The sequence below is a fragment of the Colias philodice genome, chromosome 25 (assembly GCF_061535455.1).
Source record: "Colias philodice isolate Cphi_HAF_F1 chromosome 25, ilColPhil1 Martin Lab GWU primary, whole genome shotgun sequence".
NCBI lineage: Eukaryota > Metazoa > Arthropoda > Insecta > Lepidoptera > Pieridae > Colias > Colias philodice.
Window position 1 is genome coordinate 59,308 of NC_143110.1, and position 144,179 is coordinate 203,486.

Genomic DNA, 144,179 nt, shown 5'->3' on the forward strand with positions numbered 1-144,179 from the left:
TGTCTACAAGACTACAACCTTGGTGCTATTAAGTATTAAGTATTGCTTAAAGCAAGTGCTAAAAGTGTTAAAAAGTGTATCCCGTCGGATCGGTACAGTGAGTTATTTTTACATGTATTCTAATAATATTTTACTTAAAAATGAGTAAAAATCTTTAAAGTCAACGGTATAATCGTTGGACTTTATTTAAAATGCTGAGGTTTTTAATGAATCCTTCAGCAATAGTTTATTTTTCAATATGCTTAAATACTTAATAGCATGAATAAAGATATTTAAAATTAACGATACAACCGTTACATTTTACTTGAAATAGTAACTTTTCTTTTGAAATATTTCATTATGCAATATGTACTAATTAACATTTGAATTTTTAATACTGTGAGTAAAGCTATTTTAACGGTGTTACCGTTCGGCTTTACTCGAATCGTTAATATTACTTTTGTGATTATTTGATATTACTAGATATATCAAATACCCTCTCTTGTATATAGATATTTTTAATATTTTATTTCATTTTTAATAATGTGTTTTTATTACAAGGGTACAAGTGAATTTTTCGTGGAAAAATTACAATTAATACTTAGTATGGATATGAGCCAACTCAAAGCTTTACAGGCATAACAATCCATTGCTACGACTTTATTACATTGTCGTTATCGCTAGGAACGGTTCGGAATTCCTATCATAGTTTATTACTAAAAATTATCGAACGAGATGAGTCAGCTCCAAGAAGTCACGACATGTCAGAACACGTTGTGATATTATTTTATAAATCGTACGGGAGTTACCGCTCAGCTGAATAATGATGGAATTCGCTCATGTATAGTAGATACGTATGTACCATGAATGTTCCACACATTCAAAACTATCCGTAGTCTATACGTGTCCTTTTATGAGTATTATTCTGATCCGTTTTTATGTGAAAATAGACATATTACACACGGCTAATTTGATTGAAAATTACGTTTCCTATGTTCAAATGATGCAACTCTTTTGTTAAAACGAGTAAGTACCAAAAATTTTACAATTAAATTCTTTGGTTTACTGAACTTGTGCTGAAAGGGTTATCGTATAATAATTATCGAGATATCTTAATATAAATTAGATTTAGATACACTTATTTCAAAGGATTTACAATTCACTTCTAACGTTTTAGAATAATATTATAAACTTGTACACCTTGACAAAAAGTAAAAAAATGCGGGTGAGTGGAGATTATTTTGTGCAATTAAATATAACGTCCTACGACGGTATGGTTGCGTTCGTAAGGAATGTTAACGGATATAAAGCAACTAAATGTTACATCGATTGCATGAACAAAAATAAATATGAATCGAAGTTCATTTTAAAATTTAGTGAATTGATTTGAATTATGAATTTATTAAATGTCGCTAACATTGGAAAATAAGTTAAAGGACCTTGTTAATTGCTATATTATTTAAATGATTATTTACTGCTATTTTTATATTAGCACTAAGGTGTATTCTTGCTCGAAGCAGAATACATAAATGTGGCCACTACTCCTCGCAGGGGTTAGCCAGGTCAAATTCACCCTCGCAGGGTGTCTCTTAAGCATTTTTTGGCAGGCCCTACTTATTTCTAGTTACAAACATCCCTCGCGCAGCTGTCGCTCGCAGGGAAATGGTGCAAATATATATCGGCCCTCGCGGGGCTTTGATTTCAATCGTCCCTCACGGAAAAGATGGTGCGAATATATATCAGCCCTCGCGGGGCTTTGATTACAACCGTCCCTCATGGAGAAATGGTGCAAATATATATCAGCCCTCGCGGGGCTTTGATTACAACAGTACCTCACGGAGACATGGTGCAAATATATATCAGCCTTCGCGGGGCTTTGATAACAACCGTCCCCACGGGGAAATGGTGCAAATATATATCAGCCCTCGCGGGGCTTTAATGGCGATTGGTGCAAATATACAAAGGATTGATCATTAAAATGATTATAGATATTTGCTTTTGTCAACGAGGACCCACGAAAGAAGTTTTGGATATGACCGTATCGGATCTTCACTCTTCTAAGGTAGGTAGAAAAAGGTTTTGAAATCTACTTCACAGTGGGCAGTATAGTAAATGACCTAATAAATACAATAAAGGTTAGATACGTCAAATAATGGGCGCATGAAATTGATACTTCGTATCCTAAAAGTTTACGCTTCAGGAATCAGGAAACCACCATTGGTTTACCAATTATGGAAATTGGAATTGAACAAATTGTATTTACCAATGCAAAGCCTAATCACAACAAAGGAAGGCGAGTCGGATCAAATATCATCTCGCAGATGATTTGTGGCGGTGGTTTCGAGGATTGTCACCAAGCCTTGTGTCAACGGTATGTTTGGTATCGTAATTAAATGGCACTAGCCGACCACTTTTCATATACAAACATCGGAAGAGATTTTTTAATCGCAAAGCGATTGAATGTAACAAATGACGATTGATTACGTATAGTTGACCTCTCATAGGCCTATTTTAGTTGCCCGGTCTTGTAGGCAATTTATTTGACTCGTTTTTCAACCCATTTGACCTCATTATTGCACCCATGAGATTTTTCTTCGGGGCTCAAACAATAAATCGCTGAGGGATTAGGATAATCGTTTGTTAGACAAGTTTTTTGTCATCCCACCAGGATTATTATATTGTATAATAAAGTTATATACAACTATTAACGTAAAACGTTTAAGTACTCAACGAATGCTGAGAATACTGACTGTTGAGTTACATAGGATAGAGGATAAATAACGGAAAGTCAATCTTTCCAAACAAAAGCCTCTTATTATTAGATATTACTTGGAACCCCTACCCTTAACGAGAAAGCTCTGCCAAATGACTTCTCATTTCTTTGCTTTGAGGGGGGGGGGGGCAATAAATGAAATGTACAGGCTATACGGCTTTTAAAATATAAGTCTGGTAAGCGAACTAAACTTTGCTGGTTTAGTTCTTGCTATATCGCTATCCGTGCCTGCTTCTCGTGTTTACGGGTGAATTAAGTTTATCAATAGTCATAAATGCAATGCTATTCAGAGGATATACTGCATTTAAAACATGACAAGTCTGGTAAGCGAACTAAACTTTGCTAGTTTAGTTCTTGCTATATCGCTGTCCGTGGCTGCCTCGCGTGTTTACGGATGAATAAAGTAATGTCCTGTCTTCGCATCCACAGCTAACTGTCCTATACTGTCATAATCTTAACATAGATTCATTCGACATAGCTCCCCACGAGCTCAGTTCTTCATTTTTGCACTCGCACAACTGTGGACAACACAAGAGCAATGCCTCCATTGGTAGCAGTTACAATCAAGGGATAACTAACCTTAGGCTAGCCATATTACGGATGTTGGAACAACCGACTATATTCAGGGCAATTTTCTTTGTTCAGTGTAACGTTTAGACTGTCGTAGCATTCCTACGGAACAAAGATGGGATCAGATCTGCATCCTTAATGCAGTTAATCGAAAGGAGATACTTTCAGACGACGATAGTATTCAAAACCCACCATATTCCTTAACATAATAATGCATAGTTAAGCTTATAATCTCTCTTGCCATTATCCTGCGGCAGAATTCCTTGGCGATAATTTATCCTCGTTAGAACGAGCAAGGGTTGTTACGATAATATGAGAAATCCTAGTCAGTTAGAGACCTGAACGACGCGATAGAGTACCGCTATTTCAGTAGTAGTAACACCTAGAAGGGTGAAGGTATTCTGGAAAGCGGAACTGAAGGCCCGGTCAGCAGCATCAGCCACCTAATAGACAGTGTTCAGTGCTGCACCACTATAATCTGCAAAATGACTCTGACGGTATGAAAATGTGGAGTACATTTTCAAAATATCAAATGATATAGTTGGAATAAAAATCCTATTTGCCTCCGTCTATCCAAAAGACATACGGAGTAGCTAGTAGTAGTTGGCTGAATTAGAATAAAGTAACTATAGTTAAAATCCTTTGTTACTGACTGGATAAATTTGGCTCTTTTCCTATCTGACGTTCATATAGCTGTTGACTGCCTAGTGTTGTGCACAAACACTATTATTATAAACTAGCGGTCCGCCCCGGCTTCGCTCGTGGTACTTACGTTTTCTCTACATAAAAACCATCCTCGTACTTCAAGGAATATAAAAAGAATTATCGAAATCGGTTCAGCCGTTCTCGAGTTATGCGCTTACCAACACATTTTGTGATTCATTTTTATATAAGTATAAGAAGATAAGTCACGTTATGTAGTCCCGAGGCTTTCGGTATATAAGTTCTGATGTAAATCATAATTATATCTTAAAACCGAATTGATTAAAAGTAACGTACTTGGCTGTAGTAATTGCAGTTTTGGGACACAGATAAGCTCCTTATCATTTTAGTCTCTTAAGTTCAGTATATTTGTTTCCAGTACAGAGTTTATGACCTATCAGTTTTAAATAAATAATTTATGCATTGTACTGAAAGTACTAGCCATGTTTAGATTATGATTGGTGGCGTTGGCTCTAAACATTAATAGATACCGCACGGTTTGGTTGGATGTTAAAAATCTGTATTATAATTAAAACCGTTTACCTGTTTTGATATTTTATTGCCTTATTCAAGGGGTGACCTTTTAAATTTATTTCTGACCCCAAAAGTAAGGACCAAGTTCTCTTCTTGTCCGCTTGTTGCAGGTTGGGTTAACTGTGTGAGTTGAGACAGGTGGTAATTCTATGTTAAGATGATTCAATTGTGCTTCTACAGAGTTCTAATTGAATAAATAAAGGTTTGAGTTTGAGGTATTTTTGCCTCGTCGGGATCAGCTGTTGCTTCATTTTGTAAGTAACATCTAAATGCGTAATTGAAAGTCGTTACTGGCGCTTTCGCAGATTTACGCTAAAGATAGTGAAAATTGTAGTAACTTTAACTTTTCAAGCCCAAAAGGTTAACTAAGGTACGCTTGAACCAATCTCATAAGTTCTAATACTTTTAATCATTATGATTAACTTTTTGGTTCTTATTTGATTAACTTTTCATCTGGGATTGTTAATATATTATATAATATAAAAATTTGTGTGATTTATTGGTAGGTATGCTATCTGCACACCTTACTCTTTCAAATAAAGAAATAAGTAATTACTTATGTATTCAAATTCACATTGGCGTCCATATATTGTACACCAGGTGGGTAACAAGCAGGTCTCAATGAAGTAAGCTTCAAATTACGGTCAAGTGTTTAATAGCTGTGTTTTACCTGAAAATAAAACACATATTAAATACTTACCTATATTTGAAGCTTACACTTAACGTCCACCTGTTGTGGATTTCGACTCAATGAAAAACATCCAGCGCCCGACATTATCGTGCGCCCCGCCACCTGGTGGAGAGGTGTGCGAGAGAGATAGCATACATACAACGGAAAGAGAGGGAAGAATAGGCGGAAAAAGCTAGGTGCCTTCTCAATGAAGTAAGCTTCAAATATAGGTAAGTATTTAATATGTGTTTTATTTTCAGGTAAAACACAGCTATTTAGTCTGTGCCGGACTGTGCCCCCCGCTTGCCGCGTCAACACGACGTGTTATTACTTATTGCTCTGTTCAAAATGCCTTCGTGTGTGCTAAGATATTGTTTTAACAGTTCCTATATGTAATACAAACAAAGCCCGAGGAGTGACTTTTCACCAGTAAGTTTCCTTGTTATGACTTATGAGTAAGTCATGCATTTTACTAATATTGTTATCATTTTGCGAAAAATCACCACGCGTTCTGCGTTTCGCGCCATTTTTCATAGACTAACAGCACAGACGTGACACTATCGATGAGTCTGTTAAAAAAATGTAACTGGATTTTTTAACTATGAATAAACAATATTAGGGGAGACCGGGTACAAAAGTAACACTTTGTACTTGTACCTTGATTTCTGACTGGGTGTTACTGTTATCATTAAATTAATATAACCATATATAAATTTAGTTTATATTCTTTACACTAGCACCTCAATTTATTATATTATGTAGTGTTTTATATTCATAAAGTAAGTTTAAAAAAAAATCGTCAGTTGTTACTTTCGACCCCGTAAGCAGGTCGAAAGTAACACGTCGTGGGTCGAAAGTAACAAGACAAAGGGGTTGGTAATTAATACAATATTATGATGGTAAATCAACAAATTATTTGTTTAAAGACTTTGTATTAATAACACATATCAACTTTTGTATTTTAAATATAATACTTGCAAATATAATACAAAACAATCGATAAAAAATATTCGAAGTTCAAGTCATGAGATTAATTAAGGGGATAATTATTTTATAATTAAAAATTCTGCATCCCGCATCCATCCACTAGCATTCCCAGCTCCAGCACAACCAACAGGACCCTCGGCAATACGAAAAAAGCGGAATGTGTTCTCCTAGAGCATTAATGGCAACAGCAACAGTTACTAATTTTCCAGGCTCTGCTAAGGTTATGGCACCTACTTGTTTAATCCCTTTTTAATCTACAAATTTGGTTTGTGGTCACCCCTGTCTCGTCCATATTCCAAGTATCTTTTGGCTCAAATTGGTATCTTTCACAATACCTCAGCAAGGTTATCAAAAAAATTATTCACATTATGCTCGTTGATGGAGATAACTGAAAATAAACTGCAGAGCACTCGATTAAATAGTCGCGTAGATTACTTTACTTGTTATTAGTAAATCTCGATCGACGCAAGGTAGCTGCACTAGTATTACGGCTTATAATTTTTTTAATAAATCTATATAATGTTACATGGCAAATATTATATTTTTACAAGGCCTCTAATTGTTGCACTATCTTTCAAAATGCTCTTCAGCCGTGTTGGTAATTCCTCGATCAGTAGTTCTAATGCGTTGTCGCGGCATTCTGTTGAAGTAAAGATGTACATAAAAATATACATAATCATAATGGGACAAAAATAACATGTTACTTTTCTACCCATAGGGCTATGTTACTTTTGTACCCGTCTATATTTTTGCCAAGACGTGCAACAAAACTTTAAAACGGAACGTGCTACATAAAAATGATTATGAGCAATGTACAATTACTCTAATCAAGAATGGATATGCAAACATTCAGATTTCTATCATCCTTTTAAGACTACGTAAACGGTTAATAAAAAAATGTCGAAAATCTTACTTTTGATTCGTGAAAACACGTAGCGTCCTGTCACACAGCCTAACAGCGCGTGGCGCACGCGGCGAATGAATACAATTAAGGGGGACGCTCTCGGCTATCGCCTGACAGAGGCTTAGCGGTGTTCGCCCATTGGATAAATCTAGAGAGCAATTGTTACTTTCGACCCACCGTTACTTTTGTACCCGGTCTCCCCTACTTCATTGAAATCAATGAGTAATTTTAAATTGTTCATCTTACACTCAATTTTGTTACTAATGGTAAGGAAAGGCTTCTAGGCAAAAAAATCGATGGGTATATATATGTTTGTATAATCTTAATACAATTAATATATTATATTAATAATTGTATTATTTAGTATTTTCAGTATTTATTATCCTGTAGCTTAGAAGTCATAAAATGTTTTTGTACGTGTTATTATAAACGTTGATTATACCCAGGACACCTAATTTTGTTTTTTTAACCGACTTCAAAAAAAGGAGGAGGTTATCAATTCGGCCGGTATATTTTTTTTCTGAAATCGTCTCAGTGCCCACTGCCCACGATACAGGCTTGCCTAGTGTGGGTACTATAGGTAATCCTTTTTAATAAACCTAGATTAAGCCAAATATGTGTAAAATGTGCAACATCAATCCAAATGTATCTGTGTACTATTATGCTTTTAAATAAACATATTTTTCATTGTCATCGTCATAAAAATCGTCAATTACATGTTCTTATATTTTATAATGAATGCGTATTTAAGAGTTAAATAAACAATTAAAAACAACCTTCTCCGAACAATTATTTCTGTGAAAAAATTAACATTATGTTTATAAACTTTAATGTTTGAATAACACAAAGTAAACATGCAATTTAAAAAATAGGACTGGGAATAAACACGAATGTAAATGAGAAGAGACTTATTTATAGATCTTCATAAACATTTCATGATTACTGTCCTAACCGTTTTGCAAGTAACCATTGTCACTGTGAAATCACTGTTATTTATAACTAGCTGTTGCCCGCGACTTCGTCCGCGATTAGGTCGCTTTTTGTCATTCGTCGTTTAAAAAAAATACGTGACACTTTATTTTTGAATGTTCTTAATTATTGTCTCTTATAAAATTTAACTACATTAAAATTGAACACTCTGATAAGAAAATCTTAAAATCTGAAGAAAACATGAATGAATGTGATTTAAATTTTACATTACTTAGTATCAAAATAATAATAATCTAAATTAAATGTAGATTAACAGTTTGAGCACACCATTATAGAATATGTACCTAAGTATTAAATTACGTTAGTTTACATAGTAACTTTACTAAAAACACGATGACTTTCTTTCGCGCTCGGTACCACAAACTAAGCATGTTTGTGGTACGTGGCCCGCGTCACTTGGCCCCCCGCGAGTTCCCCTCCGTTGCTATGCGAAAATACATTCGTCGCCCTACTGTAGGAAAAATTGTAATACTGTGGCCTGGGCGTTATAACACGTCCAGGGAGTTCCTGAGTGCCGATATCACCATCTTGAGGAAAAGCTTCTAATGTCGATTTAAAACTGCATACATACGAATTAACCTGTTCTAAAATTGTGAAATGAGTTCAGTTTTAAATTTGAGAAATATTGATTTCTAGTATTCCACTATTCGTTGTAGTCGAATACAAAATATATTTAAACAAACTTAGGTTGGCCTTCAGGCAAAAGGGATCCTATCAAATGGTAAACTTGACCTTGTATCTTAAAAGTAAGCATGAACGGACCTTCTGATAATTATTGAGCACCAAAGGATCATTTGAAACGCACTACTATAAGAGCGAATAATGTCTAATAACAGTTTACATTGCACAGTATGTTCCTCTAAAAGTAGTGATTTCAAAGGTTCCGGTGTATCTTCAAACGAAAGCCGACTCCTTACTACACTTTAAAGCATTACAAAAAGAACATACTACGTTAATATCGCCTATACAGAAGATGATCTGTAATCTAAGCAAACCCACTTTTATATTTGTCAGACCACACCACCGAATTCGTAGATTGTTTACCTCAAGTCATTAAGGCCGTGTACGCGATCCATGCGCTGTTTGGCTCAAATATGTGATTTTTCAAACCAGATTGTCCATCAACCACTTATCTTACAAACATATGAATTACTAATAATTTTAGGAAATTTTATTGTCTATGTAGTTAGTTAAGAGTTTTTTTCAATTAATACAGTATTTGTGAATACCATCAAGATAACTGAGCCGATGATTACTTGATTTCACTTTTAGTGTCAATTTCGAAGCTAAAAATATCTGAAATTGCTGACAGATCTAACACACAATTTTTTTTAACTAACTGCAAAAATCCTTATTAAAATAGTTAGTTAAAAGTTTTTTTTATTTTGGACTCCTAACTTACGAAATTAAAATCCGAACAATGTGAATTTTTTTAGAAATTATAGTCGACAAAATGATTATTTTCACCAAGATATTTGACTTAGTTGAATATAATTTATACATATTGCAATAAAAGAATGTCTTACTTATAAGATAAAATTTAAAAAATCAACTAAGGTACCTCTATTATTTTTCTACAATTTTTTTTAAAGTACTATAAAACACTGCGCGCGACCCGATTAAAATCAGTCGGCAGCGAGCCTTTCCAGAGAGAGGACATGTTGCTCGGCGCTCTCCTGTGGACCTATGCTGTTCATAGTAAAAGGATAGCGCAAGCCGCGATCTATCGTAATAGATCGCGGAGATTTTGACTTGCGTTAAATTGAATAAGCGCTCTTAAGACTATGACGAAATCTGTCTGCAGTAAGACGGGCCTCTCGCTATTCGTCCGTTTCCAGAGACCGAATAGTTTCAATTCTTAATCTTTCATTAAACAAACTTATTAATCGTTCTTGTCTCATATAATTGTAATATTCGCGTCCCTACTCTAGTCATTGCTTATGCTCATGTTCATCTTCAAGAGATCGAATAATATTATGATGCACCCTATCATATTTTGTCAAACGGTCTTCATATTGAGTAAAGTTTCAGATTCTCGAGATAAAATAGGGTCAATGTACCAATAGCTGACCAAGCGCCAATACATGACCGAAATTCAAATATACGCGCCAATTAAGAAAATACGGCAGCCCCAGATGATAGTTTATTGTTTTTTCTATAAAGCAACATCATCTATAAAATAAAAACAAACCTTGCTGCCAATGGTCAGAAATATTGACATTTTTTCAACACGAAGATGTAATTAAGTAGGTGCCCCGTAAGTAACTAATCACATTTTTTACTAAGATTTTTTTATCGGGAGTTGATTGGGAAATCTTAATTTATCTTGAATGCAATCGATTACTCTTTATATGTCTTGTTATAGGCATAATGTTGAACTATTCTGTTATAGACTTTCGGCTTCATTTTTGGCATGAACAGTTTTTCATGATTTTTAGCGGCCTGGTTATCTTTTGGAGCAACAAAAACAATTTTTCGCCTATTGTTGACCAGTATGGTCAGCTCTTGGTTCTTTATATTTTGCTAAGAAAGACTTGCTTTGTTTTGTGCTTATACCTACCTAATTTAACAAACCATATATAAGCCGTAGTTAAGTCATAGCTATATGTTGCATATTTCCAAAAGCTGACCACCGTAAGATTTTTATACCGAACTTAGTTGGTCAGGTTTCAGGTGTCCACTTGATTTCCGTGACCAAGTGGTTTGATTTCATCAACCTATTTTTATTTATTAAATAATATATTTATTTATTAAACAAAACTAATGTTCGAAGAAGGACATTTTGTCCATTTTGAAAATGGTCAACTTTTAGAGCAATGATGGTCAGATATTGGTGATCAGTGGTCAAGTAATGGTGTTTTTAGCAGAAGTAACTTTCAGAGTAGTTTTCACAAAACCTTTAAAGGTTATAAAATTGATATTAAGAACAATAGTTGCAGTGAGTATTCAATTATCTGTGTCCCAAAAATAACATTGAACGTAAAACAAATAACCCGTTTTTTATATGTAGCTAAAGATAAAACCGCTTAAATGGTCAACTAGTGGTACATCCACCCTATGACTGTCGTGATCAGTAGTGAAACGTAATTCCCTCTCAGTGAGGGTTTCGGTCTCACGGGATAGTACAATATGCCGTTTGCGATCAGCTGTGAGACGTCATACCCTCTCAGTGAAGGTTTCGGTCTCACGGGATAGTAGGGGAGACCGGGTTTGGTTGTCTCACGGGTTGGTTGTCACAGCGGTCTTAATACAAAACTGAACTATCGAATAAGTCTGTTGAACAGCGTGGCAAGAGCGATACAGTGACAACGCTGTCCCCACTTCGCGTCAGACCGCCCCGATCTGCCGTGAGGGCCTCACACGTGTTTATTGTTTTCGCACAGATTTTTTATGATATGAGGACCGAATATGCTCCTCATAACATCACTTTTTGTGAACGAAACGACAGCGCGGTTTAATTCAATGTCAACACCATTAGAAAAAAGGATTATTATTAATTGTGAAAAAATATTATGATTTACACTATTAACACTCTTTTAACATAAAATGTAAGTCTGTGAGTGTGTAAAAATAAATCCAGCTAATTACACATCAAACTTATGTTTATAATTTGATAAATGAAGTAAAAATATACTGAGTGGACCCGAGTTCGAGACTGGCGGTCGAACGTGGCATTATTTAAGTTTTTTTCAAGATTGTAAAAACAGTTGGACAGTTGGAGTTTTAAACATTTAATTAATGAAACCAGTGAAGTAAATTATTGTAATAAATACTTGATAATCATTTAAAACTACAACTTCGTCACGAGATGGCAAACAGTATAACTTGCAGCCGATGTAAAACATTGATAGATGGAAATAATAGTATAAAATGTGCAAAATGTGAATACATCTTTGATTTTGACTGTGCTGGTTTGTCACAGAAATTATATTTTTTAATGTCAGTCGAATCTAGATTGAAATGGACTTGCAAATCTTGCTTACCAACTGATATGTCAAACATAACAATGAGAAGAAAACAACCAACACACAGTCTGACTTATGATGAATCGGAGAATATCAATCAAGATTTATGCCAAATTACTGATTCTCATTTTCTAACCGATACATCGGACGATTCTTACTGTTCACCTTTAAAACTAGTACAGCCTGTATCGCAAAATAACGTTATGGATTTAAACAATGAAATATCCCAACTTCGACTTGAAATTCAATATATGAGGAAAATATCTGAAGAATCCAAAATGGAAAATATTGATTTACGTAAACAATTAAAAACGATGAGTACAGAATTAAATATATTAAAATGCTTTCAAAATTTGACTTCATTACAAAATGAAGCACCAAAACATACAAACAGGCGAAATTCATCTTGCCCAAATGTACTTCCTATATTGTCTAGTCAATCATTACAAAGTTCACCTGTGACTGAAAAACATGTCCATTTCAGTGATACAATTAAATTGGAATATCTGGAGCGAAAAATTATGCAACTACAATGCAATTTAGATATGGCATGTAAAGAAATACTGTCGATCACTGAACGTTTACAAAATTTCAAAGTGGATGTTCCACGGTTGCCGAAAAAATCAACGCTTGTCTGCAGTCCAGCACCGCGTGTATCTTGTAGAAAAATATTTATTTATGGAACTCAGCAGTGTTCAAGTTTAGCTACAGCATTAAATTCTTCTCGATACAACACTTCGTACAAAAAATATCAAGTGTACGGTGAAATAAAACCAAATGCTTGCAGCGAGGAGATTATTAAGAACTGTATTAACGTAAATTTGACGGCTCATGATAAAATAATATTGTGTATTGGTGAAAATGATCAAAACCCTAATATGGTACTTTCATGTTTGCAGAGTGTTTTACAAAAATTTGATAAAAATTCTATTATTGTATTGAATGTCAAAAATAATAATTACTTGAATCTGTATAAATTAAATGATAGCATTGAGAAAATGTGTAGGTGGTATAAAAATTGTATTTTTATGAATTGTAATTATAACTTTAAAGGTTTTAAATTTTTTAATGTTTGTAAATCCATTAATTTCTATATCGATTCAATTGATTATGATGACGAATATGTTAAGCCGTCTAATCTAAAGAAATTAGTTAAAGACACTAATAACGGTAAACAAAGTAAAATATATTGTGAGCCTAAGAAAGGTACGCTGCCCTACTATTGGTCTAGAAATCGTAATTGCACTCATACCAAAGACATAGTTTCTAATTCCAACAATATTATAGATAAAGAAATAACAAATGTTAGAAATAAGTTTTTTCGCGTATAAAGACACTCCTACAAATTTTAAAATTTTACATCAAAATATTGCTAGCATTTTATCAAAAAAGGAAATTTTAGAATTAACGATAAATGAATTAAAACTTGTTGATTGCTATCCAGATGTTATTTGCCTTACTGAGACATTTTTAAAAAAAGGGTGTGAATGTTTTTTCAAAATAAATAATTATATTATGGCAACATGCTTCTGCCGTGAAAAGAAGCGCGGTGGATCTTGTATTTTACTAAGAAATAACTTACATTTTAAAGATCTATCATTTCTTAATCAATATGCTTCACAGAATGTATTTGAAGTATGTGGGGTAGAGATTCCAAGCATAAAATTAATTATTATTTGTATATATCGAACACCTTTATCAGATCCGTATTCGTTTTTAAATAGACTTGACCGACTGTTACATGACTTAAATTTAAAATATAACTCAAAAACAAAATTTGTTCTTACAGGAGACTTAAATATTAACACCTTAAGGAAAGGGAAAGTTACTGATGACTTTAAGCATTTGATGCGAAACTTTAATTTAAACATTCATATTAATGTTCCAACTAGAAATACTGCCTGTATAGATCACATATTAAGCAATATACCTAATGCCTCTGCATCCGTTTTGCCTCTTTATTTGTCAGATCACGAGACAGCACAATTGATAAGTTTTCCAACAAACATCATAAAACATCTCCCTACACCTCATTACATTTTTAAAAGAGATTATAATCAAACTAATATAAAAAAATTTAGGGAATGTCTGAGTAATCTCTCCTGGGCAAATGTTTGTGAAGAGTTGGATTTTAACGCATCATTTAATTCATTTCACGAACACTTCTGCCTTTTTTATAACCTGTGCTTTCCATATATTAAAATTAAATTGAAAAGTAGCTGCACAATACCTAAAAATTGGATCAGTAAGGGTCTAAGAAAAAGTTGCAAAACAAAGCGTTTACTACGATGCAATTATTATAAAGTAAAAAATGCAGCAAATAAAATTAGATACCTGAAATACTCGAATGTATTGAAAAAATGTATTTATAAATCAAAAAAATTAGCTAATATAAAATTTATACATAACAGTTCTAATACTACTAAAGCAGTTTGGAAAGTAATAAAAAATGAAGTTGCGGATCAAAATAACATAGATTTCATAGATACAATTACATACAACAATACTACAATTACAGACCCTACACATATTGCTAATACATTTAATACACATTATATAGATTCAATTACGACCCTGACAAATCGCAATGTTATGGTATATGAAAGTAATATTAGTTTAAATACAAACACTATGTTTCTTAATCCCATGACGACTAATGAAGTAAAGATGATAGTAAACTCTTTGAAGACGACTAGCTCTGTAGGTTATGATGGATTGACTACTAAAGTGATAAAGTCATGTATCGATGAAATTCTAGATGTTCTTACCTATCTTAGGGAGTATTCAGAGAGAAAGCTTGAAACTTATAAGCGCTTATCGGCGCTTGTCATGTTCATATATTTTCCTGCGCGGGTTGACAGCACTGACAGGAAAATATATGAACATGACAAGCGCCGATAAGCGCTTATAAGTTTCAAGCTTTCTTTCTGAATACGCCCTTATAAACGTCTCCTTTTCATTGGGGATTTTTCCAGAAGCGTTAAAGAAATCTATAGTAAAGCCGTTATTTAAAAAAGGCAACAAACATGACGTAAATAACTATCGACCTATTACTTTGGTACCCATTCTATCAAAAATCTTTGAAAAGTGTATGCATAAAAGACTAGTTAATTTTTGTGATAAATTTAATATTATTGCTAAAGATCAGTATGCGTTTCAGAAAAATAAATCAACCACATTGGCTATATATTCCCTGATGGATAAAGTTTTAGGCAGCATTAATCAAAACAAATTAACTACAGCTCTTTTCTTTGACCTTTCCAAAGCGTTCGACTTCGTGTCACACTATAAACTATTAAAAAAACTAGAATCGTACGGTATAAGAGGGCAAACGCTTCACTGGATAAGATCTTACCTTCAAAATAGGCAGCAGTGTGTAACAATTTCTGAAGTAAATAAAAACGATGAAATAACGCATTATTTTTCTGACTACGAAATAATAAAATATGGCGTACCGCAAGGCAGTGTACTTGGTCCAATTCTTTTTGTATTATATGTAAATGACATAGTTAATATAACAAATCACAAGTGCATCTTATTTGCTGACGACATTTCTTTAATTGTAACTTCTGACAAAAATAATATACATGACCACATAAATGACATTAATTATAGTATTGACAACATAATAAAATGGCTTGACATTAATGATTTGAAAATAAATTTGGACAAAACAAAATTTTTACAATTTAATAAATTTAACTTTGACATTCCTAAAATACAAGCAAAAAATGAAATAAAGTTTCTAGGTGTGACAATAGATACAAATATAGACTGGAAACTACATATAGAAAATGTGTGTAGTAGATTAAATAAATTTGTTTATGCATTAAGGCAAGTAAGAAGGGTTACAAACTTAAAAACCGCACTTACTTCTTATTACGCTTACGTGGAATCTGTTTTGCGTTATGGACTTGTTATCTGGGGCAATAGTACCGATATAACAAGAGCATTTCTGGCTCAAAAGAGATGTATACGGGCCTTATGTGGTATGAGATCGGATCAGTCCTGTAAGCCGATATTTAAAAAACTTTGTCTGCTGCCATTGCCATCTCTTTACATTTATGATATGTGCGTGTTTGTGACTAAGCATATGTATCTTTATAAAAAGGCAAGTGATTTAAATAGCCGTAGTCGCAGAGATCCAAGTAAACTAATTTTAAAAGATAATCCTAGATTAAAAAAATATAATAAAAACTGTCTTTGTATGAGTGTAATAATATATAATAAAGTGCCAACTAAATTAAAAAACTTAGATACTAAATTATTTTTTAAAGAACTTCATAAATGGCTTCAACAGAAATGTTTTTATAGTGTTAAAGAATATCTAAACTCGTAATTAACATTGTCTACTTGCGTCTTAATAACTATTGATTTTGTAATAATGTATGTAATTTTTGTAATGAATATGAATGAATTGTGAAATATTAATTATAATAATGTGAATGAATAACAAATGAATTGATTTTAATAAAATAAAATTAAGAAGACATAATATAAAATGTATATCTAATGTAAAATGTATTTGGGTCAATCAATTTTTAAAGGTCCCGATCATAATTTTCTCATATTTTTTTTTTTTACTTAATTTTCAGCATTTTACTATTTCATTTAGAAGATAATTCTTCGTAGATTAAGATTATATAAGCAGCAGTGATGTTGATTAAATACATTTGTGGATTTAACTTCACGAACCGATCTATTCACGGGAAATAATGTCCTTTGGATAACTTACACAATAGTACTTTTTTAAATGTTAAATTCCCTTAAGAATTAAAACAAATTCTTCTAATATTAAATAATAAATACCTAATATTTTGATATTTGTTCTATTTACACCCAAAATACGAAATATTTTTATTAAAATTGAAACGAATGATGTCTTTTGAACAACCAAATAATGTTTCATATATAAAAAAGTTTCAGTAAAGCGGAAATAGTGATATTTTTTACAAAAAAACTATTAAGGCGAGGTTGTTACGTATCGTATTATTGATTTTACTTAATTAAAATGAACTGATTCTCGATATAACTGAATGAATGAAGTATAATGTGATTTTCATATGGGGACATCTTAGTTGTAGTAGTAGCGTCTTGATTTTTGAAATGTTAAAATTACAATTAAACTAGACACAAAATCGCGTAATAAAAATGTGTTCCCGAAACAGCCGAGTAATAAACAAAACATGAACTATTTAACTGTTAAAGTATAAGTTTTATATAATTTTTGTCCTAGGGACAACCAAATTGTCCATGGTACAACCACTTTCGTTGGCCAAGTGACTGGTTGTCCGCGGGACATTTTTTAAATTTTGAGCCGCCAAGCAAATACTATTGTTATTTTATATATTAATCTCAGCTCACACTAAATTATAGACGAAAGCGCATCTCGTGTAGTATAATTGATAACAATGCATCAAGTACTTATGTTTTAATCACAGTTGTCTGACGGACTGACAATAAAGCCACCCCACACTCACCAACGACGCTCGGACGACTGTTGCCGTGATTTTATACAAATCAAAATGGCGTTTGAGCCCGACAATTAATTATTGTGTTTAGCTTGTTGTTTAGGAATCTACCACGCCATCTGTGTTTTGTTTCCATAACTAAATTACGGTTGTCTGTGAGACCTGTGCCATGTAGATGATTTATGGGGACAAAAGTAAAATGCCTGAAAATCGTATTATATCCAATAAAAAAAAAATATTTGTATGTTTTTATGTCAATAGTCATGAACTGAAACAAGAAGTGTATTTGGTATTTATGGTCGTGATAGTATGTGTTCGTGATGCGAAGTTTGTTAATGCATTGTAGCTTGGGGACAAATGTGATAGTACTGAAAAATTGCATTTAGTCTCTGGACAACCATGAAACTACGCACAAATTAATAAAACAAGTAAAATATTGTTCACAATAATGTTAGAAAATATTAAAAGGAATATAATTAAAACCAATTTAACTCTTTGTGATTTCATGTTTATTAATTATCGTTCAGGGACATGATGCGTGTACCGTCGGACCATTAAAAGTTGATCGACCCATTTGCATGCCGTTGAATAACGGCTAAACATGCTGAAATAATGTATCTTATTCTTAACACCTATGTATACCATGTTTACTTGCAAATAAACGATTTATTTATTTATTTATTTAAAAAAAATATTTCGCCTAAAATAATTATTGTTCACATTAAATTACGTCGTTGCGTTGTTGTAACAGAAGAGTAGTACCTGTGGTAGTACTAGCGTTTAGCTACTATTATGTATTCTGTGGTAGTACTAAAAATTGATAATATGAATATGTATAGGTATGCGTAGGTATGTGAATAGTTTACACCCCAAAATCCAGAAGGCGCATTGTCGCCTGTCACAGTCAAAAAGATTTGCCATATTATGCTTCAAGAGGGCTCTCTATTCTCTATTATACATTATACTCTTTGACTTGCTCTGCTCGACCATTTTGCTATCCTACAATATTTTATTCTGCCGTTTGCGTAGTCACATTTGACAAGTTGACACTTGACAAATGACACTTGACAGTCCGCTGCACGCTTCAAACAAAAGTCAAAACAAGGCGCGTGGTTGGTTTGCGATCTAGCTCTCCGTAGACCGTATGATCGAAGCTTGTAGTGGGTAGTTGGCACCTCTTGTACACCGAGACGTCAAAAGGCTGGTCTGCAGCATCGTCGTGTAAATAATTTAATCTAATTATGAGATAAGCGGGCGCGTCAGTTGTGTGTGTATGAGTGGAGGTCGCGCTGGGCCATGTGAGTCGCTATTGCGTCGCGGCCTTCAGCAGTGTAATCCGGTTAGCGAGCCCATGCGGCCGGTCGGGAGCCTGTGTTGAGCGCGGTGTGTGTGTGTGCAGGTCGCAGAGAGCGGGCAGCTGGCAGCCGAGCGCCGGCCCGCCGTCGACATGAAGCCTCTCGATGACTACAGGAACGGAGATGGTACGTTTATACTTGCCGAAAACTCACTTCTTGTGCATGCTTAATTGTTTTTTTTAACCAATACATCATTTTTCATTATTTAAAATAGGTAGTTAAAGAAGTCACAAACTTATTTCTTTACTATCTTTTATTTTTTTTTTGTAATTAATGACACACTAAATTATATTAGCCGTAATGAACTTCAACTATTATTTAACAGTCTGAGGTAACTATAATTAAACAAAATACCTTTGTTCATTAGGTTTCTCCAACTGATTTGATTGATAATTAAAAAGCTGTTATTTTATGATAAGATAGTATATCTACTTACTTACATCATGCTCTCAAAAAAGGATTACATAAAAATAAATGAGATTTGTATATGCAAGGTCAGGAACACAGGATGGTGGAGCCAAAAGCTGGTAATTAACACAATATGATCTACCGGCAGTGCTCAGCTGCTAAATATTGAAATGCCTTGAAGATATGTATTTATATTATCTTAATTAGTGTACAGTGATACGATATCAGAGAGGTGTGATTACCGTTGCCAGTTTCATTGGATATTGGTCTTTGAGTACAAGTTGTGCATTAGTGAACAACTCAATACTCATAATGAAAAATTAACTTGTGCCTGTGTTTTTATCTATTTGTTTTAAAAGTCATAATCACCAGCATACTGGTATTTTATAAAGTTCATCTTAAAAATATTTAATCTCTATAACAGGTAAACAAACAGTTGATGATGGTTCTGTTTTCAATTGTGTTATAACCTTGTATTCAGGCTATGATAGTCATTTATGTTTTGTCATTTTTGTTTGAAAGCTATTTATCTAAAATTAAAGGTATGTTAAGTAGGTTGTATGTTCAATAGTTTCAGATAGAATTAACATATAATATATGTATACCACACACCACAGACAAAGCCAGGACCCCTACTAACCTATGAAACACTGATATTTCAAACAGTATTAATAATTATTGTTATTAAAACTGTTGCATACCAAAATTTTCTTTATATACCTTTTCACAGATTAACAATTGAAATATAATTTAAAATAAATATATTGCCATGTGTTACTGTCACATCTATCACTCACATGTTATTAATTGTTATGGATATGGTTACTATTGGTAGGGGCCAAACGCACAGAGAAGAAGAAGATTAATGGTTAATGTGTGATTGTTAATAAGACATACAAATTCCTTATTAATGGTTTGTTTATGTTTTATGAAAATGACATGGAAGTTACAATAACATTGCTTAAACTAAAATTGCTGTAGAGTTCACATATAGGTGACTACACAACACTAAGCTGGCAATTTGGTTCTCACATATCATTATTGTTTTGATAACTAGATTTTCGCCCGCGGCTTCGCCTGCGTTTTCAAAGAAAAACCCGCATAGTTCCTGTTCCCTATGATTTCCAGGATAAAACCTATCCTATGTGTGAATCCAAGTTACCCTCTATATGTGTGCTTAATTTCATTGAAATCGGTTCAGTAGTATTTGTGTGAAAGAGTAACAAACACGCACACATCCTCACAAACTTTCGCATTTATAATATTATAGTAGGATACACATGAAATTTTGATAAGGATTTGCTATATCATAGACATATCTCTTTCTGTATGTATCCCATGTACATATTTAATGCAGTTTTATTTCTTCTTAAAAACAAAGGAATATTTCCTTCCTGCAAAATATGGCATCTGCAGCATTTCAAGTTTCATGTCTTAGATTTTCCGTCAAGGCATATTGAATCTTTTAAAATAAATCCATTTTGTGGTCATACTTAATTTACTCTAAAACTGATCACAGGCTGGTAAAGTTCAATTTTAACATTCACCTCATAGAAAATTGGCACAATATGCACAATTGTTTTATGATAATTCCTATTTTCAATTTGCCAGCTAGAATGATGTGCTATGATATTAGAGTATTCTGTTTATACAAACAAACAGTGAGATGTACAATACAAGTGCAGGGCAGGTGGTACCGACTACCGACCGGGGCCGGGTCGGTGCCTGGCGCCGCGTTACACGCTTGCATTGTACATTAACCAACAGCTGCAATCAATGCCGAAATAAATATTCAAGGTTTTCTCTGAAACACTTATAAAAAGTTATAATTGTTGTAATGTTCTTATTTTAGTTTCCATATTCACAAGTAGTGTTAACACCAGGGTTTTAGAAATAACAGAACATGATACATATCTGACATACTGTAATCATACCTATTTCTTTAATATTATTACTTATTTTCAGTCATTGAAATTGTTTTAGGAGTAAGGAAATGCTTTTATTCATAAAATATTGTAATAAGTAATAATCGAATTATCTAACTAAAAAGTTTTTCACTTTGAACGATGAACATACATTGTGAACATGGGATAAAGTGGGCCCGCACCATTGAGCTTGTAACTAGTGAGTGGCGGATTGCAATAAGGCAATTGGGAATCGTCGAAGTCTATCGCATTACGTAGTATGTACCTCGTGCGCTCCCCGCGCGGCTCCTACGCGGGTGACGCGGGGCCAGCCACTTGTCTCTCACCATAAATTCATTCATATTAATGTAGTTTGCGACACTAGTTGTGCTAGTAGCGACTGGCGATACGTTCGCCCGATTCTCGTTAATGATATACGTTCACTTGAAAGTTAATAAGTAACATATTAAACCTGGTTCAACTTAGTAACTATATATTTTAGATTATATTATTATACATTTACTTTTCGCTAGACAAGAAACAATGTTTACAAAAAATTATAGAAAAGTTGCTTTTTTCGGTTCGATAAATCTTATTCGATTGGAGCAGATTAACGTAATTGGAAAATGGAAACTCGAATAAATATCATCGATCTATTGCCATGTTTAACAGTGGTAACCCACTTTTCTTTGTTGCGGCGTTCTACAATTATTGAAAAAGTTTCATTTCACCTGTATCTCTTAAGTAGTCATAGGATTTCGCAGCAAACATTGACACATCGTAACAAGATGCAGTTTTTACAGATGTTTCGATGGGTAGGTTAATAAGTATTAAGTAGTAAAGTGAGATGTGTGTCGCAGTGGGCAGCGGCGCATCGACGGCGTCTCGGTCTGACGACAGCGAGGGCGAGGAGAGCGGCGCCCTGGAGCAGGAGCTGTCGCTGGAGGAGGCGGGCGCGCCCGCGCGCGTGCTGAGCGCGCTCAACGCGCTGCGCAAGGCGCGCCAGCACTTCGACGTGCTGCTGGCGGCGCGCGGCGACGAGGTGCCCGCGCACCGCGCCGTGCTGGCCGCCGTGGCGCCGCCGCTGCTGGCCGCGCTGCCGGCCGCCGGGCCCGTGCACACGCTGCGCCTCGACGTGCACCCCGACGCGCTGCGCGACCTGGTCGAGTTCGCGTACACGGGCCGGCTGCACGTGCGCGACCTGCCCGCCGCGCGCCGCCTGTACGCCGCCGCGGCCGCGCTGCGCGTGGAGCCCGCGCGCGCGCACCTCGCCGAGCGGCTGCTGCGCCGCGTGTCGCCCGCCGACTGCCTGGCGCTGCGCGCGCTGCCCGACCTGTCGCCCGCGCACCGCGCGCACCTGGACGCGTACATCGCGCAGAACGTGAGCACCCGCGCCGAATGTTGTGAGTGTGCCCCGAGTGTGTCGCCGCGCGGCCGCCTTATGCCCGTTTCTGTGTGCAGTTCGACGAGGTGTGCGCGTCGGGCGCGCTGGCGGCGCTGCCGCTGATCCGCATCGAGCTGCTGCGCGAGACGAGCGCGGAGGGCTGCGAGGAGACGCCGGCGACGCTCGCGGACGCCGCGCTCGCCTGGCTGCGCACCGTTCCCATCACCAGCGATGATGATGTGAGTCTTTGCCTTCAGCCTTGCGGCTTCTTCTTCGGTGTCTAGACAGGGAGTGACTTCAAATGTATATCTGCAACGTGAGGAAATTCTGGGAACTCTTAATTTTATTTTTTCTAATAAAAAGCCTGAATCAGTTATGCAATGTATGATCTTATAAAGAAACAACTGGTCCAAAAATAGACGACGCTTTTCCAGTAAACTTATATTATGCTTTTTAGAAGTAGTTTCATAATTGATAAAAGTATTTCCAGTCCGATATTCTAAAGCTTTTAGAAATTTATTTTGAATTTTTTCTATACGAGTAATGTGGACATTGTAATAAGGGCTCCATACAGTAGATGAAAATTCCAAAATACTGCGAACAAAAGCATAATATAATATTTTATAAGTGGACGGTTGTTTAAATGGTTTAGCGAGACGAAGTATCATTCCTAGTTGCTTATAGGCTTTAGAGATTATGTATTCCATGTGTAAATTAAAGCGTAGTTTTGTATCGAGAATAACTCCTAGATCTCTTACTTCCGTGACGCGTTTTATTTTATGACCGGAGAAGGCGTAATCGAAAATAAGGGGATTACGTTTTCTATTGAATGAAATAATTTGACATTTATCGGGGTTAAGAAATACTTGATTGATGTTGCAGAATAATTTAAACTTCTCTAAATCTGATTGCAATTTTAAACAATCTTCAAGTGTATTAACTGTCATAAAAATTTTTGTATCATCGGCGTAAAGTAGATGGTGTGAATTTTGAAAACAAGAACCTACATCGTTTATATAAACAGTAAACAAGAATGGACCCAAATGGGAACCTTGTGGAATACCCGAAGGTATCTTTAGGAATCCAGAAGTGTAACCCTTAAGTGCGACAGCTTGGCTTCTATTAGAAATATACGATTGAAGCCAGCGGAGAAGGTCACCGTGTATACCAAACTTGGATAATTTCATTACTAGTGTGGAGTGATTAATTTTATCGAAAGCTTTTGAAAAGTCAGTATACACGGCGTCCACCTGCAGGCCGGCATCAAGAGCATTCAAAATAAAGTCCGTATATAGTACAAGATTAGTCTCTACGCTACGCCCCCGGAAGAAACCATGTTGATGCTATGAAATATGTCGAGATGTTATCTGTTTTAATTGGTTTGTGACTATCTTTTCAAAAATTTTTCCTAATACGCATAATTTAGAGATCGGCCTATAATTTTGAACGTTTTGTTTATTACCGCCTTTTGAAATGGGTGTTATTAATGCCTTTTTCCAAATATCGGGAAAACATCCTTCTCTTAATTACTTATTGTATATAATCCAAACTGGGACAGAGAGTTCTTGTGATAATTTTGAAATAAGAAAAGGATGCACACCATCGAAACCGGCACTTTTTTTGGTGTCAACTTTTTTTAGATGCATCTGAACCAAACTAAGCGATATAGTGAGCTCCGAAACATCGATAGAAGCTTCATCAGAGCGTGATGCATCATTTAAAGACGATGCGTCATTACTGCTATCTTACGCTTATCACTTATACTGACGATTTGTGTGATATGATTGATAGAGGTCAAGAATTAGATGCAATATATGTATATGGATTTTAGTAAGGCATTCGATAAGGTGGATCGTTCGCTGCTGAGTGCTGCAAAGCCTAGAAAGTTGTCAAGGGTTGGTATTCATGGTCTAATGTTAAAGTGGTTAATGGTTATGAATCGCAGCCATTTGTAGCTACTTCGGGGGTTCCCCAGGTCTCGCACTTAAGGCCTATTCTGTTTTTAATTTTTATTAATGATTTGTCCTATGAAATTAATTACTCAAAATTTATACTTATTTATGCGTATGAATAAGTATAAATTTTATTAAATTTAAATTTAATACAGAGGATGCTAAATTTCTTCAAGACGATCTTAATTGAATTTCGGAATAGACAGTATCTAATAAGCTACCGTTAAATATAACTAAATGCAAATTTATGAAGTTTTCAAAAAAGTTACAGCCACACTCATCTTCGTAGATTCCTTAAAAGTGGCAATTCAAATAAATAAAATGTAGGGCGATATACCCAGCGTTGGGCTTGTGTTTGAGGGAATTGTTGTTGTTAAATTAAACTAAATGGTACACTAATTAATTTATTACTAAAATCACTGCTATTACACTGTTACTTGTTAATGTTTAATTGTTAATGTTATTCTTAATTATTATAATATGTTAAATAAATGTTATAATTATGTTATACATAATACTGATCAATTATCCTAGAACTAGAGTAGGTACATATACTTTTTATATACACTAACTAATGCCAGCAGAAATAGTATACATTTTAAGTTTTTCTTAATTATGGCCTGAAAATAAGTTAGCTTGGATAGCTGTACAGCAGCTATCCAAGCTATCGAAAGGAAGAAGTGTGATGTCGGACATACTCTAAAGTTACAATATTAATTCAAAGAATTCAATTAATTAAATTTATATTTATTAGGCCTATTCGCCCTGTATTTTATAGGAGCGTATTTGAGGCCATGGAATCTTTGTTTTGTTTACAATTAAAATTCAGTTACATAATATATACATCAGCTATTGTTAGGGCGCTCATCCAGTGTCACAGAATGATGAATGGAAATTATACATACCCGCACATCAACAGTTTTCTTTAATAAGTTTATGGTATGATTTCATAGTGAAGAAAGCGCTAAAAAATTATAACTCGAAAACTAGGAAAACTCGGATACCACACATGGGGTTTATTCTGATAGGAAATAAATAAATATCCAGGTGGAGGAGCTGTGCGCGCGCGTGCACCTGCTGTACGTGGACGCGGGCGGCGCGCTGCGCGACTGCAGCGAGCTGCCCGCCGCGTGCGGCGACGCGCCCGAGCTCGAGGAGTACAAGCGCGAGGCGCGCGAGCGCGGGGCGCGGCGGCGGGTGGGGGAGGGGGGCGGCGGCGACGACTGCGCCGTGGTGGCGGCGCGCGCGGGCGCGGGCGCGGGCGGCGTGACGCGCGCGCTCGTGGCGCTGCGCGGGCGGCTGGCGGCGGCGCGCGTGGGCTGGCGCGCCGCCAGCGCGTCCGACACGCCGCGCGGCGGGCGCCTGGGCGCGCTGGCGGCCGACGGCCCGCCGCCCGAGCCGGCGGGGGGCGCCGCGTGCGCGCGCATGGCGGCGGGGCGCTGCGCGGTGGGCGCGGCGGCGCTGGGCGCGCGCCTGCTGGTGTGCGGCGGGTACGACCGCGCGCGCGCGCTGCGCTCGGCCGAGGCCTACGCGCCGGCGCTGAACCGCTGGGAGCCGCTGCCGGACATGCGGCGGGCGCGCGCGCGCTTCCCGGCGGCGCGCCTGCACGGCAAGCTGTACGTGCTGGGTGGCTCGGACGGCTACACAGACCTCGACTCCGTGGACGTCTTCGACCCGGTGAGTGCTCTGCGATCGTCTTGCACCCTAAACCTTACTCTTTTACAATATTTTTGGTAACAATTTACCTAGTATTTTCTAGTGTTCGATTTTACGCGAATATTGTACATTTAAAAATCTTTAATTTCTAAACAATTTACCTTTTCACATCCGGTTAGTCTTCTATTCATTTTGATGTTCTAAAGGTGGTTTAAGTTTTTGTTAAAAAAAATATGTAAGTAATACATAGTTCGCTCCGTTCATTTATTTAGTTAACGTTTTATACAGGGTGTCCAATGGCAGATTTCAATGTTTGAGAGCTTGCAAAAAAAGAAGTATTATGTCTATATTTTATCTCGTGCGGATTTTATCTCCTGAAAATTACATTTTCCAAATGCCGCCCTTCTACTCTCACACACTCCTCAAGTCTATTCCGCATGTTGAGAAAAACTTATTTACAAAGGGAACTGGGAATTCTGTTTATTTCAGCCCGGATATTTTCCTTCAGTTGTCCTATGGTTGTTGGATTTGATTGGTAAACCACAGATTTTAGATAGCCCCACAAGAAAAAATCACATGGACTTAGGTCTGATGCAGAGGCGGCTCGTCCTCAGGAGCGCTGGTGCAGTGAACTCCCATAAATAATTATAATAAAGTTATACCTGCTCATTATTTAAAATCTATCGTAAAAAAACTCCAATACTAATATCAATAAAATACACATCCTCACAAACTTTCGCATTTATAATATTAGTAGGATTAAAACTGCTTTTTACATTATCTCTCTGATTGAATTTTTTAATTTATCTATCAAATTAAATACTTAATTAAATAAAAATAATATTACCTTCACAATCGCCTAACAACGGTTTAGAACAATCTTCCGTATCCTCTCCCATCTCACGGAACCGTTGTATTAAGTTCTCTTCTGAATTATTTCTGAGAAACACGAAATATAAGGTTATTTTTATTTTATTTTATTTTTATTTTATTTTTATAAGAACACAACAGTCATACATGATTTTATATAACAAAGTTCTAGAATTAACTATGACCACACAACATGTTCTATTATTAAAATGAAAGACAACATATAAAAAAGAAAACGAGCCTCACGCCAAAGGAACTAACTACTAATCTTAATCTTAAAATAATAAATAGAGCCCACATTTCATTACAAACTAAGAAAAACTAAATAATTTAAATTATACATAGGTTATACATTAGCTACATTATAAAATGATATTTCTTATTTGATGTCTATAACTATTACAAGAACATTGAAAAATATCTATGTCTAATAATTCCTCATTATAAAATTTGGCTGCTCTTTTTAAAAAGGCATTCTTGGCGTAATTTGTGTTACAGGGAGTGACCTCAAATGTATATCTGCAACGTGAGGAAATTCTGGGAACTCTTAATTTTATTTTTTCTAATAGCAAGCCTGAATCAGTTATGCAATGCATGATCTTATAAAGAAACATCTGGTCCAAAAATAGACGACGCTTTTCCAGTAAACTTATATTATGTTTTTTTGAAGTAGTTTCATAATTGATAAAGGTATTTCCAGTCCGATATTCTAAAGCTTTTAGAAATTTATTTTGAATTTTTTCTATACGAGTAATGTGGACATTGTAATAAGGGCTCCATACAGTAGATGAAAATTCCAAAATACTGCGAACAAAAGCATAATATAATATTTTATAAGTGGACGGTTGTTTAAATGGTTTAGCGAGACGAAGTATCATTCCTAGTTGCTTATAGGCTTTAGAGATTATGTATTCCATGTGTAAATTAAAGCGTAGTTTTGTATCGAGAATAACTCCTAGATCTCTTACTTCCGTGACGCGTTTTATTTTATAACCGGAGAAGGCGTAATCGAAAATAAGGGGATTACGTTTTCTGTTGAATGAAATAATTTGACATTTATCGGGGTTAAGAAATAATTGATTGATGTTGCAGAATAATTCAAACTTCTCTAAATCTGATTGCAATTTTAAACAATCTTCAAGTGTATTAACTGTCATAAAAATTTTTGTATCATCGGCGTAAAGTAGATGGTGTGAATTTTGAAAACAAGAACCTATATCGTTTATATAAACAGTAAATAAGAATGGACCCAAATGGGAACCTTGTGGAATACCCGAAGGAATCTTTAAGAATCCAGAAGTGTAACCCTTAATTGCGACAGCTTGGCTCCTATTAGAAATATACGATTGAATCCAGCGGAGAAGGTCACCGTGCATACCAAACTTGGATAATTTCATTATGAGTGTGGAGTGATTAATTTTATCGAAAGCCTTTGAAAAGTCAGTATACACGGCGTCCACCTGCAGGCCGGCATCAAGAGCATTCAAAATAAAGTCCGTATATAGTACAAGATTAGTCTCTACGCTCCGCCCCCGGAAGAAGCCATGTTGATGCTGTGAAATATGTCGAGATGTTATCTGTTTTAATTGGTTTGTGACTATCTTTTCGAAAATTTTTCCTAATACGCATAATTTAGAGATCGGCCTATAATTTTGAACGTTTTGTTTATTACCACCTTTTGAAATGGGTGTTATTAAAGCCTTTTTCCAAATATTGGGAAAACATCCTTCTCTTAATGACTTATTGTATATAATCCAAACTGGTACAGAGAGTTCTTGTGATAATTTTGAAATAAGAAAAGGATGCACACCATCGAAACCGGCACTTTTTTTGGTGTCAATTTTTTTTAGATGCATCTGAACCAAACTAAGCGATATATTGAGCTCCGAAACATCGATAGAAGCTTCATCAGAGCGTGATGCATCATTTAAAGACGATGCGTCATTACTGCTATCGTTGGATACAAAAACAGAATGAAAGTAAGAATTAAAAAGATCGCAAATAGTAGCACCATCCGTTGCTGACTGTTCGTTATACGTTATATAGGCGGGAGTGGGATTAGATATAAGTTTCGACTGTATAAAGGTCCAGAAATATTTAGGATTTGAGTTAATGTTGTTTTCGGATGATTTTATATAATTAACGTGACATTCAGTAAGCATTTTCTTTTCACGGGATCGCAGTAATTTAAATTCCTGGTAATCTCGGGGATCACCATATTTTTTCCAACGAGAATGAATTGCACGCCTCATAAGCGAAGCGTTGAGGTGGGTACTACTGTCACTTCGCGCAAAACATCTGATTTTTCAAACTTAAAATGTCTTTATGTATCATACATTGCACTTGTAAGATAATACATACACACACATATTAAGAAAAAACACTATTTTTAACGTTCATGATATTTTTGATGTCATTTTTGTTATTTAAACTAGTTAAAAAACAGTTTAAAAAAGTTCTGTCTTGGACGTCCGTGTGTCTGTATGTGCGGATCCTTTTTCTTGTTAACACGATAGCGACCGAAATACTTTACTAATCGAGTCTTTTTTTTTCTCTTACGCTTGAGTATGCTCAGGAATAGAACCCTTTCATTTTTCAGGGTCTGATTCGATGTGGTTTAATTGTTATTAAATAAACAAAAATAATAATTAATAAATATTTATTAAAAAAAAATTATGAGGCGTGCACTTTTGGATTTTCCAAATTATTTTTAATTTTTCTCGAATGACGCGGACAAGGGATCGTGAGTACCAAACCGGATGTTTGCGAACGCCTAAAGTTCTAGTTTTAGGAACATGTTGTTCTATCAATCGATGTATAGAAGAGTAAAAATAAGTAGCAGCCGATTCTGTATTCATATTATGGAGCGTATTCCAATCAATAATGTTTAGATCCTTACTGAATGCATCAAAATTTGTCTTATGAAAGTTATGTCTATATTGATAATTTGTTTTTAAATACACTGTTTTGTTTAAAGGGAGTATAATATCTATGGCTTTGTGGTGATTATCTTCAAGAGTGAGTGGAGACATACAAGCCGTAACGCAGCAAATAGTATTACTTAAGACGAGATCTAATATTCGACCGTTAATATTAAAACATCCGTTGTATTGGATTAAGTTGGATAAATTCATAAAATCCGCTAAGGCCGAGACTTCGGAGTCATCGCTAGGTATGAAATCTGGATATGTTCGATCTGTTAAAATCCATGACGCGTTCGATATATTGAAATCTCCCAACAGGAGAAAACGACAGTCGGCATTATGTAGCATGCGTTCGGATACATTATCGAAAAATAATTGTAACGCACGAGAGTGACCGGGCCCGTGCGGGAAGTAGGCGCACGCAATATGCAGGAAGGATGAACCGGTATCGTTACGGCCGGGTGGAGAGGAGTCGAGCTGCAGAGTGAGCCACAGCTCCTCGGCAGCCGGCGACGAGCACCAGTCGTCCCGGCGCCGCACGCTCAGGTCGGAGCGCACGGCCACCAGCACGCCGCCGCCGCGCACGCCCCGCGCCGCCCCGCTCGCCCCCGATCGGTCCCGTCGATAAACATTATAATTTGAGTGGAAATACTCACCATCGTAAAAATCCGGGGTCAACCAAGTTTCGGTTAAGGAAATCAAATCATAATTATTTCGGAGAACGTTCGATATGAAGTCGTGCGACTTAGTTCGTAATCCCCTCACGTTCTGATAATATATATTCAAAACTTCTAAATGAGTCATTGGTAAAGAATCATTATATTATAGGAATAACGCCAAGAAAATAAATATAGAAATAATAAATAGAATAGTTCATTAGTTGCCTGATTTATAGTATACCAATTTTCAATGTTCATTGTAATATCAGTTTTAAAAAAGACCAAATTATAATTTTTACAAAGTTTAAATTCACATACCAAAAATATCCTAAAATTGTTAAAGAAAGATTCCGTATAATACCAATTTTCAATGTTCATTGTAATATAAGTTTTTGAAAAGTACAATTTAAAATTTTTACAAAATTTCAATCCACATACAGATAATATCATAAAATGTTTAAAGACACATTCCATGTAATTAATAACTAGTTTCGTGTAAACAATTCTTATATTATGAAAATAGTTTCTTCCGAATACCTTACAATGCATTGAGAATAATGAATGCGTCAGTAACTTATAGGTTAATAATTGAATGTTGGAAACAAGATAAGGTGATGTGTATAAAACAGTTATTATTTTTATTTTATAAGATAATCTATATAACAAACCACATAAGTTAGATAATATAAAAACACATAGTGGATTACATGTTTTGTGTTGTGAGTGTGTGAATCAGTTATAAACCCAAATCGTGTTAAGTTTGTAAAATTAATAAGGACACAGATTAAAGTACGCAAATAAATATGTATATAAAAAGTAGGTTGGCGAGGTAATAATAAAATAACTAGTCATTTTAACTTTAATAAGTCAGATTCGTTAGCTATTCTTACCACTTTAGACTTATCATTTTTCCGTAGAAATATTTTACAGTCTCTAATCCACAAATATGTATACTTAGTTTAAGTTAAACTTGATATCACGAGCTTTCTTTAGGAGTTGTTTATTCGTTGGTGTGAGATGCTCGTTAATATGTACACTGGAAGCGGGCCCCGCTATGCCAATATCAGCCGTGGTTAGTCTTCGTCGCGCGCGTGCCGCTGCAATCAGCTGATTTTTGCGTTGTCGTTGTGTAAAACGCACAATTATTGAAGGAGGGCGGGAATGCACTTCTTGATTATTATCACCCCGAAATGAACGAACCCTGTGAATAGTGTCAACGTCTGTATCCAGTAAGGTCATACCGACCATAGTACATATAGTGCCCAGGATATTGTATAAATTTTCGCCAGTTGTTTGAGGAACACCTTGAATTTCTATATTATTTAGCCTTGAAAATTGATTCTGATAATTAATATCTTGCACAAGTTCATTGACAGTTTGTTGAGTTTCCGTTAATTGTTGTGAAACGGTCATAAGCGACGCCACAGTACCAGTTATTTATTATGCATACCATGTTTAAATATACATTTATAGTTGAATCGTTTCTATCACCTTAAATACGTATTTTATCATAATTTATCAAAGAGAAATTTTCCTGGCGTATATAATTTTTCCTGGCTTATACAAATTTTCCTGACGTATAGAAATTTTCCTGGCTTATAGAAATTTTGCTGGCTTATAGAAATTTTCCCGACGCATAGAAATTTTATAAACATTTTCCTGACTTATACAAATTTTCCTTATCTATATAATTTTTCGGCAAAGAGAAATTTTCCTGGCTTATAGAATTTTTCCTGACGTATAGAAATTTTCCTGGCTTATCGAAATTTTCCTGTCTTATCGAAATTTTCCTGGCGTATAGAAATTTTCCTGACGTATAGAAATTTCCCTGCCTTATAGAAATTTTCCTGACGTATAGAAATTTCCCTGCCTTATAGAAATTTTCCCGACGCATAGAATTTTTCCTGACGTATAGAAATTTTCCTGGCTTATAAAAATTTTCCTGACGTATATAAATTTTCCGGACTTATGGAAATTTTCCTGTCTTAAATTTTCCTTTCTCATGGAAATTTTCTTGGCGTATACAAATTTTCCTGGCTTATAGAATTTTTCCTGACGTATAGAAATTTTCCTGGCTTATAAAAATAGACTTATACTTTTGCGGCAAAGAGAAATGTTCCGCACGTATAGAAATTTTCCTGGCTTATAGAATTTTTCCTGACGTATAGAAATTTTCCGGACTTATGGAAATTTTCCTGTCTTAAATTTTCCTTTCTCATGGAAATTTTCCTGGCATATAGAAATATTTTCCTGGCTTATACAAATTTTCCTTATCTATATTATACTTTTGCGGCAGAGAAATTTTCCTCACGTATAGAAATTTTCTGGCTTATAGAATTTTTCCTGACGTATAGAAATTTTCCTGACGTATAGAAATTTTCCTGACGTATAGAAATTTCCCTGCCTTATAGAAATTTTGCTGGCTTATAGAAATTTCCTGACGCATAGAAATTTTCCTGACGTATAGAAACTTTCCTGGCTTATAGAATTTTTCCTGACGTATAGAAATTTTCCTGGCTTATAAAAATTTTCCTGGTGTATAGAAATTTTCCGGACTTATGGAAATTTTCCTGTCTTAAATTTTCCTTTCGTATGGAAATTTTCCTGGCTTATAAATATTTTTCTGGCTTATAACATTTTTCATCCCGTACGCTATGCTCTCTATCCACAGGCCGCGCGTGCGCAGAATGGCTCTTGGAATCTGCATAGCTAGCGAACGTATAAACTCGCCCGGTCGTTGGGCGCTTTCACCAGGGCCCTGGAATTATGGAATTATTATTAATTTCATGAACAATATCATCATCATCATTTTTATTGAAAACAATATTCATATTATTATATTTTTCTTTGCCCGCGGATTCCCCTGATATTAAATTCGCTTCATACTAATTATGAGTCGTTTTACCGCTGTCAAAAGTTACCCATGGCCATGTCACATTAAAACGAATAACACACTTTCGCATTTATAATATTACTAGAGGTCCGCCCCGGCTTCGCCCGTGGTACATATTTCGCAATAAAAGGTAGCCTATGTCCTTTCTCGGGTATCAAAATATCTCCATACCAAATTTCATGCAAATTGGTTCTGTAGTTTAGGCGTGATTGAGTAACAGACAGACAGACAGAGTTACTTTCGCATTTATAATATTAGTATGGATTTATAATGTGGTGCTCATTTTTTTTTGTAATAAATTATCCTGCTAACGCTATTGTATTTTCGTTGTTTTATTTCAAGTGAACACCCATACAATTTTGTCACGAGCCGCCTCTGGTCTGATGACCTGGGTGGCCACGGGATGGTGCCGTTTCGGGATATGTGCTTTTCAGGAATAACTGCCGCACTCATTTATTGACACATTAGCAGTATGAGCCGTAGCAAATCTTGAATAATCTGAATTTTGTATGGATGGAAATTAAGCTTTTTTCGCATTAGTCTACCTGTAAAGTCGATTTCGGAATTCCCAATATCGACGAACGTGTGCGAAGTGATAAACGAGGATTTTCAATTACAGAATTCATAACAAGTTCAATGTTTTCTATCGTGGATACTGATGGTGCTGGTCCGAGCCTAGGGTTATTAATGACTGAACCTGTAGCTCTAAACCTTGCTACCCACGACTGTATCAAATTTATCGAAGGTCCATCTCTTAACCGATGAATTTGATAACGGTTGTTATCAAATTCATCGGTTAAGAGACGGGCCGTCGGTTTAACAACCGTTGCTGACGTTTAAAATCACACGAAAAGTATGCCTCAATAGCATAAGCGCGATGCTCTCCGCTCCACTGCTCCATGGCGACTAAAAAATCCGCAGCGCTCACGCGTTGAATGACACCCCCCGCGTCCCCTCGCACGTTGCGTTTTAAAACTAGAAGCAAACATTGAAATCTGCTGCTGGACAGGGTGTATTGTTGACCGGGACGGGCGCTGTGTCGGCAGGAGGCGGCGGGCGGGCGCGGCGCGTGGAGCGGGGCCGCGCGGCTGCCCGTGGCGCGGCAGCACGCGGCCGCGGCGGCGGACGAGGCGCGCGGCCTGCTGTACGTGGCGGGCGGCGCGGCCGACGGGCGCCCGCTGCGCGCCGCGCACCGCTACGCGCCCGCCGCCGACGCGTGGAGCGACGCGCCGCCGCTGCGCGCCGCGCGCTCGCAGGCCGCCGCCGCCGTGTGGCGCGACGCGCTGTGGCTGCTCGGCGGCTGCGACGAGTGGCGCTGCCTGGCCGCCACCGAGACGCTGCCGCTGGCCGAGCCCGCCGCCTGGGCGCCCGGCCCGCCGCTGCCCACGGCGCGCCGCTCGGTGGGCGCGGCCGTGTGGCGCGGCGCGCTCGTGGCGGCCGGCGGGTCGGCGGGCGCCGCGTCGCTGCGCGCCACCGAGCTGCTGGAGCCGGGCGCGGCGGGCTGGCGGGCCGGCCCGCCGCTGCGCCGCGCGCGCGCCGCGCCCGCGCTGGCCGAGCTGGGCGGCGCGCTGTACGCGGCGGGCGGCTACTCGGGCAAGGACTTCCTGTCGTGCGTCGAGTGCCTGCTGGAGCCGGACGGCGCGTGGACGCAGCTGGTGCCGGCGCGCGACCCGGCCGACCTGGCGCGCCTGCCCGCGCCCCGCGCGCCCGAGCGGAGCGAGCAGAGCGGCGAGCAGAGCGAGCAGAGCGGCGAGCAGAGCGCGCCCGTGTGACGCAGCATTACATTCCATTTTACACGATATCGACCACGCTACGAACATTGACCATTTATCTATATTTTCCTCTGTTCTTTTGAATGGTGATGATTTAAAAATGTATCATCCGATGAGCATTTCTCAAAATAATGACGTATTTATATTTTTTATAAAGTCGTTCACTCCTTTTGTACTAGTTGCTGAGCACCGATTCGCCAGTATGTATTTAGAATAATAATCTATAATCCTTCGCTCGAAATTTGTTTAATCTGGCTCGTCTGTATACTATGTATTATAAAATTGAAAAAAAATTATGAAGAAATAAATATATATGTTAGCTTAGAAAATATATTAATTATTAATGTTGGAGTCGATGAAGTAGATTATTAAATGTTACGACGCTTGGTTGAGCGCGAGGGCCTGTCCTCTCGCAGCGCGCACTTGTATATTCTAAATTAAATTTGTCTACCTCAGCCGCTTGTCGGCGCGCGGTGTGTGACGTCACTGCCGCTAGTGTGACGTCACTGCCGCTAGTGTGACGTCACTGCCGCTAGTGTGACGTCACTGCCGCTAGTGTGACGTCACTGCCGTTACACCGCGCGGCGCGGCGCCATGCACCGTGACGTCACGACACAACAAATAAACGACTCTATAGCGCCCGTATTGCTGGCACCGAGACACAGAATACATAATAGTAGCTAAATACCCGAGCATAAATTAATGTGTTTTCAAATTCTTATCGACTTGACATAATATAACTTAATTTTAAGTTTTACATTATATAATTCTATAATTTTATATACAATATAATTCTATATTAAATACAGTATATTTGTATTGTGAAAACGTGCATCGGTTGTGGTATCGTTATTGTTTGTCCTTATTACAAGCGACACTTACATATATTATGGCATATCACACCATCGGCGGCGACACGGGCGCTAGAGACGCGTCACGCGACACTTGCCTTAACGAGACACCGACTCGCATATACTAGCGGGTCTCGTGGATATTTTAGAGTATCATTTACTGACGTCCGCCGATCCCGCTCGACGGTATACTTTGTACGTTCCATTTTTAATGCATTTTAACATTTTACATAATATTGTATACTTATTACTTGCGTGTCGAATGCGATCCGGACGTTTCGCCGGGTCGGCTTATAGTTTGACACACGGAAAGTTTATAGGGTTTTGTACGGTCGGGGTGTTGAAGTATTGTTAGCTATTAACCTAGATTAGTTCGCGGGCGGGGCGAGGCGCCGTGCGGGCCGTGCTGTGCCGTGCGGGCCGTGCTGTGCCGTGCGGGCCGTGCTGTGCCGAGCTGTGTCGTGCTGTGCCGTGCGGTTGGGTCGCTCGCGTCGCGCCTCGCCTCGTAGACCCTGCGCGTTTATATTATTAACCCTAGAAGCCTAATCTATATGGAACGTACAAAAAGCCTTAATATACGTCTCAGAGGCTTACACATATAAAAGCCATTATTTTAGGTATATTATTTAATTATTATTGTTTTATTAAAGCGGAAATTTGAATTTGGGAAATAAACTAAAAATAAAACTACACTATTATCAATTATAACTATAATCAAAGTTGTTTATTACAACATAAAAAACAATATGCATAAATTGGAACAAAAAAATTTACTTCTTCAAAATCAACTTAAAACATATATTATTTTTATAAAGTATCAATTTTTTTACGCTTATTATATATTTTTAGATAAAACATTACAACTAACCGGTCTATAAAGGATTAGTTTAACTTTAGGACCACACTACACATAAATCAACCTTGTGCTCGCCACACACAGATTTTTTTACATTTATTACACACAAATTTTGAAATTCATGGTTGGATTAGTTTCTGCAGAAGGCCCAGATTATTGTAATGACGCAACGAACTCAGACACCTCATTATTTTAGCCCTTGCTTTGAACGTCGTCGATAATATGGTCATCCTCAACTTCGGAACCTGAATCCTCGTGAGGACTGCCTTCTCCATTCAAAATTGCGATAATGTCGTCTTTATTTAATAGATTGGACCGTAATATATTTATAACTGAAACAATTCCGAAAAAAGGTATAAAATACACGAAAAACAATCAAAAGTAAAATCACTTAATCTTAGTTAAAAGTTACACAAAGCCTAAACATACGTCTCGCAGGCATGCAACACTTCGATAAATCAAAAATGGCGGGACTTACCATAACGATACAGGCACCGTCCTCTAGCTCCCGTCGGCCACTGAGATAACTAAAAAGTACGACGCGCTAGCTTCAACCGTTAGAAAGAGACATCTGATATTCGAATTTTTGTACGCCTCGCAGGCGTAGATTAGGCTTCTAGGGTTAAGTAATCATTTCCCCGAGGCCCGCCTCGGTAATGTTATAAGAATCTTTTGTTCTTTTGTATTAATTTCGTCACAAAAGACACTATTTTAGTTAGGTTACGCGCCCCCTCCCCGCGGTAGCCCCGCGATGTCAGACATTGGGGCTCCCGGGGGCGGCCGCGAGAGCTCTTCCATCTGATATGTTTCCTATTGTTTGTTTTATTGAAATAAAGTTATGTCATCTTTTATGCGTTGATTATTTCATAACCTCCAAACTCATTTGAATTCCCCTCCTTACTTGTACTAATTATAACGATACAATATTTTTACTAATTCCTTTATTAGGTACATGTCCATAATGTAAACTGTTTATCTATTTAGTTACTATATCGTGCACCTGCCTTACATAAATGTTAGTCGTTCGCAATTGGCCATATAAAGTTCACATGAAAATAAGTAGGCAAATAAATTATTACCTAATAGGGTTTCGGTTCAAATGATTAATAGTGGCGTATGTCAGGATTTCTGTAAATCCAGCCACTTAGGAAGTGAAGTGTCCATTTTTCTGTATTCCCGAAGTCGCGGACAGAAATCTAATAATAATTAAAGGAAGAGAAAAGCCTTCTGCAGGCTTCTCTCTATATAATATATGTAATTTTATGTTTAAATACCTAATTTTAGATCTATTAAGGGGACTAGAAGAACTAAACGCGAGTTTTATAATGCTTTAAAGAATATGATTAACTGCAGTAAAAAATTCCAGACAAATATATGATATTCTTCAGGATCTACTTACTAGCTAGATAGTGTGTTGAAAACACAATACAACTTATTTTACTCGATAGAAAAAAATCACTAAGGTACCTCTAAAAAAATCTTTTGATGCTTAAAAACCATACTAAACTACTTGCAATCATGCTGTTTTTTCGGCAAATAATTCTACAAGCAACATACTACAATAATAGTGTTTTACTTTTTTAGTCCAATCAATAGATAAATCCAAATCAAACCAAAAACGTACGCATATGTGCGTGAACGCCTGTGCACCGACAGTACCGGCCGAGGCCTGTTGCCTATGCCTGTTGCTAGACGGACGTGTTGCTTGTTTTGCTGATTTTTTTCCGCCAGAATTATTGACGTGACAACGTCTTATAATTCGATAGAGCCGGCTGCACGCCCGAAAAAACATGACTCATGCGGCGTTACCTCGCTCTGAGGCGTTCCAGTGCAAGCGAGAGCGCGGAATGAGCGACAAAGAAGGACAACCGTTGTCACGTTAAACTATCGTCACTCGTCAGTAAACCGACTTTACAGACAACCAATTTTTTTTTGTTGTAGAATCCATTTATCTTACTTTAAAACTGATAAATTATATGTAATTTTCTAAATTTTTGTAAATATTGTGTATGGGAAATAAAACAAAACGGGAACTATATTTTCTATCACCAAAATTTATATTTGTCATCAAGTTGTATCACCTAATAAATAGATCTATCACCACGAAATATTTTCGTTCTCAGATAAACAAAAATTGTTCCCAGGTATGAATTATCAAATTAATGTTAATATATGTGTAAAATAAGAGATCGATAACCAATAACATTATATTGCATTACATGAATATAAACTTCGTTCTTATAATAACAGTTTTGTTACTTAAATAATAGCTCTGTGCTCAGAATGGTATCTGTCACCAAATAAATCGATTATCGATCCCTGACTGCGACTCCTTTTTATTTGATATTTTGTCACCAATACAGTACCTAGTAACATTTTATTTCGTTCATATATTAAATTAATAGTATTCGTTACCAATTTAATACATCAATTTATAATTTTAATGAAAATGGTGATAGCTTAAATGATACCCAAACAAAACCCGTCAAGAGGACTAAAATCTGTCTAAAAGTGGTCTAAAATCTAAAATCGTGATCTCCATCTACCGTCGTCGATTGTGTTAATGTGTGCGCGAGTCACTCAAGTTCAGCTAGCTCTTGAAGTCCTCTTATCAATTGTTTATTACGGTGGGTTTACATTGCATATATAATCTTTTCGAACGCACTATGACCAAGGAAAAATGCGTCTGTTTACCATAAAATAATTTGACATAGTGGGGGTAGATAGGCATATTTACTCAACAACGAAATGAATGACTTTCTAATATCTTAGCTTTCTATCATCGTCATTGATAACAGCGCCATCTATTTTCGAATGATTTTTTTCTGATTGATTTTATAGATTAGATTATTTAACTCAAACTCAAACATTTATTTATTCAATTAGACTTCTTCTCGAAGCACTTTTGAATCGTCATTACATATTTTTAATATTTACCACCGATTCGGAAAACAGTAGGTATCTATGGAGAAGAACCGGCAAGAAACTCCATAGTTGCTTTTTTTAATCATGTCAGTATTACAATTTAATTTTACAAAATACATAATATGTAACATCATAATATATTATCATAATAATATGCCAAAGAGCTGTCCTGTGGTTTTTACGCGACAAGCCTGTATGGGTTTTCATCGTCCATTACTGTAATAGTGTGGTAATTAATAGGCTCTCTGAACTAGTACATTTTTTTTATAAGTTTTAAATTTAGAACTACTAAACTCTTTAAAACTATAACTACAGTCGCAGTCGTAAAAAAATAAAGAAGAAGCAATAAACAGTAATAAAACTGAATATGAGATAATAATTTAGCACCTTAGTTAGGTAGTTAAGTACTTAATTATTATCTTTTCATTTTTCATTTCATACTTGATTAGATACCATAGATAGCGCAATGTTATGGACTGATAAGAAATTGATATTAGTAGAAGGTAATAATATTAAGTAACCATTTTAAAAACACCCTAATATTCATTGTGGTTGGCAACTCAATAAGTACCTTATTGTGTAAAATATTTTATACTTAGTTGCGATGCAATGCGTTGGCAATACACGTGTTAGTGAAACGTGTTGTTTAAATACATCATAACTACAAAGTAATTACCTGCACGATACATGGAACAATCATTGACTGAGACTCGACTGACCGGCTCGCTGTACAAGCCGCTGTACCGGACTACAAGAGCTAGCTGAACTTGAGTGACTCGCGCACACATTAACACAATCGACGACGCGACCGTTGATGGAGATCACGATTTTAGATTTTAGACAGATTTTAGTCCTATATTTAAAGTTTTTTGGTACCTGCAAAAGTTACGGAATATTTGCCTGTGCACACTTAACTATTACACCCTGTATTATATCCCACCAAAAACATAAATGTAAAAATTGGAGCCAAGTTCAATCGTTCACTTAATTTGCCGAAAAAAGAAATGAGATCTAAATGTGTGCCAAGTTCTGTAGACAGTCCAGAAATTTATTTACAAAGATGTATTAAGTTCTTAGGTGAACTGAAAACTCAATTGTTTTATTTTCCCTTAGAGAACAACGTTTATTCCAAAACATGACTTTTAATTTGAATATTATAATTATTTTCACAAAGCAAACAACTAATGACCTATTGAACCTCATAATTTTACTTGGCTAGTTTTTAGAACCTCACAAAATATAAACAGTATGTAAAACTAAAACTAGCCTCATTTCGACCTTCGACGAAGCCTTCTTCCATTATACTGAAATTAAAACTAAACTAAACACTCATAAATAAAGAATAAAAAAAGACGTGTGGCACTCGGGGACTGCCGCGGTAAAGCTATTGCATATAGCATGCCTTCAAGCCCCACCTCCGAGCCCGTCGGAGTGGGGAGCGTGAGGTTTTTTCGTTACGGAATTTCTCGATTCGGTCCCCGCGCTCAAGGCCCGCGATAGAAGCTATGCAATAGCTTAATAAATATGAATATGTAAAATTATATAACTACCTAATTATTATTTTTAACTGTATGAGCAATATTTTTATAACAGTTTTCTTTTATTTTACGTTTAATAACAGTTTTGAATAAAGAAATCATACAATCGAAGTAATCTACCCTAGCGCTACTAGCGCGAGTGAGTGTGATGACGTCGAGGCGCATCGAATCCACAGATGTTTCGTGCAAAAATATGTAAACTTCAATAATCTATATCTCAGTCATTTATTGATGAATTCCAAAATTTTTTTCAGCCATTGATTAGTTTCGATCTATATTTTAACACTATTATGGTGAATGTAATATTTTCAGCATGTGTAAACTTTTCCATTTTTACCTAGTTAAGTACTTACAAATTAATTAATGTCATTGAAAAAAAAATTTAATTCAGATAAATTCACTGTTTTCTGATTTTTTCGTTTGTACACACCATGTACACACACTATTACCTAGTTGATTACAAAATTTGAACTTTCTAGGTCATCTGGAAGTCGCCGAGGGGGTCGCGGAAGAATTCCAACCAATACCCGCGGCCCCATCATTAAAGCGGCTCGACGGAACACAGTGGGGTTTTAGTCGGTAGGAATCCGACATAACCCACGGCTCCTTCCCCGGGGGCAGTGGGTATCTTTGGAAGATTTCCCCACTATAAAAAAAAAAAAAAAGGTCATCTGGAAGTGGGTTAGGTTTTGTATATATCTATGAGTTCAGTCAGTCTTAAAAAATGCGATTTTTGGATATTACGCAACTGTTTAATCTGTATCTTTTTTCTTTCATAATATAACTTTGCACACTAACACCTCTTTCCTTTGGCCTTCCTCTTGTTCTGCATCCATCAACATTCATATCCATCACTTTCTTAGTCATATGCGTGTCATCTATCCTCACCACATGTCCATACCAAGACAGACAATTCCCTTTAAATCTTTCTGTAATAAGACCAGTTTAAATTTTCTTTTATATATTCATTCCTTACATCATCCATTCTTGTCACCCCACACATCCCTATCAACATTCTCATCTTCGCTAAATGCAATCGTTTTTCTTCCATCTTCTTCACTGCCCAGCTTTCCAATCCATACAGTACGACAAGTCTAATCAAGGATTTATATATATATTCCCTGTAACTAACTTTAAGGGCATACGTAAGTTGCAATTAGTTCCAGCGAACTGTCGCTGCTTTATTTAGCCTGTTTTGATCGGATGCTTAACGTTTTTCTTTAATTATGGCAACAATAAAAACCAAAATAATTTTGCAATAAAGAACCAACCCACAAAAGTGTTTTTTTGCAAGACAGAACCGGGCTTTTCAAGGATTATTTTGTTAAAATTTAATAAATATCCATGTATCTGGTATCCCTAGATAGGATTCAATAATATGATACATACGCCCAACAACTATTTTTCTCCAAATTTAACAACGCATACTTTTTGCAAACTCTTTTCACAAAAACCTCATTTTCTCGAAATTGATCCGGTGTGGGTTAGTCCCTGTTTGCATAAATAGGTCCATTTATGAAATTTAAGGTTCTTGTTTATGTGTCTTGGGGTCCTCTTTATATGTACCAAATTTGGTTTGTTTAAGTTAAATAGTTTTAGAGTTATAAGGGGGTGAAAAGTGGCTCCAAATGGTTCGTGTAAAATTACACACGGCTGCTGCTCGCCAGTTCTCTTCGCTTGAACTCGGCTTGACACGCTGCCGCGTGTCTAGATATCTCCTGAAGGATATCATATATTTGTCTGAGATTTTTACTGCAGTTAATGATATACTTTAAAGCATAAATAAATAAATTATAAAACTCGCGTTTTGCTCTTCTAGTCCCCTTGAAAAATTTTCAAATAAAATAACACCTTACTTAATTGTTTGAAATGCTGTATAACTGAACTGAACTCTTTCATTTGATGTTTATGTTTTGACACACAATGGGCACATAAAATAGTACAGTTGTAAATTATAATGATTAAATTTAGTTGTAAAATGAAACTGGGCAGTCTGTTTCTGTATTTATATTGAGTATTTTTGTTTGTAAATGACCAGGAATGAAAAAAGAAAAATAAAATACCGGAACTATTAAAACTTCATTTATTAATCTTTGTCATCAAAGTCGAACGACTCTCTCGGTTTCGGGAGGAAGTCTAGGCGAGCATCGCCTGCTCGTGCAGCAGCAGCTTGGCGAGCGTGTGGCGCGCGCCCAGGTTCAGCCGCGAGAAGTTGGCGTCGCGCTCGCGCTGCAGGCAGGCGAGCCGCGCGCGGGCCGGTGCGGGGCCGCGCGGGGCCGGCTCGGGGCCGCGCGGGGCGCACGGCGCGGCGGGCGGCGGCCGCAGCAGCGCGGGGTCGGGCGCGCGCAGGCAGCGCAGCGGCGCGGCCGCCAGCACATCGGCCGGCGCCGCGCCGTCCGCGCCGCCCGCCGCCAGCCACTTCTCGCGCGCCCGCTCGAGGTCGGCGCGGTGCACGGCCAGCGCGGCGGCGCGCGGCGCGAAGCGGCCGGTGCCGCGCGCGGGCCGGCTGCCGTCCGGCTCCACGAAGTGCGGGTGCGAGAAGTGCGCGAACCGCGCGAACCCGCTCGCCAGGAACCACTGCTCGCCCGCGATCGTGTTCATGCGCACCTGCGGAACGATTTACTAACTTTAAATATAGAAAATATTTATTTTAAGAGAGAATAATTTAAAACGCCACATATCCGGTGAAATAAAAAAGTGCCTTTTCCTAATTTTAACAAGAGAATAAAGAAAAAAAATTAGCCTGAAGATCAATGTATGTGTGACGTCATTTCACATTTGGCGCTGACTACATTTTTATGGTACGGCCAGACGCGTGGCAAGCAGCTCGGGAAGTAGCCCGTGCGCTCACGGTACAAACAAATAAACAACATATTTACAGTACTACAAAATTAATAATGCACATGCAAATCTTCGCTAATTGTCGTATTTCCGAAAACACTCGAATCATTGAATCGTAAGAGCCCTAAACAATGCACTTGCATTTTACACCTTGTTCAAAAGAAATAGAAGTCAATTCACGGTCGTACACAATCAAAAACAAATCGGGCGGTAGGTGACGGTAGCAGCTGTCAGTCAAAAAACTGACAAGTAAATTATTAAAAAAACAAAATACCCGACTGCACACTAAAAAAAGAGTGATTGAAATGAATCTAATGATACCGCATACATATTTTTTTAAAGGGAAATTTAGAAAAAATATTATTATGTCTTTATCCCGTGGGACTTTTAGGATAAAATGTATCCTATGACACTCCCGTAATCAAGACAAATCTAACGATACCTCATACATCAAAATCCATCAAGCCGTTTAGGCTACAGGTGGTCACAAAGGAAAAGACATACATACATACTTACATACACTCGAAAAACATTACCCTCCTTCTTTGGCAGTCGGGTAAAAAATCCGTCAGTCGTCTTTAAATATTGGTGATGACTGCACGTGTTCTCTCTGTGTGGAATTATATAGAGCTGCTATTACATACCCTTCTTGGTTTTGTTTTTAAAGGTGAATTGAATTAATCGATGAAATGATTTACACAGGTGATGGCAGTAGGAAAAGAGAAAATGAAGAAGAGCATAATGAAAGTTCTGATGTACATATCTAAAATGTCAGAAATAAAGATAATCCCTGATTTTTATTGTTTTACTCCATAATACACGGGTATCACCAGAAGGAAGATACCCGGTCCTTTGGGAGGCTTACGTGGGGACACAAGTCCAACACGCAGAGGCCCTTTAGAGAATTTTAATGTGTTGTTATTATTATTTTTTGTAAATGTCATAATATTGAAGAATGATCAGTACTTTAAATACTTTTGAGCTGAGATTTTAATGATTAGATTTATATGGTTTAAATGTAAACCTGTGTTTGAAAACAATGTTTTATACAATATAAATGTTGTGTTATTTTAACCTTCTTTTCTTCCATCATTACACCAGCGTCAGTAAGACACTTTAAAAGTACTATAAAATTTTCCAAGTAAATCAATCCAACAAAGATATATTCGCAATCGTGAGGTTACAAGGAATTATCGAAACAAAATCGTCACTTACAAATCAATATTAATCTCTTTTTGCACAAAACATAATTTTACTAAATTATGCATGAAGAAAATGCATTTAACCACTCTATATAAATATCATCTTCGGACGCTCCGGGAATATGACAGTTGCCGAACAGTGACGAAGATTTCTATGCGCATTATTACTTTTGGAGTACTGTACATGCTTGTATTCGTTGAATGTCACTTTGAACGCAAGCATCTGAACCCAACATTAGAATGTGATTTTTAAACCGAAAAGATAAATGAGAACCTAAAAATTTTAAAAAATTGCTATAAATATCACAAAACAAAAGGCCCGATTGATTTGATATTTAGCTTCGTGACGTAACTAGTTATGTAACGATACTACTCGGTACTATACTTGCGATAAATCGATCGAAGTTTAAAGTATAGAGTATTTTAACGATTTTAAGGGGAAGCTCCCTAAATTTTATGTGAATTTGCATTAATATTCTGAAACAGGCACACATACAATCAAAATGGAACTTTAGTATATGATTTATTGGGTCTTTTTCTTTCGATGTACAAGACAGATACGTAATTGTAACATTTTCGCTCGATTCATTTTTTATTCAAAAATTATGCCTTTTTTAAGGATTATTACATTTTTTTAAAGATTTACTTGGACTTTATGTCTAAAATAAATGTTAACAGTAAGAAAATAGAGTTTACTATCGAATCCCAAGATATTTTTTCTCTAGATCAATTATTACTTTAGTTATAAACGAAATAAGAATTGAGACTTACTTTTCGAGCTCGAACGCGATCAAAGAGCGCACGCGATATTCAACTTTATTACGGCTGTATTAGCGTCTAGTACCGTAACCGGTCTCTCAGTGCCAGAAATGAGACAGGGAGCCTCCTCTTAATATATTGTAAAGTACATTGGATCAAAGTTCTGATTGAAAATAAACTTAAACTTTGACATTGTAGATGCTTACTTTGAAATGATATAATGTTGCGAAAGGTCAATTTTCTTTTATTTATTGAGGTCATGAACTGTCAAAACGGGCCTTTTATTTGATGATAAAAGGCATATATGTACATATATGTACAATAAATAAAACGTATAAGTATAATAAATAATACTATGGTTATCGGGATCGGACAACGAAACGGCTCGACGATGGGGGCGTATAAAATATAACAAATAACGTTAAGTTAAATAGGAACGCATCCCGCTCCACTGGAACGTGGCACTCACCCTATTCAAGAAGTCCTCGGTGAACTCGGCGTCGGGCGGCAGCAGCAGGATGAGCGTGTCCTTGGCCAGTCTCGCGGCCGCCAGCCACAGCGCGGCGCGCTCGGCCTCGTCCCAGCGGGCCTCCCCCTGCCCCTCGCCCTCCCCCGCGTGCCCCTCCCCCGCGCTCGCCTCCAGCAGCTCGGCGCGGTGGCGGCGGGCGAGCGCGCGCACGGCGTCGCGCAGCGCGGTGACGTCAGCGGTGACGTCAGCGCCGCGCGTCACCAGCACCACCACCAGCGCCGTGTTCGCGTCGCGCTGCACGCACACCGTCTCGTAGCGACGCAGGAAACCCTGCCCGGATATAATATTGTATTTCCGTTTAAAAATAAATGTGCAACGCGTGCACGTTACCGTAAAAGAAATGTGTGTACGAGCAAACACGTACAAAGTGCACCAAGGCGCTGAATTTGCATTCGATATGTGACCCAAATTATTTCCAACATTTTATATTTTACAATTATATTAAATCAATTCATCGCCGACGGTCACTGAGAGCACTCGCATGACTCACTCATTATATAGTTATTATAGTTTCCGTTTATTACAAGTTTTTATATTTAAATAATTCTTTTATTTCATTTAATATAAATTTATCATACACATGTACGGATAGCCCGTACAGTGTTATATAAAAACGATCACTTCGATTATAATTGAAGCGATAATAATTCTTCACGCTGCAGCTGCGTAAATGTAGAATATAATATTTTTAATTAGTGTAGGATATGATTTTTGGCATACATAATAGTAATGGTGTATTGTAATCACTACAACTAATTTCTTTTTGTTTTTTTGCTTTTATTAATGTATTGTGTCTTACTGTTTGCCAAATAAACGTATTTTCTTTCTTTCTAGTTAAAAAATGAAACTATGGGTCCGTTTATGTATTTTGATCGTGTAAGTATATGACTGTTTATTTCTAAAATAAATAAAAAAAATATTTAAATTCATTCAAATGATAGCGAGTCGAATACGCAATAGATGTAGGAAGACACTCATAATACGATCGACGATTCGAAGTGATACTGACCAGTGCGAGGGCGGCGTCGGTGTGCGGCACGGGCAGCAGCAGCGTGACGCGGCCCGTCTCGGTGACGTAGCGCGCGGGCGCCAGGCGCGCGGCGCCCAGCGGCCGCACCGCCTCGAGCTGGCGCAGCTCGGCGCCGCTCGCACCCCGCGCGCCCCGCCCGCCCCGCACCGCCAGCAGCACGCGGTAGCGCAGCGCGTGCGGCGGCTCCCAGCACCACGCGCCCTCCACCAGCCGCGCCTCGCTCGCGCCCCACCGGTGCTTCGCCCACGCCACGCTCTCCTCCAGTATCATCTGACGCACGCAATGTTAAGTTACGCCGTAACCGATATTATACATGAGTTTACAATTACATAAAACTTTTATAAAATATAAAATAAGTAGTTTCTAAAATAAATGAGAATATTTTTAAAAAATCAGCAAAGAATACGCAATAATGAGTATGTTCGAATTAACTCGACCCGCAAGCTTTATCATAGACGTGTCTGCGTTTTAAGTTCGCATTAAAATGATATAATAAGTACACAGAACAGTAAAAACAAATAGAAGTGCTATAATGTCATAATTAGTATGAAAACCAGTATCGCCAAAACCACACATTTAAACCGATAGTTATACAGTACACTACAAGTAAACTATGCCTTTGATTGGACAGCTTAATTTGAGTAAAAACAGACTTAGGTTATAAATTCAGCATTTCAATATGTACCCTAACGCACCATGTTACGGTTTATTTTAGTATAACATCCCTAGGTATATTAGCTGGTTTGTTTCTCATTGCTCAGAAATTCCAAATTCGAAAACATTCAGCTATTCCACAACAGAGGGCGTTAGTTTTCGATAGATATAACTTTGAACCTCAACACATAGAGATAAGGTTGAAATTTGTGTCACTCCACATTAATGACATTAACTTGATATTACATATTTACCTGATGCTATGCCCTAAGGGAGGTCAGCCTTGTTATCGATAATAATTCACAAATAAATATTTTTTTGTGCATTTTTTTTCTTTCTATAATATGAGTATAGTATAATGTGTCACATTTTGGAGTATGTTTATTACTACTAAGTACGTCTTCATATTATTATTATTAAATAAAAAACGGAATAGAATAGTATAAATCTATATTTACAAAATACAAACAGAAAATATGCATTATTTTAAATCTTGGAACTGCCATAGGTTTGATGTATCGGTGGCCTTTGTAAGACTGCTTAGTACTGTTCGGCATCCAGTTAACTCGTCACGTTGCATTTATCCATTTCTCTTTTAAATTAGCCTCTTTGGGAAATCTATAAATCCCACCAAAAACATAAATGTAAAAATTGGAGCCGAGTTCAATCGTTGACTTAATTTGCCAAAAAAAGAAATGAGATCTAAATGTGTGCCAAGTTCTGTAGTCAGTCCAGAAATTTATTTACAAAGATGTATTAAGTTCTTAGGTGAACTGAAAACTCAATTGTTTTATTTTGCCTTAGAGAACAACGTTTATTCCAAAATATGACTTTTTTAATTTGAATAATATAATTATTTTCACATTGGTTAGGTTTTGTATATATCTATGAGTCAGTCAGTCTTAAAAATTGTGATATTTGGATATTAATATCTACGCAACTGTTTAATCTGTATTTATGAAATTTAAGGTTCTTGTTTATCTTGAGGTCTTCTTTATATGTACCAAATTTGGTTTGTTTAAGTTAAATAGTTTTAGAGTTATAAGCGGCGGCTTGACACGCTGCCGCGTGTCTAGATAAATTGGACAAATGAAAGGAAAAATAAAATTTAATATTTATAATGTTTGTCTTTTCTAAAGTATTGATTCTGTCGATATGCGCCACAAGCATCACTAAACCGACATTCGTTTGTTTATTGCAATAATATTCCAGAAAATCTTGTTTGCTGTTCAATCTATAATAGTACTAATTTCTTACGAATTAAGGTTCATTTTGACTAGATATTTGTATACAATTTTGACAAATTACGACAAGCGAAGTTATAACATAAAATATATGTAAAATAAATAAAAATAAGACTTACCGATGCACGATGGTATGAAATGCCTCTTTGCTGATATTATTTCGTCTGCTATCTAAATATTTTTGCACTCTAATACCGAACATTACGTCCAAATTAATGAATAAATATGGAAAAAAGGTTTGACAGCTGACAACTGACTCGAATATTTTTCTGCGCACAACTGAGAGCAAGTAAGGTGATCTTACCTCACTAGTGACACGTGGGCCACGCCCACATCACACTTCTATTTGTTTTTACTGTTCTGTGAATAAGTATGTATCTGTAGTAAAATTTCAAAATTAAAATTCCTTCATTGCACCAAATAATAATAAAAATAAATAAACAACAAGAAATATCAGTTACATCGACGGCCTGTCGGTAGGCGCTGGCGAGCGGCTCGGCGGCGTGCAGGTCGTCCGGCAGGAACGCGTGCGAGCCGTTGAACCGCGTCCAGCGGAGCGCGTCGAACCTGCACACCACGGTGCACTTAGCGGGCAACCACTGTAGCCTTACATTATGTGGTGTATCGTTACATTATGTAGTGTATCCTTACATAATGTAGTGTATCGTTACATTATGTAGTGTATCCTTACATTATGTAGTGTATCCTTACATTATGTAGTGTATCCTTACATTATGTAGTGTATCGTTACGTTAAAATATTTAGAGAAGCAGGTGTGCATGAACAGAGATGTAAAAAAAAAAAAATGTGGAATACCCGTTGACGTATAATTATATCAGCAACCATTTAGTTTTAAATTTTGCAATAATGTGTGCGTATTTAAATACATAGATAGTAATCATTTTTCTGAATCGAAAATCTTAAAAATAATAAAGTTACAAATTGCATTCATAAAACCTTGTGCTTTTGTACCATGCCCTGCGTTTGTATGTGTGCGTGTGTAGCATGCACTGTGCGTGTGTAGCATGCACTGTGTGTGTGTAGCATGCACTGTGCGTGTGTAGCATGCACTGTGTGCGCACCGCGTGGGCGGGAGGGCGGCGAGGCCGGCGTCGTGGCGCAGCGCGGGCGGCCACGTGGCGTTGCGGAAGCCGCGCGGGTGCCGCCGCGAGCTGCGCGCCGCCGCGCCGCGCGACACGCGGATCTCCGTGCGGACGTTCTCCAGGTGCACCTGGAACATACATTTTACATATTACTACATTTTACACCTTATATAAAGTATATTCAAACGTGAAAAAGTTGCGGTGAATGTCCTTGGCCGATTTATTAATTTTAGTTTTAGCCATGTTTTTTTTAAGTTGTGAACGAACAACATTTTTTTACAATTATTAAAAATGATCCATTTATTAATTCTCCGAAAAGTAAATGCTATAACAATAACCCGTGAGACGTATGCGTGTATCTGGTAGAAGTGTTCGGGCAGCGCGAGCGGCGCGGCGGTGACGGCGCGGGCCAGCGCGGGCGTCAGGCCCGACGCGCCGTCCGACAGACGAACCGACACGTACTCCTCGCCCTACAGTTATAATTCTTATTAATATTTACATAAAATTATCACACATCTAAACAACACACAACTATCAACAGTCTCTCAAAGAATTGAATAGTTTGTAAACCAATGACATTATAAATAAATTCGATCTTAAAAAATGGCACAGTTACACACAAGATTGAATGTCAAATGATGGCATGCTTCAATTATTGTGAGTGAATATATTTAATAGTAGTAGTAGTTTAGTATTTAATGTTAATTCAATGGAACAAAACGTTGTTGCAAATTTGGAGATGTATATAGCGAGACCTGCAAGCGGTCGGTGCAGGGCAGGTGCTTGGCGTGCAGCACGCAGCGGCCGAGGTTCTCGTGGTGGTGCGCCGAGTACGAGTTGCGCACGCACCAGTCCAGCTCGCCGTGCACCGCGCGCAGCACCGAGTTCGACAGCAGGATGCCACCCTCTGTCAACGCAATATTATTATATACCTATATATATTATATTTCTTTTGTAATTTGGTAACAATGCACTTTTCGCATTTTAAATTATTGTTTTCTAGGTCAAGAAGTTTTCAAGTCACAAATATTGAAAAACAAAATTATAATTATAATAAAATTTAAGTAATATTATGTTAAGTATCAGATTAAATAAAATAAAATAAAAAAGCCTTTATTTCTCTATTCACAATATAATCTTACATGCTAAACAATATGGTAACATTAACTTATTTTAATATATGTACTACACTATAGTTGGACTTATAAATATAAAATGAATTATACAATTATAGATTTAGTGATTGTAATATATATTAATGTAAACATTAGAGAACCCCTTTAAGCAAGGGTGAAGGCCTCCTCCAGACTGTTCCAGTGGTCTCTATTTTTCGCTTGTGCCATCCACTTTTCGCCAGTTATTTTTGTTATGTCGTCCGCCCAGCGATATAGGGGTCTGCCGTGCTTTCTTTTGCCTTTCGGACCAGGCCAAGATGTAAGGCGTATAGTCCAACGGTCGTCCTTCATTCTTGCTATGTGGCCAGCCCAGCTCCATTTCAGCTTAAGTGCGTATGATAGGGCATCCTTAAATTTTGTTTTGTCTCTTATAGTGGTGTGACGTATTTTTTGACATTTGCGTATTTTAAGAATGCTCCTTTCCATACTGCGCTGACAAGATGTTAATTTGTTTTTGACTCGTCGGGTGAATTTCCATGTTTGACATCCATATGTGAGTAGAGGGAGCAAACATGAATCCATAACCTTCTTCTTGAGTTTCAAGGGAAATTTGCCTTTTAGGATTTCCTTGAAACTCCAGTATCTTTTCCATGAGCTGTTTACCCTTCTCTCTATTTCTCGTTCATTGTTTGATTTGTCGAATGATATTTGTTTTCCAAGGTATATGAAAGATTCAACGTATTCTATAGGTGTACTGGCTAGCTTGATGGGAACGATACAGTGGTTTGTCATGATTTTTGTTTTGCTCATGTTGATGTCGAGGCCAACTCTTTTGCTAGACACGTAGAGCTCTGATAACATTTTGTCCAAGTCCTTTGCGTTGTTAGCAATTATTACAATATCATCTGCAAACCTTAGATGGCTAATGTAATTTTGTTGAATCTTGATTCCCATTTTTTCCCATTTAAGTTTGCTTATGATCGCTTCCAGTACAGCTGTGAATAATCGTGGAGACAGTGGATCACCTTGCCTAACGCCTCTTTTAATTGGGAAGATAGGTCCTGGTTTTTCAAGCATTATCTGACCAAAGCTGTTTTTATATAAATACTTTAATGTATTTATGTACTTAATTTCGACATTTTGTGCCTGTAGAGTTTCCCAAATTGCGTCATGCGTTATAGTATCGAACGCTTTCTGGTAGTCGATAAAAGCTAGATAAAGTGGCGCCTGGAATTCCTGGTGCTTTTCAATGAGTTGTTCGACCGAGTGGATGTGGTCCATAGTTGAGAAGCTTCTGCGGAACCCCGCTTGTTCTATTGGCTGAAAACTGTCTAATGTTTTGCTGACTCGTTTTTCCACTATCGATGAGAACAACTTGAAAAGGGTTGGTAGTAGACTTATTGGTCGATAATTGTTTATTAGAGTAGGGTCTCCTTTTTTATATAAAAGAATTATTTTACATTCTGACCATTGGTGGGGGGTTATGGATGAATTAATTATTAAATTAAAAAGTAGTGACAAAGGTTTTGCTAGCAGATCGTCGGCGTTTTTTATAGCTTCATTTGAAATTCCATCAGCACCTGGGCTTTTATCTATTTTAAGCCTTTTTATCGCGCATTTTATTTCGGACTCGGTTATAGGTTCTACATCTTGAGAGTTGCACGGAGAGTTCGTATGAATGGAAGTTATATTATGACGATTGGCTGAGTCGTATAAGTTCTTGTAGAATGAAGTTGCTGTGTCTAAAATGTCGTTTCGGTTGTATGAAAGAGTAGGATTAGATGAATTCGTTTGTAGGCTCTCTATCCACGATTTGTGGATACTTAGTTGTTTGAAGGCCTTTTTGAGGCTTCCCGTAGTATTCAGGTACTTTTCAATAACAGAACCGCGATGTGTTTTGTAATCCCTACGTATATATTTACTACCCAACTTGTACAGTGCTTTTAGCTCGTTTTTGATGGATCTCGTTTTTGGTTTAATTTTTTGTAGCTCGCGTCTTCGATCAAGTAGTTTTCTAGTATGTTCCGAAATAATGTGTTTTTTATTGAAGTTAGATCGATATTTGGCTGCGTTTTTTAAGCTTGTTTGTATGGCATATATAATTTTATTGTAGTAATCTTGGACAGTGAAGTTGTTTCCAGTATTAATTAGTTCATTTTGAAAGGATTCTAATGATTTTAAGTATTCTTTTATTTCAATTTCTGTTGTAAGCGGCTGTTTGAGCGCATTGGTGTACTTTCTTCTGATAGGTTTAGGTTTCTGTATAGTAAATGATGCTCTTAGGAATCTGTGGTCTGATGGGAAAGAGACATTTATTATTTCTATATTTTGTACTCGGTTTGGCATATTAGACAATATGAAGTCTACTTCATTCTTGGTGTTTCCGTCAGGAGAGCGCCATGTCCATCGATGGCTGTCTTTTTTATTAAAAAATGTGTTTAGTATATGAAGTTTGTTTTCGTATGCGTATTCAATGAGTCTTTCACCTCTGATATTTCTTTCTCCATAGCCATATTTCCTCATAATTAAGTTTTCATCAGGCCTAGGCTGGCCTATCTTAGCATTAAAGTCGCCCATGAGTATAATGTTCTTTCTGCAAAGGGTTAGAGCCTTGTCTAGAGTGCCGTAGAAAAGAGCTAGTTCGGAGTCATCAGCTGCGGTGGTTGGTGCGTAGGCTTGAATTATACTTATTTGTAAGTCGCGAAAGTTTATGTTTAGAAGGGTTACTCTTTCTGATAGGCCTATAAAACTTTCTATATTGTTTTTTAGATGCTTCTTTACAAGGAAGCCAACCCCGTATAAACCAGAAGTTTCACCAATAAAATGAAATATGTTATTTTCATATTCTTGTATTGAATTACCAACACGTCTCACTTCAGATAAACCAATTATATCGTACTTAGTATTCTTTAGAGCGTCTAATAGCTCTATTAATCGATGCTGTGTTGATAAAGTTCGTATGTTGAAGGTTCCGATGTATAATATATTAGAATTTAGAGTATGCTTACAATGAATTAAATTATTGTCTGGAGGGTTTTGGTCTACGTCTCCCACGGGGACCGGCCGGGTTGGGAGAGTCTTATCTTTATTTAGTATTAGTTGGTTTTTGTTGTTAATATTGTTTTGTCGCTCGGTGGTAATCGCGGTCGAGATTGGGAGTTGCATTGGTTGCTATTCTATGGTGCTTTGGTTTTGGCCCGGGCTTTTCCTTGGTTGTGGGGTCCGTTTTATGTAGGATGACATGGATGCGGAGGGTGTCGATCTTATGTTTGTAGAAGTTTTATTTTTGTTAGGAACGGCGTTCGGTGAAAGGGCAAATTTTGATTTTTTCTTTGTTTGGTTGCGGTCGTCCGTCCCTGTGAGTATAGAGTTAGAGCTTGAAAGCTCTGGAGGGCTCGTAGAAAGTGCTCTTTTCTGGTTAGGGTTCGAGCTTTCATTTATGATTAATCGGTCGTATTTTAAAATGGCTTTATTACCCTTCTCTCTTTGTTCTTTTAATTGTGGAATTAATTCCTTTCGAGTTTCCAAAACTTTACGCGAAAAATCCTCTTTTATGTAAGATCCTGATCCGTTTAGAGCTGATCGACGTTGCAAAATTGCTAGTTTTTTTCCATAGGTAGTGAGGGTTAATCTGATGGGCCGCGCCCTTGTACTCTTTCTCCCAATTCTCCCAACAAACTGAAAATCGCGCTTTTCGCAGTCCAGCTCCAACTTGAAATTTATAATTTGTAGCACTAGGTCTTCCAGTTCGGAATAGCTTTTTTCTTCTTCAGATATTCCAAAAAATATGAGATTATTTTGTCTTAATTTCCTATCAATATTCTCTATCATCTTTTCATGCTCCTCTTGTTTATTCTGTATTTTTTCTATATTTTGAACTAAGTTTTCAAGCTTGGTGTCTAAGTTTTCATTGATTGTTTTAGTTATATTGTCCTCGGCTTGCTTCAGACTAATATTTATATCTTGCTGTATTTGCAAACGCAACGAGTTCAACAATACACTTAAAGTTTCAGAATCTGACATTTTTAACTTGCTTAAATTTATAACAGCGCCCTCTATTGGTTGTATGCTGATCCTTGTATTTAATCGATTTGATCAATTTAGTAGTAATTCTTGGATAGTTGATTAGATGGCGCTTTTCAAAGTAGCCTTATTAGGTCGGTAAAATAGAATAATGGTATCGTCGGTAATGCAGTTTGTTTACGATTACAGCTGTTTGAAGATCGTTACAACGTTTGAATAATTACCGTCCTTTTTTACTAATGTGGATGTGATGTTTCTTTTTTCTTCTGAGATTTCTTTGACTTGGTGGTTTATAATAGCAAGTGTATTAATATTACTCACAGTTTTATGTAGATTCGTGGTTTTATTGCTGTATTATTGACTTTGCGCCGGTTTGTTGTGAAGCGGTTGAACAGCTGATCGAAGTTCTGATTTTGGAACTGCTTGTATAAAAATGCAGTTATTTATTCTGTATCAGTTAGCTGTATGTTGGTACGTATTCAGACACACTATTTACTTCGTTTAAATACAATAACAATATTTTTAGATATTAAATTTTACGGAGCTGTATTAAGAGTCAACTAGTGCCTTTAGCGCCACCTAGCGAGACTCTCGAGAAGTATCAGATTATAAAATAATAAATATAGAATAATTCTCTATCTCTAGAATAATAGCTTTTTTATGAAATGAAAATTTATTCATTACTAGCTGTGCCCGCGACTTCGTCCGCGTGGAATAGTGACTGCATAGTAGTTATTACTTAACTTTTATTGAATAAACACGTAACTACTACCATAAATAATTAAAAAAAACTTTTATTAAAATTTATAACTAAACTGAGCTAAAAAAATAAATGTCTAATTAATTTTCTACGTAAATTTTATTTTAAATTATGTAATATTATTTTTTAGGCACCAGGAGGGAAAGGAGAAAATTTATTTTCCTTCCTTCCTTGTATAGACGTTTTTGACAATATATTGTGCAGCAAATGAGTGCCGAGACAAACGTCAAAACGCAAAGGAATAGAATCCGCTATCGATACTAATTGACATAAGCGTACTGATGATGTTTTGCTAAAGATTTGTTCACCCTACCAACGACGACGACGATCACGAACAAAATTTTCATCCAGTCGCAATTTAATAAAATTGTGCAAAACACATCATACGCTTATGACAATTAAGCGCGTCACACACGGTGAAGATACTATAATATTTTATATTACAGTATCTTAAGGTATCCGATATCAGCGTTCTAACCATCATTTTTCTTTTTGTCATTGCGTACCCGAAATTTTGTGGGTCATTTGTAACAGGATGGCGGTTCTACAGGGGTCTTAGTACGCAATGACAAAAAGAAAAATGATGGTCAGAACGCTGATACCGGATACCTTAAGATACTGTAATATAAAATATTACAGTATCTTAAGATAAAATATTATAGTATCTTCACCGTGTGTGACGCACTTTAGTATCGTAGTCGGTAGCGGATTCCTTCTATTCCTTTGCGTGTTGACGTTTGTCTAAGCGCTCATCTTTCCTGTCTGGCGCATGTAGTAACTAAACCGTTTAGACTGTGCAATAAAAAATAAATTAAAAAAAACCCAACGCAACGAAGAAAAGTGCATAGAAAAAGGAATAAATAATTTCACAAACTTCCCGAAGATCTTTAAAAATAAATACCATTTTAAATATTTATAATAAAAAACAAAGTCGTCGGGGCTGCCATACCACCAATTTTAAAGAAGGTCGGGAAGTTTGTAAAATTATTTATTCCTTTTCCTTCATTGCGTTGGGTTTTTTTTTTTTATTTTTAAACTTCGGTTTCTTATTTTCATGTAATATTTTCAAGTGAGCGAGACCTACCTTTACCTCCATAATACATTCCTACATCATATTGATATCTATAAGTTTGTTGCTCCTTGACATCTTTTAAGTTGGGCCGTAACCGTGCACAAATTGTAATGGACCACAGTGGCAAAAGAAGTGGTGTATTTAATAAAAAAATTGCTAAGCGCCGCGCCAGGCCTATGTGGCTTTGAGTAGAATTCAAAATTTCCAGGGTGTCACTATCCTCTCGCTCCCATATCCCCCTCTTCTTTCACAGACTTTCAACCTTTCCATCCCTAGTAAATGGCAGAACCGATTTTGATCTAAACCATATTATCTAATTGTACCTATATGTACATTGTACACGACATATCCTGTCGTTTGATGCTCCATTTGGTTTATTTATCTAACCACTGTCACCCCTAAAGTGTAATAAACGGATGAACCGATTTCGATAAAACATTACTAATTGTAATTCACACGTTGCTCTTTCATATTTTGATATGCCACTTGATATATTATTTGACTACATTCGATTATTGTTCATTCCCACTTTTACCGCTGTAATCTAATAAATGGAAAAACCGATTTGGATAAAAATAGAACTATAACAGCTGTACTTCACCCGTTAAGCACTTTCATTTGATATGTCACTTAGGTATACTTGACAACAATAGTTTCTTTCATTCCAACTTTTACCCATATATAGGTATAGTAAATGGATGAACCGATTTTGATTAAATATGTTCAATTATACTTTACACGTCATGCCCTTTCATTTCATATGTCACTTGAGTCAAAATTCATTTTTTTATTACCTACAACTTTTATACCGTATATCAAATAAATGGATGAACCGATTTTGATAAAATTTGACTTATTGTTACTGATAGGTCGTTCACTTTTCATTTTATATATCACTAAAGTATATTCGATAACTTTAGTTATTTTCATTCCTACTTTTACCTCTATAAGTATACCTAGGTATAATAAATGGATTAACCTATTTTGATACAGTTTATCTAAGAACCAGCGTCGGAAAATATCCTGCCTAACAAAAAAACCGCATCTAATTACCTGCTAGCGAGCTACGGTGGCACAAACAGATACACACACAGACACACATAGCGGCCAAACACTGATCACCCATCTTTTTGCGTCGGGCGGGGGTTAAAAATATTATAATACGACATAATTTAAAGGACATTTTATGTAGAAAATTCACCTAAAAATAAGCATAATTTTAAGCTTACCCCCCCACCCCCGCCCCACCCTTGGGGACTTTCGATATGATCACCTGGACATTTTATAGAAATGACTGTAGCGTATAAAAGATAACTTACGTTTTATCGTACACTGTATAATAGTACCAAATGTTCGCCGTAAATACTTAAATGGTCATAACTTTTTTATTTATAAACCGATTGACATGAAATAAACACTAAATGTTAAATGAAGATTACCACAATATATTAGTGAAAACCGCATTTAAATCGGATAAGCCGTTTCTGAGATTAGCGTGTTCAAACATACAGACAAACAGACAAACGGACAAACGGACAAACAGACAAACAGACAAAAAAAATTTTAACGATAGTTTTGGGTTTGGGATCGATTTAGTAATAACCCCTGCTAATTTTTTTTTACATATTTTCATTGTACAGACACCACTTTTCTAGAATTTTATTATATGTATTGATATTGATGATGATTGATGATGATGATATGCATTCTTATCTATTCAACATCTACAATTTTCTCTCAACATCTAAACTCATTGAAAAAAAAACACCTATCATTAGTTTTAGATACTTTATAACTTACCTAACGTACAATAATGTGTATCATCTTCAGCCACTGTTCCCATGTAAACATCCTGACTAACGCTGATCCTTGATACAAGCTCATTCAAACGCCTGGCATTCACATATGAAGTATCTGATACTAGAAAGAAGAAGTCATATTCCTCCAAATAGTTATCAGCAAGATATTTTAGTGCGTGGAAAGGTTTCAACATCTCTCTTGTATCAGTGAAGCCTACGACATTGGCTTTGCCTGACGCTGCCTGCAGAGCACTGGCTGTTATAAAGAACCTCAGCGCAGGCTGCAGTTGTGATGCTGTCTTATTTAAAGCAGCTGCACGGGTTTCTAATGCCGATTCAGAACTGAGTGCACCTGTAAGTTTATACATAAATATTTTATATGAATAGGTAGCGATTTAATTATCAGTTACAGTTAGGGTCAATGCACTTGAAACACAAAGTTCCTTTGTTTGTTATGTAACAACAAACATATCAATGAATAAGCATGAGTTTCTACTGAAAAAATAAAAATTGTGTACTTATACCTGCCAGCAAGCGGCCCCGAATGCCGAGCTCAGTGCTGTAGTACCGCGGGCGCTGCACGCTCCGGCCCGGCTGGCCCGCGGACCGCAGCGGCTTCTCTTCTCTGTGCGGCTCGTAGTCATCAGCCACCGGCTCCGCCCTCACACTCTCTGCTACACACGCTTCCATATCCTCCTCCAAGGGCACCATCGCGAGGGCCATCCATAGTCCCAGCGCTAACCCCACAAGAAAGTAAGAATTGTGCTTCACTTGCGATACCACGTAACGGGACAACATTGCGATTTTTATATTTATCTTATAGATGATGCATTTGTTATATGGATAGTGGTCATCGGATAAATATTTTAACAACACACTTCCGTTGTATTCTTTTTATAGTATGCAACAGTATGCAATGTTATTCCACAATTATTCCACATATGATCTGTCAGACTGTCAAGTGTCAACGCGACAACGGACATCACGTAGAGGGAGAATGGATCGGCACAGTATTACCATTATTTCCTACAGTAGTGCGACGAATGTACTTGTGCAGAGAAACGGAGGGGAACTGGCGGGGGTCGGGCGACGCGGGCCGCGTAAAGCAAACACGCTTAGTTTGCTTTACCTAGCGCGAAAGGATGACGCAGTCGTATTTTTTGTGTAATAATTTTATTATACATAGGTACTTACATATTCTATTATGGCGCGCACAAACTGTTCGGTTTACGGATGTAAATCTACATTGAAATCCCAGAAGGAAACAATATTTCAGAAAGATTCTATTAATTGTATCTGTTGAATTAAAATCAAATCTATGTATATATGTTGTCCTCATTATTTTCTAATCAGATTGTACATCCCAATGCGAATGCATTACTTAGTTAAATGTTATAATATACAATTAAGAACATCCAAAAATAAAGTGTCCACGTAAATAATATTTAGCAGTGCAATATCTGTAATTATATATTTATGAACAAATAATTACATCAGATTTAATAATCGCCATTATTTTGAATGTACATATGAATAAAGATTTCATCATAATATTAATAATCACAATTGTTTTATTTCCCATTTGTTGCAACCCTAGCGTATTTTCGTGTGGCAGCGTCATTACCTACGCTGGCGGCGGCATCGCGCGACATCAAAGGCGATTCCTTACTGTAGGAAATAATGGTAATACTGTGGGATCGGACTTGTCAAAATCTAATGTCATAGTTTGACATTTCACAGCTGTTTACATTTCAAACAGTTGCAAATATTAAAAAATAATAAAAATAAAGCAGTATGGTATTATGGGTATTATCTGTGGGTATTATAATAACCTCAGAGCAATAAAATTGCTCTGAGATAATAACTGTGATGAAACCACAGACGACTCGGAGCAATTTAATTGCTCCGAGACAGATGAAAATATGCAATACCGGTAAAACCTGCTAGCTTTGCCAACGGTTGCAGACTTTGCCATAGCCAACTTCTGAGGGAAAAAGTGTAGTCACATCTTAATATCAGTTTTTTGTAATGTATGCATGCCTGTATAGTAAAATTTATGAGTTAAATGGCACCACCGAATGAGATGTGGCAACGCAGCTTGTTTTTGAGATGTCATTTTCGGCGGTTACTTTTTTCGAATGTTGGCGGTATGAAACTTAGTGCTCCGGAACTTTTACAAAAACAAACGGGAAAAGCATTGCCTACGTAAGTATTTTTTTGATATTATGTTAACATAATGTTCTTTAGCTAAATAAAAGCTGATTTGCTGTGCTACAAGCTACCTTTACTTCGCAATTGGTATTGGTAAATTCAACAACCCCAATCACAACGTCTGTGATGGTGACTTTGCCATGTTTTGTTGGAGGTTAGGGCTGCCACAAAATTTCTGATGAATATTTTAATTAAACTGTTATTGTAAGTACCTACTGACTGGTGAAAAAAAAATATAAATAGTTAGGTAGCCAGGTATGAAATACACAGTGCATGTGCTTAAATGAAGGTTGTTTTACAAAAGGTAGGTATTTATTTATTTAATTATTTATTGCACACACAAAAGAAATAGAGACACATAAAGTACAGCTAATAGGAAATAATGTGTACAAACGGATTTTAAAACTTGATTGGATTGGTTCCTATCAAGTTTAAAATAACAACAATTTTTATATTCAATCAAGATCATATAAATAAGAATTTGTCATTGTTTAAATCTTTTAGGAATGTCGTGTAATGTGTGATATTAAAAAAAAAGTTAGTTTAATGAATACTATTTTTTTTTGTTTTATTATGTAAAACAATTCAAAGTTAAGAAACTAACTAGAAGTAATTGATTATGTTTTTTTTTTTACTTTTACTAAAATAATTGTTCCTACTACGAAAACATTTTTATTTGACAACCCTAACTCTAACTTCTTCTTATATAGGAAATATTTTGGAAAGGTTGGTGAATTTGCCACCTTCTTAGAGAGTTAAATTACCAGTGCTAAATAATATAAAGTTTTTACTTTATTTTACGGGATATAGGAAGAGTGCAAATATATATTACTTTTTAACCTCATAAACTCCAAAAATTTCATTTTTTCTTTCATATGGCAAATTTACCAGAAGTGACAGCTAACTTTGCCATAATTGTTTTTATGCTTAAAATATTATAATTTACAAAAATGAAATAGATATTTAGTAATAATGTAAATTTTCATGAAATTTACTACGTCTAGGTGCAGGTTACTCATTACGTTTTCATACAATTATATTTTTTTAAAGCGAATCGAACTTTTTGACACAATATGAAAAAGTGGCAAAGTAAGCAGGTTTCACGGTACATATTAATATTATTAAGAATATTATTATGTGATTATTTATCTATGAATACGTAAAATTATATTATCTAATTATATAGATTTAAGCCTTACGGTACTTAATATTTATCAAAGAACTTGAGTACCTATTGCTAATCATTACCCATGGCCATGTCACATTAAAACGAAAAAACACACTTTCGCATTTATAATAATACTAGAGGTCCGCCCCGGCTTCGCCCGTGGTACATATTTCGCAATAAAAGGTAGCCTATGTCCTTTCTCGGGTATCAAAATATCTCCATACCAAATTACATGCAAATTGGTTCAGAAGTTTAGGCGTGATTGAGTAACAGACAGACAGACAGAGTTACTTTCGCATTTATAATATTAGTATGGATTATAATCGATAATATTATCTTATATATAAAATTTTCGTGTCACAATGTTAGTCTGCATACTCCTCCGAAACGGGTGGACCGATTCTCATGAAATTTTCTGTGCATATATCGGGTAAGTCTGAGATTCGGCCAACATCTATTTTTCATATGTACCACGGGCGAAGCCGGGGCGGACCGCTAGTCTTATATATAAAATTCTCGTGTCACAATGTTAGTCTGCATACTCCTCCGAAACGGGTGGACCGATTCTCATGAAATTTTCTGTGCATATCGGGTAAGTCTGAGAATCGGCCAACATCTATTTTTCATAATATGTACCACGGGCGAAGCCGGGGCGGACCGCTAGTAATTTATAATATTAAGAGTAGGTATACTCTTAATAGTATCGGTGGTAAATGTTAAAAATACTATGTAATGACGATTCGAAAGTGCTACTAAATAGTAGCACAGTATTACCATTATTTCCTACAGTAAGGAATCGCCTTTGATGTCGCGCGATGCCGCCGCCAGCGTAGGTAATGACGCTGCCACACGAAAATACGCTAGGGTTGCAACAAATGGGAAATAAAACAATTGTGATTATTAATATTATGATGAAATCTTTATTCATATGTACATTCAAAATAATGGCGATTATTAAATCTGATGTAATTATTTGTTCATAAATATATAATTACAGATATTGCACTGCTAAATATTATTTACGTGGACACTTTATTTTTGGATGTTCTTAATTGTATATTATAACATTTAACTAAGTAATGCATTCGCATTGGGATGTACAATCTGATTAGAAAATAATGAGGACAACATATATACATAGATTTGATTTTAATTCAACAGATACAATTAATAGAATCTTTCTGAAATATTGTTTCCTTCTGGGATTTCAATGTAGATTTACATCCGTAAACCGAACAGTTTGTGCGCGCCATAATAGAATATGTAAGTACCTATGTATAATAAAATTATTACACAAAAAATACGACTGCGTCATCCTTTCGCGCTAGGTAAAGCAAACTAAGCGTGTTTGCTTTACGCGGCCCGCGTCGCCCGACCCCCGCCAGTTCCCCTCCGTTTCTCTGCACAAGTACATTCGTCGCACTACTGTAGGAAATAATGGTAATACTGTGATAGTAGTCTAATTGAATAAATGAATGTTTGAGTTTTGAGTTTTTTTTTTTTAATTATAATATTATCGATTCGAAAAAGGATAAAAGATTTAATTGATTGGTACATCCTGTATTGATGCATCATTTATTATAACAAAATACTTTTACGTAATTAATGATCTAAGGTGCCTTGGCATAAGTATTCGTATTCAGCGCTTTTACACACATTTGATTTTTTTTTCGTTATTTTTATTTTCATCGTTACCTAACTAAGTAAGTATATAATTTACAAATGGAATGATAAATAAATCTTCAATTAACTTTACTTAGATATAATGCAATTGCACGCCTCATAAGCGAAGCGTTGAGGTGGGTACTACTGTCACTTCGCGCAAAACATCTGATTTTTCAAACTTATTTACTTACCTACTTTTAACGTAGGTAGGTATTACTAAATTAGATTTATCAGTTGCGAAATAATATAAAGATAAAGGAAAATTAACAATAAAGTCGTAAGTACTTATCTTCCTCATCTGGGGAAAACGTGGCATCGATATATTTTACCTACTCCCACCTACTACGCAGTAATGTTTCTGTCCCATTGCTTTGCATATTATATTACTTACCTGTGTTACTTACTTTAGATTATCGCATCGATATTAGGTATAATAAATATTAAGTATCTTGGATAATTAATTCTTTTCCTCTACTATGTGTTTTGTTATAAATGCAGTTCAAACCTAGATTAAAACAATAAATAGAATATAATTCTAGAAAAATTGAATTAGACATCCTGAAGATGGGTGACCCCTAGAACACTTTAATAGTAGCTGAACGCTAGTTTAGGTTAGGTATTCACTATTAATAATCCATGGTTTAGAAAATATTTAGAATATCATTCAGACGAAGCCTACTAGTTTTTATTCTGTGATGAAGCTTAAAATAAATATTGACCAAAAGGACCCAATGCCGAGGCCCGATTTCGAGTGTATAATATAATGTAATAATATAGAGATATTAATAATATGTAAAAATGATCGCGTGAACAGTTACACCGATATCGAAAATTATTTTTATTTCTTATTTTGATGTGTTCATTTGTGTTCGTTATTTGTCCGGCTTGCGGAAAAGGGCGAAAATTTAACTTTTATTTAAACTTCACGGGTTTGACAACTTCCGCGAAGACATGAGAACGTCTTTACCACAGTATTACAATGTGTCTGTACTCTGTCGGGACGCTAGTTTGAAATTTAATCCACTAGCAGTCCCCCATGCTTCGCCTGTGGTAAGAACATAATATTTTCGCCGAAGTTTGTAAAATTTACATGCCCAACGGCATAACGGTGAAAGAATTTTTGAAGTCAGTCCAGTGATTCCTGAGAATAGCGCGTTCAAACATACAACGATTTTATGTTTTTAGTACTTATGTTTAGACAAACAGTTCCCTATGTATAAGAGATCCATTTAGAACTAGAAAATGAAAAAAAAATAGAAAAATATACGCGTCTTATAGTCGTGCAAAAACTATTTAAAATATGTTAAATGTGCTCAGCCATCAACCTACACAGATGAATGGAAAATCTCCAAACGCGTAATTTGTGAGACGGTATCGTAAGGCTAAATAATAAATATATTTTTTCAAAATTAGAAATTTAAAGCATTAATAATTACTTATGAAAAAATAAATTAATATGCTAGTAAGGAAAATTTGGGAACAGTTTTCGGAAATAGAGTAACGTAACGTAGGATACGTTACAAGCTTCAGCGAATGTCAAATTGTAAACATAGGTAAAAAATATAATTTGGAAAATCCAAAAGTGCACGCCTCATAATTTTTTTTTAATAAATATTTATTAAGACGATACACAAAAAAAAATCCACTGCTTGGCGGGCGGAGTCTAATAGCTCGCTATCGCGAACGCCGGTGTGCGCGAAGTCATTCTTGCATACTCGCCGCGCTGCCGCTGGCCGACTCGGGACAAACATGTATGGAGTCGTCATACAGTTATAATATTGTTATACATTTATTCAATTGTTGATTTATTGGTTTTATTTTCTTGCTTATAAACAAATAATCTTCTTTCCAACAACTACTTAGACATTATTAATAATTATTATTATTTCGTAATGTTTACTTTATTACAAAATAATACAGGTTATAAATAATCTTTAAAATAACAAAAAATATTGTTACTCTGAAAAAATGAAATGGTACTCAATAACGCGGACTACTGAATTGATTTAGATAGAATTTGATGCTGACGTAGATATTACATCATGCCCAGAAATGAAAGGTACTATTTCTGAAAGTAGTTATAAACCCTAATTTTTCTCAGTCAAAGTCAAGAGTGGAAGATATCACTAATACAGTAAAACTGATGCGAAACTTTGGATGTTAATTTGTATATTTTTTTGTTAGTTGTTACTTAATCACGTCAAGACTACATTACCAATTTTGATAAAATATAGCTAATTGCCTGGATTTACACATAGGATACTTTTTATCCGAACTGAACACTTCTGTGGGATAAAACAGGATTCACGATATAACCTAATTCCACGCGGGCAAAGCCGCGGTCGGAATGATATTTTTTTAAATAAAAAAATTGTTTAAAAAAAAGCACAAAATATATTGACGCATGTATTTATTTTTTGCACTCTATTATAATTGTAATTATTCATTACAAATAATCAAAATAAAATAGCCAGAACAAAGTTAGGCCCTGGTAGGGTAGGTAGGCAGGTACAGCAATGTGAGACGAACACTGGCTTATTTATACCAATAATAATGTATTATAAACATTAAATTAAGTTTACTTTCTAACAACAAAAATACATAATATTAGCTAATGTGAAAGCGAATCAACCAATCATCCCACAAAAATGAAATGTGCACACAAATATTCATCCAAATCGGTTCATGTCATTAGGAGGAGTGACTGCAGCGCCATCTTCCGGGCCCAATTGTGTTTCCAGATCACCCAGGAACTCAATTTAATATACTTACACAAAATTTTTCGAAATGAAAACTCACATTACTATGTAAATATGAATATAAACCTGTTTTATTACTAAGCAATTTCCCGCACAGGTGTAGTAAGTATAAATGAAATAAATATCAACATCAAATTCTTTATACAACATACTTATCTACCACCTTCTAAGAAATGTAATTCTTGAAATTATTTCGTATTTTTTTTAAATATAATACTACTCCAATGAGCTCCTGTTCCATATTATGTCCGCCATACTTCCACTAAGTTCACCATGATTTTTTATTTCTTTGCACTTTGTTGCTTTTTGCTAAAAATGGAATCATGCGATAAAACCAGTAGAACGTTGATAACATACATTTTTGACTGAATAAAGGTACTTACGAAGGAGTGGGTTCACATTGTGAACAATCAGTGGGTTTATTTTCCTTCTGGATTCCGGATTTCTGAAAAGATTATCTATGCTATAAATGAAAAAATCTTACACATTCGTTATGTACTTAAAACAGGGGTACATATCAAACATCGTCTATAATACAATTATCATCAAATTTAAAATAAAACCAACTTACTTCATTAATTTGTTCCAATTGTAAGCATTCTTTTTCCTCCAACCTTTATGTTTCTTCTTCTTATTTTCTTTATTGTCCCCATTTGTCTCATTTTGTCTTATCGTGTTGTCACCCTTTTTTACGATTGCGTGAGCGACACAAGTTCCCCGTGTGACGGCCGTAGCGGGAATGACTCGTGCAGCGATCGGGGTAGGAAGGTACAGGGCGGCTCTCGCTATATTGGCTGGTCGCGCGCTAATTTCAAGTATTTCTTGTTTATTTCAAAACCATCGCATATTTCAAAATTCTAAATCGGTAGACGTATAGGTTGTAAGTATATTTTATAGTTAATATCCAAAAAGTCGTAACTTTACGTTTGTTATTTTGAAGATGCCAGAGATTATAAAAAAATAACAATGAGAACTTTGTATTTTTTTTCTATCGAGAAAATATCATGGAATCATGTTTCTAAAACGGTAGACGTATTGTGTTACTATTGAACTTTCTTGTCAAGAATTTTCATCACGACAACTTTAATAATATAAAAATTACGAAGGTTTAAAAAGGGCCGTAAATGTTAGAAAAATTAATTCATCACCTTAATTATTATTTTTGTTTATTTAATAACAATTAAACCACATCGAATCAGACCCTGAAAAATGAAAGGGTTCTATTCCTGAGCATACTCAAGCGTAAGAGAAAAAAAAAGACTCGATTAGTAAAGTATTTCGGTCGCTATCGTGTTAACAAGAAAAAGGATCCGCACATACAGACACACGGACGTCCAAGACAGAACTTTTTTAAACTGTTTTTTAACTAGTTTAAATAACAAAAATGACATCAAAAATATCATGAACGTTAAAAATAGTGTTTTTTCTTAATATGTGTGTGTATGTATTATCTTACAAGTGCAATGTATGATACATAAAGACATTTTAAGTTTGAAAAATCAGATGTTTTGCGCGAAGTGACAGTAGTACCCACCTCAACGCTTCGCTTATGAGGCGTGCAATAGGGTCAGACATAATATTTTAGTTAGACTAGTTTGTATTTGGTTCAAAATATATATTATTATCATAGAAATGTTATAACACTTTTTATTACCAACGTAAATAGGGATAAAGCGATATAACATTTGTGTTGGGCCCATTAGAGTTTGGGTTGTCGGAAAATTATAAGCACTCTTTTGAAGCTCATTCTTATGCGAGACACGAAGCGAGTCGCACGCTACACGTTTTCCTCTTCACGGGAATTTTTTGAAGTTCTATGTTATGAGGATAACCGTATAAGGGAAATTTTTAGAATATTATATTATTTACACTGTGTTTTTGAGAGCTATTTTTAAATTGTGTTAAATATTGTTATATTGTTTACATCCGAAAAATTGTCGTAAGATTATGAGACAGCTACATAATAATTCAAAACGTTAATTCTATAACACAAACAAAATAAAACACTTGAGCTTCTCGTAACTAACTGTAGGGGTCAAGGAATGGTAATCTTAACATCGCATATTGTTTTTTTGTAATTATAATGTTTTGTTTATTTTGTTTTTATTATCTCTTGTAAGTATGGTATGGTATGGTATTTTTAATACATTTGTCATTAACTAGAGTCTTTATTAATCTATTACAGGGTCTTTTCAACACGACCACTACCAAATACCTATAGTTAAATAAAAATATATTAAACGCCCCAACAATGACTATTAACTGAGATCGATACTTGTTTAGGTACTACCTAAGTAGATAAAGAAATAACCAGATAATTAGATAATGTCAAAGCAAAACAATGGATTACAATTCCTGTCAGTCTTTTTGTTAGTACTTAAAAAAATCTGTAGAGCACGCGAGCGAAGCCACGGCCGGAAAGCTAGGTAGAAATTAACATTTTCCTTATCAATTACGATGTTAAATGAATGTTAAATTTTTCTATGTTTTACTGTGCCTGTAAATAGTCTGTCTCAAGTCTGTATATTCTTGCAATGTGTTACTGTGGAGTGGTAGCGAATAGCGATTATGAATTCAGCAAACCGCGGAGGGTTCTTGCTAAAATGTAAATTTTATTTCTATGCCTCATGAAACTAACGTCCGCGTAGCCTTCTCAAGTTGTCATTTATGAAGCAATTTAAGTAATGAAGTAAAAATTAAAGCTTTTCCCTTAGAAGTTAAGTAACGAAGAAAAGAGAGAGCTGCGGCAAAAAATAACGTACTATACTACTAATTTTTATCGATATATCTCAGCGCTGTAAATTTTCGATCCATTGGTATTGGTATATTAGGCGTTATAAATTTAAGTAATCGCGTTTTAAATAGGATATTAAAAAGTCTTCATATTCTGAATATAGGTGTGATATCGGTAGCTAGGTAGTTATATACTACGTTTTCACGTCTTTACGTCAGATACTCATTAATTATGAAAATTAGTACCTAACACGAAGTTATTACATGGAAATGGAGCTCTAACCAATAAAAATATTATATTAAATTTTTCTTATACAATGAAATATATGTACCTATTTAAAGTGAATCGTTCCATATTCCTTATAAGGTAAAGAACTACAGCGCTACAGAAGAAGGTTAACGAACAGCTACAGAGCTGTATTTTGTAGAGAACAGTTACCTATTTAATTTCGAACTACCGCCAACAAAAATAAAAAGATCATTCATTCACTATACATGAATACTATCTAAAAAATAACTAAACATTAGTATCTCTGAACACAAATTATAGAAGCTTTCTGTGTTTACCCGTACGTGTGGCACGGGCAGTGCGCGGGCGCTCTTATACTGGCGCGCCGGCCGCCGCGCCGCAGTGACCGCTCTCTGCTCTCGCCGTCCGTGGCGCGTGGAAAACTGACTACATGCCTTTTTCGCTTTTCTTACCCGTATCTATTATTTTTAGACTTTAAACATAGGTCACACAATTGATACAGTATAAAGTTTATTCAATTTCAATACAATTCTATACCGAAAATATCCTAATTACATCGTGTTAAGTGGTCAAAAGTGAGGTGGTTTAAGGAGTAAACACCCTGACTGGATAAACAATAACAATAGTGCGAAGGAAGAGCTTGAGGAGGCTGAGCGATGAGGGCGGCTACATCCACACAGATCAGAGGCGCCGTTCATCAAACAATCGTAGTGATTCTCAGTAAGTCAGCTTTTTATCACTAAAGATGTAGTTTTCATGAAGTACAGAATTAATTGAACTTTCTTTTGCAATTAATGATTAGCACTTGTGATGTGAGCGCTCAGTATGAGTAAAAATTTTAGTCTTATATTATCAAGAAATACAATAAATAATATTAGTGATATTATCACTATCGTAGAATCAAATATTTTTTTAGGCATTTTAGATTGAAAGAACTATGTTTTAATTTAATTAATAATTGGTCGCACATCAAAAAAAGAAATAATAATTATCAATACCCATATTCAGCAAAATATGCATTCGCAAGCAATATAAATAGCAAATAATAACTAAACTAATATTATATATATTAATTTATAATAATGTATATTACTAGTTACTACAGAACCATAAATAATAAATAGAATAAGGCGTAAGTAGCGTCGTAAAATTATCAGTATTATGCTTATGCTATTATGTTTTATGTATTATTATGAGAAGGAGATTAATCAATACAAATAGAAATTAAATATTGGCTACATTGTTTATTGAAATTGGAAATTGAAAAGCAATTTGCCGCATTTGTTCTAAAATGTTACGATTACATCGCGACTGCTTGAGTTAATGTGAGTTGCATCATGCCACGGGTTTGTTGATAATTAAAATGATTTATGTTATGTATGAAAGTTCAGGATTAGGGTTTTTAAATATCATATGGAAGAGATAATATTTCGTAGAAATTCTCTATAAGTATATCAGTTTGAATACTCGAAATTAAAAATAATCCAAACATTATTTAAAATATATTTCAGAAAAAAAATGTATAAAAAGTAGTTGTGTAAAAATGAGCAGAACCTAAATTGACTAACTAAGTAACTACTAAAAATGCGATGATATTATATTGTTGCGGTGAACCTGTTCTTCTTACTCTCAAAAATGATAGAGTCTAGACATATTATATTGTTGCGGTGAACCTGTTCTTCTTACTCTCAAAAATGATAGAGTCTAGACATATTATATTGTTGCGGTGAACCTGTTCTTCTTACTCTCAAAAATGATAGAGTCTAGACATATTATATTGTTGCGGTGAACCTGTTCTTCTTACTCTCAAAAATGATAGAGTCTAGACATATTATATTGTTGCGGTGAACCTGTTCTTCTTACTCTCAAAAATGATAGAGTCTAGACATATTATATTGTTGCGGTTAACCTGTTCTTCTTACTCTCAAAAATGATAGAGTCTAGACATATTATATTGTTGCGGTGAACCTGTTCTTCTTACTCTCAAAAATGATAGAGTCTAGACATATTATATTGTTGCGGTGAACCTGTTCTTCTTACTCTCAAAAATGATAGAGTCTAGACATATTATATTGTTGCGGTGAACCTGTTCTTCTTACTCTCAAAAATGATAGAGTCTAGACTTAGGTACATGTAAGTCTATTTATTGTGACTACATGCGTATCTACCATAGAAATCTAAATAACATGTGTCTTGTTATTTAGATTTCTATGGTATCTACAAAGGTTTTTACGGAAACGAGTATAAGCAGAAACGTTAATTATGATTATAGCGTACCTGCACAACATCCCATCGGATTTGTCAGCCATTGTGCGACCAAACAATCTTGATGATGGGTCAATCAGATGACGGGTAGCTCTTATTAACTGGGTTTTCCGGGAAATTCATGAACAATAGATAAATTGACCAAGTACCTATAAGTTTAGGCCACTCCTACAAATTAAATTGTAGTTTGTGTTTTTGGGAACTCCAATATCAATTATCAATCCAATAATAATATTTAACTCAACATTACTTCATTAATAAGGTTTTTTTTGTTTAATAATTTAATTATTGCTCGGCACACACGCTCTTTATTATTTAATTATTGTTAAGTTGAGGAAACGTTTTCATTTCGAGAGGAATTCTTTACACTAGAAGTGTTTTTATTTGATCACTTATTTTGGTCTCTCGTATGATGAGATGCTGGACTCGTATAGCACCGGTCCAATGACCTAAACATTTCTTTTTGTACGCAGTATATTGTATTATGTTATTTTTTACGACGGTTTTTGGTTGATGATGACGATTGTTTTTAAATTTAAATTTGTAGAGATGGTAACTTAAAAATATTTGTGGTATCAGAGGTATGGATATTTCCATACTTGAATTGCATGCACTTTGTTATGACAACAGCATTAGGCAAATAATTTGGAAAATCCAAAAGTGCACGCCTCATAATTTTTTTTTAATAAATATTTATTAATTATTATTTTTGTTTATTTAATAACAATTAAACCACATCGAATCAGACCCTGAAAAATGAAAGGGTTCTATTCCTGAGCATACTCAAGCGTAAGAGAGAAAAAAAGACTCGATTAGTAAAGTATTTCGGTCGCTATCGTGTTAACAAGAAAAAGGATCCGCACATACAGACACACGGACGTCTAAGACAGAACTTTTTTAAACTGTTTTTTAACTAGTTTAAATAACAAAAATGACATCAAAAATATCATGAACGTTAAAATAGGGGTTTTTTCTTAATATATGTGTGTATGTATTATCTTACAAGTGCAATGTTATGATACATAAAGACATTTTAAGTTTGAAAAATCAGATGTTTTGCGCGAAGTGACAGTAGTACCCACCTCAACGCTTCGCTTATGAGGCGTGCAATAATAATCAAGTGTGTTTAGAATGATGCGGTTTCGTCGATGTGTTGCAGGGGTCGGAGGGTACGGGGGGGGTGGGTATTACTGGGAAATACCGAAAGCAATGAATATTATAATTTTTAATAGCACTTCTTATAAGAAAATGATCCTATATTTAGTATTTTTATGGAATTACAAATTCATCATGTTTATTAACAGTGGACACGGAACAACAACAAGCCTTTTATTTTAAGTAATTTAAATGTTAATAACGAGGAAGCTATTTACCTACAAATAGTAACACAAAACTAATTGAGTCCATACTTTTTTTATTTCAATAATTATTTTAAGGACTATTTCTTAATATTCAGATGAAACAAACAGTACTATTAAGTAAAACAATGCTATAGTTTACAAGGTAATAAACTAAAAAATAAAAGAGTTTTACACGTACTGTAATAAATATTAAGATAAATTCAAGTAAATTATCAAGTTATTTACGACTTACGTAAATTGCTTAAAAGTTAAAACTTATCTTATTGAAATCATTTTTATCTTATTATACAAGGAGATAGGTTTAAATGTACTATATTTTTGTGTGTATTATATTTTTAGTTCATTCTTAATAAGCCATTATCTACTATTATTTTATGAATTATTCTAAAAATAATTGTTGTTTCTAACCTTTCTTTATTGTTTGAAGAGCAAGTGCCTCTGAAGTCCAAAGCAATGTTACAAGCAAAAGGAAATTATAATAAACTTAATATTATAAACGCCAAAGTTTGTAGAATGTATGGAGGAGCGAAAACCACCAAACGGATGAGCCAGAATAACTGCTGTATATAGCATTGCTATAGGCATCATTTTTACCATTTTATAAACATTAAATCGATAAATCAAATGGAACTGAAAATCTAAAATAGAAAGAGTATAGAGAACATATTGGTTCATAGCAATGGGTTTTTAAATTTATTTTATTGCATTAACATGCTTATCAATAATATATTTTGGAATGTTTAACAGAAGGGTTAAGCGTCGATAATGAGAATAATGTAAACGTTATAGACCCACGTGGTTGCATGAGCTTTGGATCTCTGTCATCTAATTGTTTAAATAAACAAAATATATATAAAATTTATGCTTAATACAATTATTGTGCTTATAAGTAAAGCAATAATAAAAAAGTAATTGTAAGTAGAGCATAATATAATAAAGAGGTATAAATAGAATTGTTTAAGTAATTGTATTGTAATTGTAATATACCTACCAATAGTATACTAGTTTTGTGTTTAAATTTGGTTCAAATATGTCACTAATTCGATACAGGTCTTCAATTTTAAGAAACACGATGCGACGAATGTTATTGACGTGTATGAAAAATACATGCTTAAGTTTACTTTTCTTTTTGAATAATAAGTTATTACTATGAGGTTAGACTGGTTTCTCACCTGTCCAGTTTGAAAATAATTGAATTAAAATATAATTTGCTACATGTATATAAGAAATTTAAAAATTTATCATGAATGTAACTACATTTAAGTATCGATATATTATATTTTTTTTTGTAAAAACATTGAAAGATTAATCAATGACCAGACATTACTATGGACGCAATTGGTAAGGTCCGGGTGACGAAATTTCCCATCTCAAATATTATAGTTTAGTTAGTTCTGTTCCGATCGTCAATATTTGCTGTTTAGTTCCGAGGTCACCGGGTCTGCTCAGTACTAAGTTTTTACATATTGGCATAAGATGGTCAGGGGCGCGATCGTGGCCGTTGGACACCTCGTGTACATAATACATACATGTTTTGTAATGGGTATACATATTTTGTAATGGGCATACAGCACGTATTGTTATTGGTTATAATAAATGATGTTTGCTACGATTGTATTTGCTACTTGCTAGTTATGTTTTAAATTTTAATGCACCAGAACAAGACGCTGGTGTAAAGATTCATTCAACAGTACTGTTATTTGCTTTGTGTTTTGTGGTGTTCTAACATCGAGATAGTATGTACTACGTACTAGAGAGGCGATCGCTACTACACTCTCTTTAACACGAGCTAGAGGTAAGAATCACAAGTCTCTTTAGTCTGTGTCGGACTGTGCCCCCCGCTTGCCGCGTCAACACGTGTTATTGCTCTGTTCAAAATGCCTTCGTGTTTGCTTAGATATTGTTTTACAAGTTCCCATAATACAAACAAAGCCCGAGGAGTGACTTTTCACCAGTAAGTTTCCTTATTATGAGTAAGTCATGCATTTTACTAATATTGTTATCATTTTGCGAAAAATCACCACGCGTTCTGCGTTTCGCGCCATTTTTCATAGACTAACAGCACAGACGTGACACTATCGATGAGTCTGTTAAAAAAATGTAACTGGATTTTTTTAACTATGTATATATACTAGGAAAGATTACCGTGGTGTAGTACCTAAATATTTATACTTTTACCCGACTACGCAAAGTAAAACGGTAGGTTATATTAAGTAATATTTATTTATTTACCTATTTTTATTTATTAAAAAAAGGTTAATCAACAGTTGTTCCAATAGGATTTATAAATTATTATGCACAACAATTACAAATAAACACAACATTCACAGAAACTAATACAGTAAAAGTTCCTTAATCGCGCTTCCTTTATTCGTGTTTTCACTATTCGCGGATTAAAAAAATGCGACCCAATTTCTATATTCACGACTAAAAATTTTTTTTATTCGCGGATCTAATAAGTACATACATAATAATAAAATTATTCCAATAGGTATCTTACCCAATATCCTTGTCAAATGGAATAATAAGAAAGTAAAATAGATCTTATTACAAGTTTGCCTAAAGTACATAATATTATGTTCTTAAATGATATCGCCGAGGCCTTTGACACAAGCCGCCTTTGTCGCAAGCCACCTCTGCGGCGATTGATGTTTTTGAGAATGTAAATAAACAGAATGGAAGCAACCTTATAACTCAATAAATATAAAATAAAGTATATTTTTAAATGTAGTTCCGTTTATAGTAAAAGCCGCTTTGCGTATTTATTGTTTCGTCTTTCACATTCGTTACAAAAATTGTGATCGAGTAAGGGGGCGTCCATAAATTACGTGAGGTGTTTTTTAAAATTTTCCGCACCTCCCTCCCCCCCTGGTGAGATGTCGTGAGAATTTATTCAACCCCTCCCCCATCCTCGAATCTCACGTGAGATTTTTCAAAATGTGAGTTTCTTATACGTAAACGCCATCAACATTGAATCATCGTATCCATTTAATTAGGGCTATTATAAACCAATACTCCAAAATTCGATTACATCATGAAGCAAAAACTGATAAAACTATTGATTACTACACAAAACGACAAAAGCTTACTAAATTGATATTATTTAAAGGAAATTAAAATACATAGTTTAATATAAAATCCTCGTTTTATTAATTCCCTAGTATCAGTACCACCAGATAGTACCGAGTAAACAGATTGCACAATGTGTCGCATCTGCACGCATTGCTTAATCTTTGAACTTGAAGCCACGCCTCGCTCGTTCCACACGTACCCCACCACATCGGCCGCGCGCAATGTTTTTGTTTGGAATAACCCCTCTAGTAGTACATACTATCTCTATGTGTTCTAATAATATTATATACCATGGTAGTTGATATTTTTATTCGTAGTTGTAAAAAATATATTATTTTATTTGATCTGATACTTTATATTTGTATAAAATTAATTTTAATAACAACAAATAAACGATTGTGTCCATACTCGAGTCTAGTACCTACATGGTATTATCTGTGGTATTATGATGGCTTATTCAGTTAAATTAATTGTAGAATCAGACAAAAAATAGAATTATACAAGTTACTACGTTGTTAAAATTCTTTTATGTTATTTTCTATTCTATACTGTTTAGTCCTGTTCTGTACTATTCCATTCTATTATATTCCAGTAAACGTGCCAACAATCTCGTTCGGGCTGGCGCTGGGCTGGGTGTCGCTGGCGAGCGGCGAGGCGGGCGGCGCGGAGGGCGCGGGGGGAGCGGTGGCAGCGGCCGTCGTCACCTTCGCGGCGTCCTTCGTGGGCGTGCCGCTCAGTGCCAAGGCTATCACTTATGGGAGGAAGTTCGCAGTCATCGCAGCTTCCGCTGGCTTCGTGGTGAGGACATCATTTATTAAAATTATTAATAACATTTCTCAAGATCAATAATTAAGGCATCATGTTTTGTTTTTTAAGTTCACAACTTCTTCCAATTTAGAATAACTCTTTTTTCAAATACCTTCAAAATGTTACCTACTTGTCGAACAGTTGCTAGAAAATATGTTCACTTCAAAGTGTTTGTGCAGCAAGACTTTTATTTCTTCACCGGCCTTTAGACAAGAAGGAAAATCTAAATGCATTTGTATATGGCAGATATGCTGGTCACTGAAGTTGGTGGCGACATGGGGAGGGCAGTGGTGGATAGTGGGCGGACGCGTGACGGCCGGGCTCGGCGGCGCGGCTGCCTGGGCGCTCGCCCCGCTTCTGGCTAGAGAGGTGTGTAGTGGTAGTAGAAAAACTTGTAATAGAAGTAGAAGCAGTGGTAGTAGCAGTAGAAGAAATAGTGTAAGAAGCCGTTGAAGAAACAGAGATTGTAGCAGTAGTTGAAGAATTAGTAGGTATTAGTAGTAGAAGTAGTAGTATTAGTTGGTTCTTTTGCAATTTGGAACATTGCTTTCCAACCTAATGATTCGGCAAATAATAAGAAAGAGGGAGCCAATTTAACCCAACACATAATAATGGCAAGAGTAAGGGTCAGAAAGTGATTTTCAAATTAAGATTTCATAATATAATTTCAATAGCGTGTTTTTCGCTTAGTATATAGATATTTCATGATGAAAGTATAAGTGTTAAAATGGTGTAGATGTGCAGCGATCGCTGGCGAGGCGCGGCAGTGTCAGCCCTCCCGCTGGCGCATAACCTGGGAGTGCTCCTCATGTACCTCGCTGCTGACGCCAGAATTCCACAAAGGTAGGGTAGAATTTAAAATTGTACTGGAAGATCTTAAAGTTTTTGTTGACAGTGAAGATTTGCATCAAAATGGCTTATCATCCAGTGAAACAAAGGGAAAATTTAGTTGGTGATCAAAATATTATAAAAAGAACTGTTTCAGGACAGTTCTGTGGTGGTGTCTCGGTCTGTCCGTGTGTCACTGCTTCGTGTTCCTGTTGATGCCGGAGTCGCCGTCGTTCCTTGCGGCTAAAGGAAAAGATGAGGTAACTTTCAATTTTAATTCTGTGTTTAATTCCTTATTTCGTATAGATTCTACACTATACTATACTATAGAAGGTTGAAATTTATATTATAATGAAGATTATAATTAGAAAAAAAGTGATAGTTATTATACCTATGTATAACATGGGAGAAAGCGAATTCTTATTTTTAAGTGTTTAATATCGGGAATATACTGAAATATGCGCCATTCAGGAAGCCCGCACGGCGCTGGCGTGGCTGCGCGGCCGCTCACCGCTCGACCCTCACCTGGAAACAGAACTGAAGACCCTGCCTCCACTGGATGATGAGCAGCAGTCTTCCTTTAAACTGGCTAAGGAAATGCGTAAGTTATTGAAAATTAACCGTTAACAAAAATACAAACACAAATTAATATTAATTTGAAATTGCAGAGCCGTTTCTGCATTGCCTTTCCTGTAACATCCATAAAGCATCTTTAATGTTTTCTTGTTTACGTTACATTACAGAACCTTGCGATACTAAACCCCATGGAGAATAATAAACATATTCTTTAGTAAGTTTTTGCCACATTAGATTCTTTGTCTTCCAGTCCCAGTCTTTCCTTCTATGTTATAGTCATTTGTGTGTTGTATGCCTTTCAGTGGCAGATAGACAACGACGAGTGGCCTTTATAATAGGTGGTCTAGCGGTGGTGGGGCAGGAGGCGTGCGGCGTGCTGGCCATCCTGCAGTACGCGGAGCGCATGTTCGTACTCGCGCGGGACGAGGCCAGCCCTATACTGGGTAATGTTACTTATTTCTAAAATATGGACACAAATGTAGACAGTGACGTGGAATACCGTAAGAAGGAACCTCTTTTTTGCCAAAATTAAAAAAAAAATATGAACATTATACAGTAGACAGATAATATTGATGAAATAAAATGGGGAACTGAGATAATTAATTAATATGTTGAATGACAAACATCTGGTTATAATTTGTCAAATGTTACTGATACTTTCTATATCGTATTTTGAACATCATTTTCATCATTTGACCGGATCATTTCGACCATGACAATTTCTAAAACGGTGTTAGCACACACGATCAATAACAAGGAGCTGATCAACTTAGCTCGATTCATAGACTTGTCAGACAGACAGACAGACAGTCACTGTAACTGAACAGGGCTGTGATGTTATTATTGATAAATGTAAATGTTGTTTATAAACAGTGAACAGCACATCACCGGTGGCAGCGAGCGAGCTGGCCCCGCTGGAGCTGGCCACGCCGGCGCGCCACGCGCTGCTGCTGGGCGCGGTGCAGCTCGCCGCCTCCGCGCTCTCGCTCTACCTGGTCGAGCGGCTCGGCCGCAGAGTGAGCACAAACACATATATACGTGATACGTGTCCGCTAGAAATAAATAAAAATAATTTTTCATGCATTATGTTTCAGTTGTTGATAGTATGGTGTGCTTGGGGCGTGGGAGGCGCTCTAGCCACGGCGGCAGTGCTGCTGGGCGTGGGCGGTGTGGAGGGCGCGGGGGGCGCGGGGGGAGTGCAGGGCGCCGCGCTGGCCATCGCCGTCGCGGTCGCGATCGACGCCGCGGGGCTCCAGCCGGCGCCCTACGCTCTGCTCGCCGATATGTTCCACTATCAGGTGTTGTATGCCGACTGAGAAGCTGTTGAAGACCGTTTGACATTATTGTTCTCATGCGTGTTGCTATCCTGCTTTATTTTTTTTAGTCAAGTTATTAAGATTTAAAATTTTGCAATTTAAAATTTTCTGTAGGTTATTTAACGAGGTAATAGCATGTGTTTGAGCAAATGAGATAAAAATGTATACCATAGAAGTTTTAAAACGACACATTCATACATGATATAATAATATTTGTTTTAATACAATTTTTGATAAGGTAATCCTAAAAAAATGAATAAACCATAGTTTACTTCCATCTAGTGTTACCCATATGACATCATATCATTGAATAGTCTGTTATTATTCTTCTAGTATCGTGGGTGTGCCCTGATGCTCGTAACAGCGGCTGCGTGTCTCGGCAACGCAGTAGAAGTAGGAATCTTCCCCATCGTAGCGTCGTACGGCGGGCTCAAAGCGGCGCTCGCTCTAGCCGCCTCCCTCACGCTCGCGTACGCGGTGTTCACCACCGTCGCAGTCCCGGAGACCAGGCTCAAGACTCCAGAGGAAATATACGATGCTCTCGCGCCGAGGGAACAGCCGTGTGACAGTGTTAAAGTGAAGGATTGTGGGACTAGTGAAAGTAAAGAAACAGTGTGCACTAGGTTTTAAGTTAGGTAGTAAGCTTAATAAAATGTTGTTGTTGACTGAAGTTGTTTTTTATTGAACTATAAGTAGGTGAAGATGTAAACCATCGATATAGACATACTTGGTGGGTATCTTTGAAACTCTATAAAACGTATTTCAAGTGACGTTATCATTTTATCTACAGTGCCACAAACTTAACTGACCCGGTGACGGTGTCACTCTGTGGTGTCACTGATGTCGATTTTAGTGCCGCTAAATAGTATTTCCCCGGATGCAAGGCAATAATGTCATTGCCAATGGTGTAAATTAACATTAATATGTAACTTTCTATTTATACAAAATATTCCGTATCAAAAGTCTGTGAAACTGTGACATTTCAAAAAGGCGGTACGTAGTTCTAGTTTTTGCGACCGGGTCAGTTAAGTTTGTGGCACTGTAAAAGTATGCTGGAGCTTGGATAACGCCATAAAGTAAATATGTCTAAAAGTTCATATAATTTACATTCTTGTAATGAAAACTTCATTTCAGCTGAAAATTTTTGATTGGCTATTTCATGCAGGGCCAAAGTTTGGCCATTGAGCGAGTATGGGCACTTTCACAGCATGCGATACGACATGTATCCGACAGTGAAAAATGTATTTAAAAACATAATAATATTATGTTTGTGAACCACTTACTTAATACATTCAAGTTAAGATTGAACGTTTTGCATACATTTGGCTTAAACGACATTATGAGATAATATGCAATGAATTAATAGACTGTGTAACTTTAACCCAACGGGTGGATAAGTACATAGTTATGTCAAACTCCGTAACACACACTACATACCTCATACATATCCGCCTCACTTCATGACAAAGATATTGCATATTCGATATTTATTGCATCTACAGACGCTCCGATTTGGTTGGTGCCAACCATCCGACCACGACCAAATCGGAAAGTGTAGAGAGCGGTCGGTCCGACATAATTATTATTAATATTGGTTTGACGTGGTCGGATGCGCCGGCGGTACCGACCAAACCAACTTCCTATCCGATCCAACCAAATTGGAACGTCTGGAAGCTTTGTTCCGACCAAATCGGCTCATTCCATAGAGTAATATAGGTAATTGGCTCATTCACATTCGCAACGCCGCCGGTGTAGGACGTCAACATGAACGCCGAGGGAGTTACGGTCACCGAACGTGACATATTAATAAAATTGCTGGAACTATATAAAGACTTTCCCTGTTTGTGGGACTTAAGTAAAAAAGATTACGCAAATAGAGATGCCAGAAATCAAGCGTATTTTATTATGTTAGAAGTATTAAAAAAAATTGACAGTGCGGCTACATTAAAAACCTTAAAAAATAAGTTGTAAGAGCCGCATATGACTGTAATTTTCTCTATTTCTATAGTAGAATTTAGCCCATTCTCTTCGTACTATGGTCAACTGACATATTACTCTATGGTCAACTGACAGTTGGAAGGCCAACCGTCGGACAATCTGTAGCAATGTTGGAATGGTTGCCTTGTCGGTTCCGATATGGTTGGCACCAACCAAATCGGAGCGTCTGTAGATGCTTTTAGTAAACGACAAACTTATTCAAATTTGAAGCTACGAAGTCGTAAACAATCAAACAATCCTTATTATTATATTGTACCTACATTAAGGCTTGATAATATTATAGCCACAGACATGTATCAAGATAGACTAAGCGAGTGTATGTACTTCCCGTGTCCAAACTAAGTTTATGAAACTTACTTGACGCTGGCCTACACTCAGTCCGCGCTTGCAGTTCGCCAAGGAAAGACGTGAAGCTGAATAAAGTAAAATGCCGAATTGCGCCGTTATAAACTTTAGAAACTCCACAGCTGTGAGTTGTTGTGGCCGAGTTAGCATAGATGTTTCCTTCCACCGGTAAGTAATTTTCTAATCAGAATATGCACTATTTATTTTAAAATCAAATAAAGAATATCTGTGGAAAACGATCGTGACAAACACGGATACCAAATCATACGAAATGATTCGGAATACATTGCGGCTTTTACTTGGCACGGTAAAGATCGCGTCGTATGATAACAAGCAATGAATAGCGTCTTCTCATTTTTCTGTTCTCATTTTTCTGTCCAATTTTGTGGTTAGTGATGTTCATTTGATGCAACAGTTCTCGATTCTAATCGATTTTATAATCGAACAGAAAAATGATAATTTGAAGGAGCAATTTTTCAGAAAAAAAGGCATAGATTTTTTTTGTCCTTTAATACGACTTGACCTAGAACTTTTAAGTATTTTAATACAAAGGTACTAAAAATAAATATTATGACATGGACGCCATTAGTTAAAGTGTCATCTTGGGAGTTTTTTAAGAAAACTCCTTATTGCTTAGACTATGTTTGTTTTTTCAGTTTTCCAAGTAACCCGAACATAAAAGGAAAATGGATCGATGCAACGGGACATAAAGATTGATTGATTGACAGTTTCATTACTTTCTTTCGATGGCATCTCTAGTACGTAGTACATGGTAACTCAATGAGCATATGTAAGAAAAAGCTAAAACACATTAGTTTACTTGTTAGAATATTAAAAGGTTTATAACTTTATTTTATCATCCCTCTGTCTATGGTAATTATCATTTTTCTGTCTTGAATCGATTTAGTAATCGATTACGATTCATTTATTTGACTACCTCTTAGACATAGATCTAGTTTGATCTGATTTCTTTCGATTTACTTCGATGGGATAGGACGATACTAGAATCGCCGCGCGAGTGGCGGCCTAATCGATTTAGCGTAAAATGAAATTAACATCACTAAAAAGCGCTCGTGACGTCATAACGCGTCAAGGTCAGTACAAAAAATATGACACGCTTGGTTTTCATACAGATCGCGGTACTTGCGTTGTCTACTTAAATATACATGTCTGTGATTATAGCAGAGGATCCGATATAACATCGACCTTCACCGATCTGTTTAATGGATAAAAATTATTTGATATTATGTTATTTAGTTCATTAAAAATGATAAAAAATAGGAGTTGCCTGATAAAACCTTGGCCATGCTATAATTTCTAGAAATTCGGTCACCGTAATTCAGGACAGACTTTTTACGGGCAGCCCTGTATCATCGTATTCATAATAAAAAAGCGCTTATTTTTATCAGGCAACCCCTATTTTTTATCATTTTTAATATATGTATATACTAAATAACCAATCAAATAATTTATATCCATTAAACAGATCGGTGAAGGTCGATGTTATATCGGATCTTAGACCATTATATCGGTTTGTCATTACGCTAAACTCTATAGTATCGAATGCAGTAAAGGCTCTACTTCCCTTTAATATTTATTTGCAGGCTTCGAGCGAAATCGATTTATTGAATGAGTAGAGAACTCATTCAGTTTGATAAAAGTTCAAATAATTTTATAGAACTTTCTACTAATTTTATTTATATAATAATTTTATTTAATTCTTATTGAAGTGAAACTTCTTTATCGGGGTTGGACAAAAATTTAGTGTAACATTTTTGCGTTACGCCCATAGAGTTACGCCGTACGCGTGATATTTTTGCGTTACGCCGTACGCGTGACATTTTTGCGTTACGCCGTACGCGTGACATTTTTGCGTTACGCCATACTCGTGACATTTTTAAGGTCATAAAGAAGTTTCACTTCTTACGTGTGTACTCTAGTACACGCATACCTTTTTTTTGGATTATTAGAGTTGGAATGTTCAATAACTTTAGATGCAGTGACCATCACCTACCTTGTGTGAAAATGTAAAAATCTTTATATACAATACATAATATTATATCGAAGTCGAGTTTGTTACAACACTAATAAATTATAACCTTATATTATTAACACTAATTATCTGCTGGACCAATTTTCATGGTTTTTAATTCATTGCCCATTGGATTTGTCTCCGCCCCGAATAGTAGAATACAAAATAACAAAATCCACGAATATTTTAATTTTAAGAAAAATAAACAACGTGTGAACCAAATAGAGAAGGTAATGTTAATTTTTTGCTCAGAAAATTCCATGGGCAACTAATTCTTATCATTTAATTTAAAGAGGTATGTAATCAGTACATTTCTGCACCTAATTATGCTTTCAAACTTCGACTTTCAAAACTTACCTACAATGAGCTTTATCATTTTAATTTTCTGTAAATAATGGTATGTATAATAATGTACTACTGTACTTTATGGAATGTAGGAATATGCAATAATATGGTAAGCATTGATTTAATAATATTTATATAAATAAATAAATAAATAAAGAAATTATAAAGGTTTTTATTTTAAATCCTACTATCTAATATTATAAATGCGAAAGTTTGTGAGGATGTGTATGTGTGTTTGTAATTTTTCACGCAAATACTACTGTACCGATTAACATGAAATTTAGCACGTATATAGAGGGTAACTTGGATTAACACATATGATAGGTTTTATCCCGGAAATCCCACGGGAACGGGAACTATGCGGGTTTTCCTTTGAAAACGCGGGCGAAGCCGCGGGCGGAAATCTAGTATCTTTTATTTTTTTGGAATAATAAAAAGAGTTAGCAGGAGACTGGTTTAGTTGGAAAGCTATTATACGTACTTAATTTATAAGTTGCCAAACTACAAAAAAACAAAGTCTACTAAGTAATAATATATTTCAGGATACTGTTATACTTATTTCAGACAGCACTATTTGAACGATATATTTTGTGGAAAAATAACGCAATAAATTTAATAAACGCTGTGTTTGCAGCGCCGTTGCCATGACAACGGTTGGTATGATATAAAAACAATAATTGTTGTACTTGCTCTGTTAAGTTGATATTGTGCAAATTGTTATGAATTTTATTCTGATTTGTATGAAACTTATTGATAATTGCAATTAATATCTAAAGAGCGAAGAGAAAACATAATATTATGAGATTGAATGGATGGAAGTCAAAAATGCTTTTCTGCACCCTTCACCATACAAGTTAAAGTAAGTAGACAGATATTATTGTTTATTTATATAATCATTTTTAAACTCATTTGTTTCTTATTAAAAGCAAAACCTTTTGTTTGAATAAACAAAACGTTTAATTGACGAATATAATAAAATTAAAGTAATAATCAAAATTGTAAGATTGGGTTATGGCTCTTATTACATAACTGCTGCTATCTGTGTTGACTGCAAAACACAAAATTTATAATATATTTGTATAGAGCCCGTAGTATATTGTGCGTTTACCTTTTTGTTTATGTAAATTAATGGCCCTTTTCAAAACATTGATTATCAAAGCATAAACATCAACTATTTTTTAATTTATTTACTACTGCGTAATTGTAAATACATTATATTAAGGTGTCAGGAATTAATAAATAAAAAATGATAAAATAGATAATATCTTTTTTAATAAACATTAATTATGTAATAACAATAATTATTATAATAAACAAAATACATGTTTCCTTTATTAAGTTTGTGAATAGCAAAATTCTTAGTTAACAATAATTATATAATCCAATATAGGATACAGCAATACAATTTTCGAGCTCTTCTATCAACAACAGAGCAGCATTTCTATTTCCATCTCGTTTATTATTTCAATCATATTCAGTTGAGTCCGACGGTCTACTTCAATCCTATCTTTTCATTGCTATTTTTCCAGTTATTCAGTTAACCATGGGTCTGCTGGACAAGCTGTCGGTGTGGCTGGGCGGCGGCGGCGGGTCGGCGGTGACGGTGCTCGTGCTGGGGCTCGACAACAGCGGCAAGAGCACGCTGCTGGCCGCGCTGCGCCCGCCCGAGCCGCGCGGCGAGCAAGCTGCCGCACCCGTGCCCACCGTCGGACACGCGCAGGGGACCTTTCAAAGCGAGTATTGGTTAATTAGTATCGATAGCGGATTCTATTCCAGCGTTTCTGCTATTTGTCTAGAGGCTCTGCTATGGATTATGGCAAATTGAAGTGCGTTTATTGTTCAAAGAAAAAGAATAAAAAAATTAACCCTAATAAGTTAAAAATAAACCTGTGGTAGGAAAGTGGTTGGAATGTCCCTCTTCTTTCTTCAAATTATATAAAGCAAAGCAGTCAGTTGATAGTTGAATTGTTTCAATAGTTTAAGACTTGGTTTTATTTTAAATATTTATGTTTTAATAATATAATATATAATATGGTGTTTCCAGGTGGTGGTATATCATTCAGCGCGTGGGACGTGTCGGGCGCGGCGCGGATGCGCGCGCTGTGGGAGCGGCACTATCGCAACGCTGATGCTGTCATCTTCGTGGTCGACGCGGCCGACCATCTGCGGTTGGGTATGATTAATAATCAATAACATTTCAATAGATGCGTGTTTTCAATCTCAACACAGTATGTACACGCATGTGGTGAGTTTGAAGAAATACCCTGGTTCAGGATGAGGTTTCAGACATTGTTGTGTCGAGTACAAGACAATTCTATTTTGTACATACTCAGCAGTATCTATACAAGTTTCTGTTTGTCAGTGGTGGCCCGCGAGGAGCTGCAGCTGATGCTGGCGCACCCGGACATGTGCGGGCGGCGCGTGCCGCTGCTGCTCTTCGCCAACAAGAGCGACGCGCCGCACGCGCTGCCCGCCACGCAGGTCGCCGCCGGTTAGTTACTGTCAACAGAATATAATGTGTTTTATTATTACTATGCGATCCAAATAAGGATAGGATAACGTGTTATGATTGATGTGTGCAGGGTGATGCGTTATAGGTAATATTATGTGACGTGAAATGTATGATGTGTTATTTGTGACGTGTGACGTGTAATGTGTCTTAACTGTAGCTAATCAAAAAACTTACAGCGTTGGGTCTGGAGCGGATCGTGGACAAGCCGTGGCACGTGTGTGCGTCGAGCGCGCTGTCGGGCGCCGGCGTGGCGGACGGTGTGGCCTGGCTCGCGCGGCAGCTGCGCGAACAGAAACACTAGCGACATCTATTGCTCTTATATCCTATAAGAAGTATCCATCTTGTACGGAAGAAGCATCTTGAAACACGTTTCCATGATACACAAAATACGATACGAATTGAGAAAAAGACCCTATGACGTCGATAATTATATTAACAATCTACGCTATAGTCATATTGAGGTCTTTAATCTTCTCAAATGTAGTTCACTAGATCTTATTACTAGAGAGGCATTCGATTAACATACTAGTGCTATAATTGATGGTTATATTAATCGGCAAGTAGGTGATTAGAGTTTTATGTGTGCAATATCCATTCAACAGTCATAAACATCAACATCATCAAAATAATGGGAAGCCAAATGCACAGCTTGTAAATAATAATTGGGTATTTTGATAAGATGCAAGTCAAAACTCAAAACTCGAATTCAAATTTATATTTTAGTCGCGAATTCATTTGCATCTAATTGTTCGCGAAATGGACAGCGTTTTATTAATAATAATAAAAAGAGGAAAACAAGAGACACTCAAATGTCTGTTCAATAAGTCGTGCAGATTATCAAATTTTCTTATTTGTTCAAGTTATGATTGAATATGCGTACAAACATGCAAACACAAATAATTAATTTCCATTTGGCCTGACTATAGTCGTGAAATCCGGATATGGCTCTACATAACAACATGGACAAAAATATATTTTAAATTAGACAATAATATATAACAATTCAAATAAAATATTGTAGATAGGTAGTACTAATATTGATTTTGTCATAACATACATACCTAAAATATAATAAAAAATATAAGAATTGCATAACGTGTTTTATTAAAATGAAATGCTTTATTAATTTCAGTTTACCTAATCATTATAATTGAATTTCTTACAATACATTTGTTTCGTTGTATGTTTGCGTGGTAAGTTACTAGTTACTACCATGCACATAGAAATCAATGCATAGCTATGTAATAATAATATAGTATAGGCATTAATTATATAGTATAGGTAGTGCATAATATAATTTAAAATAAATGGACATAAAAGGTTTTTTGAACTGTTTTTGGTGGTAGAGACTATATAGAATATTAATTTCCAAGCTTTTAACTGGTGATGTAAGTCTGATAAATTAAAGTCTTATTAAAGCAGCGAGCATAAAACACACATAAACAGGCTCTAAATGAAATGTCGGCTTAATTTCATTGTCGGAGAAATGATCTGATAGACTCTCCGCATGAAGAAATGATGCGCCGCGCAAACCTCTTTTCTTTTTACTTTTATTCTATTTTATTTAGTTAATGCAATTGTAGTGAAATATCTTAATTTACTTGTGTGTTTATTCATCTTGAAAATGTTTTTACAGCACAATATTCCATGGGGTTTACAAATGTTTACGTCGATAAATTGGCGACGTTATAAAATAGGCGTTTTAAAAACATCACCAAGGTACAGAGAATAAATCATGACCTAGGTTAATTCAATTTTAAGATTCAAGTAACAAAAGAGTCCTACAAACATTCTAAATGCAAAAGTTTGTAAGGATGAATGAATGTTACTGTTTCACAAAAAAAACGACTGGACGGATTTGGATGAAACTTTATAGTACAATTAGTTATACGCCCGAAAAATAATATCGAAATACTTAATTTTCCCAGCTAACTAACTATAAACTCCGCATATTTATAAGGTCGGTTTACAAATGTTTATTGTGGTCCCTGTCCCCGGGGACGCAGCGCTGCAATCACATCTATTTGTTACAGTAATGAGTAAACCGAACCTCCTTCCTTATTGGTTTCGTTTTATGTTTATTTTCTTCTTTAAATTGAATATTAACAACCACACTATGGATTCATAGCTATAGTGAGATACAGGTACAATCAATCTGCTAGGTTTGTAACAAAATAATTTAATGAGAATTGTTGTCAAATGTACAATTAAACATAAATTGTGAATTTTCCTTGTTACATAAATCTGGTACAGAAACAGGTATCATAAGCAAAATGTCACTGAAAATTTTACCGATTTCTCGAACCTCATGTAGTGTGTGTCATACTACTAAACTCATAAATTATAATCGTAATATTAATTTTCATTCTTTTTTAGAAACATATCCTATTGAAACAATTTTAAAGACAAGCCCAACAATTTAAATAAATTTTACACAAAACCGACTACAAACAAAATGTTAAAAGCTTGGCCACAGCCCATAAGCTGAGAATTTACGATAAATACGGGCAAGATTAGCAGTTTGTTGTAATCGCCGTCATATTGTGACTGTGAGCGGAACGACTGTAGGACATGTCGTCATTAGTGAATGTACCCTTGTGGGGACGGTCAGCAACGAAGGTCAATTAACAATTTTAATGATACATTTTATATCTCAAATGTTTTTATTTGGCCTGGGGCAGTTATTACAACTTCGAATTGGTGCTTTATTTGGCTGCGAGGCAAAGGACCACCTAAATAAGATACCTATAAAAGTTCATGCTAACAATCTCGAATTTGTTGAAAACATCTCGGGTAGATAATAGTAGAAGGAAGCTCAAGTATATATCAGTATGTTATATATTTTAGTACAGAATAAGGACGGAGTCTCTTATCTAAATTTCCTTCCGCTTTCCAAACAGGAATGACAAACCTGACGTTCATCTATGTATGGGACTAAATAGAATTTAATCCATCAGTCCTCGGAATCACAGACACAATAGAAAATCTATTGTGTCGCGCCCCGATCGGGGCTTACGGTGGTCAATGGGTTAAAGGCGCTGTTGGTTGCCCCAAGTTTGTTTACATATTATGTAGGTAATAATATCGAGTCGTAAATGATTTATTGTGTCTTATCAAATAATTCTCAAAATCACTCACGCATACACACACAAGTCATCTTAACAACTATATTCTTTGTGTAGACATCAAAATTCATGAATCGAATTTTCCAACTCAATTTTTGTGTTATGAAAAATAATTATTGAATAAGGACGTACGGATTTATCTTCCTTAACAGAAAGTTTACGGAGAGTTCTGGAATATAAAAATATTTATTATTTAAATGAAACTTATTTGTTTGCTGACCTTACGTGTATGACTGACGCACTGAGGCTTCATTACAAATATCATTTCGGGATCACATCTCCAAGTTAACTGACACCTTATCAATATTCAGTGATTACTTTTATATGCTTTCGTAGGATACAGAAACATTTCTCTTCTCTTATAATATCTTTTATATTTTTAGAATAATAAAGACTTTGGTTTAGTTGTAGATTTTCATTAATATTGATAATATAGGATATTGATAACATACTGTTCAATGGTTAAAAACGAACATATACATATTTTTTATGCTGGTGAATAAATGAGGGTAAGTACGCTTTAGAATTTCTACCTTTTCTCATTAATTGATTATTCTTCTTAATTCTGTTTTTTCCTTTGTTCGTATATTCTATATAGAATATCAAACCTTGACAGCAATGTTTGAAAATAAAATATAAATGAATAGCACGACGAACATAATGTGATACTCTAGACTCTACAAAGTAATTGATTTTTCCATAAATGTTGTTGGCAATTGCCATAAGGTTTCAATAAAGCAATTTCTTGTGAACTAATGGTTTAATGTATTTTTTGTACAAACGATGAACTCGTTTTGTCGAATCACGGCCTCGTGGAGAGTTCCTTTGGCAAGTAATTTATGTTCGGACATGAACCGGATCTCTTCACGACTTGAAGAAAAATCTAGTTTATACTAGAATGTATACATATATGTTTTATGTATAATCCTAAATAAGAAAAAATAAAAAAAAATGCCATTATATCAGCCTTTGTTCCTTTTTTTTCTTGTTGAGGACTGAAATAATTTACTTTAAGTATATACCTACTGGTTCTTATTACCCACTAACTACAAATTTACAAACCCAAAACCTGCATATCCATATTAAATAAAACCGCAAACGACATGAACATTGAACATTGAATAAGTAAGAAGTATGAACTATGAGCAGCTAGATGACTATCCTGAAGCGAGTAACAATTAATAGTGTTTGAAGTCTCCACAATGGGCGAGCGAAGTGAACAATGCCGCCGTCGTGCCGCGTCTGCTGCGGTTAGGCTGGGTGTGCAATGGGCTACTAAATACAATTTAATGATTAAGTATGTGCCGCACTAAATATTATAAAACAAAGTCCTCTAGCGCATTTTCAAATAAATTGTTTTACATGATAGATAAATATCGAAAGCCTAGTATTTTTGCATTATACCTAATAATATCATTAATTAATAATTGAACTAAACATATAAGTGTTTATTGTGTGATATTACGAATAATCAAATTTACATTGCAACAGTCGTATATCTATTTCAACAAAGTCGCAGTTACAGTCTCAGTGTGCCCCCAGCACGGTATCTCGATTGTATCGCAAATATACGTCTCATAAAACAGGCATTTAATAATTGGTTGTGATATCTAACGCAAATATATCACCTCCACTCCGGTTGATGTTGTATAGAAGCTATATCGAGCGTTTGATTGCTGGTGACAATGGCTTCATCAATTTTACAATAACGTGAATAAAAAATTGCATTTCGATGAAGTTCTCAATATTTAGAGTTCAATATAACTCTAATAATTGATTGAAGGAAAACGAAATTCACTTTAATCTCAGAAAACATAAATCGTTTAAAGTTATAATTACAAAAAGTACCTAAATTTACCTATTGCATGACTATTGTTAATTTTTAATACATTGTAAATCTGAAACTGCTATAATATAAGGTCAAAGCAAAAATAATCTATACGTATATAATAAATCTGTAGAAGGGTCAATTCTGTACATTGAAAATATTGAAGAAATAAATAGCAGGGGGTGTTACTGGATCGATACCAAACCCAAATATGTGATTAAAAAAATTTTTGTCTGTCTGTCTGTCTGTCTGTCTGTATGTGAAGACATCACGTGAAAACTACCGGTTCGATTTCGATGAAACTTGGTATAATTATACCTTATTATCCTGGGCGTAAAATAGGATACTTTTTATCCTGGAAAAAAATTAATCTTAATTTTTCAGTTTTATCCATAGACGTTGTTCTGTAGAACCGCGAACACACGTTGCGTATTATTATAGGCCTAGCCGTATTTGGGTCCAATAGATATTTATAAGATGTCATAGTCAGAGTTACTCAAAACGGAGAAATAAACCATCCACGCGAAGACCGACATCCGCGCGGACGGAGTCGCGGGCGGAAGCTAGTTCTAAATAATCACGTGTATTTTAAAATTATTTTCGACATTAAAATATTTGAATTGTGAAAAGTAGCCTATAAATAATTTTGAACATTAAATATCGAGCTTGCAAGAAAACATTATTACTGTTAATTGCTTTTTGTAAATTTCTCATGAAATGAACTTTTCGGACACAAATTGTAATTTCCCGGGCGTGGGGAGAGCGGGGCGGAAAAGTTGTAAACAAGTTTACAAGATTTGTTTACTAAGTGTCCGACTGTATCGAAGTAGGCCTTAATTAAAGCTTTTATATATTTTGATATTATAGAGTTTAGCTGTTTTCTTTGAAATTTAATAATCATTGTTAATAAATAATGGAGAAAACGCTTGCTTTGTTTATGTTTTCAATCACTGGCATTCAGAATATCTATCCGTAAACAATCTAGTATTATCTAAATATCCAAACTGTGATAGGAACTTTTAGCCCGTAAAATATTTATTAAAAGCAGTTTATAATGAATAGATTGTACTACACCAATAATCAATAGATGGCTTTGTTGAAACTTTCTTCATCATAATGTAGCTGCAGTTACCTCACGTCACTAGGTAATTTTCGTATGAAATTCTCAAAAATACAACTTTAGTAATCCAGATTTAGTCTAGATTTTCTAGTACTGTTCAATACTATATAGTACAGACGGATGTATCAGACAGATAGATGTATTTGAAGATGTATGGCAGGATCTATAGTTGAATATTTCAAACAGTTTTCACAGAAGTGTCGCCGCACCCCGCTCCTCTAACGCTGAAAAATTGACGTCGCCTGAATAAACATACACACTTTATTGTGTTTATTTAGTTTTAGGAGAGAGAAATAAACCTTGTTACTTAATGTACTATTTTAGGTACACGTAGTTGGTACAAAAGGTGGTAAAGTCACGGTTTTATTTTCATAATGAAAGTAAGAATACTTATTGGATCTTAAAAGTGAGGTATATCCTTTTTATTGAAACCCCACATATATTTTGGCCCTAAAACTTTTAAAAGCGTATAAGTAACATTTTTATGAACTACTGCCACATTTTCGCTCATAATTCATGTAGTGTTAAAATGCAACAATATCAAATTCTAGTTTTATAGAACGCAACGATAAACGCAATTTAAATATATAAATGTTTTTTTCAATATTACTTGATACTGGTTTTTACCTTGGTTCTTTGGTTCCTATGATGGGAAAGCTTATAAACAGTACTGAGTTGCATGTAAATTATTTAAATAACTGGATCCGAATAACTTTATTTAGGAATTTAGAATACTGGATTACAATTAGAAAACAGAGGAATAATAATTATACCTTGCAATCTCGTTTCAACGAAAGACCTAATTATTTTAATTTCCTTGTTTTGATGTTGATTCGTCTGCTCTACATTTCACAACTTAATATTTGATTACTAAAAACGCTACAATTTTTTATGATATAGTCATAATATGTTTATGAACACGTAATTTGGCAGGTAAATATTTTGGGATAGGCTTAGGTTAAATGGCGTGTAGTCACGCGCGATTGACTTATGGTACTATTTTAAAACTATTTTAAGCAGATATTAGGCGCTCGAAGGGGTTGTATTATACACGAAAGTGTCAATATTACATTGAATGTTCGCAAAAAATAATACATTTATAAAAATTACATTTATCACAGCACTATAACTGCTGCAAACAGTATGCAACAGACATCTGCCAACCTGCACTTGGCCAGTGGTTGGTTATGGTCAATCATAATCAGCATAGGGTCATTTATGAAAAATTGTTATGAAAGAGATATAATTTATAACCTCCATGAATTAAATTTAAGTTATATAATAGTAGAGCATTTCCAATAAACTGGTAAACAGTTTGACGAAAACTTGTTTTTGTTAACAGGTACTTTACCTATTAAGATATATAATTACTAGTGATTTTCAATAACACCGTAGTCCGTAAACAAACAGTATCCAATTGTACGTTTCTGTTTACATTTGTTATTGTTAGTTACTTGTGAATCCTTTGAACTGCTTTGAACTGGATTAAGCGCTAATTAATTCCTATTGTCGTGTCAGCCTCGACACGACAAATTTGAGAAGAAATAACTAACTTATTACCTAAGCATTTAAATGCATTTAAATATCAAACACAATTTTATTCTATAGTATTTCTCAATTAGAGGCATGTAGAGCAAAAAATAATTTTAATATATAAAAAAGATACAAAATTTGTGAAGTTCTCTAAAATCCAAAGTAAAGCAAAGTATTATTATATTTAGTAGCCACAGTATTTGCTGGTTATTATACTATAATATCTCATAAACTATCCCTATTGATTTATTGAAATTAGGTGCTATGGCCGAAATTCTGTACATGATTATTTCGTTTTATATTATAATAGGGAGTGAGCTTATTGACTTTGTCGGTCCAATTCGTAACTCCGATGATATTGGAACAATCTATAAAAAGACCGAATAACGGAAAAGCCCAGCAGGCCGAGACGAATGTCAGAGAATAACGCTAAGGAATAGAAACTGCTATCGCTAATTATTGACATAAGCTCATGACCTTTTTATTAATGGTTCAGTCACACGACGACGTCAACGACGACGACGACGACAAATCCTTAGCAAAACATCATACGCTTATGTCACTTAGTATCGATAGCGGATTCTATTCTTTTGCGTTTTGACGTTTGTCTCAGCGCTCAGTTGTAAATGTTTTTCTATCAAAAGCCTCGATTGTAATTTGTACTGAATCGATAGAGTTCGCAATGATTTTTTTATCTTAATTACTTGCGGTGGCAATTACGAATAACGTGACTGTTTTATAAATAGATTTAATATGGTTCGTGATATGGCTTTTGAATCCATACTAATATTATAAATGCGAAAGTAACTCTGTCTGTCTGTCTGTTACTCAATCACGCCTAAACTACTGAACCAATTTGCATGAAATTTGGTATGGAGATATTTTGATACCCGAGAAAGGACATAGGCTACCTTTTATTGCGAAATATGTACCACGGGCGAAGCCGGGGTGGACCTCTAGTACCTAATAAATTATTGCAATGTTAATTTTTTTGGATAAATTGATGATTAATCATTTTAATTTGAAAATAATCATCAACGTCATTAGTAGCTTTTTAATTTACCTACTATAAAACAAAATATATTTTACTGATGTATAAGTGAATGCTCGGTTAAGAAATAAAATTTTCGCTCCAAATAGATGATTTAAACAGAAATCGAGCTCGCAAACAGCTGCTGTTAAAATGTAAAATGCATTCCTCTTTTCTTTCACATTAAAATATATGTTGTTGAGAAAGGTTGTAGTTAGCATGTAATTGGATCAGTAGAAAACAGCTAAACCAATTTGGCTACATTTTTCATAAAATCGCTGAATAAAAAGTTCATGAGGTTTGGGAAAAATATAGGAAAAATGTTAGTTGTTGCATATTATGTGAATAAACAGGGAAAATGTCACAGAATTTTTACACTTGATAAAATTATATTGTGTATTGTTCAGTGAGTTTTATGTACTCGTACGATAAGGTAGGATACATTATAGCCGCTTACCCTGTCTTCTCCTGTGTTGAATTGACATAAAAAATACCTCTATGTTAGTAGTGTATCTTTTTGTGAGTGAAATATTTTTCCTAGTATTGTACCTATGACTTAAAATTATTGAAAACCTAAAATTGTAAATTATTGCTCTTATTGCTATTATTATTAAATACAATAAGTGGCAAACACAAGAAACGAGACAACCCAAGTAAAAGCAACCTATTTATATGTTACATCGGCCTACATTAGGTAAAAGTGATTAATTCTATTTTAAAATATATTTAAGTGAAAAATTTAAATATAAATGTATAAACTCATGATATTATTCGTTCAACAAAAGTCACGACTTAAAGCTATGTGAGCGGGGCTGACATGTCGCCGGAAATTTCCTAAGAAGAGGACTCCTACAAGCAAACTAACTCTTAAGAACTTGCTCTACTTATCCACTTTATTTACTTTTCCTTATTCCTCTATGAGAATTTAAAGTAGAAAATGGTTTGAAATTCAAGTGGTGTTTACTTTTTCGAAATGTATTAGTAAATGTAATAGTAAGAGATTACTAGAAACTCTACAAAAATCTAGCGTTATAGGCTTTATGAATAAGATAATTAATAATATTTAATTTTAATGGACTAGATAGTTAAAACTCAACACACTTATCAATTAAACTAACTTATTCACATTAATATAGATCTCCAATTTATGCGATTGACATATCCAATTTCTTACGTATAACTAAGTTGAGCCGAGCAAAAACTTCCGATAACTTTTCAATACCAAACCACGACCGGAACTCAAATGTACGACCTTGTGAAAAAATGTTATGAGCCCTCTTCACAATGGGCAGCGTTGGGCGAGTAGAAGCAATCACTATAGTGTCTCTACACCTATGACGGCCGTGATTAGATGTTTTTTCAAAATCGCAGTAATTGCGGCAAACATCGACGGTCATTTGTTGGGCCAACGCTGCCCATTGTAAAGAGGACCCATTAGATGATAAAAGCATAGCTTTACAGGAGCAAGGAATAAGGATATTATCAGCTCAGTAGTGACTGGACCGTCGCGCGGGACGCACGTGCCGCGTCCCCGTGTGTTGTGTATTCATGGAATAAAATTACGGTTGCTTACATCGTATGGAACTGTGTTTTGTGAAGGAAATGTCTTGGAGGTAATGATATTGTGAGTTTTCTTGGTGTGAAAATTTTCGTTATTATATTAAATTTGTTTGGTTTAAGTTGGCTATTTTTGTTTGATATGTAAAATTATAAATGTGATAGAGATTTTTTTAAAACTCTATCATGATTGAACTATGCATTTTTATTTTGCCATATATAAATACGAAACATTTAAGGAACCATTAAGGAATGAAAACGTATTATAAATCTTAAAACCGGTAATAAATCCAGCGGATGATTATGGTTGGCTTTGTTTCCTTATCCTTACTGTTTGATGTTAATTCCAAATGTGTTTCAAACACTTCATTGAAATAATGATATACCACAATTTTAAATTCCGCATATTTTGAAACAATCTTTAATTTTATTTAAGGTTATTTAACTATTTATTTTATGACGTCTTAAACTAATAATATCACCTCTTTGATCATAATACATAACAACAATAAATACTTTTATTTAATTTTTACTTTAATTATTATCTAAGAATTTTGAATGAATGAGTGAAACATAACAACATATTTTTATAGGATTTCTCTGCTTGCTTCTTGGCACGAAACATAAATAAAGTACCAATAAATAAATAAATTACTGATAAAAATATGTAGAGTGCCATTTACCTGTTAGGTTTTATGTAGTATCTAATATCATAATATGAGAATCGGCATTTATTTAAAGTTATAAAAAATTAATAATAAAAAAATCAATGCTTAAAGGTTTTGTAGGGAAATAATCTTATAAATAAGCTTTTCCTTTTTAGCCAATCGTAGCTGAAAATCTTAACATTACTTCCTCTAAAAAGTCGTATTTATATGAATGTGAAATCATTTGTCAAGCCTTGGATCCGTGGGTATTGATAAATGACTGTAGACTGTACAGCGAAGGCTTCTAAATCACTTCTGTGACGTGACTGCGAATCCCGCTGAAAATCAGCGCCGTGACGTCAACAGGTGGGCTTATACCACGCTTATACTGTGACTTGACTGTGACGGAAGATCAATTTTGACAGTATTTATACGCAGTTGCAATTATAAGAACTCTTTGATAAAAATATTGTTTATTCTTTTTGTTATATTTTCTTATTCATCAATTTATAGTCGTTTAACGGGAATTTTTTTTATTTGTATAAATACAGGCATCTTAGAGATGTATTTTCCCAGCATTGGGTTAATTTAACCTTTATATACCTATTTAAATATAACATTTGCATGTTAATTAAATTATTGTTTGCTAGAGCTTTTTGATAGAGATTGATTTTCTGTGTCTAAATTTAACACCATATTTTTTTATACATTTTAACAACGTTACTTCTTTTGCTGTCTGTACAATACCGTTAACCATCTAAATCTCCAGATATGATATCAAAAGCTCTCGTCGTCGATCCGGCAGTAATGTTCAGAAGTTACCCCACGCGAGTGTTCCCACTCGTTCATATTTCATGAGATAACTTTAAAATTATGTACTGAAGTTGAGTCGAGCTTGCGTGCGTTATGGAAGAATGGTTTAACTGAATTCCTGGATTTTCACTGAACAATACGTAATCCTGTAGGAAATAAAGCTATATGCGACATATTTTTATTAAAAGTTAAAATTTATTATCTACTTACTACTATTATGTATTATGGAATTATAAAAAAAAATCATCACCTGTCTTGTTTTTTAATTTTAATGAATAGAAAAAATTGTAATCATAATATGCCATCTCACAGCGTGGTGATAGAGAAAGTGAAAGAAAGATCTGATGTTTATTTAGATTAAAAACAATTTAAACATTTTATTGCCATAAAAATTGCAAATAAAAACCACTCACTTCAATGATGCAATTACTTTAGATTACATTGTTTACGATGTTAGAGTGTTAATATAGACTATACAAAACATGCAATTATTATAAATCGGAAATAAAGATTGGTTTAATCGCTACAAATTGATATTATTTCAACTTCCTCTTGCGTGGAAGCTGTGCAAATAAACGCACCGGTCAAAACATTTATAATATCATCCTGCATTCTATTGGATAAAAAGTAAATAACGTAATGTTCAATTTTATAAATAACATGAGATGCAATAAGTTTAAATTATGGTAAAATGTGTTATGTTGAATTAAAAACGATTATAAAATGAATGAATTTTATTTATTTGATTATAATATTATAGTTTGAGTTTAAAAATTTGTCTTAAAATCTTGTAACGAAACAACACGTGTGTTTTTCTTTTACAAAAAGTGAAGTGAATCTAACTGTAATTTCTTTTCTTTATGTTTGTTTATAATCTAGAATTTCTTACTTAATTATGTTTGTGGCAACGCGAATCTGATTGTAATTCTTAGAAAGAGTTCTCACTTTGTCGATTATCGATTTTGAAAATATCACGTCTTGGGGATTTGAGGCTTTCCAATTTGAGCTTTTCCTGATTACGGTGATAATATATAACATTAGTTATAATTTAATGTTCAAAAACATTGGCAAAGGCGAAAGAATAATAAAAAACTGCACGTAGGTAATCTTTCAGACTTTCTAATGCATACAGGACCATGTATGTGTGAGAAGAAAATCGAATGAAAATATATGTTAATATTTTTCTATGCATTTATGATTGATCTTTTTCTCTCTTGTGTATTGTTGCGTGACCTAACTCTTAGGTCTTATTTTCAAACATGGTACGAGCTAGCTGTAGCTGTTATGTTCATAAATATAAAGACACAAATGTTTTAGTCATATTATTATGTACATGAAGGATATAAAAACCTCACCACTGTCGAAAAAATGGTGTGAAGTGTAAGACATTCAAATACAATGAGTATAATCAACTCGATTTCTCGAGATCGGAGAAGCCTAGAGTCAATATCGTAAAGGAATACGAATTCGCTTCGAATCCACATAATATAATTTAACTGTAACCGTTATATCGTAGGTTACTATGATTAGAAATTACATATAAAATATAAGTACATATACATATAAGAAACTAGCGGTCCGCCCCGGCTTTGCCCGTGGTACCTACATGGATAAACTATCCTATCTCTCAAGTTGGATCGAACTGCACATGGTGTGAGAATTTTATTATAATTGGTTAAGTGGTTTAGGAGTCCATTGAGGACAAACATTGTGACACGAGATTTATATATATTAAGATGTACAGTACTAGCCGCCCTACCTGGGTAGTTCATCATTTATTATAATTTGTAATTCAAGTTGGTTAAAGTATACACACTATTAAAATTGGTTCAGTAATTCAGGAGTCCATTATAGAGTACAAACAACGTGACGTACACGAAACATATTTAAAAAAATACCATAATATCTAGTGTTTGTCTTTAATAATTATTTGTATAACTGTTTATTATTTCGAACATATTATGTAATAAGTTATTTGAATATCTTTCGGACATTCATAATATTAATAAGAATTGAATAAAATGTGCAATAAATAAAGAGATCAAATTTATTTACTACGACATTGTGCTCCGAACGACGTCATGAATCAAAGTAATGGTTCAAATGAAAGATGTGAACTGAATTAGTGGATAGAGTAACTTTTCAAACCAAACCGGGGATTATTAATAAGTATTGGTAACATCATGATTTCCAAACGATTTTAATAATTTGAGTGCGGTTTTCATCGAGATTTTTGGATGTCATCTATTTTAATGAAAATAAATCGACATGACATGTTCAATTCTTTTTTACTAATGTCTTATCCTAAACCATACCTTATCAAAGCTTTAATTTAGAATATGTGAATTAATAGAGCTTATTTATTTAGAGGTATTCCTAAATATTGTATATAATTGGTAAGTGTTAGTGCTATACTATCTTGCGGCACGCCCATTCATTGCTCGTTTAAAATTATTTATAAATCCCTACTGATTTTACCTTTTAAATTCTGAATGAAGCTTAAAATAAGAGATCTCATTTGCATTACGTTTTACAATCTGCATAATTTGAGCCGAATTCAACGCAAATACTTTCCTAAAATAGGAAAAAGTCCGCAAAAAGTTTTGATGTCGTTATGAATTCCCTGAATGTTAATACCGCTCAGTGTTTTATATCGATAAAATATTAAAGGAACGTTTTGTGTTCAATAACAGGAAATAATATTATATTAAACTTTGATATTATATAATAAATAAAATATAAATAAATATATCAGGACAATTTTCACACAGGGCACGATCTGATCCCATATACTAAGCTTTTCGCCTTTGTTATGGAAACCAGATGGCTGATAAACATACATATATAATTTTAAATAAATACTTATATAGATAAATAACACCCAGACACAGAGCCAACATTTATTTTCATTACACAAATATTTGCCCTGGGTGGGAATCGAACCCACGACCTCTGACTTGGAAGGCAGGGCCACTACCAACCAAGCCATTAGCCAACCGGTCAGTCGAATATAAATTTTGATTTTCTTTAATAAATACCAAGAGTTTGAATCGTGTACGTAATTTACAAAAGGTTATTTTATAAATCTCTCATGTTTATTTCAATACTATTACACATTTGCAAAAACACCTGTCTTTTAGAAAAGCTGTTTTATGAACATTTTCTATTATTCTGGAGTTGAAATACATTCATGAATAATTCACAGGGAAAAGACAGTGTTTTCATTGTGACGTTGTTGTTTTAAATATAATAATATAAGTCCACAATATATTTGTATTCGAGTAGAGGGTCGTGAATATGCGGTATGGTAATGTCAAAAGAAATGTGATTTAAATACCTTAGAACAAATTTTATTTTTACAAATGTTGTTCTTTCTGGATTTTAGTGGACCGCACTCACACACTGGACCGCATCCTTTGCTAAAAACAGAACAAATCTTATATTCATGCCTACAAAAATAAAACCCTAACGCATAACTCTCTTTCTTAATTGTGTTATGTTTTTCAACATGTCAAGTTATTTACAACGAGCGTGGATATTTCACACCATTCGCGCGCCTCAATTTATCGCGATAAAAATGTGTAAATGTACGATGTTCATTATCTATGAGCCAAATTTAATTCCCTCCGTGTTTTCCACGAACAACGATCTTACCATATAAATATTAAAATATGCGTAGCTATGGAATGAATACGCGTTTTTATATTATAAGCTGTACGAGGTTCATCCGGATTAAACCGGTATAAAAATTACGCAACCTTTTCACCTAAGTTATTCTTTTGATAATATTGCCAGGATTTAAGAAAAACAGGTAGATTCGTAGGACGGTTTTATAAGGAGCTCTATCAAGCCAAGGGTGAATATAAATAAAAAACAAAATAAAGCGTACCTATGTTACTCAATACAATCTTAGTTTTCTAATGGTCAAAAGATTATTAAAATCGATCAAGTAGTTTTTGAGTCATAAAAAAACGGATGACAAATAAATTACTTTCTTTATATAATAAAAGTTTAGATAGTAAAACATTTACTTGCTTCGTTCTGCAGTAATTCGAGCTCTGTTACTACAATGTGTGATACCGTTGAAACTAAAGTTTAATTGAACATGTGTACGATCGAGAACTAGAAAGTTGAAAGCTCAATTTATCGGTCGGCATTGGTGCAAAATATCAAAAATATTGTAATATTTATTAAATAATCAATTTATTATAATCATTATAATGCAGCTCTCAGTAAGAGAGACTATAAAATTAATATTAAGGGCCCTTAGTAGGTGAAAACGGAAAAATGGACTGTTTTCTATGAGCTATAATTGAAAATATTGAAGTTTTTTCGCACTGAAATTTCTAATATGTATTACAGAACGTATGTGTGATGGGATGACTGTTTCCAAAACACGATTGGAATAATTTTGCTCGATAAAAAAAAATCCTGAAGTTACCTCTAAAATATCATATAAATTCTCATTACAACTGTATTTTACGATATTAATTCGTATAAAATCACAAATACATAGGTATTTACCTTCTCGATTTCGTGACTGTTTTAGATTTAGAAAATACTAAATATTTTCATTCGATTTTTGATAAAAATGTGAATGGCGCTTACGATTTTCAATTTCGAGCACGTTGATTCCATACTAAACGCGGACCCCCTCACCGCTTACCTCAGGCCCGAATAGCTGAATTTTCGCTGACCGCCTAACCCCCCTTAATCCCTAAAATATAAAATTCTAGGCCTTCATCTGTTCACTTTATTTCAGATCGTATCTTATAAATTATCGTCTAAAACTGAACAGCCAATATTTAAGCTAAGTTTTAATTACATCACATTACTTTTTTAACTTAGGTTTATTTAATAAATTAAAGTAAATTGTATCCATGTTTGATGCATTCATACAATAATCTTGAACACAATATGATAATATTTTACTCGTACACGTTACTCAGAAATTAAGGGTCTTACATTCGCAATGTTCTATAACTAAAGAATTCCTTTTGCTTCCTAAACCACCTTCAGCTAACGAAGGCCGTAGAATTGAGAGACATAACAGCACGAACGAGCTTTGTACATGTTTTATTGTATTCCAGGCTTTATTGACTGAGATACGATAAATGCTTGCTACAGTTACGGTATTTCCTGAGAAATAAGATTACTACTTACTTTGTATTGTAGTATTGTTTAAAGCTGGGCAAAGCTTTTTTAGGACGTCTGTAGTATTGTGGTGTAAATTAGGGAATGCTGTCGTATTCTTTAATTCAAACAAGTTTTGTAATTGGACGCATAATCTTCCTTCCACGAAAAATAAATTAAACATCAAGAAGTATAAAAAGTTTGGGAGTTTTTTGAAATATAACTTATGAAGGAACACGCTTAAGGAACAAGAGGGTTCTAACCTTGTATGGGGAAAGAAGGAAATGTATTTTACATCTGATCGAATTTCTCTACGACAAGCGACTCTTGCTAACTCTATTTTATAAGGACTTTGTAAGTGACAATGGAATAGCAATGAACTTCTTAGTTCAATGGCATAGAAGTGAGCGTTGAGGTCATGTGTTCGATCCCTATAGGAGACAAATAAATAATAACGTCTCATATTACACATTGGCATTTCATTTTATGCCCAAAAACCCTTCTTTTATGAAACTATATTTTAAAGAACATAATATAATAAAAATTCAGGTTTTAATTCGTTAGATCTATCGCTGTATATTAGAAAAGCTGTTTATTAGGTGAATGAGCCGGTCATGCGATACTTGAGCCTTATTGCCGCGTCACGTCAAGGGACGTGTCCCGTGACACGTAGCACGTGACACGTGACACGTTGTGGAGACACGAAGATACGTTAATTAGCTGTTTATTCGATTGTATAATATTGAGACCACATTGAGACGTATGGAAAGGCTGGAGTTGCTTTTATAGCTCATTAAGTACACGCAATTATCGAAATTATGCGAATTGTAATTGCTATTTTATGGTTTCAATTCGATTGCGTGGTTTATGTTAGGTATAGTTGGATAGTTTACGAGGGAGGTACTAGTACTTAGGTTGACGTAAGGGACTAGCTGTTCTTAGGTGACGTAATTTTATATGATTGGTCCAGTCAATATAGTAAAAGTGTCATTACTATTCGTAATATTATAACAATGACATAGTATTAACAAATAATGCAACTTTTTTCAAGTAACTAATATTTTTTAAGATAGTGGTAGTGTCAATAGAATACGAGAATAAGGGAGGTATACGAGTATTAAGTGAATTGAAAAGCAAATATAAAATGAAAACATAGCTTTTTTCTGCTGGTTTTGGTGAAAGCTCTTCCAAGTGTCGAAGCTTATACATTCAGTAAAATAACTAAAGTTTACTTTTGTAAATATATATTTAGAATATTTTATTTTTAACTAAATTAACTGTTTCGCTTTTATTAAAGATAATATTTACCTACATTACGTAGGTGACATCACACGCTATATCGGAGTGGCCATCAAATCCGACGGGAACAATATTTTGGTTCACACTCTTCCCACTCGCGGCCGGTCCATAAGTCAGACAGAGATGGATGATGTCCGCGATCTGTTACTGTCCGAATTAAATAAACGGTGGAAATAATGTGTTTATTTTGTGAAAACTATTCAGCGATTTGTTTGATATTTTAACGCAATTCATTCAGTTGAAAATAGCGTTGTCTATATTTAAACTATCTGACCCGCCAAACATCATGCCGTCAATATTTTCTTCGTGTTTTTTTGTGATTATTTTTCCGACCCAAATATCGACCAATAGAATTGCACCATTCGACGTCACGTGGTACAACCTACATGGTATTATACTGATAATTTTTTGAAAATTTTATCTGGTCGTTGACGTCAAACTGACAGGTTCAATTCAATTGTGAAATTATTGGCCGACATTTGGGACGGAAAAATAATCTCCCGAATACCACACGAGCTTCAAAATTATCTGGCATTTCCCTCAAAGTTCCCTGCAAACAAATAAAGTCGTCAAGTTTTTCAGGAAAAATCCTTAACCTTGACTACAAACTTGACTCCTTCATTTGTTTGCAACGAACCTATCGGAAAATACCCGATAATTTTGAAGCTCTTGTGGTATTATAAGTGATTATTTTTCCGACCCAAATATCGACCAATAGAATTGCACCATTCGACGTCACGTGGTACAACCTACATGGTATCCATACTAATATTATAAATGCGAAAGTAACTCTGTCTGTCTGTCTGTTACTCAATCACACCAATTTGCATGAAATTTGGTATAGAGATATTTTGATACCCGAGAAAGGACATAGGCCACTTTTTATTGCAGAATATGTACAATAATATTATGTAGTAGTTAATAATATCAAATCTTTTTTATTTCTTACTTTTCCGTTTTTGAAGTCGGTTGTTTTTAACACAGTTATTTTTATTTAATACTTTTAAGTGTATTTTTCAACACGAATCAAACGAGCCCAAACTCGATAAAGTTGAGTCAATATATTACTGAGTTCCTATGGCCACCTTCCGATTCCATCATCAAATCAGCTTCATGTCATGATAATGTTTCATCGCTATCAAATTTACATACGTATTCAAAATTTCAGCTCAATCGGTTACCGGGAAGTGAATCAAAGTTACTTGCTACATATCAACTTAGTCATCGAGTACAGACAAAAATGCTCATAAAATAAAAACTACTGGGCCTATCCGAAAAAAAAATTATGGGACCAATTTGACACCATCCCGCATCGAACAAAAAAAGAATCACGTAAATCGGTTCAGAAACCTCGGAGTAATCGGTGTACATACATAAAAAAAAAATATACCGGCCGAATTGATAACCGCATAAAATCGCATGGAGAGCTTAATTTTCATTAAAGGCTCTAATCGCACGGAAAGCTAAATTTTCACAGAAAAGCTCTAATCGCACGAAGAGCTTAATTTTCACAAAAAACTCTCATCGCACGGAGAGCTTAATTTTCACAAAAAGCTTTAATCGCACGGAAAGCTTAATTTTCACAAAAAGCTCTAATCGCACGGAGAGCTTAATTTTCGCAAAAAGCTCTAATCTAACGGATAGCTTAATTTTCACAAAAAAGCTCTAATCGCATGGAGAGCTTAATTTTCATAAAAAGCTCTAATCGCACGGAAACTTTATATTCACAAAAAGCTCTATTCGCACTGAAAGCTTAATTTTCACAAAAAAGCTCTAATCGCATGGAGAAATTAATTTTCACAAAAAGCTCTAATCACACGGAAAGCTTAATTTTCACAAGAAGCTCTAATCACGCAGAGAGCTTAATTTTCACAAGAAGCTCTAATCACACGGATAACTTAATTTTCATAAAAAGCTCTAATCGCACGAAAAGTTTAATATTCACTAAAAACTAATCGCATGGAGAGCTTAATTTTCATTAAAGGCTCTAATCGCACGGAGCTTAATTTTCACAAAAAGCTCTAATCGCACGGAGAGCTTAATTTTCACAAAAAGCTCTAATCGCATGGAGAGCTTAATTTTCACAAAAAGCTCATATCGCACGGAAAGCTTAATTTTCACAAAAAGCTCTAATCGCACGGAGAGCTTAATTTTCACAAAAAGCTCTAATCCCATGGAGAGCTTAATTTTTACAAAAAGCTCTGTTCGCACGGAAAGCTTAATTTTCACAAAAATACTCTAATCGCATGGAGATCTTAATTTTCACAAAAAGCTCTATTGGCACGGAAAGCTAAATTTTCACAAAGAACTCTCATCGCACGGAGAGCTTAATTTTCACAAAAAGCTCTCATAGCACGGAGAGCTTAATTTTCAAAAAAAACTAATCGCACGGAAAGCTTAATTTTCACAAAAAACTCTCATCGCACGGAGAGCTTAATTTTTCTCATTAAGCTCTAATCGCACGGAACGCTTAATTTTCACAAAAAGCTCTAATCGCATGTACAGCTTAATTTTCACAAAAAGCTCTAATCGCACGGAGAGCTTAATTTTCACAAAAAACTCATCGCACGGAGAGCTTAATTTTCACAAAAAGCTCTCATAGCACGGAGAGCTTAATTAAAAAAAAAAACTAATCGCACGGAAAGCTTAATTTTCATAAAAAGCTCTAATCGCACGGAGAGCTTAATTTTCACAAAAAGCTCTTATCGCATGGAGAGCTTACTTTTCACAAAAAGCTCTAATCGCACGGAGAGCTTAATTTTCACAAAAAGATCTATTCGCACTGAAAGCTAAATTTTCACAAAAAAGCTCTAATCGCACGGAGAGCTTAATTTTCACAAAAAAACTCTAATCGCATGGAGAGCTTAATTTTCACAAAAAAGCTCTTAATCGCACGGAGAGCTTAATTTTCACAAAAAGCTCTAATCGCACGGAGAGTTTAATTTTCACAAAAAGTTCTAATCGCACGGAGGCTTAATTTTCAAAAAAGCTATAATCGTACGGAGAGCTTAATTTTCATTGATGTAATTTCACTTATTTCGATGACATTTTAATGATTTAGAAATAAAAAATTGCGTATGGCACCTATTTAACAACGAAAAAAACGTCTTGCAATAAGTCAATAACAAAAGATTAAAAATTACGCGTTAATAAATGTCTTTAAATTACGGATATTTTCCTGTGCGCACTAATAAACGCAACCACTACCGCCAGCCAGACAGCGCGGACTCTAACCGAAATAGCAAGAGAAACAGTATATCAAAAACCCAACTATACTAAAATGACTTTTTTTAAAACGTTAATTAGCTCCCGTACCATAAAAAAGATTTGACATTATTATTTACTACATATTATTTATATGTGCTATTGTCGGTGCACGGGCTTAATACTAAGTGCTTAATGTTCGGCACCAACTTCAAACCTATTTAATAAATAGTTTGGAAAATCCAAAAGTGCACGCCTCATAATTTTTTTAAATAATTATTTATTAATAATTATTTTATTTAATAACAATTAAACCACATCGAATCAGACCCTGAAAAATGAAAGGGTTCTATTCCTGAGCATACTCAAGCGTAAGAGAAAAAAAAGACTCGATTAGTAAAGAAAATCCTCCGCACATACAGACACACGGACGTCCAAGACAGAACTTTTTTAAACTGTTTTTTAACTAGTTTAAATAACAAAAATGACATCAAAAATATCATGAATGTTAAAAATAGTGTTTTTTCTTAATATGTGTGTGTATGTATTATCTTACAAGTGCAATGTATGATACATAAAGACATTTTAAGTTTGAAAAATCAGATGTTTTGCGCGAAGTGACAGTAGTACCCACCTCAACGCTTCGCTTATGAGGCGTGCAATAGCACATCCATACTAATATTATAAATGCGAAAGTAACTCTGTCTGTCTGTTTGTTACTCAATCACGCCTTAACTAATGAACCAATTTGCATGAAATTTGATATAAAGATATTTTGATACCCGAGAAAGGACATAAGCCACTTTTTATTGCGAAATATGTACCACGGGCGAAGCCGGGGCGGACCGCTAGTCAGGAAAAATCACTCGCGCTTCGCGCTCGTGTTTTTTTAACCTGAAAAACTTGACTCCTTCATTTGTTTGCAACGAACCTATCGGAAAATATCCGATAATTTTGAAGCTCTTATGGTATTATAAGTGAATAATTTGCAGATTTTTTAAATAGACAATTATAATATGGCATTTATTGTTGAAATCTTATGCATTGTCCGTCATTTTTGTTAAATTACATCTATTAGAATATAAATAGTATAGTTAGTTGTAACTATTTGTGAAAGTTTGTGATGTTTCTTATCTAAATCCAAGCTTAATTATGTAAGTTATCTTTGACGAGAGTTTAAGAGCAGCTAGAAGAGTTTCTTATCGGCTTGTGTCTAAACATCGCCGAAGTAGCGTTTTATTGTTAGTTTATCTGATTATACGAAAGTGATTTAACTATAGCTATTTTATTGTATGGTTGAGATATATTATAATTCCTCGTAATAACCATAAAATATGCATTTCCTTGAAAAAATACAGTTAGAATATAAATATTGACGATTGCTATAAGGACAGGTAAAATGAATAATAGATATCGGAGTGCGAGCCGAACTCGCGACATTAATGGTTTCATATAAATCAACTAAAGAGTAACTGCACAAATCCTTCCTCATCATCCATCCAATTTATGAACGTGCCAATCGTTGTTTAATCTCCAACAGAACCCTAGTAGTAAGTACCTACTAAAGATTAAGTATGGGATTACTCTATAAACCATAAGAGATTGGATATGGTCAGTAGTACTAATAACAATTGATAGCGTTGGTTACAAGCTCTCCATACACTGATGCGTTGATCGCATTAATTATTATTTAAGCTCCGATAACACAGGGATAATACACAGCAGAGTGATGGAGAGGTTGGCGGCAGCCAGCAACTCATGCATAATATTATCATTCTATTGAGGTATCGATACTGATGTTATAGATGCGATATGCGTAAAGGAAACTCGTTTTTTGGTACATCACGCTTTTTTGATCCTATTTGAATTCTACTATAAATACTATAATACCATTAAATATTATGAACAAGAAAAGTTATGAAAAATACAAGTTTGTAATAATGTAACTCTATCACGTGAAAACAGTTGAACGCATTTTAATAATAATTGGTACCATTGAAATTTATGTACCAAAATAATACATTCTAAGAAATATAATACGCTTTTGCGGGTTGGGCCGTGGATGAAAAAGCCGCAGTGCAAATTGAACTGTGTTTCGAGGCTTTAAATTTATTTGTTGTTTTTCAATAATTGACGAATTAAAGAGCACCGCAATGAGCACTGATATTTTAGAATTGACTTGTGTGCTAGAAAGTATAGGCTACGTCATATTATCTATATATTAATTTAATAGCTCTACCACTAAATTATAAGTTTTCATATTATCTATTCTACAATATTTCAACAGTCATCTTTCATTGGTGTATACTGTATACTAAATAGTATAAGTAGCTCGTTCCATCGCGAATGACAAAGACCGCGCCGTCTCGGCGGCGTGTCGCCCCCACTGCCCCACTCCGACACTCTGTGGCATCATGAAATGCGTTTATTTTTAGTTAAAAAAATGTTCTTGTGATAAGAAGTATTATTGTATAAATAGCTAGGTGCGTTTTATAGTTGAATTCTATGAACGAAATACACAAGAAAGCAAGCGTGTTATAATAGGTTGTATATAAGGTTGATAATAAACTCAAACTCAAACTCAAACATTTATTTATTCAATTAGACTTCTTCGAGAAGCACTTTTGAAACGTCAATACATATTTTTTACATTAACCACCGATTCGGAAAGCAGTATCTATGGAGAAGAACAGGCAAGAAACTCCATAGTTGCTCTTTTAAACCATATCAGTATTACAATTTAATTTTACAAAATATGTAACTGTATATTAATATGCCAGAGAACTGTCCTGTGGTTTTTACGCGACAACCCTCCTTGGGTTTTTATCTTCCATATTAATATGTATGTAAAAATGTATTGGTATGCAATAAATGATTTGAATTTGAATTGCACGCCTCATAAGCGAAGCGTTGAGGTGGGTACTACTGTCACTTCGCGCAAAACATCTGATTTTTCAAACTTATAATGTCTTTATGTATCATACATTGCACTTGTAAGATAATACATACACACACATATTAAGAAAAAACACTATTTTTAACGTTCATGATATTTTTGATGTCATTTTTGTTATTTAAACTAGTAAAACAGTTTAAAAAAGTTCTGTCTTGGACGTCCGTGTGTCTGTATGTGCGGATCCTTTTTCTTGTTAACACGATAGCGACCGAAATACTTTACTAATCGAGTCTTTTTTTTTTCTCTTACGCTTGAGTATGCTCAGGAATAGAACCCTTTCATTTTTAAGGGTCTGATTCGATGTGGTTTAATTGTTATTAAATAAACAAAAATAATAATTAATAAATATTTATTAAAAAAAAATTATGAGGCGTGCACTTTTGGATTTTCCAAATTATTTGACTATATGGTGCCAAAATATGAGCTTATATTAATAAATTGGCAACTAACTATTCGATGTTATACCTGAAATAAAATGAAATGAAATAAATTTATTGTCCATTTTATGTTTTACAATAATTTATATTTTAGACTTAAACCTAATATAATATTTTGATTTAATTTTAAACAACATGCGGTTATCTGTGTTTACCTATACCTATTACCCTATAACCGAAATAAAATAAAAATTTAAAGAAACGAAATCATATGCGCAAAAATGAAGATACAGGTGAAATTAGAGGTGGAGTGATTCTATAATTTACTTTCTCATATAACACTTCAATTATTTTAGCTTCTATTCAAAATTTCCTTTTTCTGCAAAGAAAACACATTCTCTCCTTTTTCGAAATTCCTCACTGCTGAAAGGAAATAGTAAAAAAGTATTACACTATTAGATATTATATACGATGGTTAAAATTTTAATTGTGAAGCTTTTAATTAAATAGTGGTTTGTAGAATGTAATAAATTTTCCAATTTTCTCCCATATAAAGCCGATAGTGCCTACAAACTACATAATGCAATGTGACGCTGTACGGGATGCATTTAAGTATAGTACCAATAGGGCTGTCAGGCGGTGGGAATATCAAACTCAAACATTTATTTATTCAATTAGACTTCTTCTAGAATTATTTTTGAATCGTCATTTACCACTTACCACTGATCAAGTATCAGTTGATAAATCCGATTGTACATATTATATTGATTAAAATTTATGACTAATAAAATTTTATAATAAACAATATTCACGTATACGACTTATTATTTCTTTTATGTATTGTATTGATAAGACTAATTGTTTTTTTTATTTCTTTAAATGGCTTTAAGGTATATCAAAGGTTGCCGTTTGTTAAAAAGCTGCACAAGATTTTAAACTATATTTTGCTAAACAACTTCGTCCTCGGAAAGCATCTCGATGGAGCACCGACTACCAGCTAAATTCCACGTTATTAAGTAATATTTCCCTTCCCCCGAGGACAGATACTCGAAAACGCATTTGGTACAGCCCTAGGTTTGTTAGACGGCAGTTGTCCGGCTCAGTGGAGCGAGCTCGATCCATCACCGCCACCAATTACTGCTTAGCGCTTCGCATAGATGCTGTACTTTTCAATTTCACAACCAGTTCACAGTTTTATGGAATACATACAAGGTTACAGATATATATTAGGTATATAACTGAAGAGTTTGTTTGAACGTGCTAATCTCAGGAACTACATACTGGTTTGAAAAATTATTTCGGTGTAAGATATCCTATTTATCGAGGAATAATTATCATCACGCTTACATCACCAACAGGATCGGAGTCACGCGAGTGATACTGCGGCGCGCAGCTAGTCTAAAATAATTTTGTTTATTGAAGTATGCGATAAGAAAATAGAAACCGTCATGAAGCTGTTTTTTTAGGGTTCCGTACCTCAAAAGGAAAAAACGGAACCCTTATAGGATCACTTTGTTGTCCGTCTGTCCGTCCGTCCGTCAGTCCGTCCGTCTGTCAAGACCCTTTTTCTCAGGAACGCGTGGAGGTATGAAGCTGAAATTTATATCAATTACTCAGGTCTACTGTCCCTTAAAGCTGTGAAAAAATCAAACTTCTAAGTCAACGCAATCAAAAGATACAGCCGTTTATGCCGCAAATTTTCGACATTTGCAAGGGAATCAAAACCTACAGGGTGCTTCCCGTGAACTCAGAATCTTGAAATTTGGTACGAAGCAACGTCTTATAGCATAGATAAAGGAAAAATTACGAAAACCATAAATTGTACTTTGTAAACCTTGCAGGTTTGTACGGAACCCTCGGTGCGCGAGTCCGACTCGCACTTGGCCGGTTTTTTTTATTATATAAATCTGTCTTACTAGTAAATAAATTAAAGGAAAATATCAATATAATATAGGAAAATATAATACGAAGTATTATTACCTATTATTATTATAGTACTCTAATTAACATTATTTTGGAAAAACAATGACTGAAATATTTCCATTCACGAGAAGTTCGTTGACCCAAGGTGCTCACCTGTTGCAATTGTATGATAAATTCATTAATCGTTCAGGTTTATTTTCAACTGTTGTAGTGTACTAGGTACTATTATAAATAGTAAAAGTGTATGTATGTTCCGCTTTCACGGCAAAAGTATAGAACCGATTGTGATAAGATTAATAATGTCTCTATAATATGACACTCGTGAATAATGAAGTTTCAAGTAGTGAAATAATTTAAACAAACAGAAAGAATCTTCTTTATAATAAACGATATAAAATTTGTAAAAATATTCATCCTCTAATAAAAACGACAAAGATTATTATGAAATCAGTATAAATTTTACGAAGTTTAACCTAAATCCCTAAATCCTAAGGTATTATGACACTTAAAATTTACCTTTACTTCTAAATTGTTATTAACCTTGTTCAAAGATTTAAAATATTAGTAGGTAGTTAACTTAAATAAGAAATATCCATTTATCTGTCATAAAAAATATTTTAATCTTAGCCACCAGTCTTAGCTCTAAAATTTTTTAAAGACTTGTGCTGCCGCGTGTATTTGCTCGTTCGCTAGTCAACTAAAGCTGTCTTACATCAATGAGATACAATTAATGTATTTTTAAGTTAATTTTTATGACAAGGCTTACAGAACATTTGAACTCAAGCAGAGTCATGATGTGCGTCTGTTGATTTTTTTAAAAATTCGAAAGCTTAGCTTACAAAAATGACCAAGTTGATTAAAATATAAGTATTGCGATATACGGTATTGTAGACCACAAAGCGCATAGTTTTGCAATATAATATCTTTGGTTTTACTTAAGACATGTATCTAACAAATGACTGACCGGTTGGCTTAGTTGGTAGTGACCCTGCCTTCCAAGCCAGAGGTCGTGGGTTCGATTCCCACCCAGGGCAAATATTTGTGTGATGAACATATATATTATATATGTTTGCTCTGTGTCTGGGTGTTGATTATCTATATAAGTATATGTATATTTAAAATTATATATGTATGTTTATCAGCCATCTGGTTTCCATAACACAATGCGAAAGCTTAGTATGGGATCAGATCGTGCCGTGTGTGAAAATTGTCCTGAAATATTTATTTATTTATTTAACAAATGACTGCGACATGAGTACGATATGATCGATATTCATTGATTTTTATTTATTTCATGTAAAATACACACGTACAAGTTTATCTCACACGATCTGAATATAAAGTGGGATATCGCAAGGGTCGGGTGGAAACTTTTATATAAACTGGATCCTAACAAAGTAACATATTTTGATGGACGTTATTATGCTATTCAATGCTTTCCTGTAAGTAATGCGTATATAGTAAACTGATGATATTAAATATTTTCCTCTCGATATAAAATGCATTGTATTTTTTTAATAAGGTATGGAAGAAACTTAGATTAATTTGCAGAGTTTGTGTTATGACAATAGAACGAGATATAATTTCTATCTCTATATACATTATACATGTAACATGACGACTCTATAATAATATAACAACAATATACAACATTGCTTATATACTATGGACTATATTGTGCTGTTACAATCTTAATTCTTAACATATAAGTAAAACTGCGACGAACAAATATGTAGTAGAACAAATATGTACAAATAACACTCTGAAGTTGGGAATTTTAACTTAAATATTGGCTGATATCCTGTCTCTAGCTGAATTCCTTTGAGAGGACTCCATTTATCTACAAAAAATCATCCTAGAATCACGGCGACAGATAAGTCTTTTCGATTAGAATCGCACTCAACTCCGTTCACATATTTGGGAATAAGGTCTTAATGTAATTAAAAGCACCAGATAGAAAGTACCTACGCGCTTACACATCTAGTTACTAATATTATAAAGCTGAAGAGTTTGTTTGTTTGTTTGAACGCTCTAATCTCGGGAACTACTGGTCCGATTTGGAAAATTCTTTCAGTGTTAGATAGCTCATTTATCGAGGAAGGCTATAGGCTATATATCATCACGCTACAACCAACAGGACTGGAGCCACGGGGGTGAAACCGCGCGGAGTAGCTAGTCTTTCATATAGGTACTAAATTTTTTAATAAACAACATCGATGTTTGGGATAATGTTTATCAATCATTTAAAATAGTTAACTATAAAGATTTAATATAATTAAACAATATGTGTTCAGGAACGATATCACTAGACTCTACCTTATTTAGAAATCGATCAAAGCAGCAATTTTAAATGCGTGATAACAATTATTATCATTGTAATGTAGGTACTAGGTTTACCCGTAACTGTTTAGTATATTGCCTACATATTATAGTACAAATACCACAGACATGTATCAAGATAGACTAAGCGAGTGTATGTACTTCCCGTGTCCAAACTAAGATTATGAAACTTAATTGACGCTGGCCTACACTCAGTCCGCGCTTGCAGTTCGCCAAGGAAAGACGTGAAGCTGAATAAAGTAAAATGCCGAATTACGCCGTTATAAACTGTAGAAACTCCACAGCTGTGAGTGGCCGAGTTAGCAGAGATATTTCCTTCCACCGGTAAGTAATTTTCTAATCAGAATATGCACTATTTATTTTAAAATCAAATAAAGAATATCTGTGGAAAACGATCGTGACAAACACGGATACCAAATCATACGAAATGATTCGGAATACATTGCGGCTTTTACTTGGCACGGTAAAGATCGAGTCGTATGATAACAAGCAATGAATAGCGTCTTCTCATTTTTCTGTTCTCATTTTTCTGTCCAATTTTGTGGTTAGTGATGTTCATTTGATGCAACAGTTCTCGATTCTAATCGATTTTATAATCGAACAGAAAAATGATAATTTGAAGGAGCAATTTTTCAGAAAAAAAGGCATAGATTTTTTTTGTCATTTAATACGACTTGACCTAGAACTTTTAAGTATTTTAATACAAAGGTACTAAAAATAAATATTATGACATGGACGCCATTAGTTAAAGTGTCATCTTGGGAGTTTTTTAAGAAAACTCCTTATTGCTTAGACTATGTTTGTTTTTTCAGTTTTCCAAGTAACCCGAACATAAAAGAAAAATGGATTGATGCAACGGGACATAAAGATTGATTGATTGACAGTTTCATTACTTTCTTTCGATGGCCTCTCTAGTACGTAGTACACGGTAACTCAATGGGCATATGTAAGAAAAAGCTAAAACACATTAGTTTACTTGTTAGAATATTAAAAGGTTTATAAATTTATTTTATCATTCCTCTGTCTATGGTAATTATCATTTTTCTGTCTTGAATCGATTTAGTAATCGATTACGATTCATTTATTTAAGACATAAATCTAGTTTGATCTGATTTCTTTCGATTTACTTCGATGGGATAGGACGATACTATAATCGCCGCGCGAGTGGCGTCCTAATCGATTTAGCGTAAAATGAAATTACCATCACTAAAAAGCGCTCGTGACGTCATAACGCGTCAAGGTCAGTACAAAAAATATGACACGCTTGGTTTTCATACAGATCGCGGTACTTGCGTAGTCTATCTATGTCTGTGACAAATACAAATAATAGTAATGACGTATGATTAAAGTTTCAAATCTCTTTATAAATTCTCAAGCACACCCACAGTAGATATTTAATACTTAATAATATTATAATAATGAGCAGTATCACAACAGTATCGATTAGCAACTAATCATCAATATGAATGCATTTGTCGATTGAGCCGCACACACACACACACACACACACACACACATACACACAACGAGCAAGGCGAGCGTTTCAATTAGAAGGCTGATTGAGACACTCTCGAGTCTCGATAAGCGAGATTAAGACGAGGGGGCGGGGGTGTAGGGCTGCCATTCGTGAGAAATAAGATAAAATAAATGGTATTAAGGTAAGAATACCATATGCATGTACACGTGAAGGTTTAGCAAAGATAGTAATTTGTAAATTAAAACTCATTTAATTGTATTGATGATTTATGAATTTGAAGGACAAAATTGAAAGGGGAACAAAAATGAATATAGATATGTAATAACTACATCTATAAGTAATCGATGAAACAAACTAATAAAATAAGCTATCCAAAATAATAATTTCTTAAAAGCTAATCTATCGAATTGAAATTGAAATTGAAAAAACTGATTGATATTTATTTTCACTGATATGCGATTAATTATTTAATTATTTAATCAAGTTTTTCTCTTGTGACAGCCCTGACTAGGTGTAAAGTCACCCCCGCGGATAATTGGTCACGTTTGCCGAAAACAGAGAGCTTGTAAAGATCCCATTTGGAGGTTTTCGCCGCTTTTGTTCTGGAGCCTTACTCCTATTATGTAATCCGCAAATAATCCTTATTTATTTCTTTCAATGTTTTTTTAATATCCTCATTCATAGTTTATGGTAGAGAGATTTAAATAAATTGCTTAGCAATACGGGAATGGCTGCGTAAAAAAATTTATCGAAGATAGTTATTATCGCTTTGAAAGTCGTGTCGAAATATAAAATTATATTTTTCTATTTACAAGCAGTTATATCGAAAATACAGACGAAAAATCATCAATCATCAATGGATTGACCATGGAATGGTCCGGGAGCCAGCAGCAGATTTTATGACCAAGTTCCTCTCAAGCGGTAATTAGTAAAATGCATCAAAGTATAGTATTATGAAGCCTCGTGAACGTCAGCTGGAGCTCGGTTGGGGGGAAGAGCGGTTGTAGCCTCCCGTATCAGCTGACGGTTTTTCCACCAAGATACAGCCAGCTGACATATATATTTATCCACAGTTACATATAAGCTATCATCAGGTAAATTTTTGTTTGAGAGGAAATAACGGAAAATAAATTTTTCTTTAAATTTAACTTTCATGTTCGAGACACCAGCTGACGTATAATACACCATGTTGTAACCAGCTGACTATTTTTTTTCGTTGAGATATTGGGTTAGCTACAATTTGACAAATTTTTAGCTGAGAGGAAATGAATGAATGAATGTATTTTTTTTCCTATGTGCGTGGGAGGCTACAACCGCTCACCCCCCCAACCGAGCGCCAGCTGACGTTCACGAGGCTTTATAATACTATACTCTGAGGCGTCTGACGAATTATCTCTTGAGAGGAAATAGTTAACCAAATTTGCACCTGGCTCCCTAACCAGAACCATGGGGTATACAACTAGTTTATCAAGGAAACTATAGAATTTGAAAACTTTTTCCTTTGAAAAGGTACTTTAGATTGCCTATTGCCTAAAGTAAAATAAAAAACATCATGGCAGATCTAAGATTTAAGATAACTAGTCAGTTATAGGTAAAAGGTGACCTTGAAAAGTTACTCACCTTGTCCCATTCAGGGATACGATTCCTTTAAAATATCAATGAAATGAAGAGCTCTCATAAAACTTATCGTCATGATCATAAAGCGTAACGTTTATGTGTTTGTTTATCCAATACTCGACCATGTGGCAACTATGGGCGGATCAGAATTAAGTCGTCTGCTAACTTTTAGGGTTATTTCAAAAGATATCTCTTATTGGACTTTGGAAACTATTTTTTCTAATGAGAATTGTGCGAAATCAACATTTTATTTGGATGCGTAAAATATTGTTTACGGTCGAACTTTCTCGACGGCTTTTATGAACCTGAAATTTTATAGAAGATTTTTCTCAAAGCAAATTTATAAAAATATTGTTTAATCTCAAGTAAGATACATAATGCACTAGCTGTCCCGCATTCGTGATATTGTTAGGATTTTTAGCTCATTTCTTTGTTTATTTACATGGTCCAGAACACCACATATTATTGTATTATGTGTACTAAATTATAATTATTACCAATACATTTCGAAAAAATTTACAATCATTTAAAAAAGCTATTCAAAGTTTAATACTAAAAGACCTTGTTAACTATACCATTCTATCCCGGTCCAGGCAATTAGTCCTTCTTGTCAGCGCGTCTAACAAGCAAGGATCAGGGGAAGTTAATCAGAAGAGAAAATAATATTCAGTGAATTCAGCTGACCTATTTGTGTGTACCATTCATTAATTTTTGATTGTGATTATAAGCAATTTACTTGTTATAACTCATATACACGTACGAAATATAATATTATAAAAGTGAAATATACTCGGGATTTCAATAATAATATAAGTGACATTTATTATGGTACTCTATTTATTTACGGTTATTATTTTTATTCAGACAAACATTTCTAACAATATCATTTAAATGTGTTAAATATTCTTACCTAATTTATAATTGACTAGATTTCCGCCCGCGGCTTCGCCCGCGTTTGCAAAGGAAAACCCGCATAGTTCCCGTTCCCGTGGGATTTCCGGGATAAAAACTATCATATGTGTTAATCCAAGTTACCTTCTATATGTGTGCTAAATTTCATTGTAATCGGTTCAGTAGTTTTTACGTGAAAGAGTAACAAACATCCATACATCCATACGTATATTAGATTAGATATTAGATTTAACTATAATATAGAAGTTATGGTAGCGTTATTATAAACCTTGACACTGCATCTTTTACTGGTCATTTCGAACGTTTAAAATATCGGTAAAATATGTTTAAAGTAATTGTTTATACACTAGTGCTTAATATCTGTTGCGTTGTTGGCGGGCGTCCAGTGACATTGGCCAGCGGACCGAAATATTACCGGAAGGACATTATTATTAATAACTTTATTACCAAATTGACAATCATTAACTTTAAGTATGAAAATGTAGAAAAGTGGATTGGGATTTAAAGTAGTTATTATTCAATTTTAAATATACGCAGTTTTGGTTGATCTACAATGATGAACGACTGAACGTATGTTACAACTAAATTAGTATATTTGCTTAGTGAATATTTATTGAACACAGCTGACAGCACTCTTTTGCCAGTTTTACGAATCCTGTTTTAGTAAAAGGTCATGTAATTGTAGAATACAGGTAATTGTAGGAAACTAAGTTGTTAACTTCAATCACCTAAACTGCAGGCGTGTTATTAAAATAATGATAAAAAGCACTTATTTCTCATTCAAATTTGGTGTAAATAAAAAATGCATTATCTAACGCAATAATATGTCTTTGAGGAGGACAAATTAAGATTATGAGCGATCTGCCATTTGCTCTCAAGGAAATGAATATTTCCCTTTGAAATGACTCGATTGTCGTCGAGTGTTTGAGCGACGCCGGGTACAAAGACTTGTTAATTATGTCTGAGAAATATCAACTGAAAATACTTAATGCTGTTGAAGATTTTTGTATTGTTTTATTTATAGAATACGAGGAAGTGAATCGCAATAACAGAGGGAACGTTTTAATTTAGAAACGCCGAATGATTATTTTTAACACTAAAACATATAATAATTTTATAAGCATAATAATTGAAGCACAAATCAAGGCAATCGTGTATCAAATTAGGACTTAAGTGATTAGAATTTAGATGGAAGTGATAAGAAAAATGGATAAGAAGATAAAATTTTCCGTTCTCTTTAACGTATAGATTGATATGTTTCAGGGACCGTAATCTTTGTATATTACTTTCCTTGCTTGTTCTGTTTATATAGTTTATACTTTCTTAAAGCAGTGGGTCACTCATATTAATACAGTTAACGTGTATTCCACTATCAATCACTTATTATCCGCTCCTGATGATGAATAAGAGCTTAGTTGAATGGTCTGTTGTAAGAAAATATACAAGTATTTACAGATTACTAATCGTAAAATAAATAAATATTAAATGTATAATCTCATCTTATCAGAGGAACGCAAAAGAGGGATTACAAGAATTTTCATCTGGATTTAGCTAAGAAATTGTGAAAAAAATTTACGAATTGTAAACGTTTAATAATTCTCACATAATATTATTATAATATAACCTACATACCTATTTGAATGTTAATCGGAATGTTTTAACTACACGTTTAAAATTTATAACATAAACAAAACACGCTATTGTTTGTTTTATATCATAGGAGTGGAGTATATAAACATTCCTAATTATACAATTATCATTGAAAAACAAACTCGACACGAAAATGAACATACTGTTTTGTTTTTAAATGTTCAAACAGTGCCTTGGGAGGTGTTCATTTTTTTATTTCTTTAGGTCAATTTTTAAATGTGTTTAAAATGCCGTCCAGATTCTGTCATGCTGTTGAGAAATAAATCACAATTATTAATTCTATCCTGCTATAAATAGTAATAATATACAGAGTAAATAATACAGACTTGTGTATAATGTTATTATTGATATCAAACAAAATGAGAAGGGATCCTTTAGAGAAATAAATACTTGATAAGACGTATAGCTCTTATTAGGGTTTAGTTACTTAGGACTTGGCAATATACATTTGGTTCAGCGAATTGATGTTATTATTATTTTGATGCTTGTTTTAACCGCCTCCCGCCGCGGGATATGCCTGTGTTATAGATTAAAGTTTTTATTTTGAAAATTGTGTTTATTTAATGAGCAATTATAATTGGAGTTCACGCCTTTTGAAAGGTTCAACAAACAAGCTCCGAACGATCTCTGTGAGTTTGGTTAAAATTATTAATTAGTTCGAATAAAAATATGTGTTTGAAGTCGTATCTAATTACGACCGACAGAAACGGAGCAGCAATTTAAATTATTGCAATAATATTACTTTTGAAAGACGCTAAATTGCGTGTGTCAGAGATTATTGTGTCACTTTTATTGCCGTGTTTGCATCTCATGGTGATCTATAATTATTTAGGTAATAGTAGAAGTTGTATGAATGTCTACACAAATAAAGTGACGATTCGTACAATAGGTTTAGAGGCAGCGACGGTGGCGCGTCTCAGCCATCTTTACGACTTTGTTTACAGCCGCACCACGATGCTGGTACAAGGTTTTATAAGTATTTTAATAAATTTTTCAGCTACCTATAGATATATTATTCGATTTCTTTGAATCGATATTTATTGCGTGTTTTTCGAACCTATTGGTATCTAATGTTATCCTATGGCGTAGCAATAATAAGTAATAGTAATTTCAAAAAGTCTTTGGTGGAAATAATTATCTATTGATCTTCAATTTTTTGTAGTCTTTGACAAAGTCTCATGGTACTAATTTTAATAAGAATTGGTTCTGAAAACTTAACAAATCCCTTTCAGTTTTTGACTCTATCGCGAATAGCCAGAAACACGTCGTACACGTTTTTGAAGTGAAACTTCTTTATCGGGGGTGGACAAAAATTTTGTGTAACATTTTTGCGTTACGTTACGCCGCGCGCGTGACATTTTTGCGTTACGCCGTACTCGTGACTATACAGGGTGTCCCACTGTTGGTATACTAAGCTCAATGGAGGTTATAGTTTTGCATACGCTGAGTGCGTAAAAAATACTTATAAAATTCCAGACGCATTTTTTTTCAAATAGATGAATTCTTAAAACTCTATGTGTACACCCATAACAAGCAACCCGCCCAATTTTGCCACCAGCACGTGAGCTCTCGTTTAAGATTATGTTTTCATAGACAAAATGCTCACATTAGAGAAGCGGTATATGCCGGTTGCATGAAGCTAGAGAAGAAAACATGGATTTTCAGGAAAAATTTAGCAAAAAATTTTTGACGTAATTTTGTTGTTTAAGTATTTTTTACGTGATCAGTGTATGCAAAACTACAAGGCCCTTCGCGCTTAGTATACCAATAGTGGGACACCCTGTATACATGTTATATTAAAGTGATCAGCAAAATCAAAGGGTTTGTTTTAATTCTAATTCCAGTGAATTTATAAAAAAGTAAATAAGTAATTACATCTATTTTTCTAATACTTAGGTGTAATAATGGTATTTATTTTTCTAAGTTATTTAATATTTATGATTAACCTCACTTTTTGATTGTATTTTTCAATACACTAACACGTGGGTGGAATTATGGTATCTATTTAATTTAATAATTTATATAATATAATATATATATAATTATATTATTTATATATTATATATATATATATATTTATAAATTATTTATATAATTATAATATAATATATAATTTATAATTTAATTGTGGTATTTATTTTTCTAAAATTGTATTTAAAGTTAACCTCAGTTTTTGATTGAATTTTTTAAAACATTAATAAATCTATGACTCACGTTTACACGTGTTTGCTTGATTGGTGTTCATATATATATGATTTTGTGAATTCAATATTTATAAGAATAATCAATAAACCTCAAACTCTTTATGTCCAATCAAAATATGCATGTGCTTTGTTTCTAAGAATTACAAAAGACCCTAAACTTTGATTACTTTTACGATAATAGCCATTGACTATGCTATTATACTGTGCCAGATGTGGATACAGTTACCTATTCAAATTGTTTACAATACAGCTGAGCCGGTCGTTCTACAGATATAATTCTCAAAAAATATTAACCAAATGTGGTCGCTTAATGCGGTATGTCGTAGTAAACAATGCCGTAAAAACCAATGTTTTCGATAAGGCGGTCATATAACATTCAGCAAGGACCTTTCATTTTGGTCAATTTAACCGGTATGTTGTTATAAACGATGTCGCCATAAACGGTTTTGACTGTATTTAAATAGGTAGCGAGGAGCGAAGCGACGAGCGTGTTAGACTAACGTATTTCAGATTTCTGTAATATTGTATGTACAAGCTGTGCCGCGCGGTTTCACCCGCGTGGCTATGCTCCTGTTGGTCTTAGCGTGATAATATATAGCCTATATTACTCGTGGATAATGTAGCTTTCGAATGGTGAAAGAATTTTTAAAATCGGTCCAGTAGTTTATGAGCCTATTCATTACAATCAATCAAACAAACAAACAAACAAAGTTTTCCTCTTTATAATATTAGTGTAGATAGTAAATTATTTTTTGAAAAATAAGGTCATAAAGAAGTTTCACTTCTTACGTGTGTACTCTAGTACACGCACACATTTTTTATTTTCTTTATGCAGTGATGGAATAATACAAAAGTTTTAAAAAATGTAAAGTTCGTGACTTGTACCGTGTTCCAGTATTGGAATTGAGTCTAAGCGGCAGAAAGACGCAGCTTCCCACGCGCTCCGACATTGTTGTACAATACCCGCAAATAAAATGGACTCCTGGGAAATATCCAATAAACTTCGTCGTTTCATTTGCTTCAATTTTGTGCTCATTTTTTAAAGCTTTCATCTAGTTTCTACGGTATTGATTTCTACATTTTTAATGACATTCTTGGTATAGATTTTCCAAGTTTAATTGACATTTTTTCTCACTTTAATCGGGAGTTGCCATTTGAAAAAAAAGAAGACATTTTTTCGATTTCCTTTTTTTAAATCATTTATATTAAGATTAGCTTTGCGCCCGCATCTTCGCCCGCTGTGTCTAATACCTAATAAATTACACATATAAACCTTACCTTCTTCTTAAATCACTATCATTATCTTTATTAATCATACATACATACATACATATAGGAACAGAGAAAGTGACTACTGTTTTATACGATGTATCTATTGATATTTGACTTGTAAAACTTTACAATAAGATAAAAAGTTACAGCAAAAGATCGACGATTGTAAAATATTTTGTTTAAGTTAAAAATTATGTGATATATGGAAGAGGTTTTAGCTACAATGGAGTACATATTCGACATATTATTTAGTGTTTGTTTCAATGTGAATGATAGTTTCAACCTCAATAGTAAATAATCCATGTGTGTGTATGTATCACACTCGAATGAACAAAGAAAACATATAAATATGACGCACCCACGCCGAAAGTTTGACGACTCGACAAATTGCTCTTTGTGATTGTGCTGAAATATGGGCTAAGTCCTAAACCCCTTCAAGTAAAGGAAATCTAGTGGGAACAGAGTTAAACTACCATAAATTATCTTAAAAAATATTACTCCACGTTATAAATGAAAGCTGACTGCCACATCTATCATTATATGTATATTATAATAAAAAAATATATGATAATTCGCGATTTACTAAAACTGCTGCAACAATTTTCATTCTGTTTTAACCAATTATGAATCGAAGAAGGTTTTATTATATCATTTAAGTTAATACAACGCAGCCTATGCGGTCGGAAAGCTAGAGCTCAAATAAATGAGTTATTTCTCTTTTAAAACAATCGCAATTTGCTAAACAACGCGCTAAAATATTAAGATATTATAGCACCTACAATAAAAAGTCCAGTTAAGGTCTAATTCTAGGTGTAGGTCGTTACTGAGGTCTTACATGAACGGATTTGCATAATGAGTGTAATAAATTGTTTGCGTAGAGTCGCGTGTACAAGTTATACTGACCCACTCACACGCGAGATTGTTTAAAACGAAGGAGTTGCTAATTGCGTGCTAAAATTATATTGGAAATTAAATAGAAAATAAGGAGAAATTATGGTATTTTCTTATGTTTAATTTTATGTGAGTATTATACATTTAAATTAAATACTTTTTACAGACGATCGGAAACGGAACGTGCTCACGCGGAGAGCCAGTGTTCGAAAAGTCGAATTAAATAAAATAATGAATAAATCGCGTTTAAATCCGTTAAAAGGCTTTGATTTTAAGAAAAATATGTTTTCAAGGATTTTAATAGCTTTCATTAGAAGGTTTATATTTGTCTACTTACTTTTGAAAAATTATCTGCGATTGTGTTATCATCACGTAGCTCATATAAGCGAAAAGCTATACCAACAACGTTAATATAAAAAGATCGAACTTGAACGGCAGCGTGTCACATGTTGTTCTGTAGATATGTTTTAAAATAACTTTATAATTATTGTAAATGAAAATTACTTAATTCATTAGGGCACGCTAGTCTCAAACCAATTTAAAAGAATTGTTCAAAAAGGCTACATAGATTATTGTATATAATAATTATTGCAATCGTATAGTTTCCTTTTTACATGCAAATTCTATGATAAAATAATCAGATGTTTTCAAGAAAGTTGTTCTCACTTCTCATCATAAATACCTGCTAGCGTTGTAATGGCGGAAGACGCGTGTTTGAATCCGGCCTCGTGATCGAATTTTTTCTATTCTTTAAAAATGTATATATGAGTAATGTTCAAATCTAACGTCGATTTACACACGTATACAACACATAATAGACTAAATGTTCGAGAAAGTTACAATTTGAATGAAGAAACACAGAATGTAAATGTGATCCCGGGATTGTAGGATTTGTCGGCTTGCCCCGGATTGGGAGCTAGCACGCTGTTACTGACAATCTTCGTGATTTTGTTCACGAAATACATTCAGTTTTGATAGTTAATCGTATTATGTATTGTTGAGTGGAAGACGTTTAAAGCCAGTCTACTGTGTAGAATTTCGTAGCAGGATCTACGGCTTTCCGTAAAACCTGCTACGAAATTTCTAAAAGCTAAAAAGCTATACTAATTATTATTTTTTTAAGATTAGATTATAAAATGTGATTATCACGGAAAATAATGCTCGTGGTATTATGTATATTAATCTTAATATATATAAATCTCGTGTCACAATGTTTGTCCTCAATGGACTCCTAAACCACTTAACCGATTATTAATAAAATTCGCACACCATGTGCAGTTCAATCCAACTTGAGAGATAGGATAGTTTAAACATGTAGGTACCACGGGCGAAGCCGGGGCGGACCGCTAGTTACATTATATTATTATGTATAGCGGACAAAGGTGGTTTAAAATGGTTCCTTTTAATGTAATTATAATAATTATTTCTGAAAGTAGATAATATCTATGTTATTGAAGTATTGACCTATGAAGGAAAGAACAAATGTTAAAAACGCTAAAATTAATTAAATCCAGCTTTCATTAATTCTTTTCTAAGTACATACTGTACGTAGAAAGTTGAGGGTTCAGGATATTATCGACTACTTTCAAACTCTAATTAAAATATGTTTTAGGTCTGTTCAAAGTTTTAGAAACACAGCCTAGGACCAATTTATTCAGAACAAAGACATCACAAGCCAATGCAAGGTATAGTTTTCTTCATTATATTATCTATACAATTAAACACATGTACCATATTTATTTTTAATAATCGCTACAAGCATACAAATTTTCTGTTTTATAACTAAATAACTGCTCAATTATAAAATAACACAAATCGTAGCAACGTTTTTTTTTTCAATAATTTTACAAAGTTAATTTATATAGCTAGATGTATTACCGATATCAACAATAAACAACTCTTAACATTTAACATTCCACGGAAAGCCGAAGTCACGTAAAATACCTAAAAAAACATAGTCTAATAATGTCAAACGTCCAAGCAAAATACTTATACATAGAGTGAAGGTTTCCATAATTTAATAAAACAAGAATAAAGGAATTTATAAGTAAAGTGGCTGATAAGAATCGGCTCGCAATCAGTAGCCGCACGCGAGCTAATCCTCGCTCGATACATTTAACAAAGGGGATTACCATGATGTCTATAGCAATATTATTTCCCGCGTGAGAAAGTGATGGCGCTAGACGATCTGTATAGCACTGTCTTTCTCCCACACTGGAAATAATACTGCTTTGAGACATCATGGTAGGAGGACTTGGAAGTATCGCGTAATTTATCAGAAGGCCGTTGAATTTTAAACAAACCCATCTCGTACTAAAATGTTTATTCGGAGATGTCCCTTCTCTCGAATAAATTAATTAGCCAGATAGCTTAATTCGTTTTGTTTTTGTTGATTGTCGGCTTCTGTGAAGTGAGACAAACGTAGCTATTTATTTACATAGGCCTTCAAGGATTTAAAATAATTAGGTAAGACATATTTGTTTTATGGAGCATTATTTCTGTGATTATATCACAATATAAAGATATGTTTGAAGCATCAATTCACAACATAGTCTTCTTTTAAAAGAACTTTGGTATCATAAAAGTTCATAATAATTATGCCTTTTCAATCATAACTGGAAATTTATCCCATTCTGTTGCAGAAAGCTTAATTTTAAAATAAAATTAATCATATGAAACATGTTTCATATTTCACTTTTATGTTAATGGAAATAGTTGCGGTATTATTACTATTTCTTCATAGTATACTAAATATTACTAGTGATTTTCAATTTTCCTCTCACGACCGTATTTGACATATAAAATTATAGACCGTTTAAAAACAGTAACTTGGTTTATAGCAGTGCTACAGTTTTTACGACATCGGCTACGGCGAAGCGCTACGCCGTAGCGTAGCTTCTTCGAGATATGAACGGGATAATAAATTTAATCCTAAATATGGGCATAAACTTTTGCTTTCACAATACAATACGTAGAGTTATGCTATGTCGTTTCAGTAATAATAATTAACGTATACTGTATTAATACAGATAATTCCATAAATTCTCTACTGACAAGATAAGGCTTAAACGGTGGATCTCAACTGCACAGAGATCGTATTTCAGCTCTGTCACAGTCCAAGAGAATGAAAGATCCGAACACAGCGAGATAGCACGCATTATATTACCTCTATAAAATATTAGATGATGTTTAGAATTTTGTGCAAAATTTTAATAAATAAGATTTAGATTTTAATAAATATTTGCTCTCGTAAAATTTGATTTTTGAACTTGATAAACACTAATATTTACGAATACTGGTGCTATTTAAACTTATTAACCCTTAATGTCAATAAAACTAAATTCGTTACTTTTGCTAGCAATCTGTCACAAATACCTGATGACGAATTTTCAATTACGGCTCATAATTGCTTGCAGCAATCAGATACCTGTGATTGTAACTCAATTGAGAGAGTCTCTGAGATTAAATATCTGGGAGTAATAATAGATTCGACACTGCGTTGGAGTAGTCACATTCAAATGGTCTCAACTAGACTTAGAAAAGTCATGTACCCTATTAGAAAACTCAGACTAGTGAGTGATACTAAATTATTAAAAATCGTTTATTACTCTCTAGGTCAATCGCTAATCACGTATTGTATTACAGTATGGGGCAACACACACAAAACAAAACTACTTCCACTCGAAAGAACGCAAAGAGCCTTGTTGAAAGTTATGTTGTGTAAGCCCTACTATTACTCCACCTCTTCCTTGTATAATGATTGCCAACTCTTATCTGTGCGCAAACTTTTTATTTTCAATGCAATGTTAAAAAAAATATAATTTGGAAAATCCAAAAGTGCACGCCTCATAATTTTTTTTTAATAAATATTTATTAATTATTATTTTTGTTTATTTAATAACAATTAAACCACATCGAATCAGACCCTGAAAAATGAAAGGGTTCTATTCCTGAGCATACTCAAGCGTAAGAGAAAAAAAAAGACTCGATTAGTAAAGTATTTCGGTCGCTATCGTGTTAACAAGAAAAAGGATCCGCACATACAGACACACGGACGTCCAAGACAGAACTTTTTGAAACTGTTTTTTAACTAGTTTAAATAACAAAAATGACATCAAAAATATCATGAACGTTAAAAATAGTGTTTTTTCTTAATATGTGTGTGTATGTATTATCTTACAAGTGCAATGTATGATACATAAAGACATTTTAAGTTTGAAAAATCAGATGTTTTGCGCGAAGTGACAGTAGTACCCACCTCAACGCTTCGCTTATGAGGCGTGCAAAAACACAAAACAATTACATTTGATCCTAATATATTGTTGCATCGGAGGAATTATATTGTCTGCATGACTGCAGCAGTAAGAACGGATTTGGCCAAACGTCACTTTAATGTTGGTAGCTCATTTTTATATAACAAAATAAATAAGTCTCTCAATATTTACTCTCTAACCTGTAATAAAATAAAACCGATTTTAAAGGAATATCTATTAAAACTATCATATGAGGACACTGAAGCTCTATTATTGTAAAGATCATAAAAAAAAACACACACACACACTCTACACAAACGTATACTCACATTCACACACCCATACATACTCTCTTACATACTCATGTTTATTGTAATGTAATGTAATTTTATCTCCAATGTAATGAAATTATAATATATACTGTAATTTTAATTTTAATTTTAATATTAATTTTAATATTTAATTTTAGAAATAACATAGTCATTTCTAGTTAATTTGAGGGGTGGGCGCAGGTGTCTGTAGCACAGTTTTTACTAACACAGATACCGGAGTTCCTCCTATTTTTATTGTATAATTTTTCAAATAAGTTTATGATATTAACTTTATGTGTAACTTTATGTGTTATTTTGCTGAATAAATGAATTATGAATTATGAATTATTACACATAAGTGTACGTATGTTGGTGGTTAAGTTACAAAATCTGCACTAATTAATCACGTGTTTTAAGTTTGATGATATTAGTCGTCACCTTTTTAAATCCGTTTAAACTAATACTTACAATGGTAAGTAAGAGAAAGGTCGTACTTAGCATTGTAAGTACACTTAAGAACATGTAGGAAATGCTAAATAGAGGTTTTTAATCCTAAAATAAATGTAATCAAAAGGCTCGATGTCGTGGTGTGTTGGAGGCAGAGCGATCGCAAACAGAATATTGAATTCCAATTTATTTCTATTTGCACATCGAAACGAGTGAGAAGTAATTTCAAGCGACTCTGTATCTGTGGCTATTTCTATGGAAGGGAACAATGGTCAGGGAAAGAATAATTGTATCGATTTAAAACATTTCTCTTGAGATAACCTAAGAGGCGAAATAATTTCATTTATTGTATATTTTATTTATACAAAATACAAAAAAACTGTTTATTTTATTGCGTGTTTTATTCAAGGTTGATAATTAATAAGCAGTATATAATATGAATCAAGTTAAAAGAAAACTATTAAAACTTATATTTAATATTAGTCTACTAAAACTTATTAAAATGTATTGTTATTAGCTTGTACACCATATTGCCTGTTTATAATACAATAGACTTGACCTTGAACACAACCTATAAAAGCTGATATTATTTTATTACATGAAAAGACTCTTTGGTCTTTTGGTTGGTGCTCCAAATTAAAAAAAAAAACAGCTATAAGCGGATACAAACTATGGATATTGACACTATGGACATTTGATCGTTTTTATATAAGTAAGTAATACTTCCATTATTATGTCAATAATAAGTGAATAAAAGCTTGTTTTATTTTACTATATTATATAGTTGGGATGAAGCCAAAACTGTAATAAAATATAAAATAATAAAACGTAAGTCGTACTCTCATAAAAACAATAATTAATTTATCAAAACCGTGGTTTATAAGTTAGCCACATATAAAAATAGCCGATATTATGTCAGCTCGTTCGTTAACTCTCAGTTATTTATGTGAGTCGCTAAATTATTTATTTCTTGTACTTTCCTCGATGTTGCTTGATTTATATTTTGTCGTCTGAACGCATTTCGTTGTATTAATGTTATTTATTTTTTTTAATTTTTTGTATAGCTAATGCTTTTAGAGGATTAGTATTGTGACCCGTTTTTTAGTCCGAGTTTTCATGTTTATAGTATGAAATATTGTATATACTGTGTCCGTATTATGTATTTTTAATGATTATTAAGTACACGTTACATCCATATCACGGCTTAATTACTGTTTCACTATGCAACTTTTAAAGTATTTGCATGTTCATTGACACAGAACTGTTTTTTTTAATTTTTAAATATTGAAAGCTTAATGGGCAGCACTTGTTGCTATCGATTCCTTAATTTGCTACTGAACAACGAGAAACATTTTTCGTGTTGCAAGAACATGATCTTGAATGGTGAAAAAAGCTGTACTCAAATTGGTCTATTTATTCAGATTCTATTCTTCTATTCGATGTTATATAAAATTCTGTTTATTATATACGCAGTCCTTAGCGTTTGTTGATTACTTAATATATTCCTAGTCTAGTTTCCTTTTTAAATCTTCTAAAAGTAACTAAAACTGCAAGAAATCAAGTTTAACCACATCCGCTGTTATCTTAACTTTAGTTTTAATTTAGTTGGTCAACTTGAAGAATAACAAACTTTTACTTAATTTCACGATCTCGTACCACGACAATATTTGCGCTAATTATTCGTGTCTCTACAGTTTTAAATAGAACGTGATACTATTAATAACGTATGTTGAATTAAAATAATTTAACCATTGCATTCACATTATATAAGCGTAATTCAAAGAATTTACGATGATTTGACGAGGTTTAACATCATGGATGATAAAAAGCGTAGCTGTAATAGAATTAAGTTTAATATTCATTTATTAAATAATAATTTATTTAATGACCCCGTGAACAGTAAACCTAAAAATAATTCTTATAATATAGCACTTCCTCAAAAGGTTATTTGAAACTGCGAGGGTGTCTTAAACCCTAGGTCTCTCAGTGAAAGCTAGAAAATTGCCATTCTATTAGTTTGAAAAGCCAAGTTCATCGCTGGTTTATTCAGATAATCCTTCAATATTACCGACTGTATGCGCTGAGCAAACATCACTCTCGTATCGTGAGAGGATTTACACCACACGACTATACGATACGATATCGTGTCGGATTATAAGTGCGACTTGAGAAATAAAATATGATTTAAAAAATGACGTGTAATCGTAGCAAAATGATAGTATATTATGCATATTTTTGAATAATATAATAATAATGAGCCATGACGATCAATCTTAATCCACAAGACGTCTCTTCGTTTACGTTTGTCAAAAGTTGTGTTTATTGATAAAGTATTTTAATTACAACTTGAACATTAACTTACAAGAAGATGTAATATATTTAATTGTTCAGTATTAATTAAAATATTTTTTCTGAAGCAGATTGATTTGTGCCGAAAGCAGCAAGTAAAGATTGAAGAAATTATATCAGTTACATCCGATATCGTTATTCAATCGTATAGTATAAAAGTACTCAGGACTTATAAGGAGCACATTTTTATACGATGACTATTCGAACTTATCTAATGAACTGGGGAAATTCTTTTACTTAGTTGAATAGGTATAGTATCAGAAATGAACACGAAATTGTCCGCTCTGTTTATATGTAACGAACTCTATCGAACTTTCCCTTAAATGAATTTACTGAAATTTTACTTAAATTACTCATATTTTAAATTTTAAATTAGCTCTATCTGCTTGAACGCTAAAGTCATTTAACCGATTTTGATGAATTCATTATAAAAGTTGTTTTTTTTTCAGATAAAAAATAAGATAGTGAAGTATGTTACAACGGCATTAATATGTATTATAACAGTGATTAGAAGTATATCACACATTTGTTGTTTATCGCTTTTCTTACTAAGCTTATAAATATAATAATAATAATATAACCTTTCCAATATTTATTTCAATTTAAAAATGTTAATGATAAAAGTTATGCAGATAAAACATGGGACGTTTCCTTAAACCTCCCATTGCATAAAAAGCGGTAAAACGAGTCATTCCATACTTTTTCATAGCATTTTTACATACACTCGCATCAGTTTAACTGCCGTGTAAAATAAACGATATCCCTTTATAAAACTGATATATTTTTCGGTTTTTAAGTGTCCACCTTTAAATGGAAAGTTCAAAAAAATATAAATAAAGAAGCTTTTTATATTTTCAGTTTACCAGTAATTTCACAGATTATATACTATTCTATGTATGAAATTTGTGCGTTTATAAAAAATATACCGGCTGAATGGAGGACCTCCTCCTTTTTTTGAAGTCGGTTAATAAATAAAAATATTTTTATTGTTTTTAGGGCCAAGTTTTTAGAGATAATAATAAAAGCTTAAAGTTGTAGGTATTTCCAGATAAGTGAATTAATGTTTAATCAATCAAGACTGAATTTTGTCGTAATATTTTGCACAACTTTCTTCTTACAATAATACAAAGTGTATATCTAGTGGTAAGCTATATACAGCTATAAGATAGCATAATATCTTTCTGCATGAAATGTAATAACTTGTTGCTTTCACTTTGAGTTGTTTGCGATGGGCGTGTGTACTTGTAACAGAATTATCTAATAGTAAGAAGAAAAGAATATCCATTATAGTACTTCTTAGAATTGTAGTTCTACGGTTATAAATTTGAAAATACATTATGAATAATTTAGGTACTTTAACTTTTTTTATTTTAATAGACTTGTTCTTCGCCGTTTTAAAATAATGCGTAGAAGAAATAAATGATTGTAGCTTACTCATACTCCGGATTTCAAATAAATATTTGATAGTAATAACTTAATAAGTTCTATTTTAGTGAAATATCGGTTTCAATTTATAAATTGAAAATACCGCTTTTTCAGTATATTATTCAAGTTTAAAATTATCGTAAAAAAGGGCAAATATTAAATTTGTTTTCTACCAATAAATCTGAGATCTATGAAGTACCTGATATTGTTAAAGTTTCGAGGATCTAGACCACACCTTATCCTATATCAATAGAAACTAAACAGTAATAGAGTTTACTGTTATCAAAGATCATTCCGATATTACTGTCTTAGATGGCTAAGGGCTGATGTTGAGGTCCGACCCTTGTCAAAGTGAAGTGATGATTCTGCAAGGACACGCCTATTAATAAAGTTACTGATATGTATAAAACTAATTTTGAAGTTTACAGAGTACTGGGTATTATATTGATTCAGTTTGTTCGTTAAAAAGGTTTAATTGGAGATTGTAAAATTAAATAATTTGATCGAATTTAATCTCTATAATAATTAGGCTTTATTTTCACTGCAGATAGGTACATTCTTAATTATTACTAACTAGCTTACCGTCCGCGGCTTCACTCGCGTAGTCAAGGAATAACTCGTATAGTTCCCGTTCACGTTTGATTTCCAGGATAAACCTATAGTATGTTCTTATTCAGATTTCAAACTATGTATATTTCTGACAAGTCAGTTCAACGGTTTAGATGTAAAGAAGAGATATATACCTTCACAATAGGCGGAGTTACAACAGTAAAAATACCGTTAGAACGTTTGTCTTTGAAAATTCTAAATAAATTCATGTTATATAATATACAATCGCAATATTGTCCAAAATATACAATATCATCTGCCAATTACCGCACAAAACATGAAAGCACTAATTAAGTGGGACATTAAGGAATGAAGCGGACCAAAGATAAGGGGTGTCGTGTTACTACCCTTAATAATTAGTTGCTATTGGGCCCTCTTCACAATGGGCAGCGTTGGCCCAACAAATGATCGTCGATGTTTGCCGCCATTACGGAGATTATGAATGAATATGACGCCCGAATGTCTGACATTTAGGCCCTTCACACCATCGTGATTGCCTCTACTCGCCCAACGCTGCCCATTGTGAAAAGGGCCCATGTTGTAGAAACACTAGAGCCAATCCCTGAATTTGATCTCAAAGATTTACGGCACATTTAACTGGAGCAGTGAACTATTAAATTGAAAGTACGCTCTCATTTTGTAGTCTTCTACAATATGAACAAATTTTTAGTTCATTTCCTTATTTGTAGGCATAAAAGGCATTTGAGGAATAGATATATACATTATACATGTATGTAGACGGGAGGTATGTGTGTAGTTACCATGTAACTAGAAGTAGTTCTTTAATTTAAGTATCGTCGAAATTAAGGATGAATAATTAAAATTCGCTAAATTTTAATTATTGGCACAAATATAAATTAAAAAAGTGTTTGAAACAAATAAAATGACCTTTCGTTTTTGTATTTATGTATTACAAATCTATTCATATGTTGCTTTTCAATATTATTGATACAGATGTACATAACAAATGAATGATAAAAAATATACAAAAATGATAAAAGTCCACGTAACAACAGTCACTAACAGGTGCAGTAATCAGCAAGCTATTACAAGGCCCCATAAAAATATATCGTCCCATAAACTGCCTTAACGGCCTTGTTTGTCCAAATGTAATGCAAAATGGAAGCTTATTGCTACCAAACTGTTTCTGTTTGCTCTATGGTGACAGAGGAATGAAAATGAAAAAACAAAAATAATATCTTTCTTACATTAAAACTAATTTTTAATCGATTTTGTATATTTAGCTTTTCAATATAAAAGTTTATCAAAAAGTTATTTTATCAAAGACAAAATATTATTAAATACGCAATAACAGATTTCACTATATTTTTTATAATAAGTACTGAGAAATATCTAGGACTATATTGTACGCAAGCATCGCAAATGGTTATAACAAATATAATATCATTGAATCTAATCGACTATCGGATCAAGAAAATTAATTTGAACAAAGTTGTATCTAATTTACGAAACAACAAAACTAATTGGTGAACTATTGGACAAGTATCAGAGTCCCTATTGCTCGATAGTAATATTGTAGGTGGAAGGGGGAGGGGGGGGGGTCATTCGTGTGTATGTTTGTTTCGAAACACGTGACCTACGAACATTTTGTAAACGACATATTAATATTTATTTGTAAACATAACTTGATGTAAAATTTGATCTGTGTATCATTGAAATATGTCTTATATTTATTGTGTGAGTTTTATATTAAAGTGTTATATTTATACATAAAGAAAGCATTTTAAGCATATTATTCATAAGTAATAGAACGTTATCTTTTATTTAGTTTTTATTCGAAATCTTTATCTCTATAAATCTGCCAGGTTGTCTGGAAAAGGCCAGTTCCTATGTGAAAAGTATTATTGTCTGTAAAGATTTTATTTTATTTATGCAACAATTAACGAATATTATACGAATTTGTAGCAAATGTACTCAAAGATAGAGCGCCGCTAAAGCTGTCGATAACTCATTAGCACACCTAAAGCTCCTGAAAATAACAAAATATTACCATGGAATTATTTTAATTATTAAATATTTATAAGAAAAAGAAAAAAGTACCAAATATAAAGTTTTCAAACTATAAAATCAAGTCGTTGTCTTCCTCTATCTATTATTAATTATTTGTCCTACCTCTGATTGTTTATACAAATGACTTAGTTTAATCACCGTTTAACCGTGAACAAGCGGTTAACCGTAGTCTGAAGTTACTCGCTCCAAACTAACTCATTTATAAGAACTTGCAAACTCCATACATTTGTAAATTGTTTAATTTAATTCTGCTCCGCGGCTCGGCTGAACGAAAGCGAATCTATACTAATATTATAAAGAGGAAAGGTTTGTATGTATGTATGGTTTTCACGCAGTAGTTTATACTGGACCGATTTTGATGAAATTTGGCACAGATAATCTTTAGACCTTGAGAAAGAACATAGGCTACTTTTATTGCGAAATATGTATCACCGGCGAAGCCGGGGCGGACGGCTAATTTGTAAATAAAGTGGTGAATAAAATATGTAGTTATAATCTTATTTTATTAGTTTGTTTTAAGTTGGTGTTCAAATGAATAATAAAGACACTCAATATGATCCTACTTGGTCGATATGTATGGGATTAAAACATAAATAATAAAAAATTTGCCAAATTTCATCCCTTCGATACATTTTGCTTGATAGAATTACAAACATCGACATTTTTTAAGATGAAATATAAATTTCATTGACTTTAAAGTTGTGTAAAATTTGAAGAATTTAATTATTACTCAGTAATATTTCATCCAAGGTATCAAGTGATTTTATACATTTACGATTAAAAATGTATAAATAAAAGAAATAAATAAAATCTCATCTAAATAACATGACTATCTCATAAGTTGGTGTGGTTTGTCAATAGTCTCGTAAAGGGCGCAGTATCCTTCGAGCGGAGTCAACAGATAGCTAGCCTTGACAAACTTACCGTGAATAAGAATGCATATTTTATAAATTATATATGTACGGAGGAAAGAAATTCTTTTGGTGCAATGAATAATTCGAATAAGAAACTTAAACTGAATTTACGAAACTAGAGTTCTTTTAAAAGCGCTTTGGAATTGTTAAAAATCAAAATACAAAGGTTATTTTTCTACTGCTTTAATAATAAATTCAGTTGCTTTAAAATCTTATCTATTTTACAAAATATGTCATAAAAATCTCATCTCATTATTTACTTTAATTTTATTTATAACTAAATTCAATCAATGAGTCAATTATTTTCCTGCACGATGACAATACATTTCTGCACACCTACGTACTCGTAAAATAATTCGTTGAAATCTTGAAAAATCGTTAAAGAAACGAATAAAATATCGCAGAGTGCGCTCAGCGGGGTGGCTGGACCCCCTTGGAGGCTTTGACGTTACATACTGTCTAAAGATATAGGTTTATTTTATAAAATAACGCTTAATTTATTTCAGAAATGAAGTCTGAACACATAAAAAATTAGGTGCTCAAATATAGTTCTTGTAAAAGTAATAATTTGATCAAGTTAACTAATAGTTAATCTATTAGGAATAAATTACAAAAATATTACTTACGTAAATTGAAATAAAATTTACCTAAAGCTTTTTAACAAACTCAAATAGCGAACATAACATACACTCTCTTATTTCTAATGTTAAAACATGGGTTGATTAATATAATAATCTTATAAATTTCACTATGCTTGTACCAGGCATAAGTTATATAATCCAACCATAAGTTTAGATTCTAATAGTGTTGTACCGAAGTTAAACCTTCATTAAAACATTTGAAGTTAAGCTTTTAACTACAAAAGCAACTTATTGAGTTTCTTAGAAGGAAGAGGTTGCACCTTGTGCTTAGGTTTAAATTAAATTTTGCATTCATAAAACATTTCTGTGCTATATTTAACAAGGCTAGGATTAAAATTAAATATCGCACTGACTGCACGTTGTATTGTCACGTACAAATTTCTTTCAATTTAAAATTGTAAGGGAAAAGATCTTCCTTTGCGTATAATATTTTGAAATTTTAGTCTATTGTACTTATCGTTATTGTAAAATTTAAATAACTCTTTATTAGTTATTTCAATATTTCATGTACTAGATATTACTTACAAAAAATGATAGAATTTATAACAACAGGGTAAGATACATATCACACAGACGGTTATTTATGAAATTTAAAGACATTGTTCTCTTTAAAATTTAAGTTTATTCCAAATACATATTCATACAAACATTCTATAACAATCAAATAAATTTGTAACCTTGTTTTTCGGGTTCGATAGTGTGTGATTTAATTCTAAATCTATAAGAACATTGACTTTATATGGGTCGAGAGAACACTCGGAATCGTGAGTGTCCTCGAAGCGACAAATAAAAGTAAAAGAAATCGTTCGAATGCCTCGACACGCTGCAGGTTTTCTCTTATGATGGAAATTTCAACTTAATATGTATTATTGACATTATATTATATGTATATAGATTGTAGTGTGGTTAATAGCTTGAGTTAATAAGTATATAAGCTTTCATTGTAATAAATTGTTAGTGTTTTAATAATAATTAATGTTAGTGTTGTTTTACGCTCGGTGAAAAAGTACTTTTGACATATCATTTGCATTTGTTTTCCTTTTACCTCCTTGTTTTAATTTATACTGTAATTTCCAACGTAAAACAGCTAAATGATGTATGTATGAAATCTCAAAGTACAAATTAACAGAATCACGTTAGAATAGTGGATGAAACTGTCACTAGCGCACTCAAAGCATAGACAATATAGCAGTGCTGACCAATTGGTATTACATCTTATACACAAAGTCATCTTCCGTCTAAGTTACCTTGTTATACTGTTATACTAATGTCGTATGCATTCAACTATACTGAAAGGCTTTGTTTGCGATCCTCGGTCGTTAGATACAGATATTAATTACATGTCAAGATATAAATGTTCTGTAAAACACGTAATAAATACATCTACATAATCTCTATGCATATCACAAAAGAAAAATATCAATTATACAAAAAAAAAACATAGAATCTACAGAAACGTAGACGAAATAAGCTCTTGAATTGACTATAGGTATGTAATCAAAAAGTTAATGCGTAATATATAATCAATAAATAAAACAACTATTACTACTACTTACTATTTAATAAAATGAAATCGTCGTCACAAATACATTTCCTATATTTATTTCCTTTCATAATCTCTTTCAAATTCACACTACATTAAGCTCGCTACGCAATAACTTCGTAGCAGCGTAGATCGTAGCGAGTTCGTAGCACCCATAAATCTGTTGCTAGGTCATAAAATATATTTCTATTGTTTTTTATGTTCTTTGGATATTAGAGTTCGTAGAGTGCTTATTGAAATTCAATGGAGTAGTTATTTTGATAAATGATAGAGCAGCATATTTCATCGTTTCTTTCAAATTAATTCTTATTTAAAATCAGTTGTTTCTTCAAACAACCTTTGTTAAATATAATAACATACATGCAAAAGCTTGTAAAACTTATACTTATATATCTATCTAATAAAATAAAACAAATTATGAATACACAACACAGTAAATAAGATTTATTATTAAGGTTAATTGAACTATGCACTATGTATTTGCCATAACACTATACGCATTAGAACTCGTAACAATAAATACTTTTAAACGCAGATACAGATACTATTAATATAACACTAACCGATGTATTAATTCTTCCTTAATTAGTACTATTTTTGCAGTACATTTCCGTCAACATAACACGTCTTCCCAAGGCAATAGTTTGGCCAGAGGGCGCAAGAGGGGTGTGAGGGGAGAGAGGGGGGTTCCCACAATTGCCTTACATATAGATTTACGAGTGTAGCCTTCAGACTTTTACTAGAACTTAGAATTAGCATACAGCCTTACAATGTTGACGTTATGTTGGCTCATTAATGATAAATGGTTTGATTGTTTTATTGTAACTTTGATTTTGTAAATTGTTTGCTATTTTAAGGGTTTGAAATTTTGTTTCAATTTATATAGTGAAAAAAAAAATTATTAATCGATATAATAAGATATATAAGAATCCCAATTTGAAAATTACTTTTATAAAAGCGTGTGAATTATAAAGTTTTGTAAAATATAATATTATCGGAAAAATATTATGGTTCGATAGCGCTTGTTCGAAACAACGTTTTATTATAGATCATATTCAATCATTATTATAATTGGCAACCTCATTTTTAACGTAAAATATTAAGCTTATCTTTAACATAAATGTTACTTATCTTCAGTTGTTCTCATGGGAATCAAATTTACGGTCCTTTATGAGCCAATATACATACACAATCGTACACTTCGTAGGTTCTATACAATGGATATAGTGTTTTATATTCCCTCCATAAGTTCTTTGTGGTGCTAATTTTATAATATATAAACGGCTCTTTCCCTGTCCTTTGTATATTTTAACTAGCTGTGCCGCGATTTCACCCGCGTGGCTCCGCTCCTGTTGGTCTTAGCGTGATTATATATTATAGCCTATAAGCCTTCCTCGATAAATGGGCTATCTCACACCGAAATAATTTTTTAAATCGGAATTTACAGGAAGTAGTTCCTGAGATCAGCGCGTTCAAACACACAAACAAACAAACTCTTTAGCTTTATAATATTAGTAAGTATAGATTACATAGATGGTTATAAGATGCATGTCTTTATTGATGACTCATCCAATTTACAACTGGAGTAGCGTATTTATATTTACACGATAATTAATAAATATGTTTGTTTTAGCTATATAAAATATTTGTAAGGAAACCGCAATGTAATTCAAATAATCACAACGTCTTACTTTGATTTCAATTTTAATCATTTTGATGGATAATATCAAGCAATAGGAACAATGAAGAATTTTTTTAATGTTTTATAGATGGTACCTAGAGCATACAATTTATTATTTACATTACTAACATTGAGACATTATTTACATAATAAAATAAATAGTTTTAGTAAATAAAAGAAAACGTAAGATACATGTGATAAGTAGACATTCAAAAAATCATATTTATTGTGTCGTAAAAAAAACATTAAATTTCAATCCAAAACGAATTATTATTAATCCCTCTTAACACCTCACTCATATTTCACTATATTGACAACTAGCGGTCCGCCCCGGCTTCGCCCGTGGTACATATTTCGCAATAAAAGGTAGTCTATGTTCTTTCTCAGGGTCTAAAGATTATCTGTGCCAAATTTCATCAAAATCGGTCCAGTAGTTTATGCGTGAAAACGATACATACATACATACATACAAACTTTTCCTCTTTATAATATTAGTATAGACAACTAATACTTACCTTACATGAAAATTTTCTATTATAATACCTTAATATAAAGCCGATTCAGCAAACACGAGTGGTATCCCGTCACGTAACAAGGGTCTCGAGAGCCATCCGGGCCCTTAAATATCCTTTAAACAATGAAATTTCGGCTTTCCTTTATAAAACGCACTTTTGTAACGAAATCGCATATTTCATGATCCCTTGAGACCTTCTTGTGACCTGAGAGGTTAACGGTTTTGTTTAAAATTAGGGATAAAGGTAATGGGATATTATCTTGAAAATTAACGGTGATGAAAGGTTTGATACCTTAAGTATGTAATCTATAAATAATTATTTATCACATGTTTTCATCTACCTGAAATAGTGATAGATGTTTTAAAGCGCTATTAAAATTGATTAAAAAGTAGCTTAAATAATAATTATTGTAATAAGTTAATCTATAAATTGTATACCTACAACTCTACAAATAATTATTTAATTTGTAGAGTTTTAAGAGCGTTGATTTTTCACATTAAATTGTTTGAAAAATCATCTCCGTTCGCAATATCAATATTTTCATTATAATTGGAAATACTAGTACTTACCCGTACTTACCAAATATTCTCCAATTTCCTATCACACCAACTACCTAGCTTACAATTATAATTACGTCCATACTCTCTATATGATTATTAATTTTTCTTCTAAATTGCATCTAACAT

The 144,179-nt window shown here is 34.3% G+C and overlaps 4 protein-coding genes and 1 long non-coding RNA gene across 7 annotated transcripts; 3 read left to right on the top strand and 2 right to left on the bottom strand.

Annotated features, from left to right (window-relative positions):
• Nucleotides 1–18,577: 18,577 nt before the first annotated feature.
• Nucleotides 18,578–37,878, top strand: LOC149477121 (influenza virus NS1A-binding protein homolog). 3 transcript variants are annotated; one of them, XM_089710571.1, is made up of 6 exons: nucleotides 18,578–18,843; nucleotides 18,945–19,026; nucleotides 22,073–22,593; nucleotides 22,674–22,835; nucleotides 25,596–26,225; nucleotides 34,597–35,604. In XM_089710571.1, the coding sequence occupies exons 2-6, from the start codon at nucleotides 18,993–18,995 to the stop codon at nucleotides 35,320–35,322; spliced, it is 2,073 nt and encodes a 690-aa protein (XP_089566697.1). In that variant the 5' UTR covers nucleotides 18,578–18,843; nucleotides 18,945–18,992; the 3' UTR covers nucleotides 35,323–35,604. The 3 variants fall into 3 exon arrangements, 2 of the variants coding, with proteins under 2 accessions (XP_089566697.1, XP_089566696.1); XM_089710570.1 differs by having other exon boundaries at nucleotides 18,584–18,766; XR_016317605.1 differs by adding an exon at nucleotides 37,642–37,878 and having other exon boundaries at nucleotides 18,587–19,026; nucleotides 34,597–36,691.
• A 5,683-nt stretch (nucleotides 37,879–43,561) lies between these two features.
• On the bottom strand, nucleotides 43,562–60,603 carry Chpf (Chondroitin polymerizing factor). The gene is made up of 9 exons (XM_089710973.1): nucleotides 60,148–60,603; nucleotides 59,625–59,975; nucleotides 51,610–51,761; nucleotides 51,193–51,324; nucleotides 50,834–50,982; nucleotides 50,213–50,318; nucleotides 47,833–48,123; nucleotides 46,764–47,093; nucleotides 43,562–44,099 (listed from the first exon to the last, which is right to left on the bottom strand). The coding sequence occupies exons 1-9, from the start codon at nucleotides 60,419–60,421 to the stop codon at nucleotides 43,629–43,631; spliced, it is 2,256 nt and encodes a 751-aa protein (XP_089567099.1). The 5' UTR covers nucleotides 60,422–60,603; the 3' UTR covers nucleotides 43,562–43,628.
• Nucleotides 60,604–67,071: 6,468 nt separating this feature from the next.
• On the bottom strand, nucleotides 67,072–68,292 carry LOC149477123 (uncharacterized). The gene is made up of 3 exons (XR_016317677.1): nucleotides 67,998–68,292; nucleotides 67,810–67,871; nucleotides 67,072–67,735 (listed from the first exon to the last, which is right to left on the bottom strand). It is a non-coding gene; the product is annotated as an uncharacterized LOC149477123 (long non-coding RNA).
• Nucleotides 68,293–70,775: 2,483 nt separating this feature from the next.
• Nucleotides 70,776–81,304, top strand: LOC149477124 (solute carrier family 2, facilitated glucose transporter member 8-like). The gene is made up of 10 exons (XM_089710588.1): nucleotides 70,776–71,129; nucleotides 77,700–77,905; nucleotides 78,161–78,283; nucleotides 78,651–78,757; nucleotides 78,900–79,002; nucleotides 79,214–79,343; nucleotides 79,621–79,761; nucleotides 80,192–80,334; nucleotides 80,413–80,616; nucleotides 80,968–81,304. Exons 1-10 carry the CDS (start codon nucleotides 71,066–71,068, stop codon nucleotides 81,262–81,264), a joined length of 1,518 nt encoding a protein of 505 aa, XP_089566714.1. The 5' UTR covers nucleotides 70,776–71,065; the 3' UTR covers nucleotides 81,265–81,304.
• Nucleotides 81,305–86,049: 4,745 nt separating this feature from the next.
• Nucleotides 86,050–88,876, top strand: Arl6 (ADP ribosylation factor-like 6). The gene is made up of 5 exons (XM_089710646.1): nucleotides 86,050–86,213; nucleotides 86,884–87,087; nucleotides 87,399–87,527; nucleotides 87,717–87,845; nucleotides 88,043–88,876. Exons 2-5 carry the CDS (start codon nucleotides 86,898–86,900, stop codon nucleotides 88,165–88,167), a joined length of 573 nt encoding a protein of 190 aa, XP_089566772.1. The 5' UTR covers nucleotides 86,050–86,213; nucleotides 86,884–86,897; the 3' UTR covers nucleotides 88,168–88,876.
• Nucleotides 88,877–144,179: the final 55,303 nt, after the last annotated feature.

Bases quoted from the DNA above. Each gene is read 5' to 3' on its own strand.
- LOC149477121 (XM_089710571.1), top strand. From the start codon at position 18,993: ATGAAGCCTCTCGATGACTACAGGAACGGAGATG. The intron at 22,594-22,673 runs GTGAGCACCCGC...TTCTGTGTGCAG, and splicing joins ACGCGTACATCGCGCAGAAC to TTCGACGAGGTGTGCGCGTC. The intron at 26,226-34,596 runs GTGAGTGCTCTG...CTGTGTCGGCAG, and splicing joins CCGTGGACGTCTTCGACCCG to GAGGCGGCGGGCGGGCGCGG.
- LOC149477124 (XM_089710588.1), top strand. From the start codon at position 71,066: ATGAGGGCGGCTACATCCACACAGATCAGAGGCGCCGTTCATCAAACA. The intron at 71,130-77,699 runs GTAAGTCAGCTT...ATTATATTCCAG, and splicing joins AACAATCGTAGTGATTCTCA to TAAACGTGCCAACAATCTCG. The intron at 77,906-78,160 runs GTGAGGACATCA...TGTATATGGCAG, and splicing joins CAGCTTCCGCTGGCTTCGTG to ATATGCTGGTCACTGAAGTT.
- Chpf (XM_089710973.1), bottom strand. From the start codon at position 60,421: ATGTTGTCCCGTTACGTGGTATCGCAAGTGAAGCACAATTCTTACTTT. The intron at 51,762-59,624 runs GTAAGTTATAAA...TTGCGTTGACAG, and splicing joins TACACATTATTGTACGTTAG to AGGGTGGCATCCTGCTGTCG. The intron at 44,100-46,763 runs GTGAGTGCCACG...ATCGTTCCGCAG, and splicing joins CCGAGGACTTCTTGAATAGG to GTGCGCATGAACACGATCGC.
- Arl6 (XM_089710646.1), top strand. From the start codon at position 86,898: ATGGGTCTGCTGGACAAGCTGTCGGTGTGGCTGGGCGGCGGCGGCGGG. The intron at 87,528-87,716 runs GTATGATTAATA...TCTGTTTGTCAG, and splicing joins GGCCGACCATCTGCGGTTGG to TGGTGGCCCGCGAGGAGCTG. The intron at 87,846-88,042 runs GTTAGTTACTGT...AAAAACTTACAG, and splicing joins CGCCACGCAGGTCGCCGCCG to CGTTGGGTCTGGAGCGGATC.